Source organism: Salvia hispanica, chromosome 1 (genome assembly GCF_029641045.1).
Source record: "Salvia hispanica isolate PSC_SH4W2 chromosome 1, Shi_PSC_v1, whole genome shotgun sequence".
In the NCBI taxonomy this organism is placed as follows: domain Eukaryota; kingdom Viridiplantae; phylum Streptophyta; class Magnoliopsida; order Lamiales; family Lamiaceae; genus Salvia; species Salvia hispanica.
Genome location: NC_142692.1, coordinates 29100918 through 29226126, shown reverse-complemented (window position 1 = coordinate 29226126; position 125209 = coordinate 29100918). Strand labels below are relative to the sequence as shown.

The 125209-nt window shown below is 36.9% G+C and overlaps 9 protein-coding genes, 4 long non-coding RNA genes, 2 other non-coding genes and 2 pseudogenes across 19 annotated transcripts; 10 read left to right on the top strand and 7 right to left on the bottom strand.

The window, feature by feature from the left end:
• Positions 1-7339: 7339 nt before the first annotated feature.
• Positions 7340-11451, bottom strand: LOC125218746 (uncharacterized protein At1g01500-like). Its single transcript, XM_048120484.2, has 2 exons — positions 10340-11451; positions 7340-8084 (listed from the first exon to the last, which is right to left on the bottom strand). Exons 1-2 carry the CDS (start codon positions 11021-11023, stop codon positions 7854-7856), a joined length of 915 nt encoding a protein of 304 aa, XP_047976441.2. The 5' UTR covers positions 11024-11451; the 3' UTR covers positions 7340-7853.
• Positions 11452-24076: 12625 nt separating this feature from the next.
• LOC125224232 (heavy metal-associated isoprenylated plant protein 39-like) lies at positions 24077-25794 on the top strand. Of its 3 annotated transcripts, none has more exons than XM_089058948.1 (3): positions 24077-24466; positions 24740-24815; positions 25199-25794. In XM_089058948.1, the coding sequence occupies exons 1-3, from the start codon at positions 24410-24412 to the stop codon at positions 25537-25539; spliced, it is 474 nt and encodes a 157-aa protein (XP_088915074.1). In that variant the 5' UTR covers positions 24077-24409; the 3' UTR covers positions 25540-25794. The 3 variants fall into 3 exon arrangements, with proteins under 3 accessions (XP_088915074.1, XP_047983552.1, XP_088915080.1); XM_048127595.2 differs by having other exon boundaries at positions 24082-24415; XM_089058954.1 differs by lacking the exon at positions 24077-24466 and having other exon boundaries at positions 24473-24815.
• A 3880-nt stretch (positions 25795-29674) lies between these two features.
• On the top strand, positions 29675-30913 carry LOC125219652 (WRKY transcription factor 22-like). Of its 2 annotated transcripts, none has more exons than XM_048121684.2 (3): positions 29675-30086; positions 30157-30267; positions 30358-30913. In XM_048121684.2, exons 1-3 carry the CDS (start codon positions 29806-29808, stop codon positions 30587-30589), a joined length of 624 nt encoding a protein of 207 aa, XP_047977641.1. In that variant the 5' UTR covers positions 29675-29805; the 3' UTR covers positions 30590-30913. The 2 variants fall into 2 exon arrangements, with proteins under 2 accessions (XP_047977641.1, XP_047977640.1); XM_048121683.2 differs by having other exon boundaries at positions 29676-30098.
• Positions 30914-41247: 10334 nt separating this feature from the next.
• On the top strand, positions 41248-42221 carry LOC125220009 (late embryogenesis abundant protein At1g64065-like). The gene has a single exon (XM_048122117.2). It carries the CDS (start codon positions 41298-41300, stop codon positions 41961-41963), a length of 666 nt encoding a protein of 221 aa, XP_047978074.2. The 5' UTR covers positions 41248-41297; the 3' UTR covers positions 41964-42221.
• A 9856-nt stretch (positions 42222-52077) lies between these two features.
• Positions 52078-54437, top strand: LOC125217575 (late embryogenesis abundant protein At1g64065-like). Its single transcript, XM_048119092.2, has 2 exons — positions 52078-52703; positions 54011-54437. Exons 1-2 carry the CDS (start codon positions 52112-52114, stop codon positions 54049-54051), a joined length of 633 nt encoding a protein of 210 aa, XP_047975049.1. The 5' UTR covers positions 52078-52111; the 3' UTR covers positions 54052-54437.
• Positions 54438-58665: 4228 nt separating this feature from the next.
• LOC125223321 (RING-H2 finger protein ATL67 pseudogene) lies at positions 58666-59451 on the top strand (annotated as a pseudogene).
• A 6218-nt stretch (positions 59452-65669) lies between these two features.
• LOC125224265 (uncharacterized) lies at positions 65670-66717 on the top strand. The gene is made up of 2 exons (XR_007176848.2): positions 65670-65800; positions 65879-66717. It is a non-coding gene; the product is annotated as an uncharacterized LOC125224265 (long non-coding RNA).
• LOC125185823 (small nucleolar RNA snoR145) lies at positions 66067-66218 on the top strand. Its single transcript, XR_007170313.1, has one exon. It is a non-coding gene; the product is annotated as a small nucleolar RNA snoR145 (small nucleolar RNA).
• A 4893-nt stretch (positions 66718-71610) lies between the features above and the next one.
• On the top strand, positions 71611-71694 carry TRNAL-CAA (transfer RNA leucine (anticodon CAA)). The gene has a single exon. It is a non-coding gene; the product is annotated as a tRNA-Leu (tRNA).
• A 1656-nt stretch (positions 71695-73350) lies between these two features.
• LOC125224548 (uncharacterized) lies at positions 73351-74283 on the bottom strand. Its single transcript, XM_048127965.2, has 2 exons — positions 73588-74283; positions 73351-73506 (listed from the first exon to the last, which is right to left on the bottom strand). The coding sequence occupies exons 1-2, from the start codon at positions 74225-74227 to the stop codon at positions 73499-73501; spliced, it is 648 nt and encodes a 215-aa protein (XP_047983922.2). The 5' UTR covers positions 74228-74283; the 3' UTR covers positions 73351-73498.
• Positions 74284-78540: 4257 nt separating this feature from the next.
• On the top strand, positions 78541-80089 carry LOC125221909 (delta(8)-fatty-acid desaturase pseudogene; annotated as a pseudogene).
• Positions 79991-81459, bottom strand: LOC125221911 (uncharacterized). Its single transcript, XM_048124239.2, has 2 exons — positions 81093-81459; positions 79991-80505 (listed from the first exon to the last, which is right to left on the bottom strand). The coding sequence occupies exons 1-2, from the start codon at positions 81326-81328 to the stop codon at positions 80103-80105; spliced, it is 639 nt and encodes a 212-aa protein (XP_047980196.1). The 5' UTR covers positions 81329-81459; the 3' UTR covers positions 79991-80102.
• A 5764-nt stretch (positions 81460-87223) lies between these two features.
• LOC148933564 (uncharacterized) lies at positions 87224-88526 on the bottom strand. The gene is made up of 3 exons (XR_016137240.1): positions 88324-88526; positions 88075-88225; positions 87224-87395 (listed from the first exon to the last, which is right to left on the bottom strand). It is a non-coding gene; the product is annotated as an uncharacterized LOC148933564 (long non-coding RNA).
• Positions 88527-96703: 8177 nt separating this feature from the next.
• Positions 96704-98006, bottom strand: LOC148933563 (uncharacterized). The gene is made up of 3 exons (XR_016132410.1): positions 97804-98006; positions 97555-97705; positions 96704-96875 (listed from the first exon to the last, which is right to left on the bottom strand). It is a non-coding gene; the product is annotated as an uncharacterized LOC148933563 (long non-coding RNA).
• Positions 98007-104437: 6431 nt separating this feature from the next.
• On the top strand, positions 104438-111123 carry LOC125222544 (uncharacterized). The gene is made up of 14 exons (XM_048125216.2): positions 104438-105058; positions 105274-105360; positions 106214-106317; positions 106784-106834; positions 106951-107122; positions 107403-107711; positions 107914-108117; positions 108283-108762; positions 108870-109070; positions 109161-109349; positions 109717-109880; positions 110026-110178; positions 110263-110341; positions 110433-111123. Exons 1-14 carry the CDS (start codon positions 104615-104617, stop codon positions 110868-110870), a joined length of 3075 nt encoding a protein of 1024 aa, XP_047981173.1. The 5' UTR covers positions 104438-104614; the 3' UTR covers positions 110871-111123.
• A 673-nt stretch (positions 111124-111796) lies between these two features.
• On the bottom strand, positions 111797-115084 carry LOC125222579 (protein ABIL1-like). Its single transcript, XM_048125276.2, has 9 exons — positions 114695-115084; positions 113929-114011; positions 113410-113560; positions 113238-113337; positions 113051-113140; positions 112868-112952; positions 112719-112771; positions 112547-112623; positions 111797-112230 (listed from the first exon to the last, which is right to left on the bottom strand). The coding sequence occupies exons 1-9, from the start codon at positions 114839-114841 to the stop codon at positions 112078-112080; spliced, it is 939 nt and encodes a 312-aa protein (XP_047981233.2). The 5' UTR covers positions 114842-115084; the 3' UTR covers positions 111797-112077.
• Positions 115085-118567: 3483 nt separating this feature from the next.
• On the bottom strand, positions 118568-122126 carry LOC125216064 (uncharacterized). Of its 2 annotated transcripts, XR_016135857.1 has the most exons (4): positions 122005-122126; positions 121186-121249; positions 119534-120801; positions 118568-118759 (listed from the first exon to the last, which is right to left on the bottom strand). It is a non-coding gene; the product is annotated as an uncharacterized LOC125216064 (long non-coding RNA). The 2 variants fall into 2 exon arrangements; XR_016135856.1 differs by lacking the exon at positions 119534-120801.
• Between the last annotated feature and the right edge of the window lie 3083 nt (positions 122127-125209).

Genomic DNA, 125209 nt, shown 5'->3' with positions numbered 1-125209 from the left:
ATCGTCATTTACAATTTCTCTTTGAAATTGCAACCCAAAAATTTAATCGATCTCCATGTAGAAAATGACATTTCTATGGCGATAATGTTATCCTTAGTTTAAAAAATTTAATGGATCCCAAAAGAGAAAATATTACAGTAAGATCTTATTGAAAAATTTTGATTATGCACAAATGAATTTCACCAAGGAAGAAAGAATTTTAGCAATTTAAATTATGCAATTTTTGATATTTCAAGTACAATTTATGGAATTATAGTTAATTGATTTGAAATTTACAGTTATGTAATTTTGATTTTGTAATAACGAAAACTAAAAAAATATGAAATTTTAGAATAATTTTTTAAAAATTAAAATAAAATAATAAAATTTTGCTTTTCGGTTACAAATGAGGAATGAGTTGGAGGTGTATGATTTTAGATTTGATGGAATGTTAGTGTAGCAACTAAAAGAATGAGTTATGGTATGATTTGAAATTTGAAATGAAGATGGATTGTTGTAGTAGTAGATGGACATTAGGGCTGCTCATTTCTAAATACACAAAAAAAAAATTATTAGTTTATTTCTTCCTAAAAAAATTATTAGTTTATTTCTTCCTAAGACTAATTCGTAATCAAAGTCGATGACTAATTCGTAATCAAATTCGATAGGAGATCGTCAAATAGTATTCAATCCACGGCTAAAATCAATCATAAGCCATTATATCTTAAAATGAAGGGATGAGATTAAAGTTCACGTATTTTAATAAATAGTATTCCCTCCGTCCTACTTTAAGAGTCCCGGTTTATCATTTTTGGATGTCCACTTTAGGAGTCCCGATTGGAATATTCCATAAATGGTATTAGGCCCACATTCCACTAACTTTTTTTCACTCACATTTTATTATAAAACTAATGCAACATAGTAGGACTTGTTCAAGATAAAACTTGTCGAGAAGTTAGCTCCAGCTCATCCAGTGTGATTGGTCCAGCACATCAAATGAATCTTAGCGGAAGAGGTGACGTGGAGTGTGCTCCATAATGCTTTGTAGCGGTTTTCTCGATGCAGCACGTTCACATCAGTTATACCACTCACCCACTTCGTGTAACTGATTGTTTAGTGCATAGCTAGATGTGTTCTAAACTCTATATATATCTCTGTAAAGATCTGAGTATTTCATTCAATGAAAAACAAATTATCTCTGTCAAGCTTTCTTGTCACGGCTTTTTGTCATCTTTCAATTTCTGCTCGTTTTCTCACATGGTATCAGAGCCTATTTTAGGCCTGATCACCATTTGTCTTCTTCTCCTCCTTTTGTCTTTGTCTACTCTAAGTAATGGCAGAATCCACAGAATCAAGTGGTACTGCTGGAGGGAACACAAATAATCATCCTACTCAAAATTTCTCTTCACCAATATTTCTACCTCAAAACCATTCAATATCTATCAAGTTGACCGAAGGAAATTCCCTCATATGGCAACAACAGATCCTAGCTACTGTTAGAGGGTATGGACTGGAAAGCTACCTCACCGGAGAAAGGGAAGCACCGCCGCAGATGAGGATGATCCAGGGGTCTACCCAAACGGAGACTAACCCCGATTTTCTCACATGGCATCGACAGGATCAACTTCTCTCAGCTTGGATCCAATCCTCGCTGAGTGAAAGCGCCATGATATCCGTCGTTGGCCTGGGAACAAGCATAGAGATATGGAGTGCCTTGGAAATGAGTTTCGCAAGCCAGTCAAAGGCGAAAATAATGCAGTACAAGCTTCAACTTCAGACGATGAAGAAAGATTCAATGTGTATGAGGGAATATCTCAACAAAGTCAAGATGTGTTGCGACTTGTTGGGATCAGCCGGTTGCAAAATCGCAGATGAAGATCAGATCCTGCATATTCTTGGAGGATTAGGGTCAGAATATGATCCAATTATGGTGACAGTAACGTCCAAAGCCAATGTTTGGAGTGTGCAAGACGTAGGTGCGCTTCTTCTCACTTTTGAGTCACGGCAAGAGTCATCCAAACAACTTTCGATCACTTCCGAAGGATCGGAACTTTCAGTAAACATTGCTCATTCTGGATTTCAAAGAAGAGATTCTCAATCTCTCTCCAACAGAGGTAATTTTGGTGGTGGAAACAGAGGTGGAAATCATGGTTTTCGTGGAGGAAGAGGAGGACGAGGTGGTCGGTTCTCTGGAAACAAACCTACATGCCAAGTGTGTCAAAAGCCGGGTCACACTGCTGACCGTTGTTGGCACCGTTTCGAGCAACATTTTCAACCACAAGCTGCTCCTCGGGCTCGTCAGCCACAACATCAGCAATCCTACCAACAACAACAACCATTTCATCCTGCTCCTTCAGCAAATGTTGCTCAAACTCGTGCTGGTCCGAGCTTTCATAGCAATTCTTCTCCTTCACCTCGTTTTCCCTCTGAATGCAGCTATGAGAGAAGCAATGTGACCTCTTGGTATCCAGACTCAGGTGCCACAAATCACGTCTCCAACGACCTATCAAACCTCAACTCCTTCTCTGAGTATAATGGAGGTCAGTGTATTCAACTTGGTAATGGTAAAGGGATTCATATTTCTCACATTGGTCAGTCTTCTTATAAGTCACATCCATCTCATTCTTCTCGTACTCTCTTTCTAAATAATCTCCTGCACGCTCCACAAATTACAAAAAATCTCATGAGTGTCTCACAGTTTGCTAAGGACAATAAGGTTTTCTTTGAGTTTCACCCTCTTTTTTGTCTTGTGAAGGACCAATCAACCAAGGCAATCCTTCTCAAGGGAACTCTTGACAAAGGTCTATACCGCTTCAATCTTCTCAAAGCATCAACCTCACGTCCTCAATCACCTGTCCTTCAAAGTCCCCTTCCCAAGAATGGATGTCGTTCAAGCTCCTCTAGTTTTTTAGCTTCAGTTAGTCATGATAATCCTTCTGCTTTGTTCACTTCTAGTACTGCTACTGCTAGTATAGAGTTATGGCATAAACGCCTTGGTCATTGTGCCTATCTAGTTGTAATATTCCTTTCCATTCAATGAAAACAAGTATTTTATGTCATCCATGTTGTGTTGCTAAGAGTCATCGACTCCCTTACTCTCATTCCAATTCTGAATACACTACTCCTCTTGCTCTTATACATAGTGATTTATGGGGTCCATCTCCTATTTTGTCAAGGAATGGATACTCTTATTATGTATCTTTTGTGGATCATTTCAGCAGATATATTATTTTCTGAAATCAAAGGCTGAAGTGAAGCAAGTGTTTATCAGCTTCAAATCACTGGTTGATAATCAATTTAATGTCAAGATAAAGATGCTGCAATCTGATTGGGGTGGTGAATATCAAGGGCTGACTTCTTACCTTCGAGATTGTGGAATTCATCATAGAGTATCATGCCCGTACACCCCACAACAAAATGGTTTGGCTGAACGTAAGCACAGACACATTGTGGAGATGGGTTTGGCTCTTCTAGCCCAAGCAGGTATGCCTCAATCATTTTGGGATGATGCTTTTGCGACTTCGGTTGCTCTCATTAATTTGATCCCTACTCGAGTGTTGTCTCTCAAATCTCCTTTTGAAGCTCTACACAATTCCAAGCCTGATCTGCACAACCTTAAAGTCTTTGGTTGTCTTTGTTTCCCGCTCACTCGCCCTTACCACAAGCACAAACTTGAGTACAGATCCGAACCTGCTACTTTTCTAGGCTACAGCTCACACCACAAAGGCTATAAAGCTCTGCTAAAAAATGGCAAAGTGATTGTCACCCGAGACATAATCTTTGATGAGCATTCTTTTCCCTTTAAACCTGCCACAACCACTCTATCTCCAAACTCCAACAAATCCCCTTCACCTCCTATCATATCTTCACCACCTACAACTATCTCCACAAATTCTCCTTCAAATTGTCCTACTCCATCTCCTGTCATATCTTCACTACCTACAGCTATCTCCACAAATTCTCCTCCAAATTGTCCTGCTCCTGTCATCTCTCAGATTCATACTCCCACTACAAACACTCACATCCATACTCAATCATCTACCCCGGATGCTCCCACAACAAACGCTCACATTCATTCTTCTCCATCCTCTGCATCCCCTACTTCCTCATCTCACTCCTCTATATCAGATACTCCAGATGATTCTCCTCCATCTCAATCATCCACACCTCCTGTCATTCAGCCTGCTGCAGCTACTAATCATCCCATGGTCACTCGTTCCAAGGCTGGAATTTTCAAGCCTCGTTTATTCAACACCGTCTCATTATCTGCTGATACAATTCCAAAGTCTGCCTTGATAGCTCTCCTTATCCCCATTTGGAAGAAAGCAATGTTGGAGGAATTTTTGGCCTTACTCAGAAATAAAACATGGATATTGACTCAGCTTCCTCTCGGCAATAACTTGATTGGATGTACTTGGATTTTCAAGATTAAAAAGCTTTCTACGGGTTGATTGCTAGACATAAAGCTCGTCTTGTGGCTCAAGTTTTTTCGCAGGAACTGGGTTTTGATTTCACTGAGACGTTTAGTCCAGTGGTTAAGCCAAACACTATTCGGCTTATTCTCAGTATCGTTGTTTCCGCTGGCTGGAACATCACTCATCTAGATGTGAACAATGCATTTCTCCACGGGGATCTTGAGGAAGAAATTTATATGAGGCAACCTATTGGCTTCGAGCAAGGCGGCCCGGGCCTTGTTTGCAAGCTCAACAAGGCAATCTATGGGCTAAAACAAGCTTCTTGGTCGTGGTTTCTCACCGTCCGCACTGTCCTTCTTTCTTTGGGTTTTTCACCGTCAAGGGCTGACATTTCTCTCTTCTACCGTGTGTCCAAGACTGAAGTCACTTATCTACTCATCTATGTAGATGACATGCTCATCACAGGCTCATCTTCTTCTGCTATCAAATCTGTTATTCAGCAGCTTCACACTTATTTCTCCTTGAAAGATTTAGGGGAAGTGAAGACGTTTCTTGGCATTGAAGTTAACAGAACTCCTCAAGGTTTACACTTGAGTCAAGCTGCTTATATCAACGAGCTTCTCACTAAGCTCAATACGCAAGATGCCAAAGGCTGCCCAATGCCTATGCTTTCTAATCTTAAGTTGAGTAAATCTGATGGAAATCCAACTGTTGATGGTAAACTATATCGAAGCACAGTAGGAGCATTGCAATATGCAACAATAACTCGACCTGAGTTGAGCTTCTGTGTCAATAAAGTGAGTCAGTTCATGGCCTGCCCTCTTGATGCTCACTGGAAGGCAGTTAAACGAATATTGCGCTATCTTGCTGGATCTCGGGACTACGGCATTCACATTCAGAGATCATCTCCAGCATTGAGTGCTTTCTCAGACTCCGACTGGGCAGCAGACTTGGATGACAGAAAATCAGTCACGGGATATTGCACTTATTATGGGAAGAACTTGATTTCATGGTGCTTGAAGAAGCAGTCAGTAGTTTCTCGGTCTAGCACAGAAGCAGAGTATAGGAGCTTGGCGCATGCGGCTTCTGAGGTGACTTGGATCCAATCATTGCTCTCAGAACTAGGATTGAAAGGATCTGGTCCTCCTGTTATCTGGGTCGACAACTTGAGCACGATAGCTCTTGCTTCAAATCCCGTGCTCCATGCTCGTACAAAGCACATAGAGCTCGACATTCACTTTGTTAGAGATAAAGTCTCCCAAAAGGATTTCGATCTTAGGCACGTTCCTACTCAAGATCAGGTGGCGGACATTTTCACGAAAGCTCTAAGTTACCAATTCTTCTCGAAGCTTAGAAACAAGCTTGAAGTTTGTTCTTTATCTTCGATCGAATTGAGGGGAAGTGTTGAAGATAAAGTTTGTCGAGAAGTTAGCTCCAGCTCATCCGGTGTGATTGGTCCAGCACATCAAATGAATCTCAGCGGAAGAGGTGACGTGGAGTGTGCTGCATAATGCTTTGTAGCGGTTTGTCACGATGCAGCACGTTCACATTAGTTATACCACTCACCCACTTCGTGTAACTGATTGTTTAGTGCATAGCTAGCAGTGTTCTAAACTCTATATATATCTCTATAAAGATCTGAGTATTTCATTCAATGAAAAACAAATTATCTCTGTCAAGCTTTCTTGTCATGGCTTTTTGTCATCTTTCAATTTCTGCTCGTTTTCTCACAGGACTCACATTCCACTATCTTTTTTCACCAACTTTTCTTTACATTTCTTAATACCCGTGCCGAACTCAACCGGGACTCCTAAAGTGGGACAGAGGGAGTAGATAAAATATCAACAAAAGGGTAAAATAGTAAATATGTTATAACATTATAATTTTCACGATTTTTTTCATCAACATAGTGTATTACAAATATCAATACAGTGACATGAGAATCTCAACACAAGTACCAGAAAATATCAACACAGTTTTATTGATATTGTACATGCATTATATTGATATTGTTTGATGCATTTATTGATATAAATTTGTTTATAAACATTTACGAAACTGAAACTAATTATGAAATTTCATCATCCAATCATCATCGAAACATATGCAATTGCGATCTCGTTAGAATCTTTAATTTGATATATTTTTTATAAAAAAAATAAATTAAATAGAGAGAGTTACATAAATTTAAAATTTTAAGATGATTTTAAGGAGTAAGAAAGTGGTTAAATTTTAACTACCATATATAAGAATTCACATTAATATCCTTTAAGCTTATTTCATATTTTTTTTAATATAAAATATAATCCACGTGTAACTATTTCAATCACTAGATCTCCTAATTTAATGGCTAAAATTTGGTCTTAAGATTGCTAATTAGCTAGTCATATCCCTACATGGCATATTATAATCTATGTGATGAAACGTGGGAATACAATAAGACGAGTGGTGAATTGCATTGGATTATACATGGAGCTACTATGTGATCTACATCATAGATTAATTTCATTTACTTTATTATTTTATTTCATTTTACAAATGAATGATTTGGATCACCACAACATCCCCTGTTATAGCATATTGCAGAAGATCCCATCCCCTATACATGTCTAGTGTTTTGAAGAATGTCAACTTTGTGAGATATTTATAATTTGAGTCTTTCGAATTAGGTTTGGTTCATTACTATTTATTGTAGCATATTCACGTGGAGTTCATTAGACTATTTATTGTAGCAAAATCACGTGGATAAATATATATATAGATTTAAATCGAATCACGTGACTCTTCTGTCTTCTCACAACATTTAAATATAGCCGAAACACTGCGACTCCATTCTGACTCTTAGCTTGAAATCCAAGTTTAAAGTTAGACCACAAACTCTTGTTGTTAGCTTTATCTGGTCGAAATACTTAATGTGCGCTAGTAAATGAACAACAGAGACAAAATAAGTGTTACCTGCGCTTCAATATCATTATTCAATAGCTATACTGTGCTTACATAAAGTAAAAAGGCAATGATCTCCAACAACACAAACAACTCTACACCAATGCATTACAACTCTACAACAAAAGCAGCAACGACCTAGTACCGCAAATGCCTATTTATTTGGGAACAAAATTGGCTAACATGTCTGGATTTGCAGAGAGAAAAAAGAAAGAAAGAAAAAAAAAACTACACAAAAATGATCTGTGGGGGAAAAGACGATATACAGCAAGAGGGAAGATACACAGAGAGTACTTCACACAAGGCCCGATTATATCACATTCGTGGCACACACATTGTCAAACGACGTCCTTCCTCAAAGCAGCAGCACCCTTTCTACAAGACACAACTATCAAACAACCCTGTGATATGCTATATACTATAGAGCTTCTTACTTTTAGCTGTGTTATGGTGTGGTGGTATGCTTCCATCTGCGATTTGATTTCCTATGTTTTTCCCTAAGTGAGGGTGACCAGATTAAAAGAACCTCCTCCTGAAACCCCTAGTCGTGGCTTGGTATGATCTCATCAGCAGCCCGACACCGATTCCAACACCAAGGCACATCCCTAGTCCTATCCCCACACCAACCCTTACACCAGCATTGAACCACGAGAGCTGACCATCTTCACCAGGGTACATATCTTCAGAGTAATAGCTGTATGCAACTTTCCCCTCTGACTCCTCGTCATCCATATCAGCCGCCATCAACTGCAGAACAAAAACCAGCCAATAAAATATTAAAGAATAATAGCAAGACACGGTGAGTGAAATCTTGCTCAACACACTTTTAACATAATGGGCTACCATCGGAAGACTTGCTGGATTGGCTAACCAGTGAAACCAAATACCATATGATTTAGCATGTTTTTCTATTCTGTGGCATAATAGAAACAAGAATGGAGCAAACAGACAGTTTTTCTTAAAGCTCTTTACGAAGTCATGTATGTGCTTCTGTTTTGTCCAACATTTCACGCCACAGCTCCACTTACTAGTATTTTGCACTGGATATGTGATGCCTTCAGGAGATACTTGCAGACAGTCAAAGGTTTATGAGTTGGCTATAATTAACCTCCAGGTGACCAGATTTCTCATGTTCATTCCTAACAAAATTTGTGCTCAAACTCATGTGATCTCTGATGTTATTGGACCATGTAAATGAGAATGTATGCAGTATGAGAGACAATCCAAACTGTAAATAAGAACACAGTTCTAGATCTAGTTGCCTTTTAATTTAAAGTAGACTACCTACCCCAAATTCATGACTCTTTTTTTTATGGTTAAACGAATTTGAATCTAAAGGCCGCGCCACAGAGGAACATGAGACCTTTGGCCTCAGACATTAACCTCTCTACCGCTCAGCCAACTCAAACACAGAAAATGGAAGTACAAAATAAGAATCTATTAGGAAAATGGAAACTATCACCCAGAAACTACCAGTAATGGCCAGTTTGCAACCACTACATGGAAAAAGATGTGAAATACATAAAAGCAAAAGTTTTGAGCCCTGAGCAATTACAAACTGTACACAGAATCTTGAGACAGGGAGGTCCTGAAGATACCTATAGAAGATAAGTTACACTTTGATTAGCTGCGGCAAATAACCGTTAACTTATTAACAAGTTAGTTTGCAGATCCTGAACCATATTGTTGATGGATAGTAAAGGTACAGGGCTCCTCAATCATTTGGAAAGTCTGATTAAAATGTTAAGGTATAGAGCATACACTAACTTTTATATAAGAATAGTGGTTGTGGGAGAAGACCCTAGACTCTAAAGCACAAGTATTCACATAAGCTCGATAGTGCACTCACCTTTTACCTAAAATCAATAAATTCTAACAACTTTCCTTATCCAAAGTTCTTTTTCTAGGTTGTCTTCTTGCAACCAGTACACCATTTATTGGATCATGAAAGATATTGGTCAACTCTTGAAGTTATGCTGCTAGCCAGGAAATTTCCATAAATGAATATGTAAGAATACATTATTTCCAGGATGTAACAATGCCAAAAATAGAGTTTGTACATGCAGGTCTCAGCAACAGAACTAGTTGTCGCTTGAAACATCCATTGAACAATGGGAATGTTCTAAAAGGCGCTAGTGACAGGCTACGGCCAAGCAACCTAGGCAAGTTTAGTCCGAGACAATTTAAGCATGGGCAAGGGATGCCTTGTTCCTCAATGGGACAAAGGCGCCTACCCTGGGGATCTCTCAGAGCCCGGTAACAGCAAAGTACAAATTAAAACGAAAGATATATGAAGTATGTTCACTTTGGACAATGGCTTGGATTTACAATACATATGATTGTATTTGAAGGATTACATGGTACAACAAGCTCAAAGTTGGTTCAATCCATGCTATCACAGTATCACCAAAGTAGTACACTATAAGAAGAAAGTAACACTTATCTGTTGGGTCATGAACTTCTGTCTTCCTTTCTTATAGGTGGTTGTAGATATTAAAAATTAATTTTTTATTCTTATATATCATGACTAACAGTCGACAAAAACAGAGTTTCCTTCAACATTAAACTATTAAAATAATTCCGTGGAGTACTATATATGAGATTTTTTCCTTCAGAAAGAACATCCAAAAAGACTTGCCAGTTGAAAAAAGCTGGCCATAATCACGAAGATGCATCATCAGGAAGTAAATAAACAATTTATAACCTAATTGTAGGAGAATATATCAAACTGTAGAGTCCCAACTCATACCCTACTCATTCATAACAGCCAACTCTAATTTTGTTTTCCCTATAAGCAAGTAAATTGCTTCACCTTCAGCTTAAGCCTATCAAATTTGCTACATTTCGTTGCACACTGAATATATGAAAACATCTTTCAGATATCCTAGATCATTGAATAAAAACAGAGATGCACACAAGCAAATTAACCTTAGCTTCAATACCCAATCAATTTTTTTTCATAAAAGAGACTCTCAACTCCAAAACATTAAGCCTAAAATTACCTGCAGTTTTCGCTGTCTCACCAGCCCATTACACAAATTTCCTTGTTGCTTCCCCATCTCCTCGTCCTCAGGAATTGCATCAAGCATCATTCCTTGCCTCGCTTTCCTGCGCGGGGTAACCAACACCGTCTTCATCAAAATCACAGGCGTTCCCGAACAACACCCGGCTACATATACCTCGATGGATGGAGAGCCTCCCCCTTTCCTCGGCTGCAGGAGCGCCGAGCTCTTATTCGTAATAGGCGTTGCGGCGTAGCACTCGATACTCCACCCCGATTTCGAATCGTTATCCAGCGCGGTCTCATTGCTCCACGCATGAGCCTTCTCCAGCGAGCCACACAGAATCAAATCCAAATCATCCCTCTCCTCGCACACCTCGAACTCCGCGGGGCCCGATACCTTGACGCTATCGGTGCTGACGTACGTCACCTCGGAGGAATCCTTGTTGACGCGATCGCGGCGGAGAGTGATGGAGACGGCATCAGAATAGGGGACGCGCGCGCCGTTGATTTCCAGCGAAACGCCTACCTCTCGCCTGAGGTGGCGGAGCTTTAGCTGCTCCGGGAGATTCTCCACCGCGCAGGGGGAGATCCGGACGTAGAAGAGGCGGATTTCCAGACACCCGCCGGTGAATATCGGCGGCCTGTAAATGGATAGCTGCAAATCGTTCTCGTTTTTGCCCATTCTCCAAAAACCCTAAGCTTCGAACAATCTAATTTGGAAACTCTCTAAAAAAAATCACAGTATTTGGTTCATTTGAGGAATCAAGGAATAACCAAATTGTTGTGGAATTTAGGGTTCTCTTGCGAGGGTAATTTGAGATTGGGAAGATGATGAAAATAGGGGGGGAGGTACAAGGACAAGTGGAGCGTGGTGAACACACGCGTCGAGCGCGGGTGGGAGCTGACAAGATTGCGGGAAAATCTAAACGCGCCCGCCCACGTGGGCCCATATTGTGGGGCTGTGGTTTTTCGGGTCCCCGCCCGAGATTTGCAACACTATAAACTGGAATAGACAACCGGGTCGGGGCTGCGACCATGATCCATGTGGAATCCGGGTCACGGGTCGATTCCGTTTAATGCAACCTCCTCCTCGCGCGGATCAAAGTTTTCAAGGTGATAAATTTATCTTACTATAATAAGAAAATTATTTCTTCCTTTCTTTAAATTTAGTTAAACTGCCGTTTTGAAACCTTTAATCTACACCATTTCCTGTTGCAATCACAAATTATCATCACAAATGCAATGAGCAAGCTGAGGTAGAGAGGAATTAGCCACATTGACAAGTGAGTGTAATTGTCTAATATGAGCCAGTGGGATTAAGCTGACTCAGCGAGAGAGTGCGGCTATAAATAGAAGGCAAAGAGCAGTAGCTAGCATTCATAAAAATTGTGTGAATGTGTGCGTGAGAACCTTGGGCTAAGGATCGTGGATCCGAAGCATTCTATCAGTTCTTAATATCGTGTTACTCTTGTTATCGTTTCATTATTACCTTGTTATTGTGATTAATCTTATTAATCTACGATTGGTGGTTATCTTGCTCATTGTTGTGTTTAATTGTTGCTTGATTTGTTATGTTGATTGGTTGCCGATTGTTGTTGTGTTGCGATCTTGGCTGAGTTGAGCTTGAAACGTAATATTTCTATTTTCTCTCTTTCCTTTTGAATTTCTTAATATTTTCAAGAGTAAAGGTCAAAATTGATCCTGAACATATGGTCATTTTACGTTTTTGGTCCTAAACATTATCTTTTGGATTTTTTGGTCCTGCACATATGAAAATTTGATCATTTTGGTCCCCCGTCAATATTTCCGTTAAAAACTAACGGTCAACGGGTTTAATCCCAATTTTGACCAAATTAAACTTTTAATTCTAATTTTTTACTCCCTATTAATTCTCTAATTATTTTTACACTTCAATTTCATCTTCTTCCTTCCTCTCATCTTTCATCTTCTTCTTTTCCAACTTCCTCTTTTCCAATTCTGAGATTCTTCTATTAAAATCAAAGGCTATTCAAAATATTATCCCTGCCCATCCAATTTGCAAAAAATCTCACCGTCTCTGCCTCCAAAATTCCGCCGATTCCACCTCCGTCTTCCCCGCTCCCTTGACCACCTCCTCTCCGGCGCAACACGCTGCTGCGGCGCCGCCTGTTTTGATCTCCCTCCTTGAGAAGGCTCGGATCCAGGCCGCGCCGGCGAACAGGTCCGAGGAAGAGGTTGGAGTGGTGCTGGCAGCGAGCGGCAGCTCCGTGACGATGGCAAGGCCCGACCTTCCCGGGCACCGGCGCTGAGTAGGCTCGAAGCCGCGACTTTTGTAGCAGATCGGATGTGCAAGGTAGAGATGGCAGACCGCGCTGAGAGAGAGAGAGAGAGAGGAAGAAGATAGGCGGAGGCGGAGGTGGAGCTGAGCTTGTCGAGCTCACCGCCGATGAATTTGACGGTGGTAGGCAGTGGACGGTGATGAATGAGGAACGAGGCTGAGTTGGGAGAGAGGGAAGAGATTAGAAATTTCAATCTCATTCTGGAATCTCTAGTGAGGATTAAGAATCTCAAAATTGGAAAAGAGGAGCATGGAACCGTGGGGCACTTTGAGAGGAAGAGAAAGGAAGAAATGAAAGATGAGAGGAAGGAAGAAGATGAAATTGAAGTGTAAAAATAATTAGGGAATTAATTAGGGAGTAAAAAATTAGAATTAAAAATTTAATTTGGTCAAAATTGGAATTAAACTTGTTGACTGTTAATTTTTAACGAAAATGTTGACGGAGGACCAAAATGATCAAATTTTCATATGTACAGGACCAAAAAATCCAAAAAATAATGTTTAGGACCAAAAACGTAAAATGACCATATGTTCAAAATTAATTTTGACTTTTACTCTATTTTCAATTCCTCTTTATAACACTTCAAATTTTAATCTTTTCCTCTAACATTTCAATTCCATTCTTTTTCAGTCTTAATTATAATTTAGGTTGTAAATGTAGCGAATGTTGGAAAATGTAGTCAATAATAGAACTAAAGTTTAATTTTCTAACAAATAAATTTATAACCACTAATCATCAAAAGATTCTATGAAATCATTCAACTGCCAAAAGCGTACGTACCATATGAGGTGATGTAATAGTTCTTCAATTAAGAAAAAAAAAATTGAAGATAAATTGATTCAAATAAGGATCTCTAAAGTAGGAATGTTATAAACAAAAGTAGATCAAAAGGTTGAGATTTCGAATCAATGTTCTTAGGTAACCATATATTAGTCTGATTTGATTTAAGGTCATGGGTCATGGCTGCCCGATTTGATTGATTGTGTCAATTGTTTATCCAACTTATTTCAAATTAGGTTTGGACTTCGGAGATGTTGAGAGAATTATAATTTGCATCTTGTATTTAACGAGACAATAAATATGAATATTTAACGTTCATCGACTTTTGCCATAAAAAAAAATATTTTAAACTAGTCCAAATATTGATTGACTTTCACCATAAAAGAAAATGTTTGAAACTGGTTGGACTGCATGTAATCCAAACCGAACATATGTTCGAAACAATCTCGGATGTCTGTATTTTTAGTCTTTATCGTCTAACTAGCCCGCATTACTTTATGATGAGTGATGACAACTTAATCATTAACATGTTACTGTATTACTTCATCTCCCACGCTCTCTATATATATATCAAAATGATAATTTTATTTGGGGTGTCTTACTATTAATCATTTTTTACGTGTGAAATTATATAAGAACCCCCTTCCAATAGCCACTATGGCAAAAGGAGAGTCTTATTATGGCCTATGGACAACGGTGGATCCAGGTGGGGTCGCATGGGGTCGACCGACCCCACCGGCGGTCCACCGAGCATTGCCGGAAAACATCATTATCGACCTTCGACCCATAGCAGCTCTGCCTCTGCCCCGCAGCAGCTTCAACTCCACCCGAAACCCTCAAGCATCAGCGATGAAGGAAGAAGAAAAAGTGCACAAGGAGATAGCGGCGGGTGTGTATAAGGTTTGCAGGTTTGGCTTTGGTTAATGGTTTGTGAACTCATACGAATGGGTTTAGTTACATTTGGTCAAATAGCCTCAATTAAGAGGTTAATCAACCCATTTATCTCATTTAGCGACTAGCCCACCGGCTAGCCGATTTGCGGCGCTAGCCGATCGGCTAGCCGAACTACTGTAACCGGCGAGCGCTGAATCGGCGAGAAATTAGGTGAGCGCACGCCGATTTCAAGGCGCTAGCCGCCATTGCAGGCTGGCGATCGGCGAGCGAAATTTTTTATTATTATTTTCTTTTTAATTTTTGAAACACTATATATTCGCGATTTTCACGTCATTTTCATTTGCACCACTTGTTTTAACGAGTTTTCTCTCTATCTAAATTTCTATACAAGAGCAACAACGCGAAATGAATAACGCGGGTGGTAGTAGTAGAGGTAGTGGTGGGGAAGCTGAGGAGTACGAACGGCGAATGAACGAGGCATTGGAGGCCTACATGAACCGCGAGATAGAGCGGTACATGCAAAGGGCCTTGCAGCCGGTGGTACCTCGCCTTCGACCCGTTGTCCACCGCCGAACAGTGATTGATCGGGATCACGTAGCTGCACATCAGCGGCTATATGACGACTACTTCTCATAGAACCCGCGGTTTGGGCCAACCTGTTCAGGCAGCGTTTTAGAATGCGCAGGGAGCTGTTAATGCGTATCGTTGACGCTTTGAAGCAGCGATATCTGTGTTTCCGCTTCAGGCACGATGCGGCTGGCAGACCCGGCCACACCCCTATTCAAAAGTGCACAGCGGCAATCAGGCAGTTGGCCTACGGAGGTGCGACAGACATGTGGGATGAGTACCTCCACATCGGTGAGTCGACTGCCCTGGAATGTCTGATGTTTTTCTGTCAGGGCGTGATTGCAATATTCCGTGATCAGTACCTTCGGAGCCCTACCCCCCAAGATTGTCAGGATCTGATGCAGATGCACGGGGAGCAGCATAGGTTCCCCGGGATGTTAGGCAGCATAGATTGTATGCATTGGGAGTGGAAGAACTGTCCGACTGCCTGGAAGGGGGCCTACACGACCGGCTACAAGGGAAAGAATCCCACGATGATCCTCGAGGCCGTAGCTGATTATCGGCTGTGGATTTGACACGCGTATTTTGGAGTAGTCGAGTCGAACGACGACCTCAACGTCCTCAACTCGTCGCCACTTTTCAACGAGCAGTGTCCGGGCATCGGTCTGGCCGTCAGTTTTGTGGCCAACGGCAACCAGCATGATATGGGCTACTACTTGGCGGATGGGATATACCCTAGGTGGCCCGTCTTTGTGAAGACGATCAGGCACGCAAATGATGACAGGAAGGCCTACTTTGCGGAATGGCAGGAGTCGGCGCGCAAGGACGTGGAGCGGGCATTTGGTGTGCTCCAGTCTCGATGGGCGGCAATTAAGGGTCCAACGCGTTTGTGGGATGTCGGCTGCATTGCCGATATAATGTACGTCTGCATTATCATGCACAACATGATCGTCGAAGAGGAAGGCGTACAACTGACTAATTAGGCCAATGACGATACTGATGCAGCCGGTCCAAGCCACAGAATGGCCACCCCTAACGTACAACGTGGGATACCTCACGATGAAGCTGGCCGCCTCCAGGCACATGCCGACATGCGCCAAGTGGATGCCCATATTCAACTCCAAAAGGATTTAATTGAAGAGTTGTGGGCACGGAAGACTGCACGCCGATAGTTTTTTTCTTTATTATGTAATTTTTTTTTATGAATGTACTTTTTTTTAAAATGAAATTAATATGTCTCGTAAATTTAATTCTGTAATTTATCGTAAATTTAATTCCGTAAATTTAGTTGTTTTTGAATTATTTTTACTGTGGCTAGCCTATTTGCTTAAAATGATGATGTGACAGATGGAATTTTAGTGCTGATAACGTGACAGAGAGAGAGAGTGGCTAGCATGTGGCTAGCCTATCTCCATTGGAGATGCTCTAATAAAAATAATAAATGAATTTGGTTTCAATTTACTTTATTAATTTTAGTATATCGCTTAAATAAATGGATACATTTAATTTAAATTCTAATAGTACCTTATTTCATGGATTTATGTATTCTTTTTGATAAAAGTGAAATGTGATTTTCAATGTGGAACGAGTCGAAATAACAAAATATGACTCTTATTATGAGATGGAAAAATAGTTTGTTTATTTTTTATTTTTCAAGTAAAATATTAAATTTTCAAATTTTGGTATCATTTTTTATTTTTTTAATTTATCTGAGATTTGATCTTTAGTTATATTTTATTAAAATTTAGTGTTGTTTATCAGTGTCCTCTATATGTACTATATCTTTTTTTAATATCATTATTTTTAAAACATTAGTATCGGCTTATTTAAATTTCTGATTTCATCCCCGTATGTAAGGATAGTGGCAGAGCTACATGGTCTGCAGGTGGAGCAAATGTCCCCTCTCATAATTTCACGCATAGTGTATTTGGTTTGACGAATGTGCAAAAAGTTATTTGTATTTGGTTTGATGAATGTGCAAAAAGTTATTTAGATTTCTTCATAAATGCACCCTCTCGTTTCTTTAAAATTTTCTCATGAATATTTTTACATCTTTTTAGTAGAATTCTTAGCTCCGCTTCTATACACTGAATATTCTAAGAAATTTTATTATTTAAATATTATATTATTATTAAATTTTTATTATATCCGATTCCACGAATTTCACTTTGTGGATCTACCATTGCCTATGGATAAATAGAGTAGTTAATAGTTAGTGACCAGTGACCCTCTCGAGTCACGAGGCTCAGCTCAAGGCTTATTTGATATCGAACTATACAAGATGAAATATTATAAATTTAATAAAATGATTATAAATCCATGCTACACCAAATAATACCTCCACTGTATACGTAAGTCGTACATTATTGAATAGTTCGATTAGTTAACACATGCACACATGAAAATTAATTGCTGGTAGGGGACAGCCAAAGACAATAATAATACTAGGAGTGTTACTCCTACAAGAGAGAGTGAGAAAAGTTAAAAATTATAGTACTCCTAGTTTCTTTTGGTTAGTAGTACACTTATAAATTTTACTTAATTAATTAGTTTATCTCCAAATTAGTTTTTTTCGTTTTATCCGTCTATTTTAATTTCAAATTTTCAATAACCTCAAAATTATAGTTTAGTTTGTTCAGTTTTTTATAACTTAAAAACAAATAAATTTACACATCAGGTATTATTTTTATATTATTTGTAATTTGGAATATTAATGATGTCAATAATTATTTATAAATATTAATATAAATCAGACAAATAAACAAAAAATTAATATCAATAATAAACTAAGTGAAAACAATGCTCAAATATAATGGTTATATAAAGTATACAATAAAATACTTGTTACGATTAATAAAAAAAAAAAAAACACCAATTACATGAGTCAGTACTACCCAACTTTGAACGTATTGAAAAATGCACAAACTTTTAGTATGTAGGAGTAGTCAATTTTTTTTGTGATCAAGTATTCTTGCAAAATGAAATCTAAGTGACAAGTTCAATGGTAATTTCAAACGATGTGGAGGACATGATTAGATCATTTTAGAATTGGCAAATCAAAACATTAAAATGATGTCGTCTTAAAAAGTTAAATTAGATAATCTTATCATATATAATTTGATTTTTATTTTTATTTTTTATGAACGATGCATTATCCGTCTAGTTAGAAGTTATGAACATGCCACCGCCACGTCAGACCAAATTGACATAGTTTTGGATATTATAATAACACGAACCTTGAATTTAATTTAGGTGAAATTTGATTTTAATAAGAAATTGTCTACAAGCTAAAAATTCATAGTACTACTACTATTTTTCACTATATAGTGGTGCGTAAACTTGGATTAGCCTATAATTAGGTGTATATTTTTGGCTAGTATTTTACTATATTAGTATATATAGTTTTACTATATTACTAGTATATATAGTAAACCTCTATATATATATATATATATATATATATATATACTTACTAAAATGGAGTTTAATATAACCTACACGATCTAGGTACATGTAGCCTACGTATGTAAAGTATATATATGTACACAATAGTCAAGCACCCATTTATTGATATTTATAGGCCGGTTTAATATGCCTACAATGCATATAGCTTCCAAAATATTTAATAATTCCTTTGCAAAATACTCCGGAGCTTGAATTTTAATTACTCCTTTTGTTGTATAAGTGGAGGTATTTCTTTTCTGTACGACGACTAAAAAAGAAATGTAATGTATTAAATAAAATAGTATAATAAAATAGAATAGAGGAAGAAATTAAAGAATAAAGTAAGAGATGGTCTACTATTATGGAATATCAAAAATGAAAAAATGACTCTAGTACTAGTGAACGGAACGAGTAAAACATATTATACTCGGTATACGCTGGAATTGCAATTGAAACAATAACGAAAACGATTAGGAATGGAGGCAGCTGCGATCACCTTTCTAGAGTTAAGAATTAGGTAGGTTGAATTATTAGTTGTGATTAATTAAGTTAATTTATCTAAGTTTAATTCTAAAAATGAAAGTGCATTATATTAATTGGAACATTTTATAAAGACATACTGGTATATGTTATTAATTGAGACGGAGAAATTATATTATTTCTACTCAAGTTATGCACATAAAGATTAATTGTTAATATATCGGAGAGTTAAAGGTCTAAATTTTGAGAAGGGAAGAAAAAAATGAAAATAAGAAATAGAAAGTACAAATAAAATAGAAAACATCTTTTTAGGTCGATGAACTTCGCCAAAGTATCATTTTAGGTCCGTGAACCTTGAAAATATCATTTTAGGTCCGTGAACTACAAGTTAATATCATTTGAGGTATTTTAATCTTTTTTCCGGATGAAAATGCCCTCAAGACCTTCAAAGGGCTATTTGGACAATTCTTCCGCTATTCATCTCACGTCAAAGAACTAGAGTCCAACAATTTTTTTAACTACTAGTACTATTTAATTCAGTTACCATCCAAATTGAATTTGAATATAATTAAAATTTGTCGTAAAAAATATGTGTTAGTTTTTCAATTATTAGATGACTAATTATTTAATGATAGTGAAATGAGACTTGATACTTTATTTTATTTTTTCAATCGAAACTGCATTTTAATAACTTACTATGGGTGCTGTGTGAATTCTATTTAGTTTATTTGTTTTGAAATTAGATAGCTATTACTGTAATTTGGATTGTCATCGGATATGAATTTCAAAATGGATATCAATTAACATTTAAATTGAATTTAAGTATAAAACTTTGCCGTTAAAAATTGTTGGATTCTATGTCTCTGACGCAAGATGATTGGTGAAAGAATTGTCCAAATTGACCTTTGAAGGTCTTAAGGGCATTTTCGTCAATTTTTTTAAAAAATATCTCAAATAATATTAACCCGTAGTTGATGGACCTAAAATGATATTTTCAAAGTTTACGAACCTAAAATGATACTTTGGCAAATTTCATGGACTTAAAAACATGTTCCCTCAATAAAATAAATGAAATTCATTTTGTAATATAAAATAGGCTAATGAAATTCCTACTACTATATCATTTTTTTCGGTCTGCCACCTGTGAACGTTGTTGCCATATCCAAATTTTCTACTCTCTTCGTTCCATGTTAGAGTTATTTTACTATGTTGAGAAGTTTTAAATTAATTGAGTCATTTCTATTTTGGTAAAAAGAAATAATTTTTTTTATTTGATTTTATGCTACTTTTCACCATCTATTTAACAAATTATTTTTAAAATCTGTACCAAAAGAAATGTCTCAATCGACAAAAAAACGATGAAAGTAGTACATCATGTAGTTACTAGTAGTAATCTAGTCCTATAAGATTAGATTTTATCTCATAAACAAAGAGTGACCGGTCATTAATCCTCTCTGTCCTCGGTGACTCGTGAATTCTATGCTTTGCATAAGATTAACGAGTAATACAAAAATCAAATATAACAATCAAATTTCCTTTTTTATCGATGCACACAAAATCAACGGCCAAGGAATTATGACATATCATGAAGAATCTGACGTGGCATGATTTCGCGAGGGGTATATATTTGGATAAAGCTACGTGGCCATAATGTAGCTGACCATAAATGGCATTTCAGTAAATATAGATATTTTTAAATATTAATATCTTAATTGACTCATTTAATGCTTAATCAGATGACAATATTACCCTTAAGTCTTTAATTGTAGTTTCTTTCATTTATTCGATTCTTTATAGAGTAATTTGTTACTCAACTTTTTTACTATTTGGTTTTTATTATATAATCTTAATAATAGTTTTTTTAATTTTAGTTATTACAGTACTCCTCGACGTATAATCAATAAGTTAATGATGAAGTTATAGGGCTCATTACTTTTATAAGTTGCTTAAAAATCAAACTCAATTTTGTCCATTTTTTTTCTATAACTAAACACATTACAACATTTGAATTTATAGTAGAATATATTTCTTGACTAGCAAGTATACTGTGACATAATACTACAAGTCTACAATATATATACACCCCTATATCATGTTATATTACAAAAATCGATAATAATATTTATATATAAATTATATAATATTATATACAATATTCTTCTTTGAAAAATATTAAAATAATATTTTTATTAATACAAATAATTATAAGTTACTTGAATATTATAATTAAATGTATTTTCAATAAAAAATTAGTTAAAATTATAATTTTAGTTATTAATTAAAAGCATTGACTCAACTTATTTTAACACAATTATACCCACAAGTGTACGGGGCTAATGTAGCAAATAGTAAGCAAAGAGTATCGTATCCACAGAGACAATCAGTGTCAACCTAATTACCACGAACCAACCTCAACTATTATCTAGATGAATCGGAAAGTTTGGGTTTTCTAAATCTACTTAAAAGCAAGATAAAAACGATTAAAAACAACTAGAGAACTGAAAGCAAATAAGAAAACGAATGTAGATCAAGGATGAGAAGTGTAGAATCCTACGGGATCGATAACAACAATCCTACGCTCAACTAACTTCTTAACTATGCCAACAAAGGGTCTCAAGGGTTATTAAGCTATCACTAAGGTAAAACTATATCTTTTCTCAAAGCATATAATTTGTAGATTGCTACCTAGAACTGAAGTGTCCTTCCTAGAACTAAGATAATAACTCCTAAAAGCTCCTAAGATACTTAGTTTCATTCAAAGGCTCAAATCTGTCGATTATATTGGCAAAGACGTCAACTTCTCTTCTTTCAAATTAAACTACTCACTTCCCAGGTATTGTAGTAATTACCACATGCATTTATAAGGTGATCAATCAAATAAATGTATAAGCACAAGAGAAGTCAAAATAACCACATGAGTCAAGGCATAGAAAAAGGAAATCAATTAAACATAAGAATCATTGTATCTCCCCCGTAAAACTCTACAAAGGATTTAGCTACTCATGTTCATCACAAAAGTCAAAGAAATATTCAAAGAAATATTCAAAAACATTGTTTGAACAAGAATAAAACTAAAAGTAGAAACTCCTAGAATTGGATTGGGCAGATTGGAGGCCTCGTCTTCAATCTAGCGATGAATACTCGTCCTCTGCTCGTTCTTCTCTTCTTCCTAGGTGAAAAAGTAGTATTTTTGGGGTAGGAGGCGTGTAAGTTGTGTTTGGAGGCGTTTCCTAGTTGACTTTGGGCCCAAAATAAACTGTCGAACGAAGCTGGCGGGTCGCCAGGTTGGGTGTGCGTTGAAGCTGGCGAGTCGCCAGCTGCTTACGGCATTTTTTTCGTCTTTTGCTGGCGGGTCGCCAGGTTCGTTTGCATGCGAACCTGGCGGGTCGCCAGCTATGTCACTGCTCTGCGCAGTCTTGGTAAAACGGTCATAACTTCTTCTACCGAACTCCGGTTGAGACGTTTAAGATATGCACGCGAAGCTCTTTCGAAGAAGAAGAGAATGGTATGCATTACATGCGAATCGGACTTCAAAATCTCCAGAAAATCTGTCTCGAACACTGAGCAGCTGCACATCCACATGTTTTGTACATTTTTCTACACATTCTTCACAAAATGGTCAAAATACCAAAATAATAGAGAAGTAGCTATAACCATGTCTCAAAGTACACAATATATGATCAAAACCAAGTAAAACTACTCTCTAAAACCATGTAAAATCTAAGTGAATCAAGCATTTATCCAATTATGGGAAGATTAAATAATTGTTGTTGCGTAAATTTTCATTATTAATGAATGTCTTTAATTACGATAGATTATGTTATTAGAATTAAATAGTAGTGTAGTTAAAATTGATTAAAATTATAAATGCATCATTCAAAATTATCATTTGGGATTAATTCAGTTGATGTAACTTCAAAAGATTGTAGCATAAGTCAACAAAGTATAGCAAATTGAAAAAAAGGAGAATTTGTATTATAACAATAAGGACTTCTTTGCAATTTTGTTGTAGAAGTTTATTATGTCACACTTAATAATATTTATAAATATAATGTCTCACACTTATGAAATTATTAATCATATTATTTCATACTACAATTTACTTATATTCAAAATATTTTAAAATCTATTAATATATCAATGTAGGGTCCATATTATTAGTAAGGTCATCCACATCTCTGTCTCAATACCGTCTCAATACCGTCTTAAGAGAGAAATTATTGAAAACTTTCATTTTTTTAAATGTGCTATTTTTCGTGTACAATCCAAAATAGCAAATGTGTTTTATTTTTCATAGACGGATGGAATATTATTTAATTTTATATAAATTACTGATAAAGTATTGTGAGATTGAGGATTTTAATACTCTATTTTAGATTTAAATATTAATTTTATGTACCATAAGATGTTATGGTATAGCATACTCATGAGTTATTTTGACAAATTATTAATATTATATAGTATTAGTACGTGTTTTCGTTAATATTAAATTATTTCACTATAATTAAACAGTAATTTATAGTATAACTGAAATTGATTTTTTTATATCAATATATTGTTATAGGAGTAGTATTTACATGTATTTTATTCACAAATTATTTGTAATAGGATAAGTTATAGTATATTTTAAATTAGTTTAAATTGAGTAAGTCAAGCTAAGCATAAATAATCACTAATACTCTGTATATTGAAATATCATGAGAATATTTTATTATGACTTCAAAATTAATATATACTCCGTATATTAAATCATCAGAATAGTTTTTAGTACCTCATTTTGAATTAATAAAATATGTGTTTGATTACAAATAAGTGCATGTTTGATTACTAAACAATTTTATACTGATTAAGTTATTAACTATTAGTATAGTTAAAATTGATCAAAATATTAAATTACGTAACTGAAGTGTATGATTCAATGTTTTCTAAATGTAGGCGTTGGGAAATAGTAACTAGGAAAAAGTAATTTTTTCATCATGCCTTAGAATTGGATCTATTGATTTTCCAATCAATTAAAGAATGAAGAATGGAATTTGAAGTCCAAATTGTCGTATTATTGGTTGGATACAAATACACGAGTATATTTATTTGAAGATAAAAATACAATATATTCTACTACTACATAAGTATTTAATATAAGGGTAGATTAGTCTTTAAAAAATTGCTACTCTCTAGATGCATAAATTTCATCAATTTTGTATTAATTACACAAATCATTTAGCATCACTCTATATATTTACATTAGCTGTCATTACATTATCACTCTAGCTCTTGCTAGCTCTATCTCTCTAATTTCTGCTGCATTACTATACACCTGCACCCCACCCATTTCCCAGGCAGAAACGTGCACTGAATCCCATTTTTCTATTTGAGAGAGAGAGAGAGCAATTGTTTTATTTTGGTTAATTTGGTTTGTAGTTAAGAAGCATTCTTGGCTTGGTAGTTTGCAGCACAATCTTGTGCTTTAATTCAACCTCCATCTCTTTCTCGCTCCATCACTTTTCATTTTCTGTCATCTGCCTCTCATTTTTCACTACCCATTTTCAATTCCCTTTTCTCCTCTCTTAATTACTTACCCACCACAAATGAAGGTTGCCTTCATTCTTTTCCTTTTACTTTATTTTTTTAGATTTGCAACCTTTGTATGTGCTTCTCTTTTTATCTGTTCAATAAATTATTTCATTGTTGATTCCGAGGATTTCGTGTGTGTGTGTTTGTTTCAATAAAGATCATTGCTTTATGATCTTGCACTTTTTTCTTTTCCTGTTTATTTATCTTTTGACAAAACCATATTTGTGGGTTTTGTTTTTTTACTTCATTTCAATTTTCACATACACACATTTGTGTGCAATGCTATTATTTTTCTGTATTACTACAATATCTTCGTTTATATAATTATGTTTTTTTTTTTGCAGAAGTTTGTTCTGAAACTGGATCTGGAAGAAGACAGAGACAAAAGAAGGGCTCTCAAAACTGTGGCTGCCCTTTCAGGTTTGCTTGTAAAATTGGTTTGTGTTTTTAAAACTCCATGTGCAAATAAATATTTTAAAAAGTAATTGTAGCATTTCGGAGATCAGTTTACTATTCCCGCCTAAAATTCTTGAATTCTTATATTTTTCAAAATCATATTTTCATTAAAATTGCTCATCATTTTCAAATAATGCTGGTGATATTGAGATGGTTCGGGACATTCAATTACTCATAAGGAAATAAGAGACAAAACAACTCTTCAATGAACATCATGAGTACATGTGTATTTGGAAATTATGTTATTTGGTTTATTAAGCCTAAGATATACACATTGATTTTACATGTGTATGTTGCAAATGTCTAATGGTGTACTTTCATTGACTTATATACCCTTGTTGGCGTAGGAATCGATGAGATCACCATTGACATGAAGGGCAAGAAGCTAATGGTGGTCGGGACAGTTGATCCGGTGAGAGTGGTAAGCAAACTGCGCAAGAAAAACTGGCAAGTCGACATCATCTCCGTTGGGCCATCCAAGGAGCCAGAGAAAAAAAAGGAAGAGGGGAAGAAAGAGGAGGGCAAGAAAGAAGACCCCAAAAAGGAAGGTGAGAAGAAGGAGAAGGCGGAACCAGACCCCTTTGTTGGCACGGTGATGCCGTTCCGTCAGTATTATCCGCCGATGAACACATACTACTATTTGCATCACAGCATGGAAGAGAATCCAAATGCATGTGCCATCTCTTAGGTAATTTTGCTCTGTTTTCCCTTTTTTTTTTGATCAAGGCTATAATAGTCTTTTCCGGATTTTGTTGTTTATATATAATTAATAATGTATTTTTTTAATTTTTTTAAAAGTTTAATTATTTTTATTCACATATATTTGTAAGAGCGAGGGACCGCTCCACACTTGAAGATCCTCACTGTAAAGTTGATATGCTCAATATATTTTGATAAAGACAGAAAAATAGAATGGTAAAAGTGAAATAGATGTTATACATTAGTTAAACTTGTCTTTTCCATAGTAGGAGACTAGGAGTACTACTCCATATCTTAGTTAATCTTTATTTGTATCGATGTTTTACACTGCGCATATTATTCCAAAAAAACTGTAAACATCGCCTCTTCCTCACCTCAAAACATAAAGTGATGGCCGGTTAAGTAGGTCCATACCAAAGAAAAATTAAATATTGGTTGTAAAATTTTAGGTAGTCATTTTTTCAATCAAGTTGATAGTAGAATATGACATTTGTAGTTTGAAGTCAATTTTCCAATAATGCGAAAATGACCTGAGATTCATCCCTGATACATTAAATTCAAATTGCACGGCTAAATTAAATGTGCCACGCCATCTTGACAACGCTTGAATATGTATTTCTTTTTTTCATTTAATTTTTTGGATAAATAAATATTTTAAAATAGTATAATGATACTACATTCATCCATAAAATATAGCTTTAATGGTGGACCGCATTTGTTTTAATGTAAAATTAATATATAAAAAATCACACTTTTTAAGTGGAAACTGCATTAGAAAGAGAAATTTACTAAAAATAGATAGAGACTAATTTTGATGGTCGATATAAAATAGAAAAAACATTACTATTTTACATTGATGGAGATGAAATATTCAAATCTTAAATCGCTGAATCCATTTGCATAGACAAAAGTTTCATTTAACATAGTTGGTAATTTTCCATGCGTTTAAATTCTCTTCCCTTTTCTTACAATTGCGTTTTATTTTGCTGCAAGTTTAATTTAAAAGAAGAGAAATAACAAAAATACTGATTTTTTTTTTTTTTATCATCATATTCGAGTGGTCCACGCACTTTTTATCACATGTGCTAGCAATCAATGAAAAAAAAAAAAAAAAAAAAACTAGCAATCAATGCAACTTTATCTGGGCTACTGTTGGGCTTTATATGTTATCCCAATTGCTGATTTAGTCGGTGAAATTAGAGATGAGGAATAGTTTATTTAAATATTTATTGATTCTGAACCGGGGTTCATTTTATGATTTTTATTCTATAATTTATCTTTTGATTTTTTGCATTCTGAACATTTTAATTAGGATCACAATTAGTCCTACACTAACAATTTTATCAATTTTTAAACGGTTTTAACCCAAATGGGACTGTTAAAACCGTTTAAAAATTGACGGAACTATTAGTATAGTGCCAATTGTGATCCGAGTTGAAATGTTCAGGATGCAAAAATTCAAAAGATAAAGTATATAACTAAAATCGTAAAATGGACATATATTTAGGACCAGTTTTGGCCTTTACTCATCATTGTTTCATTATTGTTTCATGTCCAGATAAAGTTCATGCAAATCAATTACTGATCTTATTTCAATTAACGGTTTATTATTCTTAAGCATAGTTACTATATTAGGATTTATGTCATGTTTGGTAGGGGTGATAACTAATCTAGGGATGAGAATCTATGAATAAAATTAACATTTTTATTTATGAATTCCAATCCCTAGATGAGTTATCACCCCTACCAAACATGGCTCTATTAGTCATATTTTGGATTGCATGTTTGAGATCTAGAGGCTTGTCACACTACAAATCTCATGTGGGATTATTCTACTATATAGATATAGATGTCCCTTGTTGTGTGAAGCGTTTCTTTTCAAAATACTCCATCTATCGACTTCCATTTCTTCCGAGTTCCGACATAGGATTTAAATAATGTTAAAAAAAATGAGTGGAATAAAGTTAATGGTATTTGAGTTTCACTTGTATTACATAGTACATACTAGTAGTATGATACTACTTAGAGTATAACATGTTCCGAAAAGTGATAAGTTACAAATGTACAAGCTCTACAAGTGAACAAACGATCATATACGCGAATTGGTTAGTGGAAACCCCAAATAGGGAGCTCTTCCAATTCTGAAATCCGAAATTTCATCGATTAAAATTGTTTGAAAGTCGAATTAAAAATTCTGACAATCCAAATTCTGAAATCCGAACCGAAAATCCGAAAGTTAATAAAAATATATAAAAATTCAAGTATCCAATGTTGAAAATTCAAAAATCCAATACCAAAATCAGTAAATCTTGTACCAAATTATTAGAATTGTCCAACAGAAAGATTTTATATTTATAAATTTACTATAATATAGTATATAGTTATTATATAAATAATAATATAATATATATGTCATATTTTAGATTATTTCAAATTTGAAAAAATCTGTTCCGAACATATGAAACTGTTAAAAAATCCAATAGTTTTATTTGATTCGGATCATATTTTCGGATATTTTGTTCACCACAAGATTGTACCCGAAAAATTAGAATTCATTCACAACTTAGAATACTCATACTATAACATGTTTTCAGTATATTTACTAAACCATGGAATAAATAGAGAGGTACGCTTCGTTTTAGAACGGTTAGCTAGATGTTATTTGAGGGCCGTTGACTTGTGCCCTTTCTTCGCTAAATATTATTTATATTTTGTTTTATTTTCATTTTATTTATATTTTGTTTTGACTATATATTTATTAATAAAGAAATTGAAATTGAAAATTGCGTAAATGTAACCGTTTAGATTATTAGATGGCTAAAATTATAGTAAGAGCTTCATAGGAGATGTTGTTTTCACATCTCAAATAGTCTCTGGGTCAAGGTGCTCGACAAATTCCAGTGGGTGTCAACGGCACTAGCAATCAATTCGTTTATACTGCAAAACAAATTTTAGAGAAGATATAGATTTACTAGAGAAGACCCTCTGATACTTAAGATAGACGAAAATCGAGCGAGTGAAGTATTCTACGAGTGAGTGTTGTTAGTATGTACTCATATGCTAATAATATGCACAATGATAGAATGTGTGTGTAGTTCACTTGCTATAAAATGTTGAATGCTAAGTTCGTATTAGTAATATTATACTATATAGTTCCAAAAAACTTGATCATTTTTTGATAACTTAGTCTTATAAATAATCGTAAATAAGAAAGAAAAGGCGTGTTTAATGCTTAGAGCATCCACAATAACGGATGTCTCGGCGGATGAGCGACCGGCTAGCGGTTCGTCCATCGCGGACGTCCACTATTGGAGTCGGCGAACGGGTGACGGACGAGAGGTTGTCTGTGGTGGGAGCGCAGTGTCCGGTCGCTTGTCCGTTATTGTGATCACGCGACGGACGACAACATTTTTCGATCTTTTCTTTTAAACTCTATTACTCCCTCCGTCCCGACTAAGATGACACATTTCTTGGCCGGCACGAGATTTTAGGAGTTATTGGTTAAAGTGTTTAATTGGAGAGAGAAAAGGTGGGTGTGGTATTAAAATAGAGAGTGAAAGAGAGATGAATATTTTAATATGAGTGAGAAAAAGTGGTTGGATGTATTAATTAGAGAGAGAAAATTACCAAAAAAGGAAATATGTCATCTTAGTTGGGACAAACTAAAAAGGAAAACGTGTCATCTTAAGCGGGACGGAGGGAGTATATAATAGCGGACTTCACTGTATTTCATGTCGAAATTTCAATTCCGTATTGGTGAATTTGTTTAATTATTGGTTATTATTGTGCGAGGATATTAGAATGTCCTAATGCTAGGCTATTATTGTGCAGTTGGATGTCCTAGTGATGTGGTTGTGTGGTTGATGTCCTAATGAAGTGATAGGAGGTGGTTTATGGATGTACTAGTGCTAAGCTATTGAGATGTCCGTCCTAGTGTGGATACTCTTGCGGTGCATTGGTGCATGTAGAAAGTAGTGAAGCATGAGATTTTAGAGTGGAGCACCCGCCCCACGTGGCTCTGCCTCGATATCTTTTGTCGGCAACCCCACCCACTCCAAACACTAAACCGCGTAGACTCACTTTCTAGTTTGTACCCCCTACCCCCCTTTGACATTTCCAAAGTCAACTTCACATACTCACTGCTCTCTCTCCAATTCCATAAATAAAATATAGCCCCTGTTTCTCCACCTCTTTAGAAAAACCGTCCATTAATTTCCTCTCTCCACTCCTCAAAAAGTCAGCCCTGCTACAAAAAATGGAGGATGACTGGGACCTTCACGCCGTGGTCAGAAGCTGCTCGACCTCCCAAAACCCCACCAGCTTTACTATGTCCAAAGATCCTTTTGAAGGAGGCACTAGGGTGGAAGAAGATTTGCATCGGCTAATTTGGAAACAGCAAATTCCACCGATTTCTCCCCTCTCTGTTTTGCAACAACTATCATCGTCTCACCAGATTCTACAGCAGCCTCAGCCCAAGCCCAAGCACGAAATCTCCCCCAAAAAACAACACCTTTTTTCCAAACGCAGCACCACAAGGTCCAAAAAAAGGTACCCAAATGTCAAATTTAATCATGGATCTAGTTTCAATTGACCAATTTTATTGCAGGAAACATCAGTCGAAGAAGGTGTGCCATGTCCCGGCAGAGAGCGTGTCTTCCGACGTATGGTCATGGCGAAAATACGGCCAAAAGCCAATCAAGGGATCCCCATATCCAAGGTCTGTTCAAATTTCAAATTTTATTGAACAACAAAAATACTCTCCCTCTTTGTGATTATTTAATTTAATTTTAATTGTTGTGAAAATTAGGGGTTATTACAAATGCAGCACATTAAAAGGGTGTATGGCAAGAAAGCAAGTGGAGCGGAACAAATCCGACCCGGGAAAATTCATCATCACCTACACCGGCGACCACACCCACCCCGTCCCCACCCACCGGAATTCCCTCGCCGGCAGCACCCGCCCCAAGGCCGACTCTAAGAAGCCGGAGGAATCTGAGGTGGACATCGATGACCACGATTTGGGCCCTGCGGAGGGGTAATGAATCGAATCGAATCGATGCTTTTCTTCTCCTTCACTTTTCTTTACGTTTTGTAGCCACCCGACAAGTTTTTTTGTCCGTTGAGACTTGAAGCTAGTACAGAATCTAGAAATCACGGAACTTTTTTTATCTTTACTTCTTCTTTTTTTTCTTCTAGGGAATAGAGTTAAATTTGGCGATGATAAAGAGAAAGGGGAGTAGACAATCTAGAGATGTCTATGAGATGTTGGTTGTATATTTGTGGTACTTGATGTACAGTATATTTATCTCTTCCATTTCTTATTTGTTTATATATACGAGTATGGAGTATTTTTCATGACTTCATTACTCCATGTTATAAGCTTCTGCATTTCATTTAGTACACGAGAAAATCCACTATGACTATTGACTACATTTTAATGGAAACCACCCATGTGAAATCGTTGTTCCATTGTAGAATGGATATGTAATTATTTCTATGTCAGGGCCATTAAATATAGTCATACACACTACGCACTTTAATCTATATCTATGCATGTACAGAAGGGGAAATTGGGGGAAAATAATAAAATTGTCATGATAAAAATTTGGATCATAGTTTATACTCCATGTATAATTTTGATATGTAAATAATTAAATTTTAACTTAATAAACATAATGCAAGATGGAGGTAATAAAGTTGGAGAAGTGAAAAGATTTTTTTGGGTTCATGTTGAAAGAGGGAAAACTGAAAATGTTTTAAAAGAAAATAGTACTAGTAATACTATTGTTTGGACTATAAATATGTTAGTACTATGATATTTGGGTGCTATAAATCCACTCACCAAACAAGTAATATCCCATTACATTTTTCACTCAATTTACTGCGAAAATCTGAATCAGTTTTAAGGTATTCTTAAGCTTTTTTATCAACATTGTTTTAACATGAATTTAGTTTTGTGGTTTTCTCAGCACTTGTATGGCTGTTGTTATGTTGTAGTAGTATATAATATTAATTTGATATCAACAAAATTGAAATTTGATGATTATGTTTTTATGTTGTTATACCAGAAGAAACTGGCCAGTTGACACTATAACACAGCTATAACACAATCCTTCAAACTTGACATATTGATTATAAATAATGAACACAACCTTAGAATAATATCTTAATGAAATATAAATCACGTAATCGAGTACTCCCTCCATCCCAATAAATATGAAACTTTTTTGCTTTTCAGTACGAGATTTTATGTAGTATTGTTTTATGAGGTACAAAATAGAGAATAAAGGAAGAAGAAAAAAAATAAAAATAAAATTTCAAAAAATATTTTACTTTTAATGGGATAACTAAAAATGATTAATGCAAATAAGAGACCTCATACTCAAAAGTCAAGATAGCCACAGACATGCACCACAGTGAGTCAACGAAGGACATAGAGTACATTCGATTAACTAATTAAGGATTGTAGAACAGGCCGCCAAGGCCATGTATCTTGGGCTACTAAAATCTGAATCTATTCCCGTCCATGTTGAGCCCATAGCCCATGGGCCTATCCAGCACTGCCGTACGCCCATAGTTTATTAATTTGATTTTTAAAGTGTCTGGAATGTGTATTCACTGTACTACTACTACATGCTTTTCACAAAATAGTCAATTATTATTAATGTTCACACTTTTCATTATTATAAATGTACTTTTTTATTATTCCCTAAATATAATGTGATACTGCATTTCTTTTATGAACTACTTCTCCTTGAGTACGCCATAATAAACTAATGTACATTGTTTCATACGTTTATTTAGTGTAAAATATGAAAATACGTACGCTGTACGACACCATATGGATTCTAAATTCTAAATGCTTTGACTGCTGATATCGTCAATAACTCGCAAATGCAATTTAAAATTCCAAAATAAAACAAGATTTACTGCGCAGAAATACTAAACTATAGGGTCATATTAACTAGGAAAACGGTGAGTTGTCAGCATATAGAGAAAGCAACGTGTTTGGTCATATTTGCAACTTTTTCAACAGTCCATAAATATTTAATTGTCAAGTCTGAAGGAAGGTTCGATTTCTAGCTACTGATATAGTACTATATGCTTGGAATGTGTGAAATTTCATGAAAATTAATATGTTCAACAGTTGAAGGATGGTTCTAACTATTACTAGTATATAATGCTTGTGATTGAAAATTATATTCAAAATTTTTTAAGTGGGGAATGAAAGGTGCAGACTTTGATTTTTTTATAATTCACAATATACACGATTAAGTTTTTATTTTCACAGCTAAGATTTGTCATCCATTTTTTTATATAAAAAATTCTTAAAATAACCAGTTAATAGAGATTAAATACAATAATACATGAAGTCCTGAGATCAGACAAAGTATACCAAATCAAAATCCTAAATGCATAGAAAAATGTGTTTATCAAACGGTACAGCTCCAAGAAAAGAGAGAAGGAGGTACATAGTTTGTTTTTCTAATTCAAAGGCATTTTTAGAGCATCCCTATCCGTGCTCTTAGCTAAGAGCACGGAAGTGGGTCCGGACCCATTTTTACTGTTTGTCCTTAGCTAAGAGCACAACACCCACATCCGTGCTTTTAGCTAAGGACAAGCTAAAAGGTCCCACCATTCTATTATTCAATTTAAATAAAAACATTTCCACAATATTAAAATGCATTAAAATATCCGAAATACTATTACAAATTACAAAATAATTAAAAATTACATAATTAAATCCTAAAAATTAAAAATTACACAAATAAAATCCTAAAAATTAAAAATTACACTACTCGTTGCCGAATTTCGCCCAAATGTGATTGATTAGATCTTTTTGTAGCCCAGTGTGGGCTCTTGTATCGCGCATTGTGTGTCTTCTTTCCATCCTCTCGTTCACCGTCGTATGCACACCTCGGCGTGGGGGAGACCTCGCGGTTGAGCCTCCGGCTTCATCCTCGTCGTAAAAGTTACCCGCCATCGGTCCTTCGTCAGCTATAATCATGTTGTGCAAGATAATACACGTGTACATGATGTCGGCGATATTCTTAACGTACCAAAGCCGAGAAGGGGACTTCACAATGTTGAATCGGCCTTGAAGGACACCAAAAGCTCTTTCGACGTCTTTCCGAGCAGACTCTTGACGCTGCGCAAAAATAATCCGTCTTTGCTCTTGTGGATTGCTGAACGACTTCACGAAAGTCGACCACCTTGGGTAGATACCATCGGCGAGATAGTAACTCATGTGGTATGCATTTCCGTTGACGGTGAAGTCGATCGCCGGTGCTACACCATTCAAAACATCATCGAAGAGTGGTGAAGAATATAACACGTTCAAGTCGTTGTTAGATCCGGCAACACCGAAATATGCATGCCAAATCCATAGGCGGTAGTCGGCGACCGCTTCAAGGATAAGCGTTGGGCCGCCACCTTTGTGGCCGCTTAAGTGTTGCCCCCTCCAAGCAGTCGGGCAATTCTTCCACTTCCAATGCATGCAGTCAATGCTGCCTAGCATACCGGGAAATTCGTGGACTGTTTCGTGAAGACGAAGCAACCGTTGACAATCGTCGGTGGTGGGTGCCCGAAGGAATTCCTCGCCGAAAGCAGAACGAACGCCGTCGCAAAAATTCTTGAGGCATAGGATTTCAGTTGACTCACCGACATGCAAATACTCGTCGAAGAGGTCAGCCGTTTGCCCAGTAGCAAGTTGTCGGATGGCACAAGTACACTTTTGCAACGCCGTGAGACTTTGCCGACCGGTTGCGTCTGCACCTTCTTGAAAATATTCAACGCGGGTGGACAATGTGTTGACAATACGCATAAACAACCGTTTTGACATGCGAAAATGGCGCCGAAAGTAATCTTCTGGATACCGCGGCTGGTCGGAAAAATAGTCGGCAACGAGCCTTTCATGGGCTCCCTCTCGTTCACGAGGGATGTAGCGACATTTTGCTCTAGTTGGTTGAGGAGGAGGGGCGGGGGTATTGGCGGCGACATAGGCTTCATAGGCGGCACGATATTGTTCATAATTTTTTGTTCTTCGCGCTCCGCTTCCGCAATGAGATTGGTGAAATCCATTTTTGAATTTTTTAGAGAGAGTTTGGGTGAGAGAGGATGATGTAGATGATTTAGTATGAAAAAGTATGAATGCGAGATAATTTGATGTGAAAAGTGGATGATGAATGTGTGCATTTATAGATGATTTTGGGATTAAAAAACAAAATCATAAAAATTCAAAAAAAAAAAACGTTTATAAACGGCTCTATTTTTTTGGGAATCCAAAAATATATATTTTTAATTTTTTGATATTATTTCGAATTATTTATGAATTTTTTTTAAAAAAATATAAAAATCAAATTTGCCAACGGCTAAGCCGTTGGCCAATCATAACGTGCCACGTAGGGCTGCTCAGCGGCACGGACGGACGAGCATCATTGGCGGACGGACGACACCGTGCTCAGCGGCACGGACGGACGAGCACCGCAGCCTTCACCGCTCCGGTGCTCTTAGGATTTTTTTCAATCCACGTCAACAAATTTTTCTTCATCCCTTCTAATTCCATGTCAGCCGAAGAAAAACACGCACATTATCCGACTGCCACGTCAAAAATAAGATCGTCGAATTTTTTTTGCATAATATTTTTAACCTAAAAATGATACATTGAGTATTGTTCGGATTACTAATTGTTGAGAGATATTTAAATAATAATGTCAAATGATTAGCCAAAATCATTTATTCGGCTTATATTATTTGATGTGATTTTGTTAGATGGTGGGTATGTGTCATGTTTGACTTCGATTTAAATAAAACTCGACCAAATGAAAAAAATCACAATTTGATCTTTGACAGTAAAACGTGGTTTGTTTTTCTTAGCAATCACACCCAACGACTACTTACCAACAAACAACAAATTATTTGACTAAAATTAATTTTTTAGGCTCAAACGTCAAAACATTAATTTTCTTTATTCTTGAAATTAATTTTCTGTATTTTAAGTCTGAGCTTTTATTTAATTTTACCGCTAAATTTTCAATAATGAATTAACGGCAAGGACTGCATTAATATCTTATGTATGTGCACACCGATGCGGAATTTATTAACTTTATTTTACCATAAATTATATTTAATACTCCCTCCGTCCCACATTTGTAATAACATTTAGTTATGACACGGGTTTTAAGAAATTGGTGGAGTATGTAATTAATGAAATGAGAGGTGGAGTGTGTAATATATGAAATGAGATGGTAGAGTGAGATGATGGAGTGTGTAATAAATGAAGTGAGATGATGGAGTGTGTAATAAAAAAAGTGAGTTGGTTGAAGGTGGGTCCCTCTTTGACTTTTTGATTTTTTATTTTTGTTTTGATTTATTTTAATATAGATAATGACATTTGGGTGTAATTTTAGTGAATAATAGGGTAAAATTTTATGTGCAAATATGGTAAATTCTAAATGTTACTCCAAATGTGGGACGAACTTTTATGGCAAAATTTTACTACAAATCTGGGACGGAGGGAGTACTTAATAATTAATTATATTACTAATCAATTCGTTTGTTTTCAATTATAATATTAATGCAATTTATTATTATTAATTAATATGATTTCCTGTGTTAGCATAAATTTTGAAATAATGTGCCCCTATAGCTATATATTTAAGAGAAGAGAGACACAACTACACCGATTAACAAGCTCATTAAGAACAACCGTCAAGACCTCAAACCAAGTCTTCTGCTAATAACATAGGTCCAAGCTTGATTCACAAGCTGGTCAAATAGAATAAGGTTGTCTTTGTGAAGGACTAACTCACCATACACATAATAATCAATGATAGAAAGAAAGAACACATAAGATCCCACGTAGAGAAAAGGAGAGCATGAAGACTAGAGAGATAGAGAGTGCATAAAGGTGTCGTTCGGTTGAGATGACTCATTATTATACGATTATTCACCTAGAATTAAGTTGTAAGATTATTTTAGTTAGAGATGGGTGACTATAACTTAGTGCGGATCCATGATTCAAAAACGGAGGAGGGGGGAGGGAATATACATTACTAGCTTGGTTTAGAGTGGACATGGATATTTTTTCGGTCTTCGGGGCGACATCGAAGGCAAAGGGAGGGGACGGACATGGCAATTTTCCATCCGAATAAGGGGAAATTAGTCGCTCGAAGGGGACGGCTGCTCCTAGATCTACCACTGTTGTATATGACTAATTATCAAATAAGAAAATCTATCTAGGATTAAGTTGTGACATTAAATCTTATAAACCAAATAGATGGGGTAGAAGCAGTGGCGGACGCAATTAATAACAAGGGGGACAACTAGGGGTGGGTAAACGGTTTTCGGTTATTCGGTTAACCGAGAACCGGAATCGGTCGGTTTTCGGTTATTCGGTTAACCGAGAACCGGAATCGGTCGGTTCTCGGTTAACCGGTAACCGAAATTTATGGTGTTCGGGTCGGTACCGATTTTACATTTTGCTCCAAGTCGGTTATCGGTGGTTATAATCGACCGGTTATCGGTACCGATAACCAAAATTAAATTAATTTTTATTTCAATTATATATTTATTTAATACTAGAAGAAATTGCAATTTACTTTCAAACTTTGTCACAATGGAAGAAATTGTAATTTATATCTAAATTTTATCAAAGTCTCGTATTGCAATGTCAAAAAAGTCCATTTTAATTTGTGCCACTATCAATTATAGTATTATACTTATAAATTTATATCTCAAAGTCAATAAAGCTCTTAAGCATTACTATTTTAAAAATAGAATATCCCTTCACTAATTATTGGAAAAAAGTTTTTAAATTATAGATCATGTAAAGTTTAAGTGTTCTAAAGTGTCTAAACAATTTACGTATTACTTGTAAATATTATAATAATAATAATAATAATAATAATAATAATAATAATAATAATAATTAAAAAAATTAGATGAAAAGTTAAAAGTTAAAACCATAAACAATTTTAATTTCAATTATATTTTTAGTTAATATTAGAAGAAATTGTAATTTACTTTTAAACTTCGTCACAATAGAAAAAATTGTAATTTACTTCCAAATTTTGTCAAAGTCTCATATTACAATGTCAAAAAAGTCTATTTTAATTTGTATGACTATTAGTTATACTAATACTATCTCAAAGTTTATAAAGTTTATAAATATTATTTTAAAAATAAGATCTCTCAAAGTCAATAAAGTGCTTAAGCATTACTACTGTTTTAAAAATAGGATAATCCTTTACTTATTATTGGATAAAATATTTAAATTTTAGATCATTTAAAGTTTAACTCTTTTAAAGTGCCTAAACAATTTATGTATTATTTGTAAATAATAATAATAATAATAATAATAATAATAATAATAATAAAGTAGATAAAAGTTAAAACCATAAACAATTTTAATTTTAATTCGGCTAGTTCGGTTATAACCAATAATCGACCGGTTCTAACCGAGTCGGTTAATTAAGTAATCGAATTTGTGATCGGGTCGGTTCCGGTTAGTTTTTTGATGAAATTTTGGGGTCGGTTAACCGACCAAATAACCACCTCTAGGGACAACCATATCCCGAAAAGTGTGAATAACCTTGTGGTAAAATGCTAATTTATTATTGTTTATTTAGCACCCGAGTTCCAGTTCTGTCTGAAGCGTTTTTTGTTAATCTTTTCGCCGTTTTACTTTTGTTGCATATGATTGAATATTGATCATTAATTACTATTATGTTTCTAAATCATGTATAATTAAATATGAAATTTATTTTTTTCTCAATATTTATTACAAATAAAAGCTATGTACGGTTGGATATTTATTTATGATTTCTAATTATGCTCATTTTAAAATTATATAATTATATAGTATGATGTACATAGTTTTTGTTTTATTTTAAATACTGAAACTTATCAAGCAATAACACTAAAAATAATCTATTTTTTATATACAATGAAATGACTCATTATCGACATAGTAGAAGCAGAAATATCGAATTAATTTTTTTATCTCCAAGTTGATTTAGTTATCTATCGCACTCCCAATCTAAAATTTCTGGATCTGCAACTGTGTAGAAGGTCTCCTCATTCAATTATGAGATAAAATAGAAGGGTGTAGAAGGTCTCCTTATTCAATTATGACATATAATCTTGCATACTAAATAGTTTCAAAGAGAACAAATTGCAATGAACTCTCGCACCAAATAGAAGGGTGTAGAAGGTCTCCTCATTTGTCATGGTTGGAGAACCAGATAGGGCAACCGGGTTTTGGTCTCGAGTTTTAGATAATAGACCGATTTGGGCTACAATTATCTTAAGAGGAGTGTTATATTGCTAACTCATAACTTAATTGCTCACTACAACTAAATAATAGTCATTAGATATTCAAATTAAGGGCTTAGATCATTAATCCCTAAATGTCAATACGATCAACGAAAAACGTCAATAAGGTCATATGATTAATTCCAAAAAATATCAATAGGGGTATTAATGTCAATTAACTACATGTTTAGTTATAACTAACTTTTAAAAGAAATCTCAAAACTTAAAATTCATATAATATATATCAAATTAAAGATAATTTCATAAGGATTCTAACGATATCATACATGCATATATTCTGACGTCAAAATTTGAAAAAAAAAATTGAAATTTTTTAATCTTTTCGTACAAGCAGAAATGTCAACAAACTATATAAAATATGTCGATATAATACATGTAGAATGTCAATATAAGCACCCGGTTAACATTCTTAAAGCATTGTGTTGACATTCTCAAAGCATTGTGTTGATATTTTCGGAACACTATATTGACATTTTTATCCAAAACCCTAATTTGGAGTTTTTATTTATCTTTTTCGATTTAATTAATAAAAATGAAAATTACACGTGGCAAATTGTAGACCAAACGTTTCCTAAAATCCTATAACCTTAAATTAATTGTAGTTAGCAATTAAATGATTAGTTAGTAATTGATCACTCCCAATTGGCGTAATAGGTCCCCACTCAATTAATTCCTTTTGACTATATCTTCAAATGAATAATCAACACTTTTATATATTCTACGTGTAATTCTAAAAATAATTCTCAGCTGGGAGAATAATTAGGTGCAAATATACATTAATTAGTAAGTTTCTGTTTAATTAACTGATAAGTACTCATTTTTATTAAAAAAAATTCAACCGCCTTTACTCTATTACTTTACAATTTTATATTTAAACTCATACTCTTGTCCAATATCAAAATTTTTGATAGTGGACGGAGGAAGCATTATATCTTAGAGTTTAATAGCTCATTCACCTCGATTCAGAAATGAAGGAGTAACAAATACACGCAAATTCAAGTGAACGAAAAATTTGTATATACCTTTAATTCCAAAAAATTTCTAACGACTTCTTAATTTTGTACATGTTGATGTACATAATGTGCAACGAGCTCCGATTCAAAGTCAACAATTTGGTTTTTTAATGGCTTCGCGCCTAATTTAATAAAGTAGATTACTTACTACTAAATATCTTGCTTGCCTCGGTATTTTACAGACACGGCTCGTAATATATATACTATTAAGTCATTGTCGTAAGTAATATTTATATATTGATTTTTATTATGTACATATAAACTCTATTATAAAAACTATGGGTATTTAATGTTAAAATTTTTATTTATCTTGATATTTAAAGAATCATTCTATATCTAAAGGTTCACTAACATTATGGTGAAAGTTACTAAGTAAATACATAAGTATGGTTTTCATAGAAAAAAAGAAGAGAGACGACAAATAACAAAATTCATTAATTGTTTATATATTGTATTTGACTGACTCTATACTATAAAGTGGTTTTTTTCAACTTAATACAGCAGCCACATTCATTCCGGTATATAAAAATTTGGACTTGTGAAGATATTTTGTACAAAAATTTCCCTTAAGTCCGGATCGATCACTCAATCGTGAAGTTACGTTTCTTAAAAAACAATTGCATTATACTCCCTCCGTCCCAGATAATTCGATCCAATATTCCATTTCGGGCTGTCCCACATAATTTGTCCCACTTCACTTTTACCATTTTTGGTAGTGGACCTCATATTTCACTAACTCATTCCTACTCACATTTAATTATAAAACTAATACTTTAAAAGTAGGACTCACATCCCATCAACTTTTTCAACTTACTTTCCATTAGATTTCTTAAAACTCATGTCGGGTCAAAGTGTCTCAAATTATCTGGGACGGAGAGAGTAATATAGTATTTGGACTTAGATAATGGAGTTAGTAAAGATATGCACACTGACTCTAGATGCATCAAGTTAAAGTTGATAACTTTCAATTCCAATTAATACTACTCCTGTTTCTTAATTTCTAATTAAATTTGAATGATAAATACTTCATGTGCCCGTCATTAATTTGCTTAATTTGTCATTTTAGTTCGTCCACCAACTTTATATCATCATATTCTTTCCTATAAAATTTATATTGTATAAAAACTAATATTAATTTTATATTTTTGTAACTTTTTACACTCATTTTGCATTACAGTTATTAAAATATAAGTGAAGAGTTAAAGAGAGCCAATTTAATTTGATTAGAATAGATACACTCTAATCATGTATAAAAAGGTCAAAGCATGAATTCAACACTGGCATGCCACAATATTTAATAGCTTACACACTCCATCCGGCATCCACAGTCACTATATAAATATAAAACCATACCAAACAAAAGATATTCCACAAATTCAATTCAACTCTCTCCATTCCAATGGTGGAAACCTCCGAGCAAATCCGGCCGCTAGCCCCCGCCTCGGAGCGCCCCACCAGCAGCGACGACGAAGCCGCCACCACCCCTGGCAAAAACCACCGCAGGCGCCGGCTCCTCCGGTGCTGCGGCTGCGTGGGCGCCGTCCTCCTCATCCAAGCCGTAGTAATCGTAATCCTAATCTTCACCGTCTTCAAGGTGAAGGACCCCGTCATCCGTCTCAACGGCGTGACGGTGGACCGCCTCGACCTCATCAACGGCACCACCACGCCGCGGCCGGGCAGCAACATGTCGCTGACCGCTGACGTGTCGGTGCGGAACCCCAACTACGCGTCGTTCAAGTACCCTGAGACGACGTCGTCTCTGTACTACAGGGGGACGGAGATCGGGGAGGCGCGGGGCCCTGCGGGGCGGGCGAGGGCGAGGCGGACGGCGAGGATGAACGTGACGGTGGAGGTGATCGCGGATCGGGTGACGGGGCAGCCGGAGCTGGGATCGGATATCAATTCGGGGGTGCTGACGCTGGGGAGTTACACGGTGGTGGGAGGGAAGGTCAAGATTTTGATGGTGAAGAAGCATGTGAGGGTTACTATGAATTGCTCCTTGACCGTTAATCTTACTACCCAGGCTATTCAGGACCAGAAGTGTAAGCGCAAGCTCAAACTCTAGATTACTTCACTCAATTTTATACTATCTTTTTACACTTTACACAGCCTTATTCATATTGTATTTGTGTGTATATACATAAGTTTTTTGGTAGATTATTGGAATCATAGAATTCCATTTATATGTAACAGGGGACTGGGGAGGTGGGGATTTTAATTTTTTATGCGTCCATCTTATTTAAACAGATTACTTGTAGTAATCTATACTGCCCATTATTGTCGCGACTGTTTTCTTTCTTTCTTTAATTACTTTTTAAATTTATTTTGGCTTGGTTTATAACTAAATTGATACTACTATATATTAAGGCAAGATTATCTTTAAAATGAGAAATTGAGAACTTATTATTCTACACCACACAACTGAACAACTGATATGTTTTGTGTTTTCAACTGATAATTTATCATTTTTTGGATAGTTCTCAACCAAACTGTTCCCTATATTGAGAAACATATACTCCCTCTATCTTCCAGATTTTGTCACAGTTTGATCGGACACGAGTTTTAAAAAATGTAATGAAAAGTGGGTTGAAAAAATTGATAGGATGTGGCACGAACGAAAATGAAAAAATGTGACAAAATTTCACGGACGGATGGAGTATCAATTGAAATGTGATGAAAACGACACACGCATGGTAAAAATTTAGCACCATTTTATTAATACACTTTATATTCGGTACCATTTTTATTAAAAAAAATGATTCAGTTGACAAAATAAATGTATCCAACAATCCAATTCAATTTAGAATAAGATCAAATCTTGCTATTGGGCCAAATATAAGTACTACTCATATAAGGCTGGTAATCTATACATATATAAAAGCCGAGTTTTGGCTTTAATTTGAATATTTATAAGTTTTGGTCTTGAATTTTAATAATTATAAATTTTGGGCCAATTTGGATATTTATAATAACTAATGAATATTTATGTATAATTGCCATGATATAATATAGGCCATAAACGGTATAACTAATGAATTTAGACTATAAATAACAGTTACGAATGTTTACGTGTTTTAGATTTGTGGTAAGGAACGTTTCCTTGATCTTCATATCAATTAGCACAATATAGCTCTCCATTAAAGATTATATATAAGTTATCTTTGAGCCTCTGATACAATCAATTTTTAAAATAAATTTTGGATTTTTAATACAATTTTTGATTGGAGTTACAAATCTTAATTTGTGTGTCGGTTAGCCAGTTACAAATATTATAATTAGTGTAACTTATTGCAACTAATTAGCGTCTATTATAATATGCGCAAAAACGCTTGGTCTCCCTTTATTTCAAAATTAATTAATTTTCGTTATTATACAGTCAATACTAATTAATAGGGTTGAATGGAAGAGACTTTTAGCACTATAAAACAAATCAAATCTCTAAAATTACTCAATCGCAAAACAACATCTATCGATTAAAATTTAAAAATATCTTGCGACGCCAATGAATTATCTCAAATCTCATCTTTATAACAACTTATTGAAAGTGGTAAAGACTATATTCCATATATGCATCATCCTTTCTACTCATCAATTGTTAATTATTATTTATAGTTTTAACTTTTAGTAATTTTCTGTTTGTAGTTTAGTGATTTTCAGTTTGTCTGACTTGCTTTCTAACCAAGTTCAGATTAATAACAATTTGCAGCATCCGAGAATTCCGAATGATTCTTAGAGATGTTTACTTACAGGTTGCAACTGTTTTGATTGCATGAAACAATGTCATTTGCAGCATCTGAGAGCTCCGAATTCGGATTGGATTCCGTTCCCCAGCCACATTGTGGCACTATATTGGCCGAATTTTAGTACTCCATAATTTGATTTATTTCATTTGTAGAAGCAATTTTTTGTCTCAATTTCTTTCCTATAGATTATAGATGGAGGCAATTAAACTTGCCTTATTGACGATGAACGAAGAAGATATAGGGTACTGAATACAGATCGAAGCGATTTGGGAGAGGAGATAAGACGAGGAGGCGTATTCAAGCAGAAGAGAAGATGCCGACAGATTCTTTTAACTAACCTAAATAAATTTTAATTATTTTCAAATTAAGTGTTGCAAATCAAATAACGAGAAGGAAATCAAAATTGGAAAATGCTGATAAATAAATTAGGAGAACGAAAAAAAAAGGAATTCGAAATTAGTTGTTGGAAATTACACCTTAAATTCAAACTGTAAATATTTCGATAAGATCCCCATGATTGACGAAAGTATTAACGAAAAGTAAATGCTATTAAAATCTAAATAAATGTGTGACAAATATGATCATGCTATTGTGCAAATAAAATTTATAATATATAATTGTAAAGATTAATTGCTTTTTCCACTTTTTTTTTTCTTGAGATATTGATTGATAAATGCCTTCAAATAAAATGTGGCAAATGATTACTAAGAGGTGATTCTTGGTATCTATGATAATACTATTATTTATCATTTTATAAAATTATTTTGAAGTATGAATAAATGTGAAGTAAATAGAATAGTTCGTGCATCGCACGGGTGTGATACTAGTGGAGATAAATTCTTAAGCTCAGAACTTGATATTGGGCCACTAATCATCTTGTTTATGGGGGACCCGCACCATATATATTTAATTGATTTAAAACCAAATAGTATATAGAAATTCAATAGAGCTGTCGAGTGTTGAGATGTACTCCCTCCGTCCCAGCTAAGATGATATATTCCTTAGCCAGCACGGAATTTTGAAGGTAATTAGTTAATGTGTTTAATTGAAGAGAGAAAAAGTAGGTGAAAATATTATAATAGAGAGAGAAAGAAAAGTGAATATTTTAATGGGGGTGAGAAAAGTGATTGAGTGTATTAATTGGAGAGATGTGTTCTGATAAGATGAATTGTTATTGTCATTCGACTGATCTCTCAAGACCAGAGCAGTTGATTTAGAGGACAAGAGCGCCAAGTTGAGAGTTGACTTGCATCCCATAGCAGAACTAAAAAAGAAAGCATGTCATTTTAAGCATAACGGAGATGGTATATATAATTTTGAATGACGTATTTTACAGACACGCATGACCCGTTTGCGCATAATATATAAGTCACTCATTGTATTAGGTATTTTAAATATAGGAAATATGAATAAGTATTGTAGTTACTAATTAGGGATACCCGACGCCTGACATATGATAAATTCATCAATTGTTTATTACTCCATATTTGACTCACTTTACCGCTACTGGCTCTGGCTATCATTTCTCTGAATAATCAAAGAACTTCATCTTCATGCACTCTCTTTTTTACCGGTATAAAAAAATAAAATGTTTGACTTTGTGAGGATATATGGTCCAAAATCAACAAAGGTCGGCCAAATTTCCCACAAGTGCTCGATTACCCAATCGTAATCAATTGCAAAAACATAATAAAAAAAAACGGGCTTCCACACATGAATCTTCGCCTCACTCTACTCTTCGCCGCCATCCTCGCCGCTACCTGAGACCCCCAAACCTCAGTGGCGGACGCAGGAAAAATGTTTGGCAGGGGCTTTACTAAAATTTTTCATGCTCACTTTCGTCCACGAAAAATAGTCTCATTTTGTCATTTTGAGATATCCACTAGTCCCATTTGTGAAAATGGAAAGTTTCTATCTCATATTTTTACTTTTCTTTTTATCTCTTTTACTTTACCTATTTTTTCTCTTTCTTTCTTACTTTATTAATTTTTATTTAAAACTCGTGTTGTCCACAAATGAAACTATAATTTTTTGTGCCATCATCTCTCATACTCTACTCTCTTCATCTATCTTACTTATCTCTCTTTCTTATTTTACCCAACTACCTTAAAACGAATGGAGTAAATATTATAAAAATGGATAAATATCTAATACTATATAAAATTAATCCTAACACAAATTTAACAAAAAGAATAATACAATTCATGTTTTAGTTGTGTTTAATTTGCTAAAGCAATAAATATCTAACACTCCATAAAAATGTTACCCCGTATATAATGTTTTTAAAACATAGATTCACAATATTTGTAGAGAAAGATAAAACGTGCCATCATTTAATTAGAGGTAGGGATTGACTTTTTCAACTATTATTATTATGTTCATTTAAGTTTAAGTTATTTTATTTATTTCAACTTCTTCCTCATTCCAACTCCTATGCTGCCATTGTTCCATGAAATTTTCTCTGTAATTTTATTTTTCAGCCCCTCCTTCTCACTAAATTCTTTCCCATTAAACCCCAAAGATATTAATTTGGCAAGGGCTTAAGATAGTTTTTAAGTATTTTGAAAAAAATATAGTAGAAATTTATTACAAAAATAGTTTGGGAAGGGCTTAAGCCCTTCACGTCCTCCACCTGTGTCCACCACTGCCAAACCTGCCGGATATGAGCCCCCCGCCTCTGGCGCGGCGGCCGCCAAATCGACCCATATACTCTCGAGGAGGTCATGAAGAAACCTCTTCTCCACGGGGTCAGTTGCCACCCTCCATTCACCTATGAGTTTATGCATTCTCACCTGCTGCAATTGACGCCCGATGAGGGCGATCTCGGCTGGCGACTGGACACTAGGGGAGCATGCCGACTGGACCTCCTCGGACCCCCGGGAGCCTCCCCTGGCTGCCCGTTGCGCCCTCCTCTGACCAACCAGGCGAGTGCGGTGAGTGAAAGATGGAGAAGTCGGGAACTCCTGAACATCGTCGGGGAGCTCGTGGGAGCCACCGCTGCTGCTGTGGTCACTGGCGAGGTTCAACCGCTGCTTCTTCGCCCAACCAGCATCGACACCCGCTCGGAACTTCTCGGAATCCATCAGCACCAGACAGCAGTTCCAGTAGGTGAATTCCTTATACAGCTCCGACACGGGGAATGCTCTCTCCGCTATTCTCCTGCAGTCTTCGTCAGTCTGACAACTGGTCTTCATGCGGAGGGCGTTGTGTACAAGCCCGCAAATCGGGAGACCGCAGCCCTGATTCGCTCCCACCCCTTCCGGCACTCCTCTTCGTTGTATGCCTTCCCCTGCAGGCAATTCCTCTTGTAGGCTGCTGCAATTTTAGCCCACATGTTGACGATCCTCTGATTGTTCGAAACGAGGGGATCATCACAAACAGACACCCAAGCCTTGGACATCGCGGCGTTCATTAGCCGGCTGCGACGACTCGCCTACCACCTTTTTTCCCTTGCCCTTCATCTTCGGTGCGCCCCGACCCCGCCCCCGACCTACTCCCTATGTATCAATGGGAGTGTCTCCGTATCGAACGCCCGGTACCAACAACTCCTCTATGAAGAAAGTGTCATCTCTAGTGAATTGAGTCTCCACTGGGGTCGATGTGTGGGAAGACGCAGTCAAAAAGTCAAGATTGGGCCAATAGACATTGTCCCCCCCCCCCCAGCTGCACCCCCGGCATCCCCTGAATCTCGGGCTGCATCCCCTGCCATCCTGGCCCCCACCCCGGCATCCCACTACCCCCGGCTGCCATCGCGGCCATCCTCTGCTGCCATTAGTACATATTGTAGTACCCACCCATCGGTCCCCATCCACCTCCCACGGGTACCGTGGGAATTTGAGACCCGCTCGTCACTGGAGGAGAGTCGTTGTTGTTCTCCATTTCGCGTTATTGCTCTTGTACATAAATTAAAAGAGAGAGAGAGAGAGCTCGTTAAAACAAGCGGTGCAAATGAAAATGACGTTCAAATCGCGTATATATAGTGTTTCGGATATTAAATTAAAAAAAAATGCGTTGCCCGATCGTTCGCCGATCGCCAGCCTACAATGGCTGCGAGCGGATTGGCGAGCGCATCGGCCAGCACTCGCCAAATTTCTCGTCGTAATGGCGCTCGCCGCTTACAATGGTTCGGCGAGCGGACCGGCCATCGCCGGGAATCGGCTAGCTGGTCGCTCGCCGACCATTGGAGATGCTCTTAAATGATACTACCCCCCTTTATGCTTCTTTCATTTTTCGTGCGGTAAAGAATTAAGAACAAAACCCTTTCTCTTCCTTCAATTTTAATCCACTCTCGCAAAAATTGTTGTGTCATTCGATCGAGGAGGATGTTGTGACACACCACTCGGCTGAGTGGCTTGTTGTATCACACCATTGGTCAAGTGGTGTGTTCTTAATGAAATCGCCGCATCACACTTGATCAAGTGGTTTGTTGTGTTACTCCACATGATTGAATGGTGTATTATTCTGGTTAGAATCTCGTCTCACACTCGGTTAAGTGGTGTATTCTGGTTGGAATGTTGCCCCACACTCGGTCGAGTGATGTGTTCTGACTCTTTTGGCTCTTTTCTTGTCACTCACTTTATCCAAACTCTATTTCTAACTCAAATAGCAACCCATAATAAAAAATCATACATTATACATATATGAGTCAAGGTGTACATTGCGGGCCGCATCTACAAACTAGGGCCATGCATAAATAATTAGTCAACACTTAATCGATGTGCTTCTCATGATTTGACCTCATTCTTGCTCAATTAATGAACACCGAACGGGCCCTAAAGGCCCGTTGAAATCAAGTTATTTTGATCGACATCAATATGAGTAGTTATTAACATAGCTTCGCCGCGTCATGGTCATGAGGCCTCACCCCACTAGGCTCTAGTCAAGGGAGTTAGAGCATCCCCATCCGTGCTCTTAGCTAAGAGCACGGAATTGGGCCCGGACCCACTTTTACTCCTTGTCCTTAGCTAAGAGCACAACATCCACATCCGTGCTCTTAGCTAAGGACAAGCTCAAGGGTCCCACCATTCTATTGTTCAATTTAATTAAAATCATTTCCACAATATTAAAATGCATTAAAAATACCTGAAATACTATTATAAATTACAAAATAATTAAAAATTACATAATTCAAATCCTAAAAATTAAAAATTACACAATTAAAATCCTAAAAATTATAAATTACACAATTAAAATCCATAAAATTAAAAAGACCCACTACTCGTTGCCAAATTTCGCCCAAATGTGTTTGATTAGATCTTTTTGTAGCTCAGTGTGGGCTCTTGTATCGCGCATTGTGTGTCTTCTTTCGATCCTCTTGTTCACCGTCGTATGCACACCTCGGCGTGGGGGAGACCTCGCGGTTAAGCCTCCGGCTTCATTCTCGTCGTAAAAGTTAGCCGCCCTCGGTCATTCGTCAGCTATAATCATATTGTGCAAGATAATACACGCGTACATGATGTCGGCGATATTCTTAACGTACCAAAGCTGAGAAGGGGACTTCACAATGTTGAATCGGCCTTGAAGGATACCAAAAGCTCTTTCGACGTCTTTCCGAGCAGACTCTTGACGCTGCGCAAAAAGAATCCGTCTTTGCTCTTGTGGATTGCTGAACGACTTCACGAAAGTCGACCACCTTCGGTAGATACCATCAGCGAGATAGTAACCCATGTGGTTTGCATTTCAGTTGACGGTGAAGTCGATCGCCGGTGCTACACCATTCAAAACATCATCGAAGAGTGATGGAGAATATAGCACGTTCAAGTCGTTGTTGGATCCGGCAACACCGAAATATGCATGCCAAATCCATAGGCGGTAGTCGGCGACCGCTTCAAGGATAAGCGTTGGGTCGCCGCCTTTGTGGCCGCTTAAGTATTGCCCCCTTCAAGCAGTCGGACAATTCTTCCACTTCCAATGCATGCAGTCAATACTGCCTAGCATACCGGGAAAATCGTGGACTGTTTCGTGAAGACGAAGCAACCGTTGACAATCGTCGGTGGTGGGTGCCCGAAGGAATTCCTCGCCGAAAGTAGAACGAACGCCGTCGCAAAAACTCTTGAGGCATAGGATTCCAGTTGACTCACCAACGTGCAAATACTCGTCGAAGAAGTTAGCCGTTTGCCCAGTAGCAAGTTGTCGGGTGGCACAAGTACACTTGTGCAACGCCGTGAGACTTTGCCGACCGGTTGCGTCTGCACCTTCTTGAAAGTATTCAACGCGGGTGGACAATGTGTTGACAATACGCATAAACAACCGTTTTGACATGCGAAAACGGCGCCGAAAGTAATCTTCTGGATATCGCAGCTGGTCGGAAAAATAGTTGGCAACGAGCCTTTCGTGGGCTCCCTCCCGATCACGAGGGATGTAGCGACGTTTTGCTCTAGTTGGTTGAGGAGGAGGGGCGGGGGTATTGGCGGCGACATAGGCTTCATAGGCGGCACGATATTGTTCATAATATTCTTGTTCTTCGCGCTCCGCTTCCGCAATGAGATTGGTGAAATCCATTTTTGAATTTTTTAGAGAGGGTTTGGGTGAGAGAGGAAGATGTAGATGATTTAGTATGAAAAAGTATGAATGAGAGATAATTTGATGTGAAAAGTGGATGATGAATGTGTGTATTTGTAGATGATTTTGGGATAAAAAAAATCACAAAAATCCAAAAAAAATGTCCATAAACGGCTCTATTTTTGGGAATCCAAAAATATATATTTTTAAATTTTTGGTATTATTTCGAATTATTTATGAATTTTTTTAAAAAATATATAAAAATCAAATTTGCCAACGGCTAAGCCGTTGGCCAATCAGGACGTGCCACGTAGGGCTGCTCAGCGGCACGAACGTGCTCTTAGCTAAGAGCAGCGCGTGCCGCTGATACGGACGGACGAGCTCCAGCGGCGGACGGACGCCGCCTGCTCAGCGGAACGGACGAATGGACGCCAAAAAATTCACCGCTGCTGATGCTATTACATGAGTAGTACTCCATATATACTCCATTTATGCACCTAGACATACATTTATCAATGCAGGTATTGATATAGTAGTATATCTTTGGAGTTGGGTAATTAGTGATTTACATATATTACTCTTATTTCAATTATTATAAAGTTTGCTAGTCATACTCATTTATGATTTATAAAATATACTCACTATACGACCACATAAATAGACTTAGTTAAATGGTTCGAATAGGCTGCATCAGGGTGGTTTTGATTAAACCCAATACCTGTATTTCAAAGTTTAGGCACGTGAAATTAAAGTAGATATCAATTACTTTTGTATGCCTATGGAAATGCCGCAGCAAAAATTTAATTTATGTCTTATCCTTATCAAGCCAACGCTACTCCTACTCCTTCCATCGAATTATATACTACTCTATATGAGTACTGTCCCAATATTATTACATTTTTATTTTAAAAATGTTTTGTACCATCACGATTTTGATTTTTTCTTTCTTTCATAATTAATCGTTCCCCAATTTTCACTACTTTTACACATGTTGTATAACATAGATAATTCTTTTCCACGTACTCCATAACTAATACTCCATTCGTCCCCCATTAAAAGTCACACTTTTCCATTTCAGTTCGTCCTCAATTAAGAGTCACACTTCATTTTTATCATAAATAGTAAGTAAGTCCCACATTTCACTAACTCAATTCACTCTCATTTTATTATAAAACCAATATAAAAAAATGGGTCTCACATTCCACTAACTTTTTCAACCAACTTTTCTTTACATTTCTTAAAACCTGTGTCCGGTCAAAGAGTGACTCCTAATAAGGGACGGAGGGAGTAATACCCCTAGGATATTTATCCGCATAACTTACATTTCCTCTCGAATTCATGACAATACTGAGTAGGAGTACTATTATTGCATGTTACTACATATGATTACCATCTAATAAAATGCATAAGAAAATTTCGTTTTAAATTTGTCGTTTTTTTCCTGAATAACTTTGCAACTCTCTCTTGAACTCATGACAATACTATTATTACTATATAATAAAATGCGCTAAGAAAATTTCGTTTGGTCGTTTAGAAAAAACATTAAGTTTGACTTTATATTCATTTATTTTACTGTTAAAATTTTTGATCACCTACATCAAATACAAGTACTTACTCCATATCATCATTTCTTTAGGGCGTGGAGATAAAAAAAAAAGTGTGTTAAATAAAGTAAACCAAGATAATATAAAATAGAAGAGATAATAAAGTAATGAAAAAGAGCTCGAATAAAGTTGTTCTGTTCATTAAGTGAATACGGTTAGGTTAGACTAAGTTGGGATGGAGGGATTACAATTTCACCATGAATTTAATAAGAACAAATCCAAATTTAATCAAATTTTATTTACGGAAATTTATCTTAAATGTGTTATTATGGGCATTAATTATTTTTCAAGCTATTCATCCATCCATGTATATATACAAAGTAGGTGCCCAAGTATAGAGCCAACAAAACTCAGCATCATAATAAATGGAGAAACCGCCGGAGCAGCAACTCGACGAAGAAAAAGCCCCCTCTCTCCGGAGACGGCAATTGCTGAGATGCTGCACATGCGCCGCCGCCTCGCTCTTCTTCGTAGCCATACTCGCCTTAGCCCTAGCCTTCACCGTGTTCCGAGTGAGGGGCCCGGTTTTCGTGCTGAACGGCTCCACCGCGAAGCTCGACCTCATCCCCGGCACGCGCCTCCCGCGCCCGGGCTCCAACGCCACCATACGCGCCGACGTCTCGGTGAGGAACCGCAACTACGCGTCGTTCCGGTACGGGAGCTCGGCGTCGGCGGTGTACTACCGCGGCGCGGCGATCGGGGAGGCGCGGGCGCCGCCGGGGTACATGGCGGCGCGGCGGACGGCGAGGATGAACGTGACGGTGGCGATCGTGATGGAGCGGGTGCTGGCGCAGCCGGGCTTCGGGGAGGATGTGGAGGCGGGGCGGGCGGCGATGAGCTGGCGGGCGCGGATTGGCGGGAGGATGAAGTTTTGGTTTGTTAAAAAGCACGTGACGATGAAGATGAACTGTACGGCCACGGTTGATGTTGTGAAGATGGTAGTGGCGGAGTATAAGTGTAAGCCTAAAATGAAATTATTTGGTTAATTACTACACCTAACCCACGGTGTTAGTACTATGATTTTACTAATTTATTTACTGTGGTGCGTGTTAGGAAATCAGATTTGAAATTGAAACATGATAATTGGAGGCTAATTATTGTTAATATGTTGGTATTTTTAATTGTTGAGGGTGAATCGGAAATGAGCAAAAATAGTAGTGTGACCGATCGCATAACCACGCCAAATTAAGAAATTAGGACTCGTTGTTTCGGTCTTAACCCGATTAAATTTCTGCTTCCAACCACTGTCAATAATTCTGATAGTAGCTGGCTAGCCGCCATGCATTTTAGTAGGAGTAGTTTTAGAAGTAGTATTATTAATAAAGTGGTGAGAAAAATTAACATAATAATCAATGTATTAAAGTTGGATAAATAGGGGTACTATTAGTAATTAATAAAGTGGAGAGAAAATAGTAATATAATAACCAATGTATTAAAGTTGGATAAAGAGGAGTAATATTAGTAATTAATAAAGTGGAGAGAAAATAATAATATAATAATCAATGTATTAAAGTTGAGATAAATAGTCCATAGAAAGAAAAAAAAATGTAGAGAGTGGGAAATACGGTGGATGATATCATAATAGTACTAATTAAAAGATTACTTTTTGTGTGCAGTAAAAAAAAACACTGTCAATTGTAAATGTGAATTGTAGTGTTTAATTTGATTTTAAAAAATTATTTATTATGACTATATAGGAAAATGATTCAATTATTAGGGAACTTTCCAAATTTCAAAACGAGTAAAGGTCAAAATTGGTCCTGAACATATGACTATTTTACCTTTTTGGTCATAAACATTATTTTTTGGATTTTTTTTCCTGAACATATGGAAATTTGATCATTTTGGTCCTCTCTTAATTTTTCCGTTAAAAACTAACGGTCAACGAATTTAAATCCGATTTTGACCAAATTTAAGTTTTAATTCTGTTTTTTAAATCCTTAATTAAAAACCCTAACTATTATTAAAAATATTCTTTTAAATCCTTAATTAAAAATCTTTTAAATAATTTCTTATTTTTCACATCGCAATCTTCTTCTTCCTTCTCTTCGCGACCAGGGTTTACTGTCAAACCCACAATCTACACATTCCCTAATAAAAATCCACAACAAACAACGAAAGTTTGTGGATTTCCAAGCACATTTAATTAGATTGATTTAAAAAGTGAAATGCTTTACAAAACCAAAACAGTCGAGCCCTAAATGTATAAAACGAGATTGATTTCCAAGCACATTTGATTAAAAGTTTCACTTGCACATAAGCAGTTGTCGGTGCCACTGGATTACGTGGTCGGGGTCGATTTTGAGGGGCAAGTGGTGGTAGCTGCCGATTTCCAGTGGGAGGAGGCGGATTTCCAGTCCGAGGAGGCGGATCCGGAGGAGGCGGATTTTGAGGGGCAAGTGGTGGTAGCCGCCGTCGTCTGCCTTGGATTCACCGTCGCCGATTGGAAGAAGGAATGATCGAAGTGAATCCTTGAGCTTGAGAGAGCGAGACGTTTTGCGTAGAAAATTTCCAAGTGTTGAGAATGAAAAATCGTGTTTTGTGTTTTACAACAATTTTCTCATAATTTCTAATAATATTTAAAAGAGTGTTTTTAATAATAGTTAGGGTTTTTAATTAAGGATTTAAAAACATAATTAAAACTTAAATTTGGTCAAAATCGGATTTAAATCCGTTGACCGTTAATTTTTAACGGAAAAGTTAACAAAGGACCAAAATGATCAAATTCTCATATGTTCAGGACCAAAAAATCCAAAAGATAATGTTTAGGAACAAAAAGGTAAAATGACTATATGTTCAGGACCAATTTTGACCTTTACTCTTTCAAAAATGACACAACACTATGAGAGAACGGTAACGGAAAGAGTATATTTTTGTCGGCATTTTGGAATGAAGATGTTGGATTTTGTTTATTTTCGTATTTATTGATGATGAATTGTAGTGTAAAGAATTGATATTATTCATGTTGGTGATAATTATTTAGCATTTTGTAATTTTTTTTATGAATATAGTAAATTAGATATTGATGGTTTTGATTAGAGAAATGGTATACATACTCCCTATAATTAATTGTATGTATTCACATTAAGATTTAATTAGTTATTGGTTGTAATGAAATCAAGTTTAATTTGGTCGAAGATCAAAATAAATAAAATGATAAAACACTGAATAGCCGAAATAACTTAGTAAATAAAAAAGATTTAGTTCAGTTAAGTACAGATAAATTAATTAGACATTGTCTTATATCGTTGATACTGTCAATTTAGAGCATGAATAACGCAGGCGGGCCGGGTCGCAACTCGTGAGTCCCGGCCCGATTTCAGCGTTGGAGGCACGAGTGTCACGGCTCGGGACGGTCCCGAGGACGCAGTTGCGTCCCTGGGCCGCTCTCGAGTCCCGGCCCGGCCCGGCGTTATCCGTGCCCGTGCCGCATCAGTGTAGTCCCGGCCCGGCGTTAGTTGTGTTCGGGCCGGGCCGCAAGTCTCAATTTTATTTATTTTTCATATTTTTGAAGAAATTGAGAAGAAGAAAGAAGAAAAGAGGGAGAGAGAGGAACGTTACTTAATTCATTGTGAATATACTTATGAGACTGCGGTGTTAATGGAGTTGTGAATATACTTATTGCTCGTGCCGCAAGTTTGAATAATGATTAAAATATGTTGTAGTTGTGAATAGTGCAAATGAATAGTTGTGGCCTGCGGTGTTAATGGAGTTGTGGCCTGGAACCCCTAATTTGAGGAAATGATGACGTGGAGGGGACTTGCGGCCCAAATCCGGGTCAGGGTTATTCATGCTCTTAGGGGTGTGATAATAGAATGGATTGAGAAAAATAATTCAAACTTAACGTGTTATTTTTCGTACTTACTAGTATATACTTATGAGACTTTTTTGTTACGTCTGTCAAAGTCAGTTCATTATTTTTGCCCAATGTAAAGTTACATAACTTACATTAGTACTAGTAGTATTTGTTTTGCATAAGAGCATAATACATGATATACACAATTTTTTGTCCAAATTAAGACTAGGCTGCATATTGTAAAATTTGTTAATCCCGCCATGTTATCAAATTTCTTGCTTCCAAATAAAATTCTGCCCAATCCTAATCTATATACCGATTCTAAATCTAAAGCCCAAGCTCATCAAATTCCTTCAATAACAAATCATCATCACCATCATTATTATTATTATCATTATATTATTATTATTATTATTATACACGTGTTGTCTACTTGAACCACATAGTATATATAACTAATAAACAGATCACACTTTTTTAATCATAGGCAAGGTGGGGAAAGCTTAAATCTTTAATTGCTGATTTCAAGTTAAGCCAAGGAAGGTAAACGTTGGAAAATATGTTAAATTTCAATGTTTATTTTCTCAAGTAAGCATCATTCTCGTTTGACACATGTTTAGTATTATTTATTTTATTTATATATTTAATTTAATTCAAATATATTAAAAAATATTATAAAAAAGAATAAAATAACAATAAATTACTTTTTCAAAATACACCGGGAGATTTGATATGCTGAGCGAGAATATGTGAGCGGCATTTAAGCGCCCCTCGTCCACGTCACTTCTCTCTCTATTTATCACTTCTCACGTCCTCTTTCTCTCTGTGCGATTTCATCTCTCTTTGTTTCTCTTTCACATTTATCTCTCTTCTTCAATTCTAAAATCAACTTTATTATTGGCGAAATATACAGAAAACAATCTCTATGTGCCTCTGCAAAACTCAAAATTACTCTCTATCATGTTTTTTCTTCTTGCTCAATTCTACATATTTTTGTGACAGTCAAAACCTATGCTAAAATCCATAAACACATATGATAGCACAGAAAAGAGAATGAAGAATAAAATAGGTGTAATTCAATTGCTACTCCCGTCAATTGGCGGCGTAATTTATCAGGGAGAAAAAGCCTAAACTTTTCCCATCCTTCATTCTACTAATTAAAATCAAAATTGCCGGAAAGAAATCGGTTCCACTATGATTTAGAATTTCAATTTAGAAAAAACAATGATATGCTTGGGAATTTCAATCCGGATGATGATATACTTTGGAATTTCAATCCGGATGATGGAGAGGGAATTTCACAAATGAGTTTGTATGCCATAAAAAATGTGCATATGGGTTTTGATATTCATGGAAACTAGAGAAATGGCAAGAAGTAAGAAGAGAATCACTTATTAACAAATTTCTCCTAGAAATTGCACTTCTTAATTGACACCAGTAACAAATGGAATCAGAGCTCTTTTCCTTTTGAGGTGTCGTAATCACAATTGAAATTAGAGCTCTTCTCTCATTCTTCTGAGCATTGTAATCTTAATCTGAAATTAATTTAAAAACTGAAGGGATTATAGAAAGGAATTTCAGATCGGTAGATCGGTTGAGAATGAGAGATGTGATGATTTCACATAATATAGAGAGAGAAGTGATGTGGAAGAGGGGCGCTCAAATATCGCTCACAAATTGTCGTTGGGCATATCAAATCTCAATACACCGGTAACCGGTAGTAGGAGTAATAAACTTTAACAAAGTACTGCTACTAAAAAGGCTCCGTCCACTTAAAAGTTTTCAAGATTGACTACCTATCTCTACCTTGAGTTTCTATTCAAGATAGACCCCATTACTAATAATAAATAATTTTTTATCTCTATTTTTTTAATGTTTTGTTTTATTCTTTTTGCCTAAAATATAAAATAAAATTATATAAAATCTCGTGGCATTTAAACAAGAGTAATTTATTGAGACTGGGAGGGTATGTATCACTTGTCATATTGACTCATTTATTTACAATCAATCACCATATTTTCATTGGGACAAATTTTCATTAAATAGAATAGTCAAATTGATAAAAAACTGCATAAATTTTGAAAATGGGCGAATAGTTTATCCTAACTCCTTAAATTAATCAACCCTGCTCCTTGATTTGTGTATACTTTTTAAAAACGTCAAATCTTAGGGCATCCACAATGCGGCGGAGGATGCGACGGCCTAAGCCCCGTCCTAAACGCTGTTACATCAGCATTTTATCCCCCGTCCCTTCCACCTGCAATGAGGCGAACTATAGCCCGCCCTAAACCCGCCCTAAGTATTTTATTTATTATTTGAATATATAAACACTACAATATTTATTTTTTATGTTTGCAAACATATCAATTAGCAAGAATAAATATAAAAATACTACTATAAATTAAAGGCAAATCCTATTGTCAATATTTATTTTTTTGTTTTTTATTTTTTGTGCTTGCAAAAATGAAAAATTGTCGGAATTCATTATTGAATTTAGAGAGAAATTGAGATGAGGAAGAGAGTGGAGTGAAAGGTGTGAAATGAAGTAAAAAAATTGGTGATATATATTAGAAGAAAATACAAAAAAAATTAAAAACAAAAAAATGTGTGCATCCTCCGCCCTATAGTCCGCACCGCCTGCAATGGCGGACTAAGGGACGGAGGATAGGCCGGAGGATGCATCCTCCGTGTCATAGTCCGCGGACGATGCTTAGGGCACGAAGGATAAAATATGTATAGTTCGTGGTGCTGCAGTGGCGGACTAAAGGACAGAGGATGCATCGTCCATCGCATCCCCAACACCATTGTGGATGCTATTATAGTAGAACAAATGAAACTGACAAGTATAATATGATTCGAATGATCAAATGCATATAACTACAAAGGATCATATAGTTTGAGTCATTGAGCCAAGCAAAAATTCCAAAATCGAAATTCCAAAGTCCAAATCGAAAAATCACAATTTCCCAAAATCCAAGTCCAATATTTTAAATTTAAAAGAGTAAAATACAATAAATAAAATGAGCCAATGTGGTTGACCCATTAAATGAGTTCCTCTATTTCCACACTGAAATATTAAATGCTGCATCAACGCCCAGCACCAACCCCAACCCCAACCCCCACCCACCCCCTCATTCAGATGGCATTTTCCACCCCTTTTCTCTCCCAATGTCCACCTCGCCACCACCTCCTCCTCCGCCGCCGCTAACCGTCTCCAAAAATCTCACCTCGATCGGCCTCGGCTACGCCATCTCCATCGCCCTCGGCTTCCTCGTCTTCTTCTCCACCGTGCTCCTCGCCTCCTACATCTGCTACCGATCCCTCTCCCGCCGCCGCCGCCGCCGCCAATTCGGAAACCCCAACCCTCAGAATTCGGCCGAGAACAGCATCTATTTGCCGCGCATCATCTTCGTCGCCGAGGACGACGACGGCGGGGAGCAGAACGCGGTGGTAGGGCTGGAGCAGGCGGTAATCAACTCGTATCCGAAGCTGGTGTTCACGAAGCGGAGCGGAAATTGGGAGAACGACGCCGTTTGCGCGATCTGCCTGTGTGAGTATAGGGAGGGGGAGATGATGAGGATGCTGCCTGATTGCAAGCACTGCTTCCACGTGATGTGCGTCGACGCGTGGCTCAAGCTCAACGCCTCCTGCCCTGTCTGCCGGAATTCGCCGCTGCCGACGCCGCTCTCCACTCCGCTGCAGGAGGTGGTGCCGCTCTCTCTATACGCCGATGGCCGGAGACGGTGACAGAGTGATTGGATCTTCACGATTTGTTTTTTGGGGGGTCGAAATGTATTTTCTCGATTTTTTAGGGGGAAGAATGTAAGATTTCGAAATTATTTATGTCAAATTAATTACCACCAAATTCTCGATGATTAATATTTTACTCCATAAGCAGCGTTGGGTAAATGCGTATTGTATTGTATTGGAGATCTAAAATGAGATTTCAGTTTTGTGGTGCCAAAATCAAGAAAATATTTATTCAATAGAATAGTGAAGAGGGAATGGATACATCATGTATGGGTAGTGACAAAATTAGAGGGTGATCGATGACGATATGTGAACTTTTTCAACAATCAATCATGTATGATTAGACTTTTGTTCCTTGACTGAACTTATGTTCACACGTTTCGTTCAAACATAAATCAAATAACAAGAACAATAATAATTTGCGTACAAAAAAAGGGACTTCAGACAGGAATAGCAAATCCATTTTGATTAGTACACACTATGTAACATTGGAAATAGATGTTAGTGATACATATAAAAATAATATCCTCAGTCCAATAAAAGCATAGGCATACAATATGATATAAAAAGTAAAATAAAATTAGTAAAACAAGAAAAAGGATGAGAAAAGTATTTAAAGTGGTGTTAGTGGATAGTGAACTCACGTTATAATTAGTGTTTTAGGGCATTCACAATGGGACGCTCTAAGCGATGCCTCATGTACCGCCACGTCAGCATTTTATCCTCTTCCTATTCCACCTGCAGTGGAACGGACTATAGCCCACCCTAAGCGACGCCCTAAGCATTTTACTTCTATTTTGTATTTACATTTTTAGGTTTGCAAATGTAAATAAAAATAAACATATAAAAACAACAAAATTAAAGGGAAATATTAAATTTATTTAATTAAAAAAAAGTTACAAATTAAGAAATAAAAAAAAGCACTAAATACAAAAAAAAGGCTAGTCTAGAGTAGTCCCAACTTGCGGCTGAGGCCATCGATCATCCGCTGGATATCTTCGATATGAGGGCGATGTGCGCATCCAACAACGTCCTGTAGTCGGAGGAAGCCGCCAAATCCGCGTAACCGCAGTCGAAGTCGCGGACGGCGTCGAACTTGGGGTCGGCGACGGGACCTAGTCAGGCGGCGCGGCGGAGGAGGATGTGGCCTTGCCCTTGCCCTTGGCAGCCTTGACGCCAGGGGGACGCCGGGAGGACATCGGTGTGCCGGAACTCTCATCCTCGAACACCGGACTGTTGAGGTCCATTGGAGACGCGCCGATATCGCTACTTGTATAATCAGCGAGGGTGCGCTTCGACGCCCTCCTCCTCGCCGCCGTCGATTGGGGAATCACACCACCAACGAACTTCTGTTTGTCCCTCAACAGCGCCCAGGACTGGTAGTGCTTGAAATCACCGTACAATGAAATGTACGACTGCATCGCTTTGTCCCGCACATCCGTGAGACTCTCGCCACTACCCTGCTCCCTATCGCACTTCTCGTACTCCCCCGCGAACAAATTTACCTGCTTCTTTATTTGCTCCCAGTGCTTGCGGAGTTGCTCCCTGTGGCGCTTGTACGCGTACGCCGGCTTGGCCGCGTTGTATTTCTCGGCGATGCGCTCCCAATACGTCACCTTCTGGTTGTTGGCGTACACCGGATCCTCCGAAATATCAATCCAACATCTCGTCAAGACGATGGATTCGGGGTCGGAGTAGTTCGTCCTTCCCGGGGTGAACTCTTCACACACCTCCGTTGTAGGCAACTTCTGGGCTCGTGCCTTGGTCCGCTTCTTCTTGGTGGCGGACCCAGACGCAGCGGCGGTGGCGGCGGAAGGGAGAAGGCTCCATGTCGGACAGCCCGTACGAGTCGGTGCTGAAGTCGGGATCGTACTCGGCGTTGGTGTCGAATGGCCGGTATTCGGATAATCTCCAGAATCCATTTTGCTTGAAATGTAGAAAATGTAGTGAATTTGAGAGTGAAGTGAGTGAAAAATGAAGTGAAAATTAGAGGAATATATAGGTTTTTGAAAATTTAATAAAAAAAAAAAACGGAAACGCGTCGCATCGTCCATGACCCATTGTCCGCGTCGTCCACAGTGGCGGACGATGGGTATCCTCCGCGCATCGTCCGCGGACGATGTATCGAGCGCGGACGATGGGTAACCCATCGTTCACGATGCTGCAGCGGCGGACGATGCGACGGACGATGCATCGTCCGCCCCATTGCGGATGCCCTCAATGGTGATATAAGTTGTAAGGGTAATAAATTGAGATATTTTTTTATAAACGAATATACCCATATTTTTATTGGACGAACAAAAATGAAAAGTGCACATATTTTTATGGGACGGATGAAGTATATATTTACCAACAAGAAAAAGGAAAGACCACAATGCAATATTTTGCTCAATCCGTCCACACTAAGTGTACTTTTTTCGACATAAGTTTTAAGAAATGACTGAGTCAAAAAGTTAGTGAAAAATAAATACTCAATTTTATATTAGTCTTATAGTGAAATGATAATATAGTGAGTTAAGAGGATGTGAAACATAATTATCATTATAGTAAGTGAAGTAAAATACACTACATACTTATTTTTTAAAGGACTAACCCAAGATGACAAAAAAGACTCTTATTGAGATGAGGTTAAAAACATCCGCAACTCATAATTCCCCCATACTCCAACTATGTTGTGTCATCATTTACCCACAATTTACACGTCGATGCTCGATATCATAAAACATTTTCATTTTTTAAAATTTTTTTAAGTTATTTTAAACTTATACTCCATTTATTTTTATCTTTGATATAAAATTAAAATAAACACATAAAAATAACGTTAATAAAATGCAAAAAATTATATTATTAATATTACATTAATTTTATACTAATTACATATCCAAATATCTTTATATTATAGACTAAAATTACATAATCTAAATTTCACAATTTTTATTTTAAATCATTAATATTACATTAATTTTATACTAATTACATATCCAAATATCTTTATATTATACACTAAAATTACATAATCTAAATTTCAAAATTTTTATTTTAAAAAAATATTTTTTAAATTAAAAAATTTCTTGCCATCTAGAGATTAAAAAAAAAAATAGTATATCATTAATATTGCATTAATTGTATACTAATTACATATCTAAATCTCTATAAATTTATAGTTACCACAAAAAATTTGTTAAGGACGCTAGTTTATGTTTTTAAATATACTACCAACACTTCAAAAATTGTTCTTATTTGTAGTATAACAACAAAAATTTGAGCACGTAAATGGAAGCGTCCTAAAACAACAAAAGATTAAGTTAATTGATCAATAATTTAAAAACACTTTCTTTTGTTTCCTAAATTATTGTTGTTTTTTAAAAACTTTCAATGCAAGTAATTGCGTCTCAACTTTTGTGTCCCTAAAAAGTAAAATTTTTGTAGGGTCAATTATACACTAAAAATACATAATCTAAATTTCAAACATTTTATGTATAAAATTAATTTTAAAATTATATTTTGTATCCATTATTTAAAACTCTTATGTCCAATGCATAGCACGGGTGTTAATACTAGTCAGACAAAACCTATCAATTTAGGAGAAAAAAGATCTGCTGCATAACAAATGTGAGCGTACGTGAGCGACTAATCCCACGTAGGCTAATTTCCATAGTTTTAGATGTTTGTTAACAAACCCACAATTTCCATTTCATCAATATCATTTAAATTCTTTTTATCTTTCCTTTTTCCTTTATTTACTTTTCGTATCCTTTTTTATAGTATACATCATAAATTCATAATACATGTGTTTCCCTAGGTTTTTATTATAATTTTCATATATGCTTGTTTGAGGTTGTATTTTTAGCCTTTGTTCATGTATGTTTGGAAATATGCTTATACAATTTACGCTTTTTTTTCTACTTTGTTATATATCATTATACTTAATTCACTTTTTTTACATAGTAGTAGTATGTAATAATTTGTTTCTTTCGCATTTTAGTTGTCTCTTGATTAAATCTATGCTTTTATAGTTGTCTCTTGATTAAAATCTATGCTTTTAATTTTTACCAATTAAAAACCTTATTTTATCATAAAATTCTCATTTTTTTATTCTTTTACACTATTATTTTATCATAAAAAATAGAGAGTAATAAAAAAGAATGTCATTTTCTTTTTTTCAGAAACTAACAATGAAATAGTGTAATTTAGGCGAAGAGAGAGAAAATTAATAAGAAGTATTGACGTTGTGGTAGAAAAGTTTGTTTACAATAAGAACAAGATGCAGAAAATCGAAAAAGAAAGATAAAAAAGAAATTTAATGATATTGATGGCTTGGAAAATAATATACGATAATTGATTTTACGCTAACAAGCATCTAAAATTAAGGATAATTGGCTTGAGTATTAGTTAGGTTTGAGAGAGATTTTGGGGATGGAACCTCTGAAGCTGTTGTGGCATAAGTCAAGGGAGACGAGGAAGGAGAGTTGCCCGATCTGTGGGGGAATGGTGCCAGAGAAACCCATGTAAGAGAGATTCAATGCGGATACTCTGTGGTGGCGCGAGCTGCAAGAGACGCCGATCCAGCTACAGACGGAGCTCGAATTAGTCCAATTTGTTGCAAGTATATGAGAAGGGTCAGAGATGATGTGTTGTTTGATTGAAAGAAGTGCAGTTTGATCAATTGCAAGGCTCATTTGGGCTAAACAATGGTTTTCAAAGGTAATGGTAAGGAATGCATATGCAAGAACGTAATGCAACATTTTCTTTGGTTTAAAAGAAAATCCGCTTTGACTCGAGCCTTGTTCGATGCCGTTAATGAAGCCAAGGCGGAATGCTTGGCACAAATGCAGCGGGAACAAGCGGCGGCGGCAGCGCGGGTCCCTCGCACGATACGATGTCGGACGTATGTCCCCCGCGAGCACGACGTAGTGCACGAACGTCTGTTCACAGATTATTTTGCCGAGAATCCAAGGTGGGGCCGAATGTTTTTCACCGACGTTTTAGAATGAGCCGATATCTTTTTCTCCGCATTGTGCACACGTTGGAGGGACGTGATGAGTACTTCCAGTATCGGGAAGACGGGATCGGCAGACCCGGACTTACGCCGTTACAGAAGTGCACGGTTGCGATCCGCCAGTTGGCCTACGGCACAACAGCAGATATGTTCGACGAGTACCTTCACGTCGGGGATACAACTGGCCGCGAATGTCTCAAGAAATTTTGTAAGTTAGTTGTGGAGGCTTTTGGCTACACATATTTGCGACGCCCGACTGCTAATGATTGTCAGAGCCTGATGCGGATGCACGAGACGGTGCACGGCTTCCCTGGGATGCTAGGGAGCATCGACTGTATGCACTGGCAGTGGAAGAACTGCCCGATGGCGTGGAGAGGCCAATTTACTAGCGGCTACAAGGGCAACCACCCGACGATGATCCTAGAAGCCGTCGCTGACCACCGCCTCTGGATCTGGCATGAATACTTTAGTGTAGTCGGGTCGAACAACGACATCAATGTCCTCAACTCGTCCACCCTATTCATCGATCAGTGCAGGGGTCGCGGTCCGGCCTTCCAGTTCACTGCCAACGGCCGCTCACATCATATTGGGTATTACTTGGCCGATGGCATATACCCAAGGTGGCCTATTTTTTCGAAGACGATCAGCTGCCCAATTGGTTAGAGGAGAGTCTTGTTTGCGGCAAAGCAGGAGTCCGCGCGGAAGGATGTGGAGCGGGCTTTTGGGGTGCTCCAATCGCGGTGGGCAATCGTGAAAGGTCCGACGCGTTTCTGGTATAAGGAAGTCATCGCCGACGTCATGTATGCGTGCATCATCATGCATAACATGAGAGTCGAACAAGAACGTGGACATGCCACCGATTGGGTGGATGATGAAGCCGGATCTAGCTCCAGCACGACGATCTCGCTTGTCACTCGAGGATTACCGATGGGCTTCGGTGCGGTTCTACAGCGACATGCCTCAATGCGCAACCAACAAGACCATACACAGCTCATGACCGACATGATTGAAGAAGTTTGGAACCGCAACTGCCGCCGTTGAGAAATTGTAGTTTTTTTATTTCGTATTGTAATGTTTGAATTTTAATGAAATGAAGTTGTTTTTCCAAATTTTGAAGTATTTAAATATTCAAATAATAGATAAAATGCTTAGGGCAGGCTATAGTCCGCCGCACTGCAGGTGGAATGGAAGGAGGATAAAATGCTGACGTGGCGATGCACCTTATAAATAAATTGAAAAGCCCAGATAATGAACCAGTTCAGAGGCTCCATATAATATTGGGCTTTAATTAGGTTAAGTGGACCGGCCCGTTAACCTATCAAACTAACGCAGTTCTATATAAGTTGTGAAAGGCACAGGTGCATCAGATAACCCTAATATTTTTCTCATCCCCAGTCATTCATTTTTTTATTTTTTTTTAAGTATCTCTCTGTTTTTGTAGCATTGGTTGAAAGTAGCGATGAAGAGAAATACCTATATTGCGATTGCAGCAGATCTTGCTGCTCTTTGGTTCGTATTCCCTGAGCAATGTGTTTCATTTTCCACTAATTTTCATTTGTTGAAATTCCAATTTGGATGAATTTCCAGAATTAGATCGAAGGACCTATAGACGAGAGGCGATTATTAAAATGCCGATTCAGTCAAGTTTACCTTCGGAGATAGATATTAATGTTCTGAATTTTGATCGCCGAACCGGATCTGTTTATTCGGGTTAGGTTCTCCATATCTTCAGATATTACACACATTTGTTAATTAATACTGTATAGAAATTTGATAGGCGAAGGTTCCCAGCGGGGAGGAAGCGGTCTCGAACGACACCTCTCTAACACTAAATTTAAACCTTCGCACACCGATTGCGGCCATCTTAAACGGCGCTTCTGGAAATTTTAATTTTGGATGCGTTTTGAACCCTTTTGGCTATATTTTTATTCTATCCCCAATTTTCATTTTCAGATGAGCTGTGCAATGATGCTTCCTCTAATTTTAGTTCATTTTAAATGTCATTGATTGATTTCCTGCCAAGTGGATTCGAATTTTGAATTTAAAAAATCTTTAAATATTTGCTCCTCTTTTCTTTTCAATTCATTCTTCGTTCAATTTCTACATCTTTTTATGGAGAATAAGTCGATTATGGAGAACTCTACAGCTAGTGCTTCGCGGCTTCCATCCAACTCATGTCTTGATAGAATTTCCGAGGCTGTTGACAGCATCAATCATAATATAATTGCCCGAGATTACTTCAAACTGCTGGCTAAAGATAAGTCGGTGATGAGCGAGGCCGCCCTTGAACTCCACAACTTCATGTTGACCGTACTTAAGATGAAGCTCGCTGAGAAGCTTAGGTTGAACGATGAATAAGTACTTTTTTCAAATGCTTTTTTCTTTTGATCTTCGTGTTTTTAATGAATCAATAATGCGTTATGTTATTTTCTACACTATTTCAAATTTTACCACTATCAAAATATCGAATGTTAATGCGAACCTAATAATGAGCGAATAACGGATTTAATCGATCTGTTGGTTATTTACTAGTACAATTAATTGGATTTGAAGTTAAATTCATTCAAGAACCTATAACATGTGGAGCTGTGGTGTTAAAATTCTTCGTATCGTTTACGTTGGATGTTTATGTGCTGCAAATTTAGTCTTAGATCTATACTCATATTCATATTTTTTACGAATGAAAAATGTCTGTATGCTTATCTTTATGCTATATACATTGACTCCAAAGAATACTTGACAAAATCAATTTTATTGTATTTGTATGTTGTGGTATTGCCATTGTTTAGATTTCGTAATTATCTACTCTAATGGATAATTTGGCGGTGACTTCTTTCTTTATTGAAATTCTAATTCTAATTTTGCATAAAACTAATCATTTTACATTCTAAATATACCCAATTTATTGATTCTCAGTTGGTTGAAATTTATTATATCTAGTTATATGAGCGGTATTAACCGCGTTCTAGTGATCGTGTCTACAGAATTTTCCATTATTGAAAAAAATATATTATTATTTCAATTGTAGAAGCAATAGATAAAAAAAAGAAAATTTAATATATTGTGGAGTGTTGCACATTCTTACCCATTCATACTTGAAGAATCTTTTGCATTAATAACTTGTACTTATTCCTTTGTGTCTCAAAAGTTTGCTATATTTTCATTGGGCATTTACTTGCACTAACTTTATTTTATGAATCATATTATGAACTATCAGTAATTATTTTTTAATAATTTTGTATTATCTCCTTTTTTCAACACCGGAAAGTTGACATGACTAGTCGAACTACCGTAATATATATGCCATGAATTGTTGATAATATTTTAACCACATGCTATTGATCGCATAAATTAATTAGTAATGTGAAATTTCGTAAAGAGGAGTGAATAGATTTAAAAAGTTTAATGTTTCCTGCATTTTCATCACTCAGTGAAAAGCAGGATTTACCAAGCACCACTTAATTTCATCAAGAAAATACTTTTTGACCACTTCCTTCAAATAGGAGTATATTTAATAGCAATCGGAATTGATTTTAATTTATTTAAATATATTTTTAGAAATTTCGAGCCCTTTGAATGCTCAAAATTACTTTTAATGAAATTAACTATTTTTTTAAATATTTCCAAGCTTGGTGTTTGAAATTGCTTTTAATAATATTTAAATCTATATTTTAGGTATTTTCGAGTATTTTAATACACGCTAATGGATTTTTTTTGCAGTCACTATTTATACTTATATTTAATTATTTATAGCTAGGTGCTATATAATTAGGGTGTGTTTGTTTGATATGATGGGGATTGGTCAGATAGGGTGAGTTCCATCAGCCAAATCATGATTGTTGTCTTAACACCATATCTCGTATGAGGTTTGGTTGGTATAAAACCTCTAATAGCAACAAGATTGGACAAAATTGTCCTCGTAAAAATTGCTTATTCCCAACTTTGTCCTCATCAACCCTATTTCATTTTAATTGTAAAATTAATTAACACAATAACTACACAACAATATATTGACGAGAGGATTTATATGTGCCTGGAAAATCAGCTTCCATGTCGACTCGTCGGCTGACACTACCTTGTCTTTCATATTCCAATATGCTCGGTTCGTCCTCACAACTTTCTTGAACGTCAAGTGTCGGGCCTTCATTAGTTTCACTCGAACGGCTATATCTTCGGTAGAAAGCTCAGCGCCGAAAGGAGGGTTGATCACTCCACGGAGAATGTGAAGCACTTCCTCAGAACCGCAATCGTCGTCCCATTCCCAACCACCCCTCATATTAACCATAGTCGAGAGAAGGAGGGTATCCATCTCTCGAATCCACTTCCTCCGGTAGAAGAAAGCTGCCTGTGGACCAATGGGTAGGTTCATTTCAACGAGATGGGTTTCAGTGGGTAATTTTGTTATCTTTATCTTACCTTATATACACCAGCAATTCGATACTTCATCCATCTTCATTAATGGTTGTTGTGGTTGGGCAATTAAACATGATGGTAGATAAATGTCAAGTCTATGGTTAGGGAGAAGCCGACCTCGGTGTTGTACCGTGTTTTAGATGCAAAAGGTGGAGAGGAGGTGATTGAAGAGCGTATTTGCATGCATTCGAGGAGATGAGAGTATTTATTTTTAGTTTTGTGCAATAAATGAGTGTTAATATTTTTTGAATTAATAAATTTTGATGAAACACACGTGTCTTCATATGTTTGCATGTATTTGGATGTTCACAAGCAATACATATCATTCTTTTATACAAAACACGTGTTAAATTGTTACAAATATATGTATATATGGTGCAAATTATATATACAAGTGGTTATGCTAGTATATGACACATCATGGCCTATATGGTATTTTATGATGCGAACATATATTTCATATTGTATTTTATTTGTGTAAATTAATAAAAATTACGGTTTCGATATTGTTTTCATTTTTTTTTTATATTAACCACAACATGTAAAATTAGTTATTATTAATTTTTAAGAATGTGTATTTCATGTGGTAACATAGCATATTTCTTTATGCTAAATATCTTAAAAGATTACAAATATTATTAATATCACTTTACGCTAAAAGATCTTATAAGATTACGAATATTATTAATCTCCATCCATAATGACACGTCCAAAACGGCCCAAAAAATGCCACCACTTCAGGGATGAGGGGGGGGGGGGGGGGGGGGGCGTATTAGACAATGCTTCAAAAACTCCCCTACCCGGAACAATGACATAGTTCTTTATCGGGGAGGCAGGCCTGGGTATGCGAATCTGGTGTTGGGAGGTTGCTATCATAATTGCGAGCGGGTCGTGGAGAATATACCGGGTCCATGGGGTTGTATATCATACCAAACAAAGCAATGATATAAGTAAGATAGTCAAGCCTTATCAAGACCCATCATACCAAATAAACACACCCTTAGTAAATTTGTCTACTCAATCGTTGTAGTTTCTTTTACGCTTTACTTGACTACTTTTAAGATGGAAAATAGAGCTTAACACTTGAAAACGTGACAAATACTATTCCCTCCGTCTCACTTTAGCAGTCTCATTGACTTTTCTTCCCTCTTTTTATAAAAATGATAAAAAATAATTAAAAAGGAGAAATAATAAATTAAGAGAGAGGATAATATAGAGAAGAGTTTTATCTACATTATTGTCTCTCTTACTTTACCATTTCTCCACTTTAACTATTTTTTATCATTTTTACAAAATGAGAACAGAAAAGTCAATGAGACTGCTAAAGCGGGACGGATGGAGTATATGATAACTTATATAAGTGAAATTAAGGTGCTATAAGCTAAATCTTTCTAAGTAATTTTTTCATTTGCAAATTGTTTGTAAAGTCATGAACTTTTAAAATGGTTTGGTTTTTCCCATGAACTTTACCGGATTATGTAAATTTCTCGTCCGACCCGACCAGATATATTTTTACACAAATTTATCCTACATGGCGTGTTGGAGGCATGACTTGGCAAATGACAAATTTAGGGTTCAATGCGAATTATGGAATTAGTGCTACTTTTATGCTGAATTCGATTTATTTGTTTTAATTTGTATTACTTGTATGTTTGTGATAAGTATGGGGTCATAGATTGCAAAGATAGAAGAGAAACAATCAGAATTAGTGGAGTTGTCAAGTCACGCCTTCGGCGCGCCACGTAGGATAAGTTTGTGTCGGAAATCTATTGGGTCAGGTCGGATGTAAAATTTACACAGTCTAATAAAGTTCATGACTTTTCATGCCATATATAAAGTTAAAAAAAAAATTAAACTATTTTGATATGCTTAAAACCAAACTAATTACTGTTTTACATTGATTATCATTTAACGACACACATACTGTAAATAAAAAGTAAAAAATGCCTTTCTATGACTATAATCATTTACCATAAGAATACCTGATGTTCCACTTCCACCGCATGCTTTTGTTTTATTTTTTCCAATACTAACCTAATAAAACTATACCTAATCTTTCCACCAAATGCTATTTTATATTTTTTCCAATACAAGCGTAAAACTATTTAGGGTCCACTAACAATAGTCAAGAATCAAGATGGTTCTGTTTTCTCACTTCTTTCAATAAGTTCTTTATTTTTAAAATTTTTCCACAGGTCGAATTTTGTTAAATATTCGATTTAATTTCATAAAAAATTAAAATTATTCTCTTTCCTGAGTTGTTTTTTACGCGTGTATTGTAAACAGTGTGGTTGAAGTGTCAAGCCATATTAAAGTTGCCAAGCCAAAAAACATTAATCAACCCACCCTTTGAAAGCCAAAATGAGACACCACAACATTGAGTAATGGTCCCAAAATGAGTGGACTTAAATAGGTTTTTCATTCTAGTTTCACACACTCTCACAAACAAGTGTATGTCTTGAACCTCATGAATCACATCTTCTTGCAGCCTTTTGCTTCATTGGCCTCACTCTTAGTGTGTTTTTTCAAGTGCAGAAAACAAAGGCTGAACGACGACCTTCTCCGACATGCTTGCTTCTCTGTCTCTGGTCCCCTAATCTCACCCAAGACAAGTCCTTGTTTGCACCAACTCAAAACGTGTAAACTTTGATTTTTTTCTTTTATAACTTGTCTTCGTGTTATCTTGGCTTTTCTTTTCCCCAAATCTCATTAACTCAGTGTGCCTTTTCGAATGAGTTTAACATTATGCTTCTATATAGCATTATTAGGTACTATATAACGACCAACAAGAATTATTCAATACTAACAATATAGTGGGAGTATATGTTAAATAGTACTCTAGTAATATGAATGTCTTAAAGTGTGAAATAGTTGTTAAATATGTTTGTTACAACATAAAATATCAAGTCAGGATGGCCGAGTGGTCTAAGGCGCCAGACTCAAGTTCTGGTCCTCTTACGAGGGCGTGGGTTCAAATCCCACTTCTGACATTTTTTTTATTTTGCATTTTCTTTTTGTTTATGACTTTTTTTCCGTGTCCAACCAAAATGTGAATGAATATGTGTACATTTGAGTAGCAGTAGGAATTGTAGTAATTGAAAAGTTTACATAAAATACTACTCCTCTAAAAGAGAGAAAAGGAAAACAAACAAGTTGAAAATGCGAAGTTGGAAGGATAAATATTAGTACTTCGGTAAGTTAACTTTGAAAGATAGTAACAAAAACAGAGCATGTGTTCTATACTATAAATAATTACAATCTATAAAGTTAATAATGGTTGGGCCAAGTATAAGCTTTGCACATATGCTGCCAAATTTTCTAGAGTTCTAGACTATCCCATACCCAAAATTAAATACAAGAGATTGCTTATCCGAATAAAATGCATGCAAGTGAAATGACACACATATTTCCTTCTACACAATAAACAGTTACATTAGTGTTATAAGTATATTTTAAATAACTAATACTAATTCATATGTTAATGACCTGAAGGTCTATTACGTTAATCTTAGAGCATGCTGAATTAAGTCGGATTTTGAAGCTTCGAGTCACTATACTTAATTATCGCACTCCCAAATCAAAAATCTTGGATACTCTACTGCCGCTACCAACAAACTTGACAGAAGTTATGAATATCAACCAAACAATGCTCCTAAAGAAGCTTGTGGGAATAGAAAGATTTGTTGCGTGTAAAAATTAAACAGTACTATGCTTCTCTCTTTCATATTCACGCCTATCTATAGGTTCTAAGGATGACTTGAAAATGTGATTTCAACAGTTCAAAGGTCAATGGGTAATTTATTCCTCAAAAAATCAATAATAAGTTAATCCTCGAAAACTCGATGGTGTAAATTTTTGAAATGCGAACTACTATCTTACAATAAAAGCTGAAAAATTCGAACTAAATTTGCAACATTTTCTTCGTCACGATTTGCTTTATTTTGTTATGTGGAGTAAAATTAGGGCACAATTAAGCCAACATGAGTGAGAAAATGATGTAATAACATTTAGCTAGGACAAGTAGGATGTATTGGAGGGGTTGGTCCCCCTATCTTATTCGTGGCTAGTTTTTAAATACACATGAAACATCAAATCTTAATTAGTAGCTGTCCTGCCCTAATTCCATACATACGGTTGCAATGAAAGACAATAAAATTTAGACCATATAATATGCATACAAAATTTAAAGTAATGGTATTGTATTGGCATATCATGTCTGCATGGACCCCGCTTAGCTAATTGTCTTTCGTTGTTTTTCTTTCAACCCAATTATATTAATTACGTTTGTATTGGCTGAGGATTTAGAAATCATTAGTCTATCACTATGGCCTACTACTAATTAATTCTTTAATCATAGTTATCCCATTTTTTCTCTTATTACTCTAAGCTAGCAATGAACCAAGAATTAATTATATTAATTTCTTATTAGATCGCTACGCATTTCAAACTAATTTGATGATTAAGGAGACCCATTTTTCATTAAAACTGAAACATGTGACCCCTCTCACCATATATAAATTGCAATATCAACATAGAAAATGCCAATTAGTTATCCTATCTGATAAGAAACTCTTCCCTTCTTTTCAAAAATCACAAATGATGATATCCTTCTCCAAAACCATCTCAATTATTTCCGATTCAACAAATGGAAAGCAAAATATATACTCCATATTCTACTACTGTTAATAGTATTCACAATCGCATAATAAAATAAAATTAGGATCGACAATATATCAATCTCTCGAATCCCTAATTCTCAATGCATGCATTATCTTAATCCTTGCACAATTCTCCTTATTTTTCTGAAAAAAAAGAAAAAAAAAACATTAATATGATAACGATAAATTGGAGACATGATAACAAATCTTGAGAAAAAAACAAACCTATTGATTTTTTGCAATAGAGAATAGCTTCCGTGATTGAGTTGTCATCTACATCACAACTAGAGCGGCATGGGCTCATTGAAGTCGGACTCTTGTCTATTTTCAGACAACAAAATTCATCACCATAATCAAAATCACCAAAATTCATCACCTTCCGTTGAAGATCATCGACTCGGCTTCTCTTCCTCGAGCAACGTAGTCTCTTATGCACGTACCATAACCACTTGTGCAAAGATCTCCGCCACTTGGCGAGGATGTAATAACGGTTTCTGCCGGGAACGGAGGCTGCCTCCGTTCCCGGTGATTTTCCCGTGGCATACACAGGCATGATTTGCCCGTCCGAGAATATGTCGCCCGCATTCACAAATTCGGGAGATGTAGGGACGATGAAGCGGAAGTTGTCGTCGTATTCGATTTGTCTGAGGTTGGGAGGTGGTGGTGGTGGTGTGTGTGTAAGCCAGCTGTAGGAGAAGCTCTCTGTGGCTAATGAGTTCTCCATTAATGGAAGCTTGATTTGTTTGAAGGGATTTGAATGATCAAAATGAGACAGGGTCGTGAGGGAGTGATATTGGTATATATAGTGAGTTGAACAACACCACATGGCATGTTGATTTGGATTTTTTGCTATTTTTATCGACATTTGACAAAGAGATATTGTCCATGTCAGTAAATTAATATTTGGAAGTTAATAAAGTATGTAGGCAGGGTCAAGATTATGATGCGCCTAGAAAGGAAATCGAGCCTTGCTAAATGAGGTAATTAAATTACATCATTTGTGCATGGGGTTTTATTAGAAATTGAATATGCCTTTCTTAGTTATAGAGTTATAGTATTATACTTTTTTGGTGTGATAAAAAAAGTAATATACTTTTTTGTTCCAACTCAATGAAGCATACCTCTATGGATTCTATACGTGATTTTCAAAATTGGCATTAGAATTATGGTCAAGTAGGAAAAAAAAACGCGACATAATATATGCTATAATTAAGAGTTGATTAATTAATACTACTATATCATGAGATATGTATTACGTTTATCATTAAGTACTAGTTGAAATTTATAAATGTATATCAGAGCTGGCTGCAAGAAGAACTTTCAACTTAAACAATACTAATATATTTTGTGATCACACAAAAATAATTGATGGGGCATGGAGAAGATATTTGAATGAGGAGATAGGTGGATATATGAATTACTATTATTAAAGCCCATTTATAAAACATTAGTAAAACTAAAGGGCCATCCATGTCTATCATAAAACAAATTAAGTACTATCATTTCCAGGAGGTTTTATGGGAAGAAAGATACTGTCCGAATAAGTCAAGGACCATGCTCCAGCCAATGGATTTCTGTGCCTTAAAAAATATCAGAAGCTGCCATTTACATGCTGCCAAGAATTCACCTCCTTTAATTAAACAAGGTTTTACAGCTGTGCCTCAAGCCCTAGCTAGAGACTCATGACCCTAAACCATGTTGATGAGGCGCGAAATGAATATTCGTAATATGAGATTATGATCAGAGAGAAACGAATATTTTCATTACATTTAGTTAGACTGATTGAGGATCATTGATAGAAATAGTCTTACAAGTGTTTGTGTATCGCATAAAATTATCCCACAAATCTTGAAAAGTTTGTCTATGTGACAATTCATTGATTACTAATAATCTAATATTAATCCAAATCTTGAGACAAGAGAGAATGGAGACAGAGCAGCAAACCTAAATTATATGCTATCTTGTCCAAACAAGCAGCTGATTAAGCTTGTGGGATTATTGAAGTATACCAATGGAAAGACGTGGATCGTATTTATAGAGAAAAAATACAATGCGAATTTCAAGTCATTCTGAAATAGAAAACATTTTCGGCATCGTTGGCCTGCTGGAACTGCATCAACTCATTTATCTAATGGTTGATTAAACAAAAGAAATGGGTATTGTTGAACACAAATACGTGTAAAGTAAACTCATGAATAAGACCATCACATGCATGAAACGCATTTGAATTATTATCATTTTGACTACCAAGACGTTACACAAATTTTCAAAATTTTCATGTGCATACAATAATACTATTAAAATAGTTGAATTTTGAATTTCAAAATGTGTGAGGAGACAGGGGTCCCTAGAGATGTTGGGTTAAGCACAAGTAAACGCCAGGAAAGGTACTAGGACCAACACAATTTAGTCGGAAAATCGACAATAATAATACTCCATATATATATAGATATATATAAATTAAAGGTCCCCTCCTATAAATAAATCACCATTCTTTACCTAAGATGTGTATGTAAATTTCACCAAATATTTCGGCATCAACTTTTGTCAAATGAGATTCGATGGAGTAAGTACTTTTGAGTAAAGAGTGGTGATCAAGAACTAATTGTTGGAATTGACAACATCAATTACTGGCCGTTGAGAGTTGCATATTTTGTTGTTATCATTGTAGGATAAGAGCATCCGCAATGGTGCTTAGGCCAGCCATTCTCTCCTCTGCCACGTCAGCAACACTAAAAAAACCACCTGCCACGTCAGATTTAGGCCAGCCATAGGCCAGCCGCAATAAAAATAATTAAATCCCGGGCCCATCTGCCCCCATCCAGATCCCACGGGTACTGTGGGAGTCTGAGAGCCGTTCGTCGCCGGACTAGACTCGTTGTTGTGATCCATCACTCGATGATGCTCTTGAACAGAAAGTTGTAGAGAGAGAGAAAACTCGTTAAAACAAGCGGTGCAAATGAAAATGAAACGAAAATCGCGTTTATATATGATTTTTAAAAATAAAAAAAAAATTCGAAAATCGGCGCTGGCCGATCGGGCCTCCACAATGGCGGCTAGCCGATCGGCTAGCGCTTCGGCCAGCGACGAGCGATCGGCCAGCCCACGCCGATCCGCTCGCCGAAATCGCGTTTGCCGATTGCAATGGTTCGGCTAGCGCGACGAATCGGCTAGCCGGTCGCTAGCCGACCATTGCGGATGCTCTAATATCGAATCTATTGCCTTTTTGGAAATCACAATTTCAAAATGTAGTAGAGTACTATAGAGCAATTAATGAATCTATTTACAATTAATTTAGTTGTTTTATTTAAATGAACTTAGAACATAAACATATAAAACTTATAATGAACCTATTGTTTTGGGCGTTTAATTCACAAAATGTATATCATGTTCTAATATGATGATATGATTAATTGTATGAGTAAAAAGGAGACGATATGACTTAGGAGATAATCTTCTACAAACAAAAGTGGTGTATTTTATATGAACTCATAGTGTTTTGCTTCATTAAATTAAATAGAATAAACCATTTAGAGAGAAAGTATAAAAATGAAGACTTTTTAGATGATTTTTATATTATGAAAGCGAGATTGATACATGCAACATACTCAAAGCTATTGAATATAAATAGTAATTACATATGTAACAAATATGAATGAGTCTTATCATAGCTTTGAAGAATTCTAAATATAAAAAGCTATTGGATATAAATAGACATAGGTAAAAAATATGAATGAGTCTTATCATCGCTTTGAAGAATTGTAAATATAAAAGAATTATTATTAGTATATAAGTATAAGGAGATGTTAAAATAAAAACATTTTTATTGCAAAATATAAGAATCACTTTTAATTATTAAATAGTGAATATCTAGGTACGGGGTGTATCTTCATTGTTGGATTCGACTTCTTGTGGGAGCAAAAATTATAGTACTATTTCAGTGTAATTAAATTGCAAGTCCTCACAATAATAAAATTTTATTTTAATATCCACCCCCTACAGTTTATCTTAAATTACTTGATAAAATAAATGTATGAATGCCATAATAGCAGTTTTAAAAATTAATGGTACAAGAAGTGATTAAATGCCACACAGTGCCCAGTGGGGCTTTTGATTTATGTATTTTTAAACGTAAAAGTAAGTGGTATACATAAGTTCAGATTTTATGGTATACCAAAGAATAAAAAGGAAAATGAATAACAATTAGGATGACATTAGAAGAAGAATAAAAATACATGGACGTCGTAAGATAGAGAAAGAATAAATAAAGTAGTAAAAATAAAAAATATTTAAATAAGAGTAGATATTTTTGGTTGATTAAAAATTAAAATTATATTGCGAACCGGCCTGAACGTGAAAACAAGAACACCACATCTATTCAATATTCTATCTGGCACATTGAGGGCCACGATTTTGATTTCAACAGTTAACCAAAATTAGCTGTCGCCTTTACCTTTTCCATCCACTTATAAACCTTTGTTTTTAGTCGTCATTAAATTTAATTAATACTCCTATATCCCACCGTCAAACTTTATTTAGTATCTCAACGTCAAACTTTTCTTATTTACTTTAACGATTTTATCGGCAATACTAATTTAGTATAGAGTACCGCATTAATCGCCTACTTAGATTTCGATTATTAACGTAATTTCTAGGGTCAATATTAAATTGAACCTATTTAAATCAGATTATTGTTATTATCGTCACAATGTATAATCCAAATCAGATTAAAACAATAAAAAATGGAGTATGTTGTGCATATCTTTATAATTTATGAAATAAAGGCGTTTCCCTTTCTACTTAGAAAAGGAATAAGATGAGTTTATTCGATTTCTTGTTTATTTAGTGAGAGGCAGGCTGTGTAGAGCCCAAGGACTTCTACAGCTTCCACCACTTCGCCGCATGCTTCGCTGTCCACGCGCATTCCACTATCATACGACCTCTTCTCCCCTCTCTCTCTCTCTCTCTCTCTGCATATTGATATAGTAATCAATCGATTTCGTTTCGGCATTCCAGATTCAAACGCAGGCGTTGATAAGCTCTTCAATCAGATACTGCGATTACTGTGTTTCACAACGTATAGCGGATTCAAAATAGGAGGAGAGAGAAAGTGGATCTGCAATCGGTTATCTGACTCCAGATCTCGTCAGGTTGCGAGAGCTGGCGCATCGATCAACAATGGCCGCCGCCGCCGCTGCCGCTGATGACAAGAAGTACATCACCTCCGAAGAGCTAAGCAAGCACAACAAATCCGGCGATCTGTGGCTCTCAATCCAGGGCAAAGTCTACGACGTTACGGATTGGGCGAAGCAGCACCCCGGCGGCGAGGTTCCACTCCTCAATTTAGGCGGCCAGGACGTCACCGATGCGTTCATCGCCTTCCACCCTGGCTCCGCCTGGAAACACCTCGACAATTTCTTCACCGGCTACCACCTCCGCGACTTCCACGTCTCCGACATGTCTCGCGATTATCGCAACCTCGCGACGCAGTTCACCCGATCCGGAATGTTCGAGAAGAAAGGCCACGGCGTGATCTACAGCCTCTGCTTCATCTCGGTGCTCCTCGCCGCCTGCTTCTACGGCGTCCTCCGCTGCGACGGTTTCCTCACCCACATTCTCTCCGGAGGCCTCCTCGGATTGATCTGGATGCAGGTCGCCTACCTAGGGCACGACTCCGGCCACTACAACATCATGATTAGCCCTAGATTCAACAAACTGGCGCAGATCCTCACCGGTAACTGCCTCACCGGCATCAGCATTGCCTGGTGGAAGTGGACGCACAACGCGCACCACATCGCCTGCAACAGCCTCGATTACGATCCCGATCTCCAGCACCTCCCGATGCTCGCCGTCTCCACCCGCTTCTTCACCAACCTCACCTCCAAATTCTACAACAGAAAGCTCGAATTCGATCCAATCGCCCGATTCTTCATCAGCTACCAACACCTCACCTACTACCCCGTGATGTGCGTCGCCAGAGTCAATCTCTATCTCCAGACATTCCTCCTTCTCCTCTCCAACCGCAGAGTCCCCGATCGAGCCCTAAACATATTAGGAATCATGATTTTCTGGACATGGTTCCCTCTCCTCGTCTCCTGCTTGCCTAATTGGACCGAACGCGTGCTCTTCGTGCTAGCCAGCTTCTGCGTCTGCGCCATCCAGCACATCCAATTTACGCTCAACCACTTCGCCGCCGACGTCTATGTTGGCCCGCCCAAGGGGAACAATTGGTTCGAGAAACAGACCGCCGGGACCATCGACATCGACTGCCCTTCTTGGATGGATTGGTTCTTCGGCGGTCTGCAGTTTCAGCTGGAGCACCATCTCTTCCCCAGGCTGCCGAGGTGCCATTTGAGGAAAGTTTCCCCCATCATTAGAGATCTCTGCAAGAAGCACAACCTGCCCTACCGGAGCTTAACCTTCGTCGAGGCGAACAAGTGGACGCTGCGTACGCTTAGAACCGCTGCGGTTGAGGCCCGCGATTTCTCCATGGCTCCCAGGAACTTGCTGTGGGAAGCTGTCAACACTCATGGATGAGAGATTTCAACCACATTTTGTTTTTTGTTTTGAAATTATTTTTGAAAGAAAAGCTGATCAATTATCTCGAACAGCTTGTGATAACCCTATGTGTTTGAAGTTGTTCTTCAGCATATTTATACGTATTTATATCCTTCTGCATACAATCTGTTGCCCAGTATTCATATTTAGTAAATGTTTCGTTGGTTTACATACAGAGTAGTCTAAATATGTGTTGACGAGGAAGATTGGAAGTAGGTTGGTTTAGGGGTGGAGGGGCAACCTATTAATTGAATGAGTTGCTCCACTGTTAGTAGTTGGTGTTTTTGGGGTCCATTTACAGCGACGCTGTCAACTTTGTGCTCATAGATCTTGCCATATTTGTCAAGCTTGTACTCTGAGGTGCCGTCGAATCTGCTAAGGCTCTTCCACGGACCTCGAGGGATGCCATGAATGATCCAACGCACCATGATCGTATTCTTCTCCACGGGCTGCCACACACTCACAATGTCGACCCACCGAGCCCGGAAAAATATCCTCCCGTGAAACCTCAAACCCCACAACATTGATTTGTAGTTGTCGATGCCAGCAAGAGCGTTCATCGGGTCTCTGAAGATGATGTCGTCCCTGCGCAAAACACAATCAAGACTTGATATTTGTCCAATTTTAATTTGTTTGGATTGGAAAAACTGAAGCAATGCCCCTTGACATGGCATATGAATTATGACAGATATAAACATTGGATATCTAGCAGCAAATTTATTCATATAAATGAGTTTGGTAACGGTAGGAAATTGTTTAGCTTTCAACACACAACTGAAGAATACTTTTTTCTTTAACTATCAACCTCAGAGTTTGGCTGTAGAAAAAAGAAGTAAAGAAGAAGCTACAACAATGTCCACTCAATTTCACCCCTCATGATTCTACTACTTTTTTCATCACCAAACTTTGTCTAGTTAATTCAGGTAGATGATGGCCTCACTTATTTCCACTACTCTCCACGCAATCAATCGTCCCACTTCACTTGGCTTTATTCCATTTCCAAATGCCCCATTACACTTGGCTTGATTCAATTTGGGTGTTTACACTACGATCTAATCCTAAATAATGGTATAAAACGAGCAAGTGAGGTGACATCAATCACATAAAAATGAAGGAATGAAGTTGGCCCAATTAAGCAAAATAAAGTAGTAAAAGCAAATAAGAGTATAAACCGATAGATATGAAAGCTGAGGTCTGAGGTGAAGAGGTCCGGAATGTCGTGACGGAGGGTCCGGATAGCGTAACCCGTATTCAGATAGTAATCCCTCTGCTTCGCCTTCACACCATCCAAAACCGCCATTTCCGAATCCATCACGGAACACATACTTATTCTAACATTATTTCTGCTTCTTGTTTGTGGAGTCCATCGAATTGGAGCTCCTCTTCCAGTGAAGGAAGAAATTTCCATTGGCGATGCTTGTGGAATAGGTATGATCTAAGTCTAACCGGGTATCTGCATTTGTTTGAATTTCTTTCTTACTATTTTTAAATTTCCGAATACTCGCCCATACCTTGTTGGTTGGCAGTGCGAGGGATGAGGATAAGTTTTTGGATTTTGGATAATTCGGTTTATAAATGAAGCATCGCGACATGTACTCCCTCCGTCCTTCAAAATTTGTTATATATTTTCTTTTTCATCTGTCCCTAAAAATTTGTCACCTTTCACTTTTATCATTTTTAATAATGAACCATACATTCCACTAACTCTTTTACACTCACATTTTATTATAAAAATAATATATAAAAGTATGATCCACGTGTCACCAATTTTTTCAACTCACATTCTATTACTTTTCTTAAAACTTGTGTCCAGTACGACTCCATATTTCATGGTCATGTGGAATACTTCTCTTTAAAAATAGCACGGAGTATGAATTTTTTAATGTGCATGAATTTTAAAGTACAACAGATAATGACAGAGATAGAATAAAAATTAATTAAAATATTATTAATAAAGATCTGAGCCTATCTCATTAGGGCATCCACAATGGGACGCCCTAAGCGACGCCTTATGCACCGCCATGTCAACATTTTATCCTCCTCCTATTCCACCTGCAGTGGGGCGGACTATAACCCGCCCTAAGCGACGCCCTAAGCATTTTTCTATTTTGGAAAACTAACTTCATTTCATTAAAATTCAAACATTACAATACGAAATAAAAAAACTACAATTTCTCAACGACGGCGGTTGCGGGTCCAAACTTCTTCATCATGTCGGTCATGAGCTGAGTATGGTCTTGTTGATTGCGCATTGAGGCCTGTCGTTGTAGAAACCGCACCAAAGCCAGTCGGTAATCCTCGAGTGACCGGCGAGGTCGCCGTGCTGGAGCTAGATCCGGCTTCATCATCCACCCAATTGGTGACATGGCCACGTTCTTGTTCGACTATCATGTTATGCATGATGATGCACGCATACATGACGTCGGCGATGACGTCCTTGTACCAGAAACGCGCCGGACCTTTCATGATTGCCCACCGCGATTGGAGCACCCCAAAAGCCCGCTCCACATCCTTCCGCGCGGACTCCTGCTTTGCCGCAAACAAGACTCTCCTCTCACCAATTGGGCAGCTGATCGTCTTCAAAAAAACAGGCCACCTAGGGTATATGCCATCGTCCAAGTAGTACCCCATATGATGTGTGCGGCCGTTGGCAGTGAACTGAATGGCCGGACCGCGACCCCTGCACTGATCGGCGAATAGGGCGGACGAGTTGAGGACGTTGATGTCGTTGTTCGACCCGGCTACACCAAAGTAGGCATGCCAGATCCAGAGGCGGTGGTCAGCGACGGCTTTTAGGATCATCGTCGGGTGGCTGCCCTTGTAGCCGCTAGTAAATTGGCCTCTCCAGGCCATCGGGCAGTTCTTCCACTGCCAGTGCATACAGTCGATGCTCCCTAGCATCCCAGGGAAGCCGTGCACCGTCTCGTGCATCCGCATCAGGCTCTGACAATCGTCAGCAATCGGGCGTCGCAAATATGTGTCGCCAAAAGCCTCCACAACTAACTTACAAAAAGTCTTGAGACATTCGCGGCCAGTTGTATCCCCGACGTGAAGGTACTCGTCGAACATATCCGCTGTTGTGCCGTAGGCCAACTGGCGGATCGCAACCGTGCACTTCTGCAATGGCGTAAGTCCGGATCTACAGATCTCGTCTTCCCGATACTGGAAGTACTCATCACGGCCCTCCAACGTGTGCACAATGCGGAGAAAAAGATCTCGGCTCATTCTAAAACGGCGGTGAAAAACATTCGGGCCCCACCTTGGATTCTCGGCAAAATAATCTGCAAACAGACGTTCGTGCGCTACGTCGTGCTCGCGGGGGATAAACGTCCGACGTCGTATCGGGCGAGGGACCCGCGCCTCCGCCGCCTGCTCCCGCTGCATTTGTGCCAAGCATTCCGCCTTAGCTTCATTAACGGCATCGAACAAGGCTCGAGTCAAGGCCCGTCTGCAGCCATCCGATGTACTCAAATCGTAGTCGTCAGGATTCATTTTTGAGTCGATGAGAGAGAATAATTGAAGAGATGTGAAATTGGAGTGTGTGAAATGGTAGTGAATAGTAGAGTTTAAATAAGAAAAAAACTTTGAAAAAATTCAAAAAAAAATTAGAAACGCGTGCCCATCGTCCGCGTCGTCCACAGTGGCGGACGATGCGACGGACGATGAGTATCCTCCGCGCATCGTCCGCGGATGATCTATCGGGCGCGGACGATGGTTAACCCATCGTCCGCGATGCTGCAGTGGCGGACGATGCGACGTCGTCCGTCGCATCGTCTGCCCCATTGCGGATGCCCTTAGTGAATTATCGTCCGTCGCATCGTCTGCCCCACTGCGGATGCTCTTAGTGAATTATATTTTCCTAACAAAAAAATATATAATTTTAAGAAATAGACTAAAATAGAAATAGTTTATAATTTTTAAGGACAAATGTAGTACAGTAGTAGTATATATATACAACATAATATTTGAAATTCAAAGGAAATACTATCTAGAGTGATGAGTTAAGACACCTACAATAAAATTTGGGCTTGAGACTAAAAACTAAAAAGGGTAAAATGGGAAAGAAATAATATGAAAAACAAGTCAAATGAAATATACTAGGTGTAAGTCTCTGTATAGAGTCTCAAATGCTACTATAGTAGTAGTAGTATTTATTTTTGTTAAGTACTGGACATATATAACATAATCTCTTTCTCTTTATATTAATTTTGCAGTTTACTTTATTAATTTAAGATAAACCGACATTGACGTGTTAATTGAAATACTCCGTCTGTCTCATTAAAAATGAAATATTTTTTTAATTGATCTATTAAAATGAAATGTTTCTTAGAATGAAAACAACATTATCTCTATCTTTTCATCTCTTTTACTTTACTCTTTTTCCATTAACTCACAAAATAATCTTTTGTAAAATCTCGTGCTGAAAAGCAAACATTTTATATTTATTGAAATTGAGTGAATGGGTAGCGATAAAATGCAAACTCTATATATTTACAAACTCCAAACTCCTCAACACAGTATCAATACGGGTTCAACACAATATCAATACAGTGTAAAATTTCATGATTTTGATGTCAACACAACATCAACCGTTGACAATGTGTTGACATTCTTTGTTGCTATTATTTTATTATCTGTTAATATTTTCTAACAGTCTAAATAATAATTTGTAGTATGTACAATATTTAGAAATTGCATTTAATTACGTCCCCTCGAGGGAATATAAGTGTGGACAAGAGGTGAGAAAACAAAACTGTGTCGCGTAACGTTTTACCAAATAAATGATCATGTTTTGTCCAATTTTAGTTGATCTCGCATCTTTTAAAAAATTACTCCCGTCATTCACAACAAATAGATCACTTTGTGAATGACACGAGTTTTAATGTAGAATTGGTAAAGTAAGAAAAAAGAAGATAAAAAGTAGGTAAAGTAAGTAAGAAAGATAGAGAGAAAAAATGAGTAAGGTGTGAAAGAGGGAAGAAAAAAGTGAAAAAAGTATAAGAGATAAACTTTTCATTTTAAGAAAGTGATCTATTTTTTGTGGACGTCCCAAAATGGTAAAAGTGATCTATTTTTTGTGGACGGAGGGAGTAATTATTAATCATTAAGAGCATCTCCAATGGCGGATGTCCCCGCCCTTCCCGATGGACTTCCCAAAAACACCTTCTGCCATGTCATAAGGACCTCCCACGGCACTACCACGTCATAAGGACTTCCCACTGCGCAGTGGCGGACATCTCTCACCCTTCCCGTGCGGACTTCCCGCAATACAAAAAAATTCACAAAGTCACTAAATTAAACAATTTACGGAATTAAACAATGTATGGAATTAAAATTTTGACACGAACACGGGAAAAATTAAAGGAGCCGTATATATAAAATTTTTAAAAAAAAATAAAAAAATCGGGGCGTCCCCGACGCCTCGCCGACGTCCGCCGGGACATCCTCCAATAGAGATGCTCTAAGTCGAAAAAGTTCATCTTCATCCCATATTTCTTATTTGATTGAAATCGATGTTGAGTGTCAACCAAAATATCTACGTAGTCAAAACATTGAGAAGACGAACAACTTCATTCGGTAACCTTAGCTAAAAGTCTTCAAGTTTGGCCAAATTTTAGTCAATCCAACATTTTTCAAAAAGCCTATATATAAATCATCAAATTCGAAATTCACAATCAATTCATTTTTCTTCGTTCATGGACAAAATTAATGTTAATGTGCCAACCGAAAAATATTTATCTGGACAATCGGTGTTGTCTGATAGTAAAACGCTAGATACAACGTTGCATTGTGTTCTGATTATTTTTTTTGCCTTTCTTTTAATTTTTTTAATTTATTACCCCAGTCTCTTTATGATTCATTTATATGTTTCTTTATTGATAATGTTGGTTAAGACTTAAAGAGAGCAACAAAGTATTTCAGGTAAGATAGAAGATGGAGAGGAAAGAGACGGAGTATCAATTTTATTTGAAATTCTTCTTTAAAAAATTTATTTTAATAAAATAATAAAGATTTGTGCATCATTAAAAGACGCTGTTTTAAAATATAAAAGATGCCACTTTGATGTATGGATATGAAAATAGAAAAATTGAAATTTAATATGTTATTTTAAAATCTTATATAATACTACTATATTATAAATTAATCATACTTCATTATTTAAATGACTATCTATGTTATTTAAATTCGTATATGTGCGCACCATGTCATCATAATTTATACACTAGGCCTGTGAAAAACTCTAGAAGGGATGGATGAGAATTGAGAAATAATCGAAGTTAATGTACAAATCTATTTTTAAAACATACGAGACTAGCTAGATTTTGATCAAATTTAATAATTTATTTGATAATTTACTCTCAATTTTTTAATATCTTAAAATTTTTATTGACATCAATATTATTATAAATTATATAGAAATTTGAATACAATATGGCCATGTTTGGTTGCCAGGATTCTGTCTGGGAAAGTAATCTAATTCCTTAAATTTTAAACTCATGTGTTTGTTTCGGTTTTTAATCAAACTGAGAAAGTAATCAGAATCTGAGAATAAGGAAAGTTAGGAGTACAATTTTACAGGATTCCGAATCCTAACTTTTCTTAGGTATTCTTTTCCTAGTTTTAGGATTCTTTCATATTTAAGCAATATAATATAGTTTTATTATTATTATTATTATTATTATTATTATTATTATTATTATTATTATAGTTATTAATTACAATGTTTTAAAAAATAATTTAAAATTATAAATCATACTTAATTTCACTATAATAAATAACTATAATAAAATTATCATAATTTTAACTATATTTTATAATAATTCATAATGATAATCAATAATTTATTAATAATTAATAATTAAAATATAACTATATAATATAAAATATATGATAAATAATAATAATTATTATATTTTATAAATTAATAATTAATCAATAAAGTCATAGTGCAATTTTAATTTATAAAATTCATTCAATTATAATATCCGTAAATATTATAATTATAGTATAATAATTATTATATTTATTATTATAATAAATGAGTATAATACTCCATGTAACTATAATTATAATTTTATTACTATATATTATGATGGATAATCCATATTTAAAATATTGGTTGTAATAATATATATATAATAATATAATTAATATTATTTATTGTAACACCCCGACTTTTTACCCTAAGGCTTAGAACATCGATATATATATAAATATAAGTTTCGCGTCTAATTCTTCTTATTATTACTTCTTGTTATAATTAACCGTTGTGAAGTATATGTTGAGGTAGTGAACAAAAAAATAGTAATAGTCAATATAGATGGTTGCTATAATAAAAGTCCGTTTGTGAAGACCGAGTTTCAAATAAAAATCCGTACACGAATTTAACGTTTAAGTAAATATCTAAAAATAAAATAAAATACTCTCCGTGCCTTCCGGACCTTGCGCAATAGCCACACCTTGAATCCCGATACCTACACGAATGGATAAGAAGCACGTTAAATCAAGACGAGACAATCGACGAAATCAAATCACATCAATCACGCAATCCAAACGACGGCTCACGTTTTCCAAACGACGGCTCACGCCTTTTTAGGTGACGAGACATAATATTCTTGCCATTTTTGGCATGACAATTGATTGATAGGACAACTTGCCTCTTTTGGCAAAAAGTCCATGACTCTTGGACAATGCATTGCCTTCCTAAACCAAGCTATTAACCATGTAAAGCCATGCATTCTTTTCCTCTATAAATACTACACCACTCCTTCACCTACACTTTTGCTTCAACACTAGATTTCTCTAAACAAAATCTCTTTTCAACTAATGATGCTAGCAAGTGTTTGAAGAAGAGGAGCCAAAATTTCTACACTACCATCCTTCTCATCTTCCTTTTCTTAAGGTAATTCTCCTAACAACAATCTTCACTACATAGCCATTTCTATACTTTTCAAGCATGAACTTTTGGGTTCCACAAATCATAGTAGTGTTTGAATACTTTTCCCTAATGATTTCATATCAACTATGCATGACTATCTAGAATAGAATTTTTGCCTTAATCCATATAAGCTTAGACTAAGTAAACAATTAAACAAAGCCTAATCCACTAAGAAATCTTCAACACACAATAATAACAATTTTGGGAGAGCTCACCTATGAGCACAAGAAACTGACCGGCGGCGGCAGTCCGGCGGCGGCGGCAGGGCGACGGCGGTGGCAGTCCGGCGGCGGCGGCGGTGGTTTTTCCGGCGTTTGGCGCCGAAAGTAACCTCTTCCGACCCCATTTTTCACGATCTATCCAAATCTTCACATTTCAAGACCCAATTGTTAGTCCTAGGCCTCCAATTTAAGAAAAATAAAGAAGAAGAGAAAGAAAGGGAAGTGGGGGGGGGAGAACCCTACCTTTTCGGTCGACGGCGGCGAGACCGCCGGCGAGAAGCAGCACCGGCAGAGGGGAGAGCCGAGAGGGAGAGCCGGCGAGAGGGAGAGCCGAGAGCCGAGAGAGAGAGAGAGAGAGAGCCGCGAGAGGGAGAGAGATAGAGGCCGAGAGAGAGAGGAGAGGTCGGCGCCGGCGCCGGCGCCGCTCGCCGGCGACGCCAGGGCGCCGGCAGAGGGGAGAACCGAGAAGGAGAGAGAGAGTGGGAGAGAGGGGAAGGCATGTTTGTTTGAAATGGAGGAAAGAATGGGAGGAGTAATTCTTTTAGTAATTAGGGCAACACTTTTGCCTATTGGGCCTCCTCTTTGGGCCAAAGAATTTATTTAACAAGATGGTCTCCTAGTATTAATTCTTTGGGCCGAGAATTTAGAGGAAATGGGAATTTTGGGCTTTGAAGTATAAGAAATAAAATGAACCTTATCTCTTAGTTGTGAATTAATATTTCTTAAAATATGTGAAGCCTTTAAATAATTAATCTTACGATAAAGTAATGTCTTGCCCTCCTAAATTAATTAATTAAATTTCTTGAAAATAAGAATGTATGGATTTAATGAACCCTCTTCCCAAATAATTATTTAATTATCTTAAGGTGTCTCATAAAATAGAGGTCCACTTTCCTTGAGTGGAAAGAAGTAATCTTGATCGAACCCCGAACGTAGGACACATACTCCATGTAGGATCATGTCATGTCATGCACCTTATGTATGTTCATAAAGCTAATTTTTAAATCATTATACTCTTTCAAGAAGGGCGTGTTCGCGGGGTTTGATTTCCAAGGCAAAGCGTTGTAGCATTTCTTTCGGAAGCTTTGAGGTGGGCTTTATATCCAACACATTAAGTGTGGATAAAATTATCAAATATATGAAATGATTTTTGTTTGATAAAATTGCACTTACTTTTTTTTTAAATGTTATCGTGCCATAAATTATTTGTTTTATGATGCCTATCTGCTTGGCGATGCCAAAGGAATGAATGAATGAAACGAATTCGGCTCCAATAGGACCAAGATCCTATTCGAGTTAGTGTACACAAAGGAATGGACCGTGAGTCATCGTAAGGGTTGGCCGGTCAATGTGATCGTGGAAGGTGGCCACCTTCCCGACACGGAATGAGCCATCAGATATGGCGGATGGATGGAATGAACCATCAGATATGGCGGATGAATGGAATGAACTTAGCTTGATCAAGCGAACTTTATGAAAATGAATTTAGTAAGCTCGGGCCTTTAAGAAAACCCCCGTGCGTTACTGTGATGGCATGATAATAACTTTTTCTTATATGTGTATCTTTCGGCAATGTGTTCACTGAGTACCCCGTACTCAGCCCTGCATGTATTTCTAAATGTGCAGGTTGAGCAAGTGATGAAATGGTGGCTGAGTGGAGTTGGTGGTCGTATTATCTCTTTTGTAGGATTTTCGTGGCATGTGTCTTCATACACATGGCCACATGGTTACAACTCCTTCCGCTGTGCTTTTGTCGTAGTATTTTGTAATAGATGGGTCATAGGAAAAACGACCAGTAACGAGTGATCTGTGATAAACATTCTTTCAAATTTCTCATGATCTTTGTTGTCTCGTGAACATCTCTCATCTTATGAAGAAATATTTATGTCTTATCATGAATTCTTTCATTCCCTTTCTACCCCCTCTTCTTAATTCCCTCCCCTGGTCACGATTTACCGAGTAATGCTATCCTTAGCAAAGCGCGGTCGTGACAGAGTGGTATCAGAGCCTAGGTTTTCTGCTCTGTAACCGTGAGTCATTCCTCGAAAAGAGAAGTCTAGATTTGATTCGCTAGAATAAGTTAGCGAGATCGACCACAACTCAGCACCAATTTCATCGCCCTCAACCTGAATGAAGGTAATTTATTCTTCTGGTAAGATGCCTTTTAAGAATTTTAATTCAAGCCGATAAAATGAGCACCCCTGAAATGAGAACTTAGAAGAAATAAGTATATGTGTGATTCTCGCTTTCCCGAGCGATGTAATCTTTGCGCCAATGTTATGGGATTCATGTTGGAAGTACAAAGGGATACGTAAAATTTCCTATGCCCTGACAAACGAATTCGAAATACCTCCGTCCTAACAAAGCATTTCCCGATGCTTATATTATGACAAATTGATCTTACGCTTACAAATCCGACGCACAATTCCCTTAATAATGAACGTCTATCTCGATGCGTGCGGCTTTGGCCAAGTACACCCTTTGCTTTTCGCCAAAGGAAGTAGTGTTGTGTATCCTTAAGCAACTTTCTCCCTTACTTATTGTTTCGGTAAAACATCATGTGTAGATGAACCAACGCCGGACGGCTCGCAAGCAAGTCACACCCCAGGCTGTCGCTGACAATGCGATACTCGCCTATCGATCCTACAGTCCTCGTCCTGGAGCGCACATATTGAGGGTCTTATGCAGGTTTTATGAGTTGTGGGAGACAGCCCACGAGCATGGCGTCACTGGGATTGACGGCATACGCCATCTGATTCCCCTACTACCTGACGATTGGGAGATATGGACAGCCAGCTTAGCAGATGATTTCATCCATCGTCGGCCCGACACCCTAGAGGATGAGGGAGACTTCCCAGGCTTCCTATGTGCCATTATTGATCAGTATTTGCGATACCAGAACGTTCCGCCAGCCTCCCCAGACATCTTAGCACCGCCCCCACCTCAGTGGGAAACTCCGACCCTCCCTATTACTGAGCCCCAGGGCCAGTATGATCACGAGGCAGGACCTTCGCGCAGACAGGAGATGGTTTTGCCCCTGGGCTACGACCGACCCCAGGGAGTGCGCCAGTTTCCTGGCCAGGAGCATGACCCCACGTGGCGGGGCAAGGCACCTATGATCGCTGCCCCAGAAGAAGATGAGTACCCGATAGAGTATCCGGCAGATGATGAGGCAGCTCCGCAGATGAGGAGTCCTTCTGAGCGCAGACAGTCCTTGGGGGTGCCTGGCGAGCTACCCCACCCCGAGGAGTTAGACACAGACTGGTACCAGTACTATCAGAACCGCTACGAGGAGATCAGGGCTGAGATACGCCGCGAAGTTTGGGCGGTCCCAGACGCTGCGATACCTCCTCCCATGCCAGGGATGTTACCAGGAGGAGCTGAGGATGACCCGATTGCGATCAGCAGCGACGATGACTTTGAGGGAAGCTCTGGGCTGAGCTCTCTAGACTCGGATGGCGACTGGTAGAGTAGTGTTAGTTATGTACCATCAGCAACGGACCCTTTATGAGGCCGTCCTGATGCTAGTAGTTTTATCTCTAGTCCCCTTGTGACGTGAAAACTGTTCTTTCCTACGGTTTCACGCTTTTCTTTTGTTGATCGCGTAGAGTTGGGACTTTCGTTTGTTATGTAGGAGGATCTGTTATGTACAAAAAGTCCTCTCTAGAGGCAATTTTGGCTTGATATATATATATATGCAGATGTTCTATGCTTACGATCGCATTTTGTTATAGGTGATGTTATTATGCCTCTTGTTGGTAGCCTTCAATTAAAGTTATGTACAAAAGACCCATGCGTGTTTGCAAATTTTTATTATCTCAATAGTAATCTTCTTTTCTTATAGAATGCCACCTAGGAGGGTAGGACGCCCTAGAGGACGGGGAAGGGGACGCGGTGGAAGAGTGCCCCAAATTGTCGAAGGAAATCATGAAGATTGGCGCGAAGTTACGCCACCACCTCCATCTCCATCTCCGCCTCCACCTTCACCTCCCCCGCCACCACTTATGCAAATTCCGAGGATTGAACGCAGGATTGAAGAAGTCTTTCTCCGACAGAATCCACCAACCTTTAACGGACTGGGCGACCCGGCCGAGGCTGAGACTTGGGTCCGTGCGATGGAGCGGATATTCAACTTCTTGCAATGCACAGATGGAGAGCGTATGACGTGTGTGACCTTCCAATTGGCCGGATCGGCCGATTTCTGGTGGGAGGCACGTAAGAAGACCATGACCCCAGGCCAGATTGCAAGCTTAACTTGGGAGCAGTTCAAGGCAGAAATGTATGATAAGTACATCCCTAAGAGTTACCGAAAGAAGAAGGAAGTGGAATTCTATCACCTTAAGCAGGGAAGGATGTCAGTAACAGAGTATGATAGGGTTTTCTGTGAGATGTCCCGATATGCTCCAGAACAAGTCGACACCGATGAAAGGATGGCAGAGAAATTTTGTGCCGGTCTGAGGCACGAGATTAGGATGGCGCTAGCTAGCCACGGGGGATTGACCTACGTGGAGTCCCTGAGCCGAGCCTTGGATATAGAGGCAGCAATGCCCACTGAACGGAGCACTCAGACTGTAGCTCCGGTTCCTCCTCAGAACTACCCCCAAGGGTCCAAAGAAAAACGCAAATGGGAAATTACTCGAGGTCCCCAACAGCCGAAACGACCGTGGCAACCACAATCTCACCACCATGATGTTGGAAGACAAAATGCCTCAAATCCAACTGGGGGCTATCAATCAAATCTGAGACCGTGCCCCAAGTGCCACAAGGTGCACCCGGGAATCTGCAGAGCAGTGACAGACAGTTGCTTCGTGTGTGGAAGGAATGGCCACTTTGCTAGAAACTGTCCAAGCAAGATTTCTGGAGGAGGGACAAGGTCGAACCAACCAGTACATCGCACACAGTTGCAAGCAGTCCAGATGCAATCTTGGCAACCACCACATTTACCTCCTCCACCAAAGCAGCAACATCCTCGGAGGCCGAGTCTCCCATCACAGGCCCGTGCCTATGCTCTCAGGCAGAAGAAGCCAGACGGGGACCAAGGAAATCTGGCAGGTATGGCTATGCTCCTCGGTGTACCTATCATTCTCTTATTTGATACTGGTGCGTCGCACTCCTTCATATCAGCACCTTGCGTAGATACCTTAGACATCCCCACGAAACAAGTCGAACATAGAGTTAGGGTATCTTCGCCTATCGGAGGAATAATTGAAATTAAGTGCTTCTGCTCAAACCTAGAGGTTTCTTTTGGAGGACATCAGTTATTAGTCAACAACTTGAGTGTTATGCCTATGTCCGACGTCGACATAATCCTTGGGATGGATTGGCTAGCTGAAAACTATGCCACTATCCTGTGCAACCAACGACAAATCTCTTTTCACCCTCCCGGAAAGGACGTCACTAACTTTCATGGGGTTACCTTGGGTAAGCGGAAATCCATAATCTCCGCGCTACAAGCTGCAACGCTTGTACGAAAAGGCCACCCGGCCTATCTTGTCTACCTGAACGAAGAGGGAAAGGAAGGGAGGAAGATTGAAGATGTGGAAATAGTGCGAGAGTTCCCAGATGTGTTTCCCGACAATCTACCTGGCTTACCCCCGGATAGGCAATTGGAATTCACCATCGATCTCGAACCCGGGTCTGCGCCAGTGTCGAAAGCTCCATATCGAATGGCTCCGAAGGAATTGGAGGAATTGAAGATGCAACTTCAAGAACTGATGGACCTGGGTTTCATCAGACCAAGTGTCTCACCATGGGGAGCACCAGTACTTTTTGTAAAGAAGAAAGATGGGACGCTAAGAATGTGCATTGACTACCGGGAATTGAACAAGCTAACTTTGAAGAACAAATATCCGTTGCCAAGAATTGATGATTTGTTCGATCAGCTCCGAGGAGCTAGTGTCTTCTCAAAGATGGATTTAAAGTCAGGCTATCACCAACTGAAGATTCGACAAGATGACATTCCAAAAACGGCTTTTCGAACGCGGTATGGCCACTACGAGTTTGTGGTGATGCCCTTCGGCTTGACAAATGCACCTGCGGTTTTCATGGATCTCATGAATCGAGTCTTCCACCCCTATCTTGACAAGTTCGTGTTGGTGTTTATAGACGACGTGCTCATTTACTCAAAGGACAAGAAGGAACATGAGGAACACTTGCGGATCACTCTGGAAACGCTTAGGGCCGAGAAGCTATATGCCAAATTCAGTAAGTGTGAATTTTGGCTCAACGAGGTGAATTTCCTCGGTCATGTGGTGACTGCCGAAGGAATTCAAGTAGATCCAGCAAAGGTGGAGGCCGTGCAGAATTGGAAACCTCCTGGAACACCCAACGAGATACGAAGCTTCCTGGGATTGGCAGGTTATTATAGGAGATTCATCGAGGGCTTCTCAAAGATTGCAAGACCGATGACGCAACAACTCAAGAAGGGCACCAAAGTTTCGTGGACCCCAGAATGTACAGAAAGTTTTGAGTTACTAAAGAAGAAACTGACCACCGCACCAGTTCTGGCCGTCCCAGATCCAACGGCAGACTATGTGGTTTACACTGACGCATCAAAAAGTGGATTGGGCTGCGTCCTCATGCAAAATGGCAGGGTAATAGCTTATGCATCACGACAGCTCAGACCACACGAGCTTAATTATCCTACCCATGATTTGGAGTTAGCCGCGGTAGTGCACGCACTGAAGATTTGGAGGCACCATCTCTACGGAGTTCGGTGTGAGATTTTCACTGACCATAAAAGCCTCAAGTACTTCTTCGAACAGAAGGACTTAAACATGAGACAGAGGAGGTGGTTGGAGCTGGTGAAAGATTATGATTGTGGCATCAACTACCATCCCGGCAAGGCCAATGTGGTGGCCGATGCTTTAAGCCGAAAGGCTCAACACTTGACAGCCATGTTCACCCACGAGGAGGAACTACTACGAGATTTTGGCAAGCTCAACATGGAAATGATAAGTGCCCCAGAAACGGTAGAAGCAAGGATAGCTACTCTAGTGGTGGAGCCAGATTTGAGGGAGCGTATCATCGCTGCACAGAGACAGGACGAAGGTCTGGAAAGGATACGAGCAAAGGTGAGGACTGGCGGACATGAGACCTATCACGAGGAGGCGGACAACGCCCTCACTTTCGGAGGGAGGCTGTGTGTGCCCCAGGATGAGAAGCTGAGAGATGAGATCTTAAGCGAAGCTCATGACACACCTTACACCGCACACCCTGGAAGTACCAAGATGTATCAAGACTTAAAGCGGAAATTTTGGTGGGATGGCATGAAGAGAAGTGTAGTATCATTCGTGGAAAGATGTTTGGCTTGTCAACAAGTCAAGGCTCTTCATCAGCGACCGTACGGGAAATTGCAACCCTTAGAAATTCCCGAATGGAAATGGGAACACATAACCATGGATTTTGTGACGAGCTTGCCACGGACCAAGCGAGGAAACACTGCCATCTGGGTGATCGTGGATCGCCTCACCAAGAGTGCCCACTTCCTGCCAATTCCAATCACTTATGGATCTGAAAAACTATCTCAACTTTATGTGCGGGAAATCGTGCGCTTACATGGTATCCCAGCCTCAATCACGTCAGATCGAGATGCAAAATTTACTTCAAATTTCTGGCAGAGTCTGCAAGAAGAACTGGGTACGAAGTTAAATTTCAGTACCGCGTTCCACCCACAGTCTGATGGGCAATCGGAAAGAACGATCCAAACGCTGGAAGATATGCTCCGAGCCGTCATACTTGACAGGGGAGGAAGTTGGGAGACAATTCTGCCCCTGATAGAATTTGCCTACAACAACAGCTACCAGGCAACCATTAATATGGCACCTTACGAGGCGCTATATGGGAGGAAGTGCAGATCACCACTATACTGGGATGAGGTCGGCGAAAGGAAGATGCTGGGTCCCGAAGTAGTCAACGAAATGGTTGAAATCGTGCGGCAGATCAAAGGGAGAATCAAGGAAGCACAAGACAGACAAAAGTCCTATGCAGATGCTCGACGGACCGACCTGCGGTTCAAGGTAGGAGACAAGGTCTTCTTGAAGGTGTCTCCTTCTAAAGGGATAATACGTTTTGGAGTGAAAGGGAAGCTTAGGCCTCGTTTTATTGGTCCCTACGAAATCTTGGAGGAAATCGGACCCGTTGCATATCGTTTGGCGCTGCCACCAAGTTTCGGAAGCGTGCACAACGTCTTCCATGTTTCACAGCTGCGGAAGTATGTGTATGACCCGAAACATGTGATCCACCATGAAGAGATGATGTTAAACCCAGACTTGAGTTACGAGGAGAAGCCAGAAGCAATCTTAGACCGGAAGGTGCAACAACTAAGGACGAAATCTATCACTTCGGTGAAGGTCTTGTGGAAGCATCATGGATACGAAGAAGCTACATGGGAGCTGGAAGACGAGATGAAAGAAAAATACCCGGAACTGTTTGAATAGACCCTTACAAATTTCGGGACGAAATTTTTGTAAGGGGGAAGGAATGTAACACCCCGACTTTTTACCCTAAGGCTTAGAACATCGATATATATATAAATATAAGTTTCGCGTCTAATTCTTCTTATTATTACTTCTTGTTATAATTAACCGTTGTGAAGTATATGTTGAGGTAGTGAACAAAAAAATAGTAATAGTCAATATAGATGGTTGCTATAATAAAAGTCCGTTTGTGAAGACCGAGTTTCAAATAAAAATCCGTACACGAATTTAACGTTTAAGTAAATATCTAAAAATAAAATAAAATACTCTCCGTGCCTTCCGGACCTTGCGCAATAGCCACACCTTGAATCCCGATACCTACACGAATGGATAAGAAGCACGTTAAATCAAGACGAGACAATCGACGAAATCAAATCACATCAATCACGCAATCCAAACGACGGCTCACGTTTTCCAAACGACGGCTCACGCCTTTTTAGGTGACGAGACATAATATTCTTGCCATTTTTGGCATGACAATTGATTGATAGGACAACTTGCCTCTTTTGGCAAAAAGTCCATGACTCTTGGACAATGCATTGCCTTCCTAAACCAAGCTATTAACCATGTAAAGCCATGCATTCTTTTCCTCTATAAATACTACACCACTCCTTCACCTACACTTTTGCTTCAACACTAGATTTCTCTAAACAAAATCTCTTTTCAACTAATGATGCTAGCAAGTGTTTGAAGAAGAGGAGCCAAAATTTCTACACTACCATCCTTCTCATCTTCCTTTTCTTAAGGTAATTCTCCTAACAACAATCTTCACTACATAGCCATTTCTATACTTTTCAAGCATGAACTTTTGGGTTCCACAAATCATAGTAGTGTTTGAATACTTTTCCCTAATGATTTCATATCAACTATGCATGACTATCTAGAATAGAATTTTTGCCTTAATCCATATAAGCTTAGACTAAGTAAACAATTAAACAAAGCCTAATCCACTAAGAAATCTTCAACACACAATAATAACAATTTTGGGAGAGCTCACCTATGAGCACAAGAAACTGACCGGCGGCGGCAGTCCGGCGGCGGCGGCAGGGCGACGGCGGTGGCAGTCCGGCGGCGGCGGCGGTGGTTTTTCCGGCGTTTGGCGCCGAAAGTAACCTCTTCCGACCCCATTTTTCACGATCTATCCAAATCTTCACATTTCAAGACCCAATTGTTAGTCCTAGGCCTCCAATTTAAGAAAAATAAAGAAGAAGAGAAAGAAAGGGAAGTGGGGGGGGGAGAACCCTACCTTTTCGGTCGACGGCGGCGAGACCGCCGGCGAGAAGCAGCACCGGCAGAGGGGAGAGCCGAGAGGGAGAGCCGGCGAGAGGGAGAGCCGAGAGCCGAGAGAGAGAGAGAGAGAGAGCCGCGAGAGGGAGAGAGATAGAGGCCGAGAGAGAGAGGAGAGGTCGGCGCCGGCGCCGGCGCCGCTCGCCGGCGACGCCAGGGCGCCGGCAGAGGGGAGAACCGAGAAGGAGAGAGAGAGTGGGAGAGAGGGGAAGGCATGTTTGTTTGAAATGGAGGAAAGAATGGGAGGAGTAATTCTTTTAGTAATTAGGGCAACACTTTTGCCTATTGGGCCTCCTCTTTGGGCCAAAGAATTTATTTAACAAGATGGTCTCCTAGTATTAATTCTTTGGGCCGAGAATTTAGAGGAAATGGGAATTTTGGGCTTTGAAGTATAAGAAATAAAATGAACCTTATCTCTTAGTTGTGAATTAATATTTCTTAAAATATGTGAAGCCTTTAAATAATTAATCTTACGATAAAGTAATGTCTTGCCCTCCTAAATTAATTAATTAAATTTCTTGAAAATAAGAATGTATGGATTTAATGAACCCTCTTCCCAAATAATTATTTAATTATCTTAAGGTGTCTCATAAAATAGAGGTCCACTTTCCTTGAGTGGAAAGAAGTAATCTTGATCGAACCCCGAACGTAGGACACATACTCCATGTAGGATCATGTCATGTCATGCACCTTATGTATGTTCATAAAGCTAATTTTTAAATCATTATACTCTTTCAAGAAGGGCGTGTTCGCGGGGTTTGATTTCCAAGGCAAAGCGTTGTAGCATTTCTTTCGGAAGCTTTGAGGTGGGCTTTATATCCAACACATTAAGTGTGGATAAAATTATCAAATATATGAAATGATTTTTGTTTGATAAAATTGCACTTACTTTTTTTTTAAATGTTATCGTGCCATAAATTATTTGTTTTATGATGCCTATCTGCTTGGCGATGCCAAAGGAATGAATGAATGAAACGAATTCGGCTCCAATAGGACCAAGATCCTATTCGAGTTAGTGTACACAAAGGAATGGACCGTGAGTCATCGTAAGGGTTGGCCGGTCAATGTGATCGTGGAAGGTGGCCACCTTCCCGACACGGAATGAGCCATCAGATATGGCGGATGGATGGAATGAACCATCAGATATGGCGGATGAATGGAATGAACTTAGCTTGATCAAGCGAACTTTATGAAAATGAATTTAGTAAGCTCGGGCCTTTAAGAAAACCCCCGTGCGTTACTGTGATGGCATGATAATAACTTTTTCTTATATGTGTATCTTTCGGCAATGTGTTCACTGAGTACCCCGTACTCAGCCCTGCATGTATTTCTAAATGTGCAGGTTGAGCAAGTGATGAAATGGTGGCTGAGTGGAGTTGGTGGTCGTATTATCTCTTTTGTAGGATTTTCGTGGCATGTGTCTTCATACACATGGCCACATGGTTACAACTCCTTCCGCTGTGCTTTTGTCGTAGTATTTTGTAATAGATGGGTCATAGGAAAAACGACCAGTAACGAGTGATCTGTGATAAACATTCTTTCAAATTTCTCATGATCTTTGTTGTCTCGTGAACATCTCTCATCTTATGAAGAAATATTTATGTCTTATCATGAATTCTTTCATTCCCTTTCTACCCCCTCTTCTTAATTCCCTCCCCTGGTCACGATTTACCGAGTAATGCTATCCTTAGCAAAGCGCGGTCGTGACATTTATAATTAAAAATTTTACAATATTATTCTTTTTTATAATAAAAAAAATAATAAGTATATTTTTAGTTTGGTGTTTAAATTAAAAATAAATTTAAAATCTTGATATTGTCCAAAATAGTAAAGTAAAGTTACTAGGAATCATATTCTCGGGATTCATTTTCCCATGAATCATTTTCCTTGCCAATTTTACTTTCCCGCCAACCAAACATGGCCTATGTTCTTTTATTCATTTATTCTAAATTACGAAGAAATGGATAAATTGTAATTTGAATTTTTTTTTAATTTGTAAAACTAATAACGGCAATAGTAGTAATAACTTTTGAACTATTAAAAGAAAAATTAAATATAATACCAACATAAATTAAACGAAATTAATACTTGGTGACAATATTCATATACATCGAGGCTCAAGCAACAAAATCTAACTACTGAAGACTAGGCAATAAAATCAACCGACAATATATCCATGTTCAGATACAAGACTCGTGAGTAAAGTTGCTACTGAGGAGTAATTATAATTGAGGATCCTAAATTTAGTTGAGGTTGAAGATTTACATCCTCACCAAACCAAATCACCAAAATATTACCACTATACACCAAAGGAAGATAATCATTTATGAGTTCGGGCTTCGCATATTTGACAGTAGAATATAGGGATGGGGTAAAATATCGAAATACCGAAATATTGCTCTTATCGTACTAAAAAAATACCGAAAATATCGAATTTTTGGTATACCGCGACTTTCGGTACGGTATGATACCTTACCGAAAGATTCTGGTAAGGTAACGATATGAATTTTCAAATACTGCGGTATACCGCTGCATATCGAAATTCGGTATATACCGTAAACTAAGGTATATACCACAAAAATATAAACACGATTATATATAAAATATACTATTTTATATATTTTTTAAATTATAAAATCTATTGTGAAATATAAATATAATTATGAATAAATTATATTTAATTTATGTTTAAAATTATAAAATATAAATAATATTCTAAATACCATAATTTTCTATTTTAATTGACGTTGAAAGTCAGGTATACCGCAAAAGTAAGGTATAGTGAACTTCGGTACGGTATACCGAAAATGAGGTACGGTATCGGTATGGAAATTTGTCATACCAAAAATAAGGTATATCGAAGTTCGGTATACCGAAAACTTTGGTAATGTAAAGGTATGACTTTTTCGCATACCGTAGTTACGGTAAGGTAGACGGTATGGTGATTTCAGTAAGGTATACCGTACCTACCCACCCCTATAGAATATATTGAATCTGAATATTCAAATTTTGATTTATGAAAAAAAAACATTTAATCACTATATTTTAAACATATTTTTTCTTATAGAATGGAGTTCTATATTTTAGCATAGTAGCTAGTGTTGAATGGTTAGATTTGTGTTCTTATTCTGGAATGATTTAATGTTTTCTTTATGACTACTATCATTACATTGACATGAGATCAAAGATTACGATTTCTCGTTCAATACATGAGAGTGATATTGACATTGATTAATTTCGTACTTAAAACACTATGAATAATCTGATATTGCTACGTCATTAATCAACATATTTATATGTTCAAACCAACTACTCCATCTATACATAATTTAAAATTTCTTTTTGATTTAAAGTGAATTTTTAAAAATATAACGAAATATGAATCTTGTATATTTGTATAGTTTTACTTTGATGTGAATATAATAATTTAGTGGAGTGTGATGTATATAAAAAATAGGAAAAATTAAATAAAAATTTAAATCATAAACATTTTTCAATGATTAAATAAGACACTGTTTCCTGGATAAGGAAGTAATAATGGAGTGTAGGAGTATATTTTATTGGAACGTCCAAATGAAATGATACTCCATATTTCCATCTTTTTAATAAAAATGAACTTTTATTTTTCAAGTACTTTATTTATTTTTCTTTATTCTACCTCATCAGTTCCTTAAAAATAAAATTTTGTGAATTGTATAAGTTTTAATGTAAATTTAGTTAAGTATGAAAAAAAGAAGAAGAATAAATAAATGAAGAAGTGTTTATGAATCGAGAGACTCAACTTAAACCTATAAGTAATGTAATGTGTGGTGATTTTTTTAAAGAGTAAAGGCCAAATGTGGTCCCTAACATATGACCATTTTATCAATTTGTTCCTTAACATTATTATTTTGATTATTTGGTCCCTCACAAATAAACTCGGACCCGAATCGGTCCTCATTTAACAGAACCGTCAAAAAATAGACGGTGATTGCAATTTGACTATATTAAATTACTAATGGTAATTAATTATACCAAATTATAATTCTTAATTTCTATTAAATTACAAATTATTCATTTCATTTTGCAACCGATACTATCTTTTTTCCAATTTTGCTAATAGGAAAAGAATTATAATTAGGTATAATTAATTACCATTAGTAATTTAATATAGTCAAATTGCAATCACCATCTATTTTTTGACGGTATTGTTAACTGAGGACCGACTCGGGTCCGAGTTTATTTGTGAGGGACCAAATAATCAAAAAGATAATGTTAAGGACCAAATTGATAAAACGACCATATGTTAGGGACCACATTTGGCCTTTACTCTTTTTTAAAATTGATCAATTTTGTGAGACAATCTAAAATAACAAAATGAGACTAATTTTGAAAGATGGATTGAGTATATTATATCTCATACATTTTACTAAAAATAAGGCCATAAACTATTATTTTTCATTGAATTTATTAAATACAGAGTACTATGGAATTCTTCTAATACTTTCTAAATTAACTAATTAGTTACTACAAATCTCTATTTAATAATTTTATTGGTTAAAAATTATAAATACAAAATAAATAACAAACATTCAATAATAAATTAATTGAAGATATACCATGCAAAATAAAATAAATTAATAAAGTCATACACAGATTTTTTTAAATCTAAATTATTGTACTCCTATTAATTAGTCCAGGATATATCTTTCAAACTAACTCTATCATAATTAAATTGTATAAGTAGTTTATTTTCTCCTTTTCTTTATAGAGGAGTATTAGAGTTTTAAACTCAATTACTGTATTATGAAATAAATTAACATTTGATTAAGGACTTTAGTTATATTAATTGAGTTTACAATTTTGATTCGAATTCTTTACTTTTTAAAAGTTTAATTTCTATAAAGTCTTTTCAGAACTTTACAGTCGAACTTTGAAAAAAAAAATAATCACATATTTTTAACTCATTTATTTAATATTTTAAGCCATATAGTTAGTATTTTGTCTTTTATGCTATTAAAATATTATAGTTTTTAAGCCAATTTTTAATATTATGAAACAAAAATTTGATACATGATATATTAATACTGACTATGTTTATGTATTATTTTTCAAAAATTTCATAATTTTTATTTAACTATTTACTTTTTTAAAATCTAATTTCATTTAATTCTTATTTTTTAGTATAATGCAAATGAATGTATCTATTAATCAAAGAACAAAAATATTAAATTTTGGAGTAATTTTTATACGATGATGAAGTGCAACTTAATTGATAACATGCTTCCATCCAATAGGTCGAATTAAGGGTTTGAGTCATCAAATGATAAATGCAAAACGGCTATTGATCTTTTAAAAGCAATACCTTTCATTGATCATAACAATAATTTTTATTCACAAAAATAATACTAGTATAGAGTAATTTTTATTTAAAATAATGATATTTTATAGTAATACAATAATAATTTTTATTAGTAAGAAGAATAACTTTTATTAGTTAAAAACATTAACTTTTACTTAGAAGAATTATAATTTTAGTCCTATATAATATATTAAAGTAATAGAGTAACTTTTATAAATAAAATAGTACTTCGTAAATTATATTTTTAAGAGCAATAATTTTTACTATATTTTAAAAATCATATGAGCTCTTTCTCGTTAAAAATATGTATGTTTTAAAAATTATTATTTAATTAATAAAGTTTATACCATTAAGTAAGTATGCAAAGAAAAAAAAAATCAAATTGTCGCACCATTCCATAAAATTATAATTAAGACTTAAAATACTCTAATTAAAACTATAGATCAATAAATACTAGCTAATTTAATTTTCATAATCTAAGCTATCTTTCTAAAATAACATTAGGGTATATAAGTCAAAATATAAATTACACTTATGGCAAAATGACGTATAGGAGTATTATGGCAGAAAGACATTATATCTCTAAATCACTACTCATTTTTTAATTCAATTACAAATATGATCTTCATAATACTGCCGAATGTTAAATTAATTTTGCAAATATTGTAAACTTATTCATATTTGATTCGAGTTTTTAGGTCAAAATTTCTAGACTATTGCCTACATATTTAATCAATCAAGAATCCGCAATTAAGGCTGATTTTGCATCCCAATTTTATTTTTGTTGGCAAATACATCCATGGCAACCCTCTGTCAACACTCAACAGTAGTATTTCAATTATTGAATACAAATGATTATTTCCATTTGTCTCTATTCGTAAATTAACAGCTAAATATGTCAGATATATACTGTTAGAAAAAATTAGTTAATAAACAATTAACATTCCAACCTTGTTTACAGACAAACCCATCTCTAGATCTAGGTTTTTCCTCTCCCTACTGGCCAATAAATTAATGTGGAGTAAAAATTAAAAAAGCTTATTTTCTCTGCCATCCAATAAAAACACATCGATAAAATAATAACTATTCGATAATCTATATAGCACGCGTATGACTAAAAGAATGACTAATCAGCCACGTCAGCAGATTAGCTCTTAATCCTATTTTCTCGATTAAAGAAAAATCCAAATAAACGGAAAACTCGCACTGGAATTCTTGTGAAAGAGGAGAAGTAAAAAGAAAATAGGCAATCCACAATATAAAAATACAGCAAACCCATCATTTTCATCACCCCAAACCGCTGTTTCTTTATCTCTTTTCTGCTTATTTTGGGGGTTAATCTTGCGTACCGACATTCTTGAAACGAGTATGTATATGTGGAAGAGATTTGAGCTATAAAGATTTGAGTTCTTGGTTTATGGGAGTGTAAATGGGTTCACTTGAAACTGCGCTGGCATTGAAGAGGGACCATAATTTACAGCGTTCTTCATCTGCTCGGAGCTCTAACAGTATTGGATTTTCGGGGCAAAGGAGCAGATCAAGATTTGCAAGAGCTTTCCTTTTCAAGAAAATTGATTATCTCCAGCTGATCTGCGCGGTTGCTGTATTCTTCTTCTTCATTTTCTTCTTCCAGATTTTCTTCTTGCCAGGCTCGGTAATTGAAGATGGAAACAAATCTGGGATAGCCCGTGACTTGTTTCGGAGGAATTCTGGTGTAATTTCCGAGGAGTTTTCGTTCCTGAAAGAGTTGGATTTTGGTGAAGATTTGAGCTTTGAGCCTTTGAAAATTGCTGAGAAGTTTCGGAAGAATGGTACTGTTGTGAATGAGAGTACATTTGTGAGATTTGGATACAGAAAACCGAAGATTGCTTTGGTGAGCATTGTAAAGATTTGATTTTTAACTACTTTATTTTGTACGGGGTTAGTGAATTTTATTCCTGTTTATATTGGATTTTTTTTGGGGGTTGACTGTGAGCATGTGTGCTCATGTTCTTTAGTTTTTGTGTTTGGTGAATTGAGCTAGTAGCTTGGATGTGTAAGCAGTGTAGTACAAATGGGCAGCTTTGACAACAATGTGTGTTTTTGTAGGTTTTTGCTGATCTATGGGTTGATCAACATCAAATACTAATGGCTACTGTTGCTACTGCTTTGCTGGAGATTGGATATGAAATTGAGGTGATGATTAATTTTTTTCTTTGCATTTTATACTTCTTGTAATTGTATTTATGTGTGGAACCCATGGAGTTCTATGTTATAAATTTATAAGTAATCAAGATGGAATGTAGATGTCTTTGTGCCTATGCCACTTGAATGGAAGTAGAATTGACCCTGGTCAAATTTATCGAAGATTGTATAGTTTTTTCTGATTATTTCAGCCTTTTTGCTAATAAGATCGTTCTTACTATGCATCAAGAAAAATGCTGTAAGAATTTCATGCATATGTTTGCTCAGTAACCTTATTGAGCTGAGATGCATATAAGTCAATAGTTTTACTTTGGATGATCTATGTCAACGATGTATTCTGACTAACCTAACCTTGAATGTATCTGTTGCTTCTGAGTATGTTTCTTGAAACCTTTACGGCTCTATTTATTCTATCTGATGCTAACTTGTATGGAAGATATTTTTGTACTGAATGATTGCAGCTAATAGCATTAGAAACTTTCCAGTTTGGAATTTGGTCTATGATAAAATCCTTTACTTGGACAAGTAATGAAGAATAACACCGTTGTTTTGGAAACTTTTGATAAATTGGAAGTTGCTCTGTTTTGGTGTTGGAGGGAGTGGAACCTTGGGTTCAATATTTTGGAGTATGAAATCAACTTTGCTGAATATCATCATATGCTTAGGTGGCAGTTTGGATAAAAGTGATAAAAACGCCACAGAGAGAATCTGAGATGAAGGAACTAGAAATCAATATTTGTGGATTTATGTCTTATTTGTAGTTGTCACTGTTGCTGTTGTTTCCCTTCAACTTGTGTCACAGATTGAGGTGAAATAGCCATTAATGTACCCTTTCTTTTTTCAGGTATTCACTCTGGAGGATGGTCCAGCACATGCTGTCTGGAGAGATATTCATGTTACTGTCAATGCAGCTGACAAGGATATGAAGTTTGCTGTCGATTGGCTGAAGTATGCAATTTCCCTCAACATTTCATGCCAATAAATTCTTTTGTTCTGGGATTCAACTGCTATAATATTTGAAATTTATGACTGTAGTTAAGCTTGACTCTTCCTACCATTCCAATATCTCTAAAACAACTTATTTTTGTGTTCTTTATTAGCAAAGAGATTCATCATAGAAAAATTTATATTGATTATAATTTTTCTCGCATTTTTCCTTTCATAAATCAGTCTTCATGAAGTTCTAGGATTACAATTTATCTTTGTTGTTTTATGTAATTATTATAAGGCCTTTGGGTTAAGAGCTTTCTTGTTGGGGTTTAAAATATGTCCTCTACATTCTTGGCCCATTGCACAGCTTACATTCCCCAACTACCTGCTTACTTATTCAGCTCCAGTCGTAAAAGGAAATTTAGGGATTTGGGAGAAGGCAAAAGATGATGGTATACGTTCTAATCTTTTGCTTCTTTTGTAGCTATGATGCTCTTCTTGTGAATTCGATTAATGCTGTTGGGTTCTTACCTTGGTAAGTGACATAATTTCATTTTCTCACCTATTTTAATTTATTTCTTTACGACAGTTCTCCTTTTTGTTGTTGACTATATCTTTTGCCAATGACATAAAAGGGTTTACTCCTTACAGTCTTATGCAGGAACCTTTCAGAAATGTTCCTGTTGTATGGACCATCCACGAACAAACACTTGCCGACCGATTAAGACAATATGTTTCAAGAGGCCAGAGTGAGCCGATTGATATGTGGAGAAAATACTTTAGCCGGGCCACAGTTGTTGTCTTCCCAAACCATATCCTGCCGGTAACCACATGTTACTTGTTATCTTTGTGTGGTATGCACATTTGTTTTTTTGGTTATTATATACCAACTTCTTTAGACAATACTAGAAGTAAACTTGTAAGTTTCCCTCTTTCCAGAAGTTTTCGGTGATACAAAGCCTGAGAAGAAATTGTTGCCATGTTTCTGATTCTCATGAACATAAATTGTTGTTGAGTGCAGTGATTCTCATGAACACAATTTGTTGCCATCTATGAGAGGATGTTACAGTGATTTACTTGACCAATGTTTACATACAATGCAGATTGCATATTCAATGTGTGATCCTGGAAATTACTTCGTCATCCCTGGCTCCCCGGAAGAAGCTTGGAAAGCTGAAAAGCAAAAGGCTTTAGGTCGAGAGAATATACGCCTGAAAATGGAATATGGACCAGATGATTTTGTTGTTGCAGTTGTGGGCAGTCAACTATCATATAGAGGATTGTGGCTCGAGCATGCCTTTGTTTTAAAGGCTTTATACCCGCTATATATGGACTTTGGTGATTCACGTTCTCGTCTTAAAATCATAATCTCAGCTGGCGACTCCACTAGCAACTACAGTAGTATTGTGGAGGTGAGAGTATATTTATCTTCAAACTTCTTTCTCGTTGTAACTGAAGTTAGCATTCATTAAAACCATGCAAGGCACAAGCACCTACACACGTAAAACTAGAGAAGTCACGGGCACACTAACGTAAAACTGTCATCGTTGAAATGGAGGGAGGCTCCCATTTTTTGGTTCCTTGTATACTAATGGACTGAATTTCTTGCTGCAGACCATTGCTCTAAAATTCGGATATCCAAATGATACGGTGAAGCATGTTGCTATGGACCAAAACATAGATACTGTGATAAGTACAGCTGATCTCGTAGTATATGGATCCTTCCTTGAAGAGCACTCTTTTCCAAGTGTTTTGCTGAAAGCTATGTGCTTCGAGAAACCTATAGTAGCTCCTGATCTACCTGCAATAAGGAAATATGTAAGCATACTCAATATGATTGAATCTATGTGGTTATAATAATATAACATGAAAGCTTGCTTGTTATCATATTTATCTTGATTGATGGATTGAACAAAGTATATAATATATAAATAATATATATTCTCTAATTTGACCTTCTAACTGGATTCGTGAATATCTTAGGTTAGTGACAAGGTAAACGGCTACCTTTTCCGAAAGGATGATATGAGGGCTCTGACACGGATCTTGTTGCAAATGGTCTCAAATAGTAAACTCTCACTCGTAGCTCAGAATGCTGCATCGATTGGAAAACATACAGCTAAAAACTTAATGGTCTCGGAAAGCGTGGATGGATATTCTTCACTATTGGAAAACATCCTCACTCTCCCGTCCGAAGTAGCACTACCCCAAGCTGCCAAAAGCATTCCCAACAAACTGAAAACTGAATGGAGGTGGTCCCTTTTCGAAGCTATAGCGGACACCCATTCTCCTAGTAAAGACGGTGTGGAAGCTGTGGACAAGATTGAGAAGCTTTTTAATCATACCAACGGAGAGAACTCTGTGGCTTTGATTTTACCAAATGAAACTTTTTTGTATTCCATATGGGAAGAGCAAAAGTACATGGATATTGCTTACATGAGAAAGAAAAGAGAAGATGAAGAGGTAAGTAAATCTGGTTTTTGCCACCTTCTATGAAATTAGGCATGGTAGATTATGGTGTTTGAGCTTCCTTGGTTTGATGACTCCTTTTTTTGGTGAAACTGATGCAGTTGAAGGATAGAACAGATCAGCCTCGAGGCACATGGGATGAAATATATCGAAGTGCCAGGAGGAGTGATCGTACGTTGCATGAAAGAGATGAAGGAGAACTTGAAAGGACTGCCCAACCACTATGTATTTATGAACCTTACTTTGGAGCAGGAACCTGGCCCTTCTTGCACAACACTTCATTATATAGAGGGCTTGGGCTGGTGAGCATCCGACTCATGCACAATGGAGTTTTTCATGTTTCCCTAGCTTACTAATATTCAGCTGATGCAATGTTTGAATGCATTGTCTAGTCCTCGAAAGGTAGAAGACCTGGAGGTGATGATGTTGATGGGCCTTCTCGCCTCCCTTTGTTGAACAATGCCTATTATCGAGAGGTCTTAGGAGAATATGGAGCCTTTTTCGCAATTGCTAATAGGGTTGACCGCATCCATAAAAATGCTTGGATAGGATTTCAGTCCTGGAGAGCAACAGCACGCATGGTACCTTTATTCTGCTCTTTAAGCATAATGCGGCTAACCCTTGTTTCGTCACTAATTTTTTTGCAACTCTAGATTAACCAGAAAGTAATTCGGTTAATTGGAGACACATATCATGGTTTGTAATTGTTGACTGTCATGCAAAATAACTTGTTCGATGGTATTCATTGAAATGATGTTCCAATAAGAAATGGAATAAATGTCTATTCGATTTCAAATACGCTATTGAGATGTTTGTTATTACTTGCTTTATCACTTTAAATACTCTTTCGCTTGTGAACTCTAAAACACAGAAAATATTTATGATGCATTTTGTGCGGTTTGTTCCTCAACAAATACTGATCCATGTCTAACAAGAATAACGTAACAGGTATCTCTGTCCAAGACTGCTGAAAGATCATTGTTGGACGCTGTAGAAGCACGAAGGCATGGGGACACTCTGTACTTCTGGGCCCGGCTCGACAAGGACCCAAGAAACCCATTGAAACAGGATTTCTGGTCATTCTGCGATGCTATAAATGCCGGGAATTGCCAGTAAGTATTCTCGTGTTTATTTTATCATTAAAGTTCATCTCATCCCACATGATATGTTGCACATTTGCTATTTTCTCCAAATGTTGGCATGGGTTTAAATTTGTATGTGTGTTTGACCTGCTTTAACTTATTTTGTGGCTATTAGGTTTGTGTTCTTGGAGTCTCTGAAACAGATGTATGGCATAAAACACAACTTGAGTTCTTTACCCGCCATGCCTTCGGGTGATGGCACTTGGTCGGTCATGCATTCGTGGGCTCTTCCTACCAAGTCCTTCTTGGAGTTCGTCATGTTTTCAAGGTTTGAACTCTTTAATTCCTGTTCTGGTAAGGTTCTAACAAATGAACACATCTTTTAACAAACTATTGTTTTGCCAATTTATAGAATCTTCGTGGATGCACTTGATGCACGATTCCACGAGGATCACCAAAAACGGGGGATCTGCTGTCTTGGCATATCAAAGGTACTTTTCCTTTAATCACATTCAGTAAAGAAACAGTGAATTCTTTGTTGTGAATATCCTCTCAATATATATGTTATCTGAAATGTGTCAGGACAAGCATTGCTACTCTCGTTTGCTCGAATTGCTAGTAAATGTTTGGGCATACCATAGTGCAAGAAGAATGGTTTATGTCGATCCAGAGATGGGTTTTATGCAGGAACAGCATGGGCTAAAAGGCCGGAGGGGCCAGATGTGGATCAAGTGGTTTCAGTTCTCCACTCTTAAAGCCATGGATGAGGACTTGGCCGAGGAATCTGACATTGACCGCTCATACAAACGACGGCTGTGGCCATCAACTGGTGAAGTAATATGGCAAGGTACCTATGAGAAGGAGAGGAATCTGAAAAATAAAGAGAAGGAGAAGAGGAGGCAAAAGAGTAAAGATAAAATTCAACGAATACGGAGACGAACTCATCAAAAAGTGATCGGGAAGTATGTGAAGCCGGCAGTGGAGGCAACGACGAATGCAACGGATCTTGGTCTGAGGTAGCATTAATATTTTCATACTAATTCTTTTGGGTTACCATTTGTTTCTATTCTTTTAGGACCAAGATTTGTGTCCAAGATAATAGAGTGCATCCTTTTGATTCTTTTCTTTCTCTTTATTTGGTCATTTTTTTGTGGCTTGTAAATGGTAGGTTAGTTTATAACTACATTCTATATTATCAACTCTCCCCATCTTGGAGATTTGGTATTTGTTGTACCTTTAGATAAAATTTGAAAAGGGAAATTCTATTATTCTAGGCTGCTTGTGTGGTAATATTAACTTTTTGTGCTATCGAAATTTATGTATCGTGCTATATCTTCTTTAACTAAACCAAGCAAGAATGAGTTATAAGCTAAACTAAAATATGCACTCAAGCTTGTTATAGAGATTAAGAAAATCAAAATTAGTGGTACTAGCCTTTAGTATTCATATGTTTTTTTTTTTGTCTGGAGGAGTAAATGAATTTAAATTTAAAGATCGAACCATGATCTTATATTCTTTTCTAGCATGGCAATACCTTCCTTGGAATTAATAATTTTATACTCCCTTCGTCCCATATTAGTCGCACTTTTCATTTTAGGCTGTAAACTTTGGATTGTTTTTTAGTATAATTAAATTAGTATTTTAAATATAATGAGTTATTACTAAATAAAGGAGCACTTGACTAACATAAATATATTTAGTATTTGAATACTCTAATTCTTACTTAAAATAGAAATAGTGTAAGTAGTTTGAACGAGCCGAAATAGAAAAGTGCAAGTAATACGGACAAAGGGAGTACTATATCTCATAATGACAAATAGTTTTATTATTTTATTTTGGACCGACCAACAAAATTAAAGTACTTTGAGTATCTATTTTTGGAAATTTTTTCTCTATAAAGACCTCATATTACATAAAATCAACAATTTATTCTTAACTAATTCATCTTAGAAAATGTAGCAATGTGCATTAACACAAAAAAAACGAGCTATGAAGTGAAAACAGAGCTGTCTGATCAAATTCAACATGTACAAGACTAGACTACTTATAACATCAAAAATTTAAAACTCTCAACATCTTCTCTACGTTTTATTGATGCATAAAAGGAAAGATTGGATGATATGATACAGCGAACTGCTAGCTAGTAAACAGTATATCAAAAGAAGATGTCCATATTGACAGCTTCTAACCAGATGGAACATCTAAACACGGTCTATTGATCAAGGAGCTATGCACCCGTCCTCAATTTTGGAGTCTTATGCTTGACGAAGAAAGCTGAGAGGACACTTCTACTGCGAACAGGGGGCCTAATTATTTCTCTTTGAGTAGGATTGTCAAATGACCGGTATGGAGTCAGAGGTTTCGATCCCTCAAGAAGATCCTGCAAGTGAATGCAATTACCTTAAGTATATTAGAGGAAACAAACAAAACCAGTAGATGCATGTTGTTTAATAAGGATCTCATTTCTGGCAGGGTTTGAAATAAATTGGAGTATGAAAATTGAAAGCCAACTGATTCTAAGCCAGAAGCTCCATGTAATCATTAATTGCGGACACATTTCTGGACATAACAAAGTCCAGTTGGTCTAATTGCCCAAAAAGAAGAAATCTATGAGATCAGAGCCTGAGATGACCATGTATCAGAGTGAAGAGAACTACAGTTAAATATAGAACATTCTGGAGTTATTTTAACTTTACCCATTGTACAGCACCCCGTGTTTGCATTTCTACACTTGAAGCCGGTGTGGATCTCATCCATGCATTCTCTTCAATATCTAGCCGATAAAGAATAAGTTTGACAAAATAAACACTTCTGCTAGATAATGTTACATTAACCAGAGGAACAAGTTCCACTGTGATATTTGCCTACCTAACATGCTGAACGCTCCTGAAGTTTTCCCATATGTTTGCGAGCCCTCGTTACTGAAAAAATAAGCATATATTAGCGTTTGACCACTTGTTATTCCGGTCGAGCATTTATAAGTCAGATGAGATTATAACAAAAACTCTAGGACAAACCTTATAATACCACGTACAGAGCCTTTCAGAGTCGACTTGGTTTCAGATGCTAAATGCCAAGAGAGAGTATTTGCAGCTGTAGCACCTAACACAATATGCAATATAGACAAGTTAACATAGCGGTTATATTTATTCCACGCTGAATGTAATAAACAACCATTAAATGCAAAGAATATCAGCTACCTGGAGGATAAAGACGGGCTCTTGCTAGTGTAGGTTGCCTCGGATCAGTTTGTATATGTGGGTTAAAGTGCACCTTCTTGTTCACAGAATCTGGCCCGGGTAAAGCCAAGGAAAATTAATAGGGAGAATGAAAAGGAATAGAAACTTAACAAATACAGTTATTCTAGAATACGGTTATTAGTCTTACTTGGCAATATGTAATGTTTGTGATGCCTTGGGATGATAGCTAATAATTGCTGTTGCCTAAGGCCTTCTTTTTCGGTATATATTTGACCTGTCAGAAGTTGCTACAGAGAAGACACAAATCTGAGCCTCAATAATGTAGGTAATTATTATCAATAGAATCTTTTCCTATCTACCTGATTTAGACATGTAACTTTCAGCTCCATTGATGAGATGTTCGATGTCTGTTGTTCCAGGATATCACCCAACTTGTAAGCAACTGTACCAAGGTGGTCGATTGCATTCACTAGAGCCCGTACACTATAATCCTTAAGATTGTCCAACACCCTGAAGCAAAATAATACTAATTGTAAGTTAAAACATTCATGGTCAACAGAAAGCAGATCCAGAACAGCTTTTCTCTATATTGTAGTACTACTTTAAAAGAAAAAAATCTCATTCTTGAGTGTGAGCCAAAGCAACTCACACTAAATACAACAGCAATCAGCATTCCATACTGAATCAACACACACATGACACACATATATAAGAGGATCTTTTAGAACATCAGAAATTATGGATTGAGCTTGGTATGATGGATTTGAGATATAATGATTTGATATGAGTGGGTTTAAATTCCTGAATCCAAATCCATTCTCAAATCCTTCAAGCCAAACACAAACCCTTAGATAAGATGGCATTGGCAGTGGACTCACATTTGCTTTTCCTCACTGTGAAGGTAAGACTTCTCACAGTATTCTGCAGCAGAGTATAGTTGGGGCCTTAGGTTCTTGAGATCCTGCATAGGTTTAGCATTACAAACAAGAACAATTAAATGGACTACTTCACTAAAAGTAGTAAAACCATGAAATGAATAAAGCATATAGCACATTCATTTATACATAGAGACGAGAAAGTGATGCCTCTATGTTCTATTTCTGAAAGTAATTCTCTACCCGGCAATCAATCAAGTAGAATTTTCGAAGAATTCATCTAGTACATCTTTCGTTATTTAAGAACAGGTATCATAAGGATGCACATTATATACGATAAACATCGCTGCCCACTTGCTCCTAGTTTTACATTAACAAGCAAAAGTACCAGCTGAATCAAAGTTTAAATAAATGAAATACAGCAGTACATTGAATTTGTGTAGCTTAATTTCTAGAGTGAATTCAGATTACAGCATCTTACTCATTTCTATTCTTAACAAGCAAAAGTACCAGCTAAATTAATGAAATAGTATATTGAATTTCTGTAGCTTAATTTGTAGAGTCAAGTCAGATTACCGCATCTTACTCAATTCTATTCTTCCTCAAGGTAAAAGGATGAAGATCAAATACAAACAAAATTCCGCAAAAACCAGAAGTCAACCAGAAATCGCCAAGCAAGCTCACAAACCACCCCGCATGTAGAGCGCAGTTGATCTCAGATCTGATCTCACAATCTCGAACCAAATCTAATAAACGAACAAAACCTTACCTGCAATGCAGTAACAAAGCTCTTACTTCTCTCCATTGACACCTCATCAAACTTGAGGCTCCGGTTCTCCACTCGAGCTCCCTCCGCCTCCATTAACAACACAGATTCCACTCGGCTTTCGAGAGACTTCTCCTGGAACTCAATCATCAATTCCTGCAGAAATATAAAAAGTGATTGTTCACCGCCCGCAAACAGATATGCTGAATTATTACGCAATGATTTGTGAAAGATTGTAGCCGTAGGCGTGTCAAATTTTGGTGAAGCAACGGTAGTTGAACTGAATTCAATGCCTCTGGATTTTAGTACTCTCTTTTTTCTCCAACTATTGCATAGTCATATTCTTCAGAGAGAATTTTTTTTTAGTGTTTCATGAGCTAAAATTTGTTAACAAGAGATATGGTCGTTTCTAAAAATATTAAATTTAAATATTTCACATTTTTATGTTGTCAAAGTAAGAGTCATAGACATTTCTAATTATAAAAAAATTAAAATGTCATTAACTAATTTTAATGTGTTAGAGTCAGAACTAAATGAATAGAGTAAAATAAACAACTACAATATGAACAATACTATATTATACATATGACTACAAATACTATCGAATAATAACTGATAACAAATTCAAACTTAATACTTACAAGACCAAAATTAGACTCAAATTTACTCATCATTATTGCTCTCTTATCTCACTTCATTTTGATTTTTTTTTTCTCTACTTTATTTTTTATTCTAATTCATCCTCTTGTCCTTTCTTTCGCAGGTCAATCTTAATTTGTAACTGTATTTTATGCTAAAGAAAAGTCAACTTATAATCATGCAATAAAGTCAAGTTCCTAACCTTCTCACCAGCCCATGCTTAAAAATTAAATTTGCTTCCTCACTTTATTAATATTTGGAAAATATATAACTATACTTGTTAATTTATTTATTTATTTTTATTTTGTTACTTCATCAAATCGTTTGACTGGTTATTTTAACTTCCAAAACTTTTCGTGTATCTATATATATTTAATTTTATAATATACATGCAGTGCATATATGATGCCACTGATAAATAAAATGCGGTTATACTATTTATTAAGGATGTAGTCAAATACAAATTTTATATATTGTACAAATTTCAAACTATAATCTCATAATTAGATTTTAAGATATGAGGTTAATAGATGACAAATAACAGCAATAGAAAATGTCAACACAACATCAACATTGTCAACATATTGATATTTTGTTGATATTTTCTATTTACGTTATTTGTCATCGGTTGACATCAAACATGAAATTTAACAGTCCAAATTATAGTTTGGAGTTTGTACGAAATATACAGTTTACATTTTATAACTACTCATACTTATTATATCTATATTTTAATAAAAAAAATTATTAGCATGCTTTCCTAATGCAATTTATAATATTTTATTGCAGCTTATTTCGAACTACTAATTGCAAAAGTCATCTATTTCACAGCAAAAATAGCAATACACTATACAGTAAGTCAATACCTGAATTTGGACTATTCATTAATTGTGGCACTCGGAAATTTCAAATCTTAAAGAAGTCAATAGATACTTTTCCTTTCTTTTTACTGAAAATAAATGAAAACTCAGTATTTTAGTGAAACTTAGCTTTATTTTATTAAATTTAAATTAAATACAAAAATGGATGTATTAAGGTCCTAATACCTCCTCAATGCTACACATCTTTTTGAAATTTTAATTAGATGATTGTGATAAGCTACATTATTAGAATAAGATATTACATTATTAGACTGATAATATATATTATTAGATGACATGTAACATTAATCTAACCGTTAAATAATAAGATCTAATGGACTATAAGTACTTTGTTTTTGAACAATATCTATTATATGAATATGAATATATCCCTGTACATGCATATTTATCATCTAATATTATATATAAAATTTAATTATATATACAAAAAGTTATCCCTAAGAGCATCCACACATAGTGTCGGGTTGCGGGTGGGGACGGGTGGGGGACATGAGATATGCCCTAGGTAGGGTCCTGCACTGGGCGCCGGTGTGCCGTGGCATGCCCGAGGCCGTGCATTGTGGAGCATAGCACCGCACCACAACGTTTTTTTTTTAATTTTTAAATCTATAAATATCATCACAAATCTTATTCATTTCATTAACAATCTCACACTTCTCTTGTATTCCTCTGAAAATCTCACACTTCACCAAAAAAATGAACTCTCGAACAAACGAGAAAACCATCCGCAATGACATTATAAAAACTTTTCGAAAGTCATACCTGCAATCCAAGCCGAAATAGACAACGAGGTTGCTCGCTATAAAGTTGTCGTTGAAGCTGCCACTGAACCAGTATACGCTACTTTGCAGCTATTTAAAGATTATTTCTCGAAGCACTTGATGGAGTGCTTAGATGTTCTGCCGGCGGTTCCAGATACGGAGATCGTTGTTCATACACATCGTCAATGTTAAGAATCAAGAAGAAGAAATAAAGATTGAACAACTAGAAGAATACCCTTTCTTTCTCCCTTAGCTCTCGACTGTAAACTCAAGACACAAAATCAAAGTAGGGAAAGTAAAACCGTATTATTCATCATACTTCTCAAGCTGAGAATTGAAGAGTATTTATGCAATACAAGAGAATGAGAAACTGCTCTCAACAACCCTAACCTCTTGAGCTCCAACGGCTCTTAACGAAAACAAAGAAAATAAAACTAACTGAAACTAATCAGGTAATTTGATAACTCCAGCTGGCTTGGACCCACCCTGAACCATGACTCTATTTAACAAATCTCCACCTGAGTTCATGGTTCAGGTTTGTTGCATACATTGATCAGACCTTTGCAGTGCTCGAACTTGTCTCTTCCAAGACACTTGGTCAACATATCAGCTAGGTTATGAAGAGTATCAACCTTGACCACTTTTACTCTGTCCCTCTCAATTTCATCTCTGATAAGATGCAAGCGAACATCAATATGCTTGCTCCGTACATGAAAGAACTGATGTCGAGCCAAACATATAGCAGAACTACTATCACAGAACACAACCATAGTTCTTTGATTGATCCCAAAGTCAGGATCTCTTTGGATCCAGAAGCTTTCTCGCACAACACATGTGAGTGCCATGTATTCGGCTCCTGTTGTTGATAAAGCAACAACGCTGTGCAAGCTGGACTTCCAGCTTATGACAGAACCATACAAAGTGAACAAGAAACCAGACTGAGATTTTCTGTAACATCTCTTACTCGATAGGTAAAAATCCACCGCATAATGACGTCATCAATTGGAATTTGTGGAAACTCAAACAAAAATTCATTACGGGAAATTTTTCATATTAGGACATTACGGCAAAAATGGACTATCAAAGCTTCATACCAAACATGATACACTTTATAAACTTTCTCAAACGACCAAAGACTCGCTGAAGATGCAGCCGCTGCGCTACTCTGATGTCAAAATCTATAGCTTAACCTGTAGGGAGGGAAAAGTGCTTAGAAAGCCTAGTAGAGTATTCATATACTAAAACAAAATTATTCAGAACTGAGAAATAATAAACCAACATATTTACGTAAGTAGATATCTAATGATCTTTACCTCATTAGAAATTAATATTCTTAGTAAATAAATTTATCTATATTCCCGTTACAGCTACAGAATCCTCATCCCATCTTTCGACTTCTGAAACTTATAAGTTCATATACATTGTCAAATCATATTAGCAAAATATCAAATTTCCAACACTTATATCATAGCTCCACAGAAACACACTGTCACGACCGCACTTTCTAAGGATAGAAAGCCCGGTTGATCGTGACTAGGGGAGGATCAAAGAAGCGGGGAAGAAAGGAGAAAACTGTGGCACAACTGAACTTGAACTGAAATAACTTGGAATATATATAAAAATCAGAGTGCATGGTACAAGAGAATGAAATCTCGAGTTTTACATTGTAGCGGAAGAGTCAAGAGCAGATGACATCGTGTATGGAGACACGACGCATCCAAGTACTATTCTATCGAAGGATCTTCATCGTCTATGCTCAACACCGCCCGCCGTCATCACTGCTCAACCTGCACATTTTTAAAACATATGCATGGCTGAGTACTTGGTGTACTCAGTGGACACGTGCCGAAATATATTTTACTAAAAACTGGTTTTGTCAAGTCACTCCTAAGTAAACTCGGGATTTTAAGTAAAAGATCCGAGAACACTAAATCATTTTCCTTGTCTTTATCAAAAGCGATCTGCTGTTCTATTTTCCTGGAACTTATGCCATATCTGAACTAACTCCTGGTGAAACGAAGTCACAACTCCTGGTGAAATAAATTCACAAACTCCTTGTGAAACGAATTCACAACTCCTGGTGAAATGAATTCACAAACTCCTGGTGAAACTAATTCACAACTCCTGGTGAAATAAATTCACAAACTCCTGGTGAAACGAATTCACAACTCCTGGTGAAACTAATTCACAAACTCCTGGTCTAGTAGGGACATCGCCCTTGCTAGACAATCAGATAGGCAAAGTTCAAAATAAAACATGGCTTGTCATAACTTTCAAAAACTTTCTTTCCTCATAAACATTTTCGACTAAACTCATTTCTATCGGTCAAAGCCGAACAAAATATCAACGTAGGCTGACAGTTCACAAGCACCCGTAAAGCAACACATAATGTCACATAACTAAATAACATCACTTTCACTTGATGTAAATAGCACTCATCATAAAATATTGTTCATGAAACTGTAAACGTAAACTGTACTTTTCATATCACCTTGGCACTCTTCATAAAAACCATACTTTAAACATAAAGGCAACAATCGTATCTTAAATAGAAAGCCCACCTCGTTCGCTTAAAACTCCTTAAATTGATTTTTCCTCACTCCGCCTTTACTCGCAGAGATAGCCTCACTCGATGGATCCTCGGTTTATGCGGCTGTTCCTCCGTGTTGCCGCTGCTTCTCCTCGCCCTCCTCTCTACTCCTCACCGAAGTTCTAAGTTTGTGGAATTTGGGGTGTCAAAGTGGTGGAGGAAAAAGAAGGTGGGGAGGAAGTTTATATAGGCCTCTTGTGTGGAAACTTGGGGGCAAAGCCTCTTATTTTTGGCTGCCAGCTCCATCTCTTTCTTGGCATCATGTTTCTTTACCTAATTGAGCAAGTCTTGGGGGCAAAGGCTCCTATTTTTGGGGCTGCCATCTCATCTCTCCCTTGTGCTTATCCAATTGTATGCCATTTTGGTGTAAGTTGGGTCGTACTTGCTATTTTGGAGAAGTCTCCAACCTTGAGTCTTTGTGAAGCCTATTTCTAATATCCTTCTCGGTGCTAATTTGTAGGTATATGAGTTGGAGCTTTGGAGTCTTGTGGCTGCTCCCTAATCGAGAAAGAGAGTGAGGGAGAAAGAAAGAAGATGCTCATCTAGAGATCCCTTGGCTCCATCACCAAAATAGCTAGCTTCCAAACTTGTTGATTAGTGTTGTAGGATAAAGGGTGTAGAATAGATGTGTGTATTATCACTCTCACATATGTAAATATGTACTACTTGTATTTAAATTCCTCCAAGTACTTATCTAATAAAATTATGGCATTTACTTTTATCCTCGAAATGTAAATTTCTTTGCACTTTATTTCTTCCAACGAAAATACTTAGATTATCCCAAAGTTGAAAATTACCACGATAACTACGATTACACGGCTTCTTAAAGGGAATAGATTAAGCTACTAAATCCGATTTATCCCGAAGGAAGGGAACGAAAATTCGGGGCGTTACACACACATAACATAACTCTATGTCATGCCCTAAATATCAAGACATATCCTAATTATAATGGAGATTTCACACAATAGCATAGTACAACACATACAACTCCTTTATTTGGCTTAGTAACAGACATCGGTACACGGGTCAAATCCGATGCAAATACAGACGCAACTATTGCCCTTGAAAGGACGCCGCACGGATCACCCATTTAGGGTGCATACGACAAATCGTATCAGACACTCCAAAAGAGCCAATCATATCAGAAACTCGCAGAACAAATTATGTCAGATGCTCCCAAGAGCAATGTGTATCAGACAGATAGATAAGAGCCAATCATATAACAAACTATCCCCACTGCAATTATCCAGAAGATAAGTGATTACATATAATGCAATAATTGTTGTCACATGACATAGCAATTATACTCAATGAACATATTCAAGCACAATGCATAAACACAATTTCGTATGTCACACTATTACCCATCAAAATTCTATAGGACCACACTCAATACATCAAATCTCACATAAACATGTAACAAATTATTATCACTTTAAAATCATCAGATTCACATATATATATCTACTAATTATATCACAACAGGAACGTATAACCCACATCATTCAAACTCAATACACATGGTCACATCAACATACATTTACTAGTATTAATAAAAATCTTATTTAACAAAATATGCACGTAATTAACGAAATTGAGTTCTAACATAGGACATCCTACCTCGAAAGCCCAAAGCGTCTTCATATAACAGTTATCTTAGTCTCACGCCTTCACTTTTCGCCAACTGCATGAGTGTGATCACCTCATACAATATATATTATGTAAGTTAATAGTAACAACATAATTCCATTTTTATAGTTGTTATTGTTCCTTTAAATTTTAATCTAACCACTTCACTGTAGTGACTTTTTATTGATGAGGTAAATTCATCCGGACACGTTCAAAGACTTAGCCTAATACTTTCCATTACCCAAATAAGTCTAGTTTAGTTTCCAACAAGATTCCCTCAAAACTTCTTAGTGGTCTAGGAGATATCATCTATTTCTGGCAATGTTCTCTAAACAATTTATATATATTTGAAATGAATTCCTAAAATCTCAAAATTGTTCAGGTGACAACAAGACCCATTAAAAGTAGTTAAAAAATTGTTAAACAAACATTTTCACTTCCCTACGCATGCCAAATAATTCGGAACAGTTGACCGAAAAACAAGGATTTAAACATCTCTATAACTTGTAGCAAACTCTTTTTCACTTCTTATTCAAACATCTCCTAAATTATATATATCTCATCAGGCTTGATCTTCAAACTACCAAAACCATCCATAAGGTATATTTTCAAATTACATGCTAAGATTACCATAGCTTCTAATAATTTATTAAAATATATCTTACTCTATCCAAAATCATATATTCATCAATAATTCAAAGGTTAAATCATTCTAATAACTCAAATCATGAGGACAGAAATTTAATCATTTCAAACTAAATGAAATATCAATCTATATACTACAAAATTAGGATAAGAAGGTAGTCCTACCTCAAGAATGTCCCGATTATCCGATTACATCGTCAATGTAAATTGAAAATTAGTGAAGAAAAATGGCTATGGAGTCTTGGAGAGGGGTTGCCGATTTTCTTGATGAAGAAGTAGGGGAGAAGAATTTCAATTTAGATCTTAAAAGGTGCCTCCAACTATTATTTTAATTCATGGACATTATGTTGCCATTTGGCATAATCCTACATATCCATGTATATGATAAATTTCTAGACTTTTCTATATACTTCTAAGAACTAAAAAGAACTCATCTTATGGTATTACTTGTAGGAATAAAATCACCATGCTTAGATCAAGTCATTAGAGTAGTGTATTTCATGCGAATTACAAATTTGCCCTTCTATAAATTCTTATACAAACATCAATCAAATTCTAATTCCTTGCATAATATTACTCATATTATACTTTTAATACTCATTTAGAAAGACACAATGACACTCATTAACTGACACTTATAATTTAAATTTATTCAGCTCCCTCGGCATCAGCGCCATTGCCGAAAACCTGATTCATAAACTTTATTTATCCTGATTATAAACCTTCTAATTCCCTTTCATTTCCAACCATATATGATTTTCACTATTTTTTTTATATAGAATTATTTGTCGTAAGGTCTGATTCTACTATTTCTAAGCCGGAATGGAAAATCCCGTCTAGGGTCATTTTTGGGATATTACATTTTCTATTGTCCAGATTAGTAGCATAATCAACATCACAATATCCCAAAACAGCTTCTTCACACTTCTTATCACTTCCCTTAAACAAGATACCACAATTGCTGGAGTTTCTCAAATATCTGAGAATCCACTTGAGCGCATTCCAGTGCTCCTTATCCGGGTCAGACATGTATCTACTAGTGACTGAGATAGCATGGGCTAGGTCTGGCCTCGTACAAATCATGGTGTACATTATACTCCCAACAATGCTCGAGTAAGGAACTGACTCCATCTCCAATGCTTCCTGCTCAGTTCTTGGAGCCTACTCCTTTGACAGTTTAAAACTTTGTGAGAGAGGGGTAGCAGCTGCTTTAGCATTTGTCATATTGAATTTCTTAAAGACTTTCTCAATGTAATCTGACTGAGATAGCCACAGTAGCTTCTTGCTCCTATCTCTCAAGATATTCATTCCCAGAATCTTTCTAGCTTCACCCAAGTCTTTCATTTCAAAACTTCTCTGTAAATCAGCTTTGATCTTTTGTATCTCAACCAATGAAGGTCCAGCTAGTAACATATCATCTACATAAAGCAAGAGGCAGGGGCGGAGCTAGGAATTTGTAGGGAAGGGGACAAATTTATCTATGAAGAAAATTTAAGAATTTGAGGTGGGGCATTTAGTGAAAAATTAAAAGAAATAAATTTTAAAACAGACAATATATCTATGGGGAAAAAATTTTGAGGTGGGGCAAATGCCCCTCCTACCACCTTACTAGATTCGCCCCTGGCAAGAGGTATTGGAGTATTCCCCTTTTTCTTAATATAGATGCAATCATCATATTCAGATCTGAGAAAACCATGTATAGTCATCTGTTCATTGAACTACTTATTCCACTGCCTTGGACTTTGTTTCAATCCATATAAACTCTTCTTTAATAAGCATATTTTGTTTTCCTCTCCTTCTTTTACATAGCCCTCAGGCTGGCCCATAAAAATAGTCTCCTCAAGATCCCCATTAAGGAACGCAGATTTCACATCGAGCTGCTGCAGTTCCCAGTTTCTATGATTTGCAACAGCAAGTAGAATCCTAATGGAAGTATGCTTTACAACTGGAGCAAATACTTCATTAAAATCAACCCATTCCTCCTGTGTAAAGCCTCTAGCCACCAACCTAACTTTGAACTTGATTCTATCCTTATCTGTTGTTTCTATCTTTTTCTTGAAGATCCACTTACAACTTATGAGCTTCTTATCCTTAGATTCCTGCTTCAGATTGCTTTTATCAACAAGAATCCAAGTTTTATTCTTGAGCAAAGAGTCCATCTCCTCATTCATTGCATCTATCCATCTTTATCTATCTCTGCTCATCATAGCTTCTTTGTAGGACAAAGGATCTGCGCACTCAAGATTTTTAGCTGTACATAGTGCATAATAGACCACATCTGCTTCAGCATACCTAGCTGGACGCTTTATGTTTTCCCTCCTCACTCTATCTCTTGCAAGTTGGTAGTTGCTGAGACTATTATCAGAATAAGTGTCTGCTCCACTTTGATCAGAATGAGTATCTGCTCCACCTTGCTCAGAAATGGGGTCTTCTTGTTGCTCACCATTCTCTGAATCACTAACATCTCCAGATGATTCCAGATTCAGTTTCCCTAACTCCACCACTGTTTTTCTTTACTCAAGTAAGGCATCTGCTCTTTGATGAAAACCATGTCCCTGCTTATCACAACCTTTTGATTACCAGGCTCAATGCACCATAGCCTGTACCCTTTTACCCCCCTCTAATATCCCAGCATCACACATTTAAGTGTCCAGGGTTCAAGCTTACTCTTCCTGATATGAGCATATGCTGCACAGCCGAAAACCTTGAACTTTGAATAGTTACCATGAGTTCCATACCACCTATAATCTGGTGTTTCTGACTTCAAACTAGTAGAGGGACACTTATTGATGAGATGAGCAGTTGTATAAACTGCTTCTCCCCAAAATTTACTGCTCAATCCAGATGCAAAAAGTAGACACCTAACTCTTTCCAAGATTGTTCGTTTCATCCTTTCTACAACCCCATTTTGTTGGGGATTAGAAGGAACTGTTTTATGGCGCTTTATGCCTTTCTCCTTGCAAAACTCATCAAACTCTCTTGAAAGAAACTCCAATCCATTATCTGTTCTCAGACATTTTACTCTATGCCTTTCTCAAGTTCCACTTCTATGCACCAATTTTTGAACTTAGCAAATGTTTCTGATTTTTCTTTCAGAATGTACACCCATAGTTTCCTTGAATAATCATCTATTATAGACAAATAGTACTTTCTCCCACCAAGCGTTGTTCCTGGAGCTGGCCCCTATAAGTCACTATGGATAATTCCAAAGGAGAGGTAGAAGAGTAAATACCTGATGGAAATGGCTTCTTCTTTGCCTTGCTCAAGATGCACTGCTCACAGGAACCAAGGCCACTTGATGTATCTCCAGAGATAACACCCTAATTCTTTTAGACTTCCTTCAGCCGGATGTCCTAGCCGCAAGTGCCAC

Bases quoted from the DNA above. Each gene is read 5' to 3' on its own strand.
- LOC125218746 (XM_048120484.2), bottom strand. From the start codon at position 11,023: ATGGGCAAAAACGAGAACGATTTGCAGCTATCCATTTACAGGCCGCCG. The intron at 8,085-10,339 runs GTAATTTTAGGC...TTTGTTCTGCAG, and splicing joins TGAGACAGCGAAAACTGCAG to TTGATGGCGGCTGATATGGA.
- LOC125224232 (XM_089058948.1), top strand. From the start codon at position 24,410: ATGAAGGTTGCCTTCATTCTTTTCCTTTTACTTTATTTTTTTAGATTT. The intron at 24,467-24,739 runs GTATGTGCTTCT...TTTTTTTTGCAG, and splicing joins TTTTTAGATTTGCAACCTTT to AAGTTTGTTCTGAAACTGGA. The intron at 24,816-25,198 runs GTTTGCTTGTAA...TTGTTGGCGTAG, and splicing joins AACTGTGGCTGCCCTTTCAG to GAATCGATGAGATCACCATT.
- LOC125219652 (XM_048121683.2), top strand. From the start codon at position 29,806: ATGGAGGATGACTGGGACCTTCACGCCGTGGTCAGAAGCTGCTCGACC. The intron at 30,099-30,156 runs GTACCCAAATGT...ATTTTATTGCAG, and splicing joins ACCACAAGGTCCAAAAAAAG to GAAACATCAGTCGAAGAAGG. The intron at 30,268-30,357 runs GTCTGTTCAAAT...TGTGAAAATTAG, and splicing joins AAGGGATCCCCATATCCAAG to GGGTTATTACAAATGCAGCA.
- LOC125220009 (XM_048122117.2), top strand. From the start codon at position 41,298: ATGGTGGAAACCTCCGAGCAAATCCGGCCGCTAGCCCCCGCCTCGGAG.
- LOC125217575 (XM_048119092.2), top strand. From the start codon at position 52,112: ATGGAGAAACCGCCGGAGCAGCAACTCGACGAAGAAAAAGCCCCCTCT. The intron at 52,704-54,010 runs GTAAGCCTAAAA...GCACATAAGCAG, and splicing joins GGTAGTGGCGGAGTATAAGT to TTGTCGGTGCCACTGGATTA.
- LOC125224548 (XM_048127965.2), bottom strand. From the start codon at position 74,227: ATGTCGATAAAAATAGCAAAAAATCCAAATCAACATGCCATGTGGTGT.
- LOC125221911 (XM_048124239.2), bottom strand. From the start codon at position 81,328: ATGGAAATTTCTTCCTTCACTGGAAGAGGAGCTCCAATTCGATGGACT. The intron at 80,506-81,092 runs GTTTATACTCTT...TGTTTTGCGCAG, and splicing joins CTCAGCTTTCATATCTATCG to GGACGACATCATCTTCAGAG.
- LOC125222544 (XM_048125216.2), top strand. From the start codon at position 104,615: ATGGGTTCACTTGAAACTGCGCTGGCATTGAAGAGGGACCATAATTTA. The intron at 109,071-109,160 runs GTGAGCATCCGA...TGCATTGTCTAG, and splicing joins TATATAGAGGGCTTGGGCTG to TCCTCGAAAGGTAGAAGACC. The intron at 110,342-110,432 runs GTACTTTTCCTT...GAAATGTGTCAG, and splicing joins GCTGTCTTGGCATATCAAAG to GACAAGCATTGCTACTCTCG.
- LOC125222579 (XM_048125276.2), bottom strand. From the start codon at position 114,841: ATGATTGAGTTCCAGGAGAAGTCTCTCGAAAGCCGAGTGGAATCTGTG. The intron at 113,338-113,409 runs GTAGATAGGAAA...TCTTCTCTGTAG, and splicing joins AAGTTACATGTCTAAATCAG to CAACTTCTGACAGGTCAAAT. The intron at 112,772-112,867 runs GTTTGTCCTAGA...TTATTTTTTCAG, and splicing joins TCTGTACGTGGTATTATAAG to TAACGAGGGCTCGCAAACAT.